Raw genomic sequence first — 139,713 nt, forward strand, 5'->3', positions numbered from 1 at the left:
CCAGTGGGAAGGACTTAATTACAAATGATGTCTTTCTCATGTTTATGCCCACAATCCCAGGAGGTACTTTAATGAAGTTTTGAGCCCTCAGACAGGAAAGGTCAAAATGACTTTCCTCCCCCCTGCACTTCCAAAGTGCACAAAGCTGCACCTTTATCCTAGCAGATGTTCATCCAGGTATAATATTAGCCTGAGGCAAAAATTCCAGGAAACAAGAGCTCAGAGGGAAGCAATTCTCTGGAATTTAGTGGATAACAGCAGCCTCTTTTGGAGTCTCAAGAGGAGATGAATTTAAATATCTCCTTTTGATTATAAATGAATATTTTGTATGGGTACAATATGCCAGCAGGAATACTATTCTACTTGGGAATTTATTCCATATTAAATATTCATGATATTTTAGATCAGTATTTTTTAAATGTTGAAGATGTTCCTGCTACACTTGTGCTATGCACATATTCAAATTTTATAAGGTAAAATCAGCTGAAATTGCTTCTTTGATAGGTGAAAAAAGGTTGAATATTCGGTTTTATCTGGTTCAACCTAATTACTTAAATTGTCTTACAATTAGCAAAAGAATGCAAAGCTGCATTTTATAACACCATTTTGACCTGTTTTCATTCATACAAAACACCCTTGTATTACGTTAAACAATATCATTTCAAAATATGCCGTATATATTATCTACAGAATATTTATATGTATAATTATATGCATAACATTATACATATATCAGCATATTTTGAAGCTTAACATAAAAGTATTTTAAAAGAATGAAAAACCAATCCAAATATATTATTGAAAAACCAAAAAGAGCTTTGGTTTTTCTTGCAACTTTAAAAAAAAAAAAAACTGGCTTCTTTGCCTTTTCCAAATTAAAACAAGCAAACAAAACAGAACAAACCTCAAAAAAAAAAATACTTTAGTAAAATTAAATTTAAAACAGTTTGATTAAGCAAAGAACCATTCTGGCAGTCTCTGGAGGCAGAGTAGGCTCAAACACCCCAGCATAGCTACGTGGTGGAAGGTTTACCTGCAGAAAAAGGAAAGTGAGGTACAGAAACCATGGACTGGTTATAGCTCCGCCTTTGCCTTATTTAAACAGGGTTTGAACAGTTGGCCACATTTGATTGGCCAAAATCAGTAATTGGCCCAAGAGTAGGCTAGAGTCTGTTTACAATTTCATTTGGGTTATAGTTCACAATGTACTGAGAAACCTTTAGGCCAAACTTAAAATATGTAAGAAAGCAGTTTTAGGCTAAACTTGATTTAACAAATGAAAAGTTATGAGTTTCCACATGAATTATTAATGTTAATATACAGGGAATCTTCAAATATAAAATACTTTTTTGATATAGTTTTCTTTGAGAAGATATTTCGGTCTTCAAAAATTATTTTTGCAATTTATATCTTTGTAAAATGTTTAAAGTCATGAAAATAGATTTGTATTTATTCCTCTTTTCACTTGATTTGATTTTTTTTTTACCATGGCTTATAATGCCTGCGACCTGATGAGAAATTTTAAGGGCTAAAGTAATGTATGTCTCCATAAAGCACAATTTGGCTGAACATTAATTAACTGAACATAAAAATATTTTCTTTTTCCTTTTTTTTTTTGAGACGGAGTTTCACTCTTGTTACCCAGGCTGGAGTGCAATGGCGCATTCTTGGCTCACGGCAACCTCCGCCTCCTGGGTTCAAACGATTCTCCTGTCTCAGCCTCCCAAGTAGCTGGGATTATAAGCATGTGCCACCATACCCGGCTAATTTTTTTTTGTATTTCGTAGAGACGGGGTTTCACTATGTAGGCCAGGATGGTCTCGATTTCTTGACCTCGTGATCCACCTGCCTCGGCCTCCCAAAGTGCTGGGATCTCAGGTGTGAGCCACCGCGCCCGGCCCATAAAAGTATTTTCTAAAGATTCGTAAAGCTAATTTCAACGTAAATTTCATAGAATTAAAAAACCCTGTGAACCCAAAAACAAATGGAAATATATATGATTAACGTCAATTAAATTAAGCCTGAATAACACTTAAACACCCATTATTGACAGGTTAAATACTTGTGATTTAAAAGACGGGGGTAATTTACGGGGAAGGGGAGGTTGGAAATAGGGGAGGCGCAGGAGGGACAGGATAAGTAGCTATTGTTATTTCTGGAAGTCTATCTCAGTGGTTGGGGCTATATATGAAATTGAAAAAAAAATCTAGTGTAGCTTACCATGATGTGACTAAGTTGCAAAATAGATTGTCTTGCGTGGTTAATAAACAATTTCAGAAGAGAATACGTTAAATTCTCTTAATGCTTTGCTGGAATATGTATGTAGAGCAGACCACAAAATAGGGGAACAAGAGCCATCCCTGAGCCAGCTGATATGATTTATGCTCCAGGCAATCGCCCGAAATTAGGTTGTTAAGCTGAGGGAACAAGATCGGTATTTAAACTGTCTTTATATGATCTCATAGCCACACACCACCAGCCTCGCCACCTTTATGGTGCTTTAATATAAAAAGTGGATATTTGTTTTTAAGTCTAATTCGTTTATGTTCTTTAAAACACACACCACCCTGAACGTTTACAAGAAATATTAATAGCATAAAAACCCTCTTCATAGTTGAAAAGCAGAGATGAATCTTATTTTTATTGGCGGTTAATGTAGAGGCCTACATAACAGCTGCCTCAATAGCCACTAGATTAGGGACATAAAATTGCAAAACCGTTAGCCTGTTCCCTGTGTGGGGAAACAGAAAAATAAAGAGAGGCGCCCTCACCCAGGTTTTGGAATTCCAAGAAAGGTATTGAACTTCCTGGTGAAGAATTCCTTTTGAATGTAACTATCCTCATTTAGGGAGGGTGTGTGAGTGTTCGGTTTGTCTTTGAAATGAAACCTTTCCAAGAGGCACGTGTTGATTTACCAAAGCCCTAATGGCAAGGGGGAGTCGGAAGGCAAAAAAAAAAAAAAACGTGAAATCTCTCAGAAGAGGCGGAAGGCTTTTTTCCCTGCAGTCTCTCCCGCAGGTCTCCAGAGTGCAGGAGGAGGCAGCCCACGGCCTCCGCTTTATCTTTAAGACAATAGCGCCGCTCGCCGCCACCGCGCGACTCGGCTCGGGCGTCCCCGCTGCGGCCGCGCCCTGCGCGCTGGCTCGTCTGCCCACGGGCCACCTGCCCTGCCCTCCGGAGCCGCTGTCCCCGCGCTTCCCCGCAGCACGGCTGCCTCACGGTTCCTCCCGTCCCACCTGCACCTCCAGGACGCCCGGACCCGCCCATCCTCCTGCCCCACTCCCTCCTCCAGGCACGACTCTCCCAGGACCTACGGCCCAAGGGACCCTCTCCCTCGCCGGCGCCCCAGCCCCAGCGGCGGCGGCCCTGAGAAGCCGGTAGTCCCGCCCGCCCGCGCCGCCCCGGCCGGCGGTGGGAGCCAGGAGCGCGGCAGCGAGTCCCCGCACGGCCCCAGCGCCACCCGGCCCGGCTCGCTGCGACTCGGGGACCGCCAGCGCCTCGCCTCCACCCCGGCCGCGGGCCCCTCGGGCTTGTTTGCTTGTCCTCAGTCCCCGGGCCAGCCTCGCTCCCTCCTCCCGGCTGCTCCAACAGCCGTTTGCTTCCTGCGGTGTGTTCCTTTTTTTCCCCTTCCTAGACTCCATCAAAGGTGGCTCTGTTATTGAAATATGAAGCCATTTCCTCTCCAAAACCCTTGGTTACTCAAGGCGGGAATCAATGGACCTATATACTCTCCCTGGAGTTATAAATAAATGTCTATTTGTTCAGGAGGCGTTTCCCCGCGTGTCCCAGCATCTTCCCCAGTGTTTATTTCAGGGATGTGTGTGTGTGTGTGTGTGCGCGCGCGCGCGCGCGCGCCCTGTGCCCATCTGGTTCTAATCCTGGGTATGGATCTACAACCTAACCCCACCCATCCTGTCTCCCCCTCGCATTCCTCATTCTATAAATAAATCCAGGTTCCTCGAGCTCTGTCATCCAGGGATACAATAGCAGTTGTTTGTTGAGATTTAAACTCAACACCAATACTGAGACCAGTAAACCAGAAAATATGCTTCTGGTGAACTGGGTGGAAGGCCACCTCCAGTTTAGAAAGCTTTCTGTGCCGTTATCATCATTGCCTGTTATCCTTGATCTCCCTTGGGGAGGGGAAGGCGGGAAAGAGAGGACCTCTCCTACCCTTGGGGATTTTTCTTTTAGGCAGAGGCTAATAAAACAAAGCGAAAACTGACTGTCCTGGAGAGTCTGCTCACATCGCTGCCCCCAGAGATCATTTCACAGACCCCTCTTCCCAACTCCTCTGGACAAACCCAGGAGTGGTGAGGGTGAGGGTGCAGGAGGTGTGGTATGGCGGGGGGCTTGTGGCCGTAGCTGCCGGCCTCCCTGAACCCCAGAGCGGGATAGAGATCTGAGCAGAGGGGAAAGTCATCTAAGAGGCTGCTGTTTTACAAGGTCTGGGCACAGAGCTGCCCCTCCTTTCCTCCCTGAAGTTTGCATGAAGTGCACGTTAGGCTGTAATTAGGGGATCTGGGAGGAGAACTTTCCTGGTGACGCTTTGCTTTTCTTCTGCTCTTGGTGAGAAAGTGCCTCCTTCTTCCCAGGATCAGGACCTCTGCCATCCAGCGCCACAAAGAGACATTCTGCGCGCGCGCGCGCACACACACACACACACACACACACACACTCTCACACTCGCCCAGAGACAAACTTAAGGTGAGGAGAAAGAGCGCTAGCTTCACTTGATCTCCAGCTTCCAACTTAAGCAGAACTTGAGAGCATCTGAACTTGTGGATTTCAGGACAAGGTAAAACTTGCAAATTTCTTTCCCCTCTGTTGGTTATATCTTTGTGCCTTTAAGATTTCATAGGGCAATACACACGTAATGTATATATACATTAAACAAGTTTTATTCTTTTCTTTTGAATTTAGTTTTCATCTGAATTCAATATGACACCTCAACTTTTTTGAAAGTTTCATATTGTCGGATAAAATATTTCACTACAATAAACAGACTCAGTCTAGAATTGGAGAAAGAATTAACTCTAATATCCTGGCTTCTGCTTGCGCCACTGTAAATCTGGTAGACTCATTGGTTTCCAAGTGGTGACTTTTCTATCTGTATTTCAACAACCATTTTTATAGTACCTGAGATGAAAAAACGGTAGTATAGGCTGAAGGGAAAGATGAGGAATGGGACTGTCCAGCAGGCTTATGAATTTTGTTTTAGAGAATATATAGGGTTATGTGAAAAAGTAAGTTACTTTAGTCATAGGTAATACCTGTTAGATTAATAATCTTAGAAATGTTGCCTTTTTTGGCTTCTCCAGCTAATTATGAAATTAAGATAATAGAATTATGATGCATTTCATACATACAATGATGCTGATGGATAATTTTAATGCACTGAAGAAAATGTATAGTCATAGTTAAGAGTACTTTTAAAAGCTGCTTAAAGAAATTATTTGTACATTGAGACTGTTCACCACCAAGAGCAAACCTGAATTCATTTGGGCTGAGATCAAGTAGTTTTCTTCCATTGAATGTGACTGTTGTGTTCAAAATAAGATGGCTTATTAATCTGAGAATAAGTCTCTTTATTTTCATTTATCACTGGAAAAATACACACGGTGGCCAGTACATTTGGGAATTTTTAGGGTGGAAAGTGTTCCTGTACATGTTCCAGTGTGATGTCATAAACTCAAACATACTGGCTGGCTTCTTGGAAGCTAATAATTCTTAAGAAATTAAGGCCGTGGATTAATTTCTAAATGAATGTGATATTTATTCATTATGAATGTAGTTTCTAGTAACTATTTCTATGTGATTATTTCAGTGTACTAAATTTGCAGAGGTTTTATACACATTTTAGTCATTTCAATATTTTAATGGAATGGGAATATTATTCTATTAAAAATTCTCCAAAGAGAACTACTATGATGTAAAAGTGTATAAAAGTGTTATCATAGTTCTCTTTGGAGAATTTTTAATGTGATATTTCATAATTCTTATAGCAGTTAAGAAATTCCATTTACTCACATAAATGAAAGTTTTCCTTCCATTCAGTAAACTATAATGTACGCCAAAGGACTGCTCAGATATAAGCCTTAGTCTTTAGTCACTTTTATACTACCCATTCTTAAACATTTAATTGTTTCAGCTAAGAAATGAATTTATATTTTTGTCGATGACCTCTTCACTAAATTGAAAACAGCCTAAAAATTGAACTATGTAAGACGTAATTTTGCTTAAAGCTAATCAAATGAACAAGAGATAACCAACACCTCAACAGACCACTGGTCTACAGGAGGAATGTACCCGGAGGCCAGTATTCTAGACAGGAATGCCTGATGGGCCTGGGCCTTCTATGAGAAACAAGAAAGTGGGGAAATGTTATGTTCTTATTTATAAAATGAGCCATTTATTTTCAGCAAGGCCCTGTCTCTCAGAGGAATGACTGACACTGTAATTTAGAAGTACTGAAGAAACTTTCACAGAGAAGAATCAATTCATTATATCCCTAGTGGTTTCACTTCCTTTTCCTTCCTTTGGGAGCAAGTAACACATCCAGGATAAATACATTCAGAGTACGCAGAAAGATACTTTATGAGTAAACGGTCTACTAAACAATCCTGCCTTTTAGCATCTTGGGTGTGGAAAATTGGTATTTTCTGAACAGTTGAAGAAGTCTTTTGAATCTTAAGGTAGCAGTGCGCTTCATCTTTATAAAGATGAACAAGAGTTATATTCAGAAAATTACTCCCTGCCTTAGAAAACACTAGTTTTCTTTTTCACTTCTTTTAGCCCCATGCATATTTTATTTTTTAGATTGTTTTTAAGATAATGATATCTCACCAGTTAAAATTCTGACGAAACACAAGGCAAATTTGAAAAGAATTTTGATCGCACTTCAAATTAATTTTCTGACATCCTGCAGCCATGATTAGGAACCATAGCACTTAGTCTATGTCATTTAAATGTACTTAGCCTGTCATTTAAAGGTAACAAAATGCTTTTGGGAGAAGTAGGAAAGGATGAAGACCTGAATATCCTAAGGATTTTAATCGATAGTGTTTAAGGAGGATTAGAGGAAACAGCTGGTTAAACAATTATTAGGAGTAGAGAGGACGAAATGGTATAAATTAATAATGCATCTCTTTATTTACACTATGAATGGGAGGGTCTGTGGCCGTGAACTACGGGAAGCATGGTCCCTGTGTGCCACCTAGTGGATAAGTCGAGGAAGGCTTTCTCACCAGCTGCTTGAAACACTCCGGCTCCTTTGGTTGACATTTGTTGAACACTAACTAGATGCCAGACATTGAAATAGGTGCTCAGAGTAGAAAATAAAGAAAGTGATGTTTATATAAGTTAAAAATTAAGATACAACTAAACAGTTTATGAAATCCCTAGTCGTCGTATTTAAGATCACTTTACTCTTTATTGGATACTTTACCATTCACTTTCTGCCTCCACAAGGATATAGCTTAATAACTGCAACTCACTTCTAACATAGAATTTATTTTTAACAGACATACCATGGTATAGTTCCAGGAATGGTGGAAACACGAGTTTGACCATCTTAAATCACTCTTCCTCAAATAGAAAGAAATTTCTGTAAGGTTTAGTGAGTTTAGTTGGGTAAGTAACTACTCACTTAAAGGTTAGCACACAGTTGCACATTTTGTTTCATATTCTTTGAATTTTTCATTTTGAAAAGGATAGTAGCATGAGTTTTTTTATTTTTTTTTAAATTGAAAAGGATAGTAGTACAAGTTGATTTTGAGTAAATGGGGTATATTTTATAAACCATTGCTCTCAAACACTAATAATTAGCATGTAAAACAACTTCCTCTATACTTGTTGTTCGTATGGAGTTTCGAAGCAGGAACCCGGCTTCCGTTAAGTTGATCAAATAGAAAAAAAAATCCTGGACAAAACGATGACATGGGAAACCACCACTTGAAGGAAGCATTAGGATATCATAGAAGATTAATCCATTTCACTGTTGCACTGAGAGTTTTAAAAACCTTTTCTCTAAAAGATACAGGATTACTCCAATTGGCTCTTTGCAAGATATGTGACAATTGCAACAGTGTTCAGAACAACAGCATTAATCCAGACAAGCTGTGAAATTCATAGGAAGGTAAAATGTTTCAGTAGAAAAAAATGATGAATTTGTTACTTGGGGAGTTTTGGAGGTGTAACCCTCAAATAGAGTTAGGCCTGCTGTTGTGGAATAGAAGTTTCCTCTTTAGAAGAGTTTGGTTTTTGTGTGGCAGTGAAACTTACACAATGAAAGAAGGAGACCTGCTCATTAAGTTGTTTTTCATTAATATCACAAAATTATAACCTGTGTTGATTGGAGGTAATGTTTGGAATTAGCACCAGTAATCATATAAAATAAAGCAGATTATGTTAATTTTGATTTCCAATAGATCATTATCTACTAGAAAAAAAAAAACACATCCCCTTAACAGTTTCATTGGATCATCCTTGTGATTTAGAATGAATTGCATACACACATCCCAGTGAGAGAGCTAGTGAGACATTGAATAAAAGTCAGAGGTCCTTAAAATAGAAGGTTAATCATGGACTTTTCTATGTTTTTTTTATTTTCTTGAGATAGAGTCTCACTCTGTAGCCCAGGCTGGAGTGCAATGGCATGATCTTGGCTCACTGCAACCACTGCTCCCTAGGTTCAATTGATTCTCCTGACTCAGTCTCTCTAGTAGCTAGGACTACAGACCTGTGCCACCACGCCCAGCTAATTTTTGTATTTTTAGTACAGGACAGGGTTTTGCCATGTTGGCCAGGCTGGCCTCGAACTCCTGACCTCAGGTGATCCACCCACCTCAGCCTACCAAAGTGCTGGGATTATAGGTGTGAGCCACCGCTCCTGGCCTTCTTTTAAAGTTTTCTTTTTTGTTTGTTTGTTTGTTTGTTTGTTTTTTCTTTTTTCATAGTGACAGGGTTTCTTCATGTTGGTCACGCTGATCTAGACCTCTCAACCTCAGGTGATCCATCCGCCTTGGCCTCCCAAAGTGCTGGGATTACAGGCGTGAGCCACTGCACCCGGCCTCTTTTAAAGTTTTCTACCATGTTACAAGAACTTTTAATGATGTCAGATGACTTAAGGATACTAGACAAGAACAAACTCTACGAGAGAAAACCAGCCAAGCTCTCTGAAATGGTCTGATGCTTATAGTTAGATTGTCTTTGCTCTACATAATAACTTCTCCCACTGATAGAACATGGAAGGCGATAGCTGGTATTAGGAGTTTTCAGCTATGTATCTCAGAGACAGCCAACATTTAAGTATCAAGTGTTGCTGACTCTTTTGAGACTCCATTGATTGTTTCATGGCTTAACAGGGGTGACACCTGAGATGAGGTTTGCTAGACCAGGAGACTGTTTATAAACCACAAAGAAAAATTTAGAGTAAAAATAACTTGGAAAACTTACTAAAGTTAAAGGGCTGTTTCTCAATCTGTTCAAGACAACAGAAATTTGTTCCTTCTGCCCAATCTGACATCCAAAAAGAGACAATTTACTCCATTGGTTACTAAGTTCCAATTCCTATAATAGCCAATTAAATTAAATAATATTCAAATTATGTTTATGATAAGTCTAGATTTCCCTAAGCCTTTCACAAAGTCTTATGGATAATATCTTGGTTTTGTCTTCATACGTACTCTGTGAATTTGTTTTTCATTTTTACTCTGTTATTTTGAATTTGGGAAGATCACCTCATTTGCTCATTCATTTGTTCATTTGTTTATTCAACAAAAACATACTGAGCACTGGCTATTTACCAGCACACTGTGCTGGTGCCATGTGCTCCTCTTCATGTTACACTATGAAAATCCATTCTAAAATAATCAGAAAGTCAAAACTCATGTTATAAACCTGAAGTGTTAAAAGATCTTGAAGTGTACTTCAAGTAACAAAAATAACCAAAAAGTTCTAGCCTCATAGTTTTAGCATTAAGAGAATTTTGAGCATGTATTTTTAAAAATTATTTTCCCTTGTGTGCTATCACTGAGCTAAGTGGCTAGAGCTTTGTTTCTTGGTTATATGGACACAGACGGGCCTTGAGAGGTAGCTCTGACACTCCAGAACCCCAGGAGGCCTCGGATTCCAATAATACGTCTGCTCGGATGGACAGGAAAAGCAAAAATGCATTTGCACAGAATTGTTTCCACCAGTTTGAAACTAAAACTCAGACTGAGCAAGAATGATTTCGTGCTTACCATTTGCACCAGGCAAGCACCACGGTAGGTGTTGCATAGTAACTGGCTCAAGGAGTTCACAAGCTAGTGGAGGCAACAGATGGATACACATCATGAATCACTAGAAAAATTTGCCAAGTAGGTGAAACTTGCCTTCCTAATTTCCTGGCTCCCTTTCTTTGCATTTCCTCAAGCCTTCTAACCCCTCTATCTCGTAAACTGAGACTCCTGCTCTCTACTCCTGCACCCCAGAAGATCTGATAGTTCTCTGGTTTATTGATTTCTTGACTACACAAAATTGTGAATGCGTTTCACTCATGCATTACACTTAAGTGTGAATGAGTTTCACTCATGCATTAACATTTTAAGTCCTTTATTTCTTTAAAGTAAATGTTTTGTTTTCTGTGAAAAGAATTTAAAACATCTGAGAACCTTCCCATCCTTACACCAAAGGGTGTAATTAAGCCTGATTCAATCCCCCAGGGGTTTCAGTCTCTCAGTTATCCCCACTCCCTGTGTGAGAACAGAGGGATTCCCTCAAGGCCTGTTTCCAGAAATTTGAAGGACCATGGTAACTACTGGCTTCTGTTAGTTGAGCCTGATCAACCTGTTCTTCTACCTCCCCCAGCGCTTTAGCCAGATCTATCTCTTCCCTTTGCCCCAAGAAGCATCCAACATCCTTCCCGTTTTAACATTCCTGTTCACTTTGCCTTAGCCTCCAGTCTAGATCCCCTCAACCCTTTGTTACAGTGCTTCAACTGTGGCACCTGGACAGGTAGCGCATCCACAGCTTCTTATGTTCTACGGTTTTCGAACACTTCTGCTACCCCAAATATCCAGGTTTAGTGGGAGGCAGCAGTGAGAATCCACATATCTAGCCCAATAATTCCTCAAAGTCATAGAGATGAAATAAAGAATATGGATAGGAGAAGCACAGGGGTCAGCCATCATGTTGAAAAGACGGGCCAAAGCCAACATCTTTTAAAACTATTTGCTCAGGTACCTAAGTAGAGTGAAATTGGTTCCAGAGACATTTCACCATTGATGCTGATCATAGCTTCTGAAAAACTAACTACAAAAAAACAGAAAATAACAAAAATCTGCTTTGGCTTTCCAAAAGTGACATGAATCAGAGTCATTTGTCTAAATCTCTTCTCAGCTTATGTTTAATTAGCATACAGCATGATAGCCATATTTTATTAAATATTTCATTAATTCATGTAAGTTTATTTAAATTATACCCCATTCGATTTTGCTACCATCGTTTGGTGCTCTTGTAAGATATTTTTCTGGTCTTACAACATAAAGATGTGCTCACGGCTTATTAAGTTTCTAGGATTGATGACCCTGATGTAGAGAGTTGATTTCCTTTTCTGTCTTTCTGGCAGCCTAGAGGAGAAGGGTCCTTAGCCTGCGTGACTCACCTGACTTGGAGATACGAGTGCCTGACATCCTGTTGCTCTTGTGAGTGTCCAGTACAGGGCTGAACACAGGGCTTCAGGGGTGTCCTGACTTTCTGTCCCAAGCACCTATATTTCAGATGCCTGAAAACCCAAGCCACTCCCCAGCTCTGTTTCTGTTTCCTTGTGTCTCTTCTTACCCATCAATGTTGTTAAATATATAAACTTCTGAGATGTAACTGATAATCACTACAGTATAAAATTAATAATGTTAATAAAATTAATTGTTAATTTCAGTAAATCTCTAAATTTAAGGAAAGCAAAACTGAAGATGGGAAATCAGTCTAGAGGTCATTGAAACAGTGTATTGAAACATGCATGAGGGTGCATTGATTGGATATGAACAAGGAGTCTGAGATAGTGTGACTGTTTTAAGGGTGGATGGTTACCTGAGGACGGAAGCAATTGTAAGATTAGGAATATAGGAAGAATAGAAGTTGCTGGGAGAAATGATGAGTCTAATTTAGGAAGAAGTACCAAGGGGACAGCCAAGAACTCAGAGGAATTGGATGTACATATCTTAAATATAGGGGAGAAGTCACGGCTGGAAATAGAGATTTGGAAGACTCTGGCCTTAAAATGGTAGTGAAAATCTGGAATAGCGAAGGGAATCAATCATCCTTTGGGATGCACTAAGATAGAAGCAGTTGACCAAGAACTGGAACCAGGGAAAAATTAGTGAGAATTAGTGTTGACATTATTTATGCATGAATTTAACTTTTATTTTATTAACTTTAAATGTCCACTGAGTTAAACATCATCAATGTTTATTAATCCTTATAGTTCACAGTCCTAGTCAGGCCTCTGCATATGAAAGGTGCCAGGCATGTTTGTTGAATTAAAGGAAATTAAAATGGTATTTCCGTGCCTTGATGCTCTAATGACAGATTTTCATAATGATAACCCTGGGTAAGACCCCAAAATGTCTAGATTATAGTTGTTTATTACATTTTGTCCAATACCGAACTAACTTTAAATATATGTTGTTGCGTTTTGTTGTTTAGAAATCAGTAATCAATGTGTGGTGTAGATGGTAATTCACCAGGGTACTTGATTCAGCATAGCCCATGTTGTTTAGCTTAACATATAAATGAGTTTGCCACAGAATGCAGACAAATTCAAGTCTATTTATAATTCTTTTTCTAGTTCCTTGATTCTGAAGACTTCCAAATCGTAGGTCAGATTTGTAGTCCGTAATCCTGGATTTTTCTGGTCTTCTCAGAAATTTCCTTTTTTTTTTTTCAGGTTCTCCTCCCTCCCTTTAATAGAATTGCTAAGTAAAATACAATAAATAATTCAATAATTGAATAACTTTAAGTATGCCACCAATATTTCATGGGATGTACTTACACCAAAAAAAAAAAATCTTGTTCATCTAGACTTCAATTTTAACTTGATATTCTGTGTTGTTTTTTTTTTTTCGACTCACCTTGCAACCCTATCTCCTACTTGAAGTTACCATAATTAGAATATGCCAAACAAAAATTTTTAATGAAACTTGTGAACACTCTCTTTCTATCGGTCAATGAAAAAAGATACAGATTTTATTTTGCTAGTTAGATAAATATAAAGATGATCTAAATAAAATTGTCAAAAACTAAAATATACTAATCAAGATGCAAACTTACAGAGCATTTGTAACTATGACATTATATACCCTATGTGCTAATAATTATCCTAAGAATGGCATCAATGTGTATTCATGATCAAGTGTTTTACTCTAACATATTTTAAAATAATGTACATATTAGGAAATTAAAGTTTTTATATGTTCCATTTTCAAATCAGCAATAACGATAAAGCAAAATAATCCTTTTTAAATTAAGAACCATATATTCAGAATATATATGTATATAATGTACAATAGGTATAAATTCTAACTGTAGACACCTGAAAGGATCCTGACCCTTGCTAATTACATATTATATTGTGGTTGTGCTGCCACCGTGTGACACTTTGAAGTATTACTTAATGTAAAATTCCAGTTTGACCATTTGGCCAATGTTACATGATTCCTCATCCTCACACGATTAGTATTTTTCGCTTTACCCCCAAATGCTGTATACTTTAATGCAGAGAAAGTAGCTTCAAGTATGTAATGCAAATATTTTCTGAGTCTTTCTGCAAATTAGTACACCATTCTTGAGTCAATCACTAAATTATAATTTATTCAGTACTGTCTGAATTTATGTGAAATGGATAAATTTTGTTGTGTCTGTCTGTACGTATGTTCAGTTTACTTGGCCATTTAATATGAAGTTTCCATAAGCTTTATGAACTTATTTCCAAAATTGAACTCATTATTTTCCTAGGACCAAGCCTCGTTTGTGTCATCTCTCTTTATGTATCAAGACAATAAAATGCATTAGCCAAACCAGAAGACCTTTAAGAGTAAAAGGGGATGGCTTACTGATCATGGTAACAGAGAAGGCATAAACAAAGACCATCCCAAGACAACTGGTCAGTTATGTATAATTTAAAAATAATCCACCGGGCGCGGTGGCTCACGCCTGTAATCCCAGCACTTTGGGAGGCCGAGGCAGGTAGATCATGAGGTCAAGAGATCAAGACCATCCTAGTCAACATGGTGAAACCCCGTCTCTACTAAAAATACAAAAAATTAGCTGGGCACGGTGGTGCGTGCCTGTAATCCCAGCTACTCAGGAGGCTGAGGCAGGAGAATTGCCTGAACCCAGGGGGCGGAGGTTGCGGTGAGCCGAGATCGTGCCATTGCACTCCAGCCTGGGTAACAAGTGAAACTCCGTCTCAAAAATAATAATAATAATTACAATACTAATCACACAAACTAGAAAATTTGCTGTTCTCAGCTATCGGTCCAGGGCAGTGACCTGGATCTTTACCTCAGACTTCATTCATTTCCCCTACCTGATCATCCCCTTTCATCTTCACTTCTTTCTTTCTTGTCCACCATGCTTGCCAGCATTTTCCATGTCCTTGTACTTCAAGGAATTCAACAAACAAAATCTTTTTTCACAATGACCCTGACTTCCCCCTTCTTCCACACTTGCTCCATGATGCAGAATGGGACCACTATAGAACTTTATGGTATCTGATGTCAGCCGGATCTTTCACGCTGTATGGCAGTTCTACCGTATTTCTTAAAAGTCCATTGCTTCTTGAGTTCCCTGTAGCAGATGTCCAGGCCTCTCTAATTCACACTGAAAACAGAAGCCACCCTCTCACTGTCTTGCCTGAAACTAGCCTCCGGTCTGTACCCCCAATATATTCTCTCTTTTTTTCCTTTCTGTTAGAATTTTTTTTTTTTAATCTCCTTTACCTCAAAGAGCCCAATGCAGATATTGCCCCCGATCTCTGGATCTCATTTCCTCCACTTTTCTTGGAGAAATTCCTATTTATTAGATCTGTTCTCTCTTGTATTATCAATCTTTCCCACTCTGGTTATTTTTCACTATTGAGATAGAGTCTCGCTCTGCTGCCCAGATCTTGGCTCATTGCCACCTCCACCTCCACTGTCTCGGCCTCCAGAGTAGCTGGGATTAAGTCGTGCACCACCACGCCAGGCTAATTTTTGTATTTTTAGTAGAGACGGGGTTTTGCCATGTTGATCAGGCTGGTCTCAAACTCCTGACCTCAGGTGATCCACCCACCTCGGCCTCCCAAAATCCTGGGATTACAGACATGAGATACCACACCCAGCCTATTTTTATTACTGGCATTTAATCACGGTCAAATATTCTTTATCTTAAAAACACAAACCTTTCCTAATGTCACATACATCCTGTCATTCTCCTTTTCATGAGAGCCACATTCTTTCTTCTGAACTACCTATATTCACTGTCTATCCCTCACCCCCATCCTCTCCTGGACTTACTGTAATGTGCTTTCTCCCACAGCTACTCCATTGAAATATTCCTCAGCAGGGTCAACAATGGCTTTTTTCAGTGCTTTCTTAGTGGCATTTTAATACTAGTGACCATGTTCCCTTCACAACAGTCCCTGCCCTGGGCTTTGTGACTATTCTCTCCTAGATTTCAGGCTTCTTTGTTGACTCTAACTCAGTCTCCTTTTCAGGCTTCTAAAGAGAAGTCCACCTGCCTCTCGGCTGTTTGTATTCCAATGGCTTCTGCCCCAGATGCTTGTCCCCACTCTGCATATTCTCCCTGTGCGCTTCCACCTCTGCCCATGCATCACACTGCACTCAGCTATGTGCTGGACTCCCAGATCTTTAGATCTATCCAGACTGTCCTCCCGAGTGTCCAAACTGCCTCCACCAGCACATCTCACAAACCTGTCAGATTCCACGGTATCATGAACTCTTTCTTTCTCCTGAATTTGAACCACCCCAATTTTATCTACTCTAGTGAATAGCACCATTTTCTCTCCACTCAGTTTTCAAAACAGGAACATAGGAGTCATCCTATGGAGTCTGTCTCATAAATATCTCTCCAACATGTACACTCTTTTATATCTCTATTAGCATAAATCCTGCCCTTCATTATCATCCTCTCTTACTGAATTCTGGCAAATCTCACCCATCAGTCTCTGTATCTCCAATCTTGTTACTTTCTAATTTTTTTTTTTTTTTTTTTTTTTTTGAGACAGAGTTTTGCTCTTGTTACCCAGTCTGGAGTGCAATGGCACGATCTCGGCTCACCACAACCTCCACCTCCTGGGTTCAAGCAATTCTCCTGCCTCAGCCTCCCGAGTACCTGGGACTACAGGCACTTGCCACCATGCTCAGCTAATTTTTGTATTTTTAGTAGAGACGGGGTTTCACCATGTTGACCAGGACGGTCTTGATCTCTTGACCTCATGATCCACCCTCCTCGGCCTCCCAAAGTGCTGGGATTACAGGCGTGAGCCACCGTGCCTGGCCTACTTTCTAATTTATTCCCTGACACCGAAGCTAGAATAACTGTCCTAAAGTGTAAATATGAAAATATTTCCCCACTTAAAGCTCTTCAGTGTCTTTTCATTGCTGTGACAATTAGGTCCAAATTATTTTAAGTGATTTGCAAAGTTCTTAGTGACCTGGCTTTAGCTTTTAGCTGGAAAGCAGCCTCATCTAAAATTACCCAATACAGTATGTTCACTATCTGGGTGATGAGCTCAGTGGAAGCCCAAACCTCAGCATCACGCAGTATACCCTTGCAGCAAAACTGCACATGCACTCCCTGAATTTAAAATAGAAATGAAAATTTTGTAAAATAAATAATTTAAATATAAAATTACCCAATATACTAGCTGACAGGACTCAATGACCAGGAAAAGCCAAGACAGTAAAACGGAAGATAGAAATAGAATAATAGGACATATCAACATTAGACTTTTCACACATAGGCTTTATGTGATTAATATGTTTAAGAAATTAGATTATTTTAGGAAAGGATTTTGACTTTTATTTACTGTGTAAAAAGAAGATTTGCCCAATATAAAAATAAGTTAGGCAATACGGAAAAATACAAACACACTACTTACACATGTGGTTAGTTGAATTCCAGATATCTCTGTAAGTTTAGAGAAATACACATGCTGGAAAGATAAGCCGGGCCAGGCATGGTGGCTCACACCTGTAATCCCAGCACTTTGGGAAGTTTGGAGTTCAAGACCAGCGTAACCAACCTAGTAAAACCCCGTTTCTGCTAAAACTACAAAAAAATTTAACCAGGCATGGTGCCACATGCCTGTAGTCCCAGCTACTCTGGAGACTGAGGCAGGAGAATAACTTGAACCCTGGAGGTGGAGGTTGCAGTGAGCCACAATCATGCCACTGCACTCCAGCATGGGTGACAGAGACTGTCAAAATACATAAACTGATAATTTTAGATATTTTATAGAAATCTTTTCATACTCCTCTTGCTGTTTCAAAGTATAAATATTTTTAATGTCGCAAAAGGAAGGAAGGGTACCATGTAACTAAAATATTCTAATTCAGAATCTTTATTTTTATTTTTTTTTTTTACTCTTATTTTAGGTTTAGGGATACATGTGAAAGTCTGTGATACAGGTACTCATGTCTTGGGGATTAGCTGTACAGATTATTTCATCACCCAGTTATTAAGCCTAGTACCCAATAGTTATTTTTTCTGCTCTTCTCCCTCTTCCCAACCTCCACCCTCAAGCAGACCCCAGTGTCTATTGTTCCCTTTTTTGAGTTCATGTGTTCTCATCATTTAGCTCCTACATGTAAGGGAAAACATGCAGTATTTGTATTTGGTTTTCTGTTCCTGTGTTAGTTTGCTAAGGATAATGGCCTCCAGCTCCATCCATGTTCCTGCAGAAGACATGACCTTATTCTTTTTTATGGCTGCATAGTATTCCATGGTGTATATCTATATCACATTTGCCTTATTTAATCTGTCATTAATGGCCTCTTAGGTTGATTTCATGTCTTTGCTATTGCCAATAGAGCTGCAGTGAATATACGTGCGCATGTGTCTTTATGGTAGAATGATTTATATTCCTCTGAGTATATACCTAGTACTGGGATTGGTGGGTGGAATGGTAACTCTCCTTTGTCTCTCTGAGGAATCACCATACTCATACTGCTTTCCACAACGGTTGAACTAATTTACACTCCTGCCAACAGTGGATAAGCATTTCCTTTCCTCCACAACCACATCAGCATCTGTTATTTTTTGACTTTTTAATAGCCATTCTGACTGGTTTGAGATGCTATATCATTGTAGTTTTGATTTGCATTTCTGTAATAACTGGTGATATCGAGCTTTTTAAGATATGCTTGCTGGCCACATGTATGTCTTCTTTGGAAAAATCTGTTCATGTCCTTTGCCCATTTTTAAATGGGGTTGTTTATTTTTCTTTTATAAATTTGCTTAAGTTCTTACAGTTGTATAGTTGGAAAATATTTTCTCCCATTCTGTAGGTTGTTTTCTCTGTTGACAGTTTATTTTGCTGTGCAGAAGAAGCTCTTAAGTTTAATTGAATTCCATTTGGCAAATTTTACTTTTGCTCCTATTGCTTTTTGTGTCACTGTCACGATATCTTTGCCTGTTCCTATTTCCAGGATGATATTGCCTTGATAATCTTCCAGGATTTTTAGTTTTTGGTTTTACATTTAAGTCTTTAATTCACTTTGAGTTGATATTTATATGTGGTTTAAGGAAGAGGTCCGGCTTCAATCTTCTTCATATTCCCAGCCAGTTATCCCAGCACCACTTACTGTATAGGGAGTCTTTTCCCTATTGCTTGTTTTTGTCAGTGTTGTCAAAGATCAGATGGTCATAGGTAGGTGGCCTTGTGTTTTGGACTCTATTTTGTTCCATTGGGCTATGTGCCTGTTTATGGACCAGAACCATGCTGTTTTGGTTACTGTAGCCCTGTAGTATAATTTAAAGGTGGATAATGTGATGCTTCCAGCTTTCTTCTTTTTGCTTAGGATTGCTTTGGCTATTTGGGCTCTTTTTTGGTTCCATGTGAATTTCAAAATAGTTTTTTCCAGTTCTGTGAAGACCATCATTGGTAGTTTCATAAGAATAGCATTGGATCTGTAATTTTTTTTTTTTTAATTTGAGACGGAGTTTCACTCTTGTTACCCAGGCTGGAGTGCAATGGCGTGACCTCGGCTCACCGCAACCTCTGCCTCCTGGGTTCAGGCAATTCTCCTGCCTCAGCCTCCTGAGTAGCTGGGATTACAGGCACGTTCCACCATGCCCAGATAATTTATTGTATTTTTAGTAGAGACGGGGTTTCACCATGTTGACCAACATGGTCTCGATCTCTTGACGTAGTGATCCACCCGCCTCAGCCTCCGAAAGTGCTGGGATTACAGGCTTGAGCCACTACAGCTGGCTGAATCTGTAAATTGCTTTGGATAGTATGGTCATTGTAATGATATTGATTCTTCCTACCCATAAGCATGGGATTTTAAAAATTTGTGTATTCTCTGATTTCTTTGAGCAGTATCTTGTAATCCTCATCATAGAAATCTTTTACTTCCCTGGTAATAAAATACTTCCTAGGTATTTTATTCTTTCTGGGGCAATTTTGAATGGGATTGTGTTCCTGATTTGGCTCTCAGCTTGGCTATTGACTACAGGACTGTTAGTGCTTTTGTATGTTTACTTTGTATCCTGAAACTTTGCCGAAGTTCTCAGCTGAAGGAGATTTTTAGCCAGGACTATAGGGTTTTCTAGATATAGTATCATGTTGTCTGCAAACAGAGATAATTTGAGTTCCTCTCTCCCTATTTACATTCCCTTTATTTCTTTCTCTTGCCTGATTGCTGTTGCTAGGACTTCCAATACTATCTTGACTAAAAGTGGTGAGAGAGGACATCCTTGTTTTGTGCTGGTTTTCAAAGGGAATGCTTCCAGCTTTGCCCATTCAGTTGGCTCTGGGTTTGTCATACATAGATGGTTCTTACTATTTTGAAGTATGTTCCCTCAATACCTAGTTTATTGAGAGTTTGTAATATAAAGAGCTGTTGAAATTTATTGAAAGCCTTTTCTGCATCTATTGAGATAGTCACGTGGTTTTTGTCTTTAGTTCTGTTTATGTGATGAATCACATTTATTGATTTGTGTATGTTAAACCAACCTTGCATCATGGCGATAAAGTCTACTTGAACATGATGTATCAGCTTTTGATGTGCTGCTAGATTCACTTTTCAAGTATTTTGTTAAGAATTTTTGCATCAATGTTTATCAAAAATATTGGCCTGAAATTTTGTTGTTGTTGTTCTTGCAGCTGTTGTTATGCCTCACAATTTTTGGTATCAGGATGATGCTGGCCTCATAGAATGAGTTGGGGAGGAGTCCCTCCTTCTTGATTTTTTGGAATAGTACAAGCTCTTTCTTGTACAAGTCGTGGAATTTTGCTGTGAATCCATTTGGTTCTGGGCTTTATATTTGGCTGGTAGGCTATTCATTACTGATTTAATTTCAGAGCTTATATTTGGTCTTTTCAGGGAATCTGTTTCTTCCAGGTTTAGTCTTAGGAGGCTGCATGCTTTCAGAAATGTATCCATCTTTTCTAGGTTTTCTGGTTTGTGTGCATATAGGTGTTCATAGTAATCTCTGATGGTTGTTTTTATTAACATTTCTGTGGGGTCAGTGGTAACCTCCTCTTTGTCATTCTAATTATGTTTATTTGGATATTCCCTCTTTTCTTCTTTATTAGTCTAGATAGCAGTCTACCTATCTTACTAATTTTTTCAAAAAACCAACTCCTGGATTCGTTGATCCTTTGAGTGTTTTTCTGTGTTTCAGTTTTCTTCAGTTCAGCTCTGATTTTGGTTATTTTTTGTCTTCTCCTAGCTTGGGGGTTGATTTATTCTTGCTTCCATAATTCTTTCAGTTGTGATGTCAGGTTGTTAATTTGAAATTTTTCTAACGTTTTGATGTGAGCAATTAGTGCTATGACTTTCCCTCTTAACACTGCCTTAGCTGTGTTCCAGAGATTATGGTACGTTATGTATTTGTTCTCCTAAGTTTCAAAGAACTTCATGATTCCTGCCTTTTATTCATTATTTACCCAAAAGCCATTCAGGAGCAGGTTGTTCAATTTCCATGTAATTGCATGGTTTTGAGCAATTCTTCTTTCTTTCTTCCTTCCTTCCTTCCTTCCTTCCTTCCTTCCTTCTTCCTTCCTTTCTTCCTCCCTTCCTTCTTCCTTCCTTCCTCCCTTCCTTCTTCCTTCCTTCCTCCTTCCTTCCTTCTTCTTTCTTTCTTTCCCTCTTTCTCTCTTTCTCTCTCTCTCTCTCTCTTTCTTTCTTTCTTTCTTTCTTTCTTTCTTTCTTTCTTTCTTTCTTTCTTTCTTTCTTCTTCTTTTTAGAGGCAGAGTTTTACTCTTGTCACCCAGACTGGAGTGCAATGGCACCATCTCAACTCACTGCAACCTCCACCTCCCAGGTTCAAGTGACTCTCCTGCCTCAGCCTCCTGAGTAGCTGGGATTACAGGCATGCACCACCACACCTAGTTAATTTTTGTATTTTTTTAGTAGAGGCAGAGTCACGTCATGTTGACCAGGCTGGTCTCAAACTTCTGACCTCAGGTAATCCACCTGCCTCAGCCTCCCAAATTGCTAGGATTACAGATGTGAGCCACCGTGTCTGGCCAAGCAACTTTTTTTAGTCTTGACTTCTTTATTTATTGCACTGTGGTCTGAGAGTGTATTTGGTATGATTTTGGTTCTTTTGCATCTGCTGAGCACTGTTTTATGTCTAATTATGTGGTCAATTTTTAGAATGTGCCATGTGTTGATGAGAAGAATGTCTACTCTGATATTTTCAGTTGGACAGTTCTGTAGAGATCTATCAGATCCATTTGGTCCAATGTTGAGTTCAGGTCCTAAATACCTTTGTTAATTTTCTGCCTTGATGATCTGTATAATACTGTCAGTGGAATGTTGAACTGTCCCACTATTACTATGTTGGAGTCTGTGTCTCTTTGCAGGTCTCTAAGAATTTGCTTTATGAACCTGGGTGCTCCTATGTTGGGTGCATATAAATTTAGGATAGTTAGATCTTCTTGTTGAATTGAACAGCTTATCATTATGTAATGCCCTTCTCTGATAGTTTTTGATCTTTATTAATTTAAATTCTATTTGTCCAAAATTAGGATCACAACTCCTGCTTTTTCCTGTTTTCCATTTTCTCGGTAGATTTTCTTCCATCCCTTTATTTTGAGCCTATGGATGTCATTACATGTGAAGTATTTCTCTTGAAGGCAGCATAGCATTGGGTCTTGCTTTTTCTTGCTATTCTGTGCCTTTTAAGTGAGACATTTATGCCATTTACATTCAAGGTTTGTATTGATATGTGTGGATTAGATCCAGTCACTATGTTGTTAACTGGTTATTATGCTGACTTGTGTGTTGCTTTATAGTGTCACTTGTCTGTATATTTAAGTGGTTTTCTGTATCAGCTAGTCGCAGTCTTTTCTTGCCATATTTAGTGCTCCTTTTAAATACTCTTGTAAGACAGGTCTGGTGGTAACAAACTCCCTAAACATTTGCATATCTGAAAAGGATCTTATTTCTTCTTTGCTTAGGAAGCTTAGTTTGGCTGGATGTGAAATTCTTGGTTGAAGTTGTTTTTTTTTTTTAAGACTGTTGAATATAGGCCTCCCAATCTCTTCTGGCTTGTAAGGTTTCTGCTGAGAGGTCTACTGTTAGTATGATGGGCTTCCCTTTGTAGGTGATCTACCTTTTCTCACCAGTTGCCTTTAATATTCTTTTTTTTTAAATTTCAATCTTGGAAAATCTGATGATTATGTGTCATTAGGATGCTCTTCTTGTATACAAACTTGCAGGGGTTCTCTGTAATTCCTGAAGTTGACTGTTGACCTCTCTGCACCTTTCCCAAAACTTGCCAGAGAGGCCAACAGTCAACTTCAGAAAACACAGAGAACCCCTGTAAGATTCTAGGATGACATCCTGAAACCTGCTTTCAAAGTTGTTTGTTTTCTCCCCCTCCATTTCAGGGATGCCAATGATTTGTAGATTTAGTTTTTTTATGTAATCCCATACTTCTTGGAGGTTTTGTTCATTCTTCTTCATTCTTTTCTCTTTGTAAGTCTTCATAAGTCTGACTGTCTTATTTCAGAGAGCCAGTATTCAAGTTCTGAGATTCTTCCTTCAGCTTGGTCTATTCTGCTGTTAATATTTATAAAAAATATGCAGGGGCTGTGCTAATCATTCCAATTCTAGTGTATGTGCTACTGAAGCACAGCAATTAGATATTAAAATAGAGAATTTTAACAAAGAACTGGAAATGATAAAAAAAAATCATTCAAATGGAAATTCTAGAACTGAAAACAATGTAATGACTAAAATTAAAAACTCAATACATAAGTTTAGGAATGTGTAGAGCCATTGAGGAGATGATTAGTAAACTGGAAAATAGGTCTGACCAAAGCAACTAGGATGAAATCTGAGGAAAAAAAAAAAAAAAAGAAACTTCCAGGAGCAGGGGTGGTGGTAGTAAAAGACATGTTAAATATAGAAACTGGCATCTCAGAAGGAGCAAATGCAAATAAGGCAGAAAAAATATTTCAGAAATAACAGCTGTGGCTGTTCACCAAGTCACAGATACAAGAACCACTACAATGCCCCAATGGGATAAACTCCAAAAAGTAAAAGACCCACACCCAGGCATGGCATAAGAAAATTGTTGGAGGCCAGATATGGCTCATGCCTGTAATCCCAGTACTTTAAAAGGCTGAAGCAGGCTTATCACTTGAGGTCAGGAGTTCAAGACCAGCCTGGCCAACATGGCAAAACCCTGTCTCTACTAAAAATGCAAAAATTAGTGAAGTGTGTTGGTGCACGCCTGCAGTCCCAGCTACTGGGATGCTGAGGTCCAAGAATTGCTTAAACCTGGGAGGTAGAGGCTGCAGCGAGCTGAAATTGCTCCACTGTACTCCAGCCTGGGAGAGAGAGTGAAACTCCATCTCGGAAAAAAAAAAAAAAGGAAAGCCGCTGGAAAAACAAAACAAAGACGGCATGTTAAAAGCTTCCAGAAACAAAAGACTCCAGACAAGCTAACAAGTAAGAAAATTAGCTAGCTGGAAAATTTCCTTTTCTTTCCACTTTAAGAAATGCCAAAAATCAATGGGTTGGCTTGACTCTGTCCTAGGTAGCCCTTATCTTCCTGGCCTGCTCTCTCTGAGGGACCAAACTCTTCAAGCCTAGAGGGCTATCAGTGTGCCTAGCTCCCCGAAGATGCTGGGCTGAGATAAATTTTAGTGGTGACTCAGTCCCTGCAATCTTTTGCAGATGCTGTACAGTCTTATTGCTATCAAGACCAAATTCTGAGAGTGTTTTCAGATGTTTATATCCATCTTTTTTACTATCTAATGTTATTTTAAATTATAAAAGAAAAATGATGACTGAAAAGTTTATAATTTATACAGGATATTTGACAACGTTATATCTATTTTTTTACTCCATGAAAGGCAGGTCTTGGCAGCCAAAGTAAACACCAAATTTATCACCAAGATTCTAATCATTAAACTCTCTCAGAATATCTATCTTCTCTTCCCAAACATTCATGCAGTTCTACTCCTCTAATTCTGAGCTCATACACTTCTCTCAAGCAGGAATCCCTTACCACTTCATCCCTCCCACCTGAAACATGGCTCATGCTTGCATCATTAATGTAACACTTCCTCCTGGCAACCTTGCAATGTACCACTAGCTGGAATTAGTCACCTCTTTCTCAGTTGTCTCTTAAAATTTTATTTGTACCACCATTACTTCATATGCTTTTTTACGTGCTGAATATAATCAATTGTTGAAATAGCTTTTATTCCTTAATTTATACTGTCTTTGTTAATGTGTCGTTTTATTCATCTTTACGTCATTCCAATTTCTGAGCTGCAAGATCAGATTTGAAATTATGGAGATCAAAGGACCAAATGTGTTCCAAACTCCCACCTACTCTCAAATCCCCTGTGTGATACAATAGACAGATATTTGTTGATCTGCCTAAACACCTGTGGGGGCAGAAAACACTGTGTATTTCACAGGGCAATTCATTTCACTTTTACATGACTTATTAGGAAATTCTTCCTGACATTGTACAAAATTTGATTTCTTAACTTACACTCATTCGGTCCAGTTTTGCCTTGTGAAGCTACACGAAATAAGTTTAATAGCTTTTCCATATATGGGCCATTTATTTCTAAATGCAAAGCATTATGTTTTTCCTGTAAAATTTTGTTATTTTGGTCACATCATTCCAAATTTTGCAGATCGTTCTATTCTAGCTTCCAAGTCACATTGCAATTAGTCTAGTATCAGCTTCACAATCCGTAGACAAGCTTTGGGCCTTGAAACTGTAAGACTAAAAGGAAAACTCTCATTTATATCAACATCACTTGAAAGTAAACCTCTTGACTGATAGTGTAACAGAATTGTAGAAATGAATAAGATAATGCCCTTATCACTGGAAAGGTATCCTTTTATTAAACTAATAGCTAGTGCACCAGAGAAATGGAAAATAAATGTTAATGCCAAGCTGAAAAACTTTATTTTGAAAATAGAAGGCATTAATCATCTGCACTCTTTTACTGTGTCCTTATTTCATTACATATGGCTACTATTTCAAATTAATTTTCAGAGAGCAGAATGAGAGAAGCTTTGTGCCATCATTCACTATCCGCATCCTTAAACTGATAGATCATAGCAAAAATTGAAGCCTAAGTCTAACAGTTATTATGAATGATAGTGCATGAGCTGCCCAAAAGTAAAACAAAATAGTTTGAAGGGAGAGTTTGAGACATACATATTTAAAGGAAAATACCAATTTACTGTAATTGGTATAAAGCAAAATGTGACCTTGATTTATATTACTATACATTTTTGGCAAATTTTTCTCCTCCTTGCAAAATTTTCTCCTTTTATTATTCCTCCTTGCCTGTTCCAGGATGACAGCAACCATGGTGAGGGTGAGAGGTGAACAGTATGTGGCTCCTGCATAACAATATTCTAAATTTTGAATGATGATGGCTATTGCCATAAACCAGTAGCTATCACCTCAAACTGATGGGTGGGAAAAGGATTCTTAGGCATGACACATTGGCAATAAATGGAATTCCATGCTTTTTTCTTTTTTAAAAAAGTCTTTATTTGTATGCAGTATCATAGTAGATAAGTGTAGCTTTTAAATAAAAAAATTGTTTCAGTTTACCAGCAGGAAGCATTTCGGTACTCGGTTTTTTTCAGTTTGTCGTTGTTGTTTTGAGACAGAGTCTCACTCTGTCACCCAGGCCGGAGTGCTGAGGCATGATCTTGGCTCACTGCAATCTCTGACTCTCTTGGTTAAGGCAATTCTCCTGCCTCAGCCTCCCAAGTAGCTGGGATTACAGCATGTGCTACCACACCCAGCTAATTTTTTAATTTTTAGTAGAGATGGAGTTTCACCATGTTGGACAGGATAGTCTCCATCTCTTGACCTCATGATCCTCCTGCCTCAGCCTCCCAAAGTGCTGGGATTACTGGCTTGAGCCACGGCGCCCAGCCCAGTGCTCTGTTCCTAAAGTTTTTTTTTCTTTGTTTCTTAAAGGAGAGTATGTTTAATATATTTTATTGCACTTTAGGTTCTGGGGTACATGTGCAGAACATACACGACTGTTGTGTAGGTACATACATGACAATGTGGTTTGCTGCCTTCATCACGTCACCTATATCTGGCATTTCTCCCCATGTTATTCCTCCCCAACTCCCTACCCCCCACTGTCACTCACCTAGTTTCTCCCCAACACACCCCAGTGTGTGATGCTCCCCTCCCTGTGTCCATGTGTTCTCATTGTTCAACACCCGCCTATGAGTGAGAACATGTGGTGTTTGATTTTCTGTTCTTGTGTCAGTTTGCTGAGAATGATGGTTTCCAGATTCATCCATGTCCCTAAAATGACATGAACTCATCATTTTTTATGGCTACATAATATTCCATAGTGTATATGTGCCACATTTCCCTTGTCCAGTCTATAATCGATGGGCATTTGGGTTGGTTCCAGGTCTTTGCCATTGTAAACAGTACCACAATGAACATACGTATGCATGTGTCTTTATCATAGAATGATTTGTAATCCTTTGGATATATACCCAGTAATGAGATTGCTGGGTCAAATGGAATTTCTATTTCTAGGTCCTTGAGGAATCGCCACACTGTCTTCCACAATGGTTGAATTAATTTACACTCCCACCAGCATTGTAAAAGTGTTCCCATTTCTCTACATCCTCTCCAGCATCAGTTGTCTCCAGATTTTTTCATGATCACCATGCTAACTGGCATGAGATGGTATCTCAATGTGGTTTTGATCTGCATTTCTCTAATGACCAGTGATGATGACCATTTTTTCATATGCTTGTTGGCCTCATATATGTCTTCCTTTGAAAAGTGTCTGTTCATGTCCTTCACCCACTTAAGCAAAATTGTAGTTTGCTTCATGCTCCTATTATTATCAGTAGTATAATCGGTTGTTAAGCTTATCATCAGAAACTATGGAACAGGACTGATTGAATATTCAGCATATCAGAAAGCAGGTATTTCTTTGTTTACACATTTCATTTATGTAGTAGAATGTTCCCATGAATCACAAATCTGAATTTTTGGCATATTGGAAACAGGGCAGGAAAGTTAGACTTGAAAGGGTGGTAAAACACTTTCATCATCTGGGCTCTGATACGTAATTAGAAAATCATGTAAGCATACATAAAATGCCTTATAGTATATCCACTGTGAAGTTTAAATCTTAACATAATTATATTCATGCTCTGGGGAACATTTACACCTTCTGATTAAAGATTGCCCAGAAACAGAGCAGCTTTCTAACTAGCCCATAGGATTTCTGCTAGAAGTAAAACAGTGGCATCCTGGGCCTTGGTGATTTATAATCTGAACTGTACATTTCCTTTTTAAGGATACTTTTGCTGGAAGGCATCACTCACAGTGAGCAGCCACTATGTACATTGCCCTAATAAATTAGAGTCACTGTATACTTTAAACAAACATTTTGGACACATTTGATCAAAAAGAATCTCCTTTAATAGTTGTTTGATGGTAAAGTACGTTGCATTTAATATTTTATGTTTGGCTATTTACATTTTCAAAGTCACTTCATTTTATGTACTCTTTGAATGACAAACCTTATTTTTTTACTGGCTTGGCACCTTTTTTTCATCAGTGGTTAATAATTTGTACACAACAGTGAATTTGATGCTTCATATCTTATATACTATGTGAGAATTAAAAACCTATTTAATTTTTTTAAAAAATTTAAATTAGCATATTCTCTGCTAAAAATATATTTCTACTTAATCAAGAGATGCTGCTCTTTAAATAGAATTGAGCATCAGGTATAAGATACTGTATTAGAAAAATCTTGGAGAAATATTCTGTAGCCACACTAATGAAGTTCAAATTGATTTCACTTATTGTAGATCTTGTACTATGGAGTCAAGTAGACCTGTATTTAAATTCCAGTTACATTTTTACTATGTATCAGTCCTGCACCTTACACAAATTACTTAAACCCTGAGTTTCATTATCTATTATAAAACAGAATTTTTTAATAATACTTGCCTTACAGTGTTTGTAGTCGAGATACTACCACAATAATATAAGTAAAGCACCATAAAAAATAATGGACAATTGGTAGCTATTTATATTATTTTCATAAACTACTATTAGGGAAAACTGTAGGGGGATTTCTTATAATAATAATGGCAGAAGACTTCATTGAGGAAAACACTGATAGATTTAGTTCCATAAATATTCATTAATTCTAGACGTAAAAACTATAGATCAAAATAAAGGGAAATTTTTTAAGATATGCCACAGAAGTAGTATCTTTAATATGCAGAGAGTTTTTAAAAATTAGTAGATTTTTGACAAGAATACCAAGAAAATTAGATGAGAAAAGCATACTCTTTACAAAGCAGCAAAAGAAAAGAAACAAATAACATACAGTGGAGCTCCAGTATGTCTGGCAGCCGACTTCTCAGTGGAAACCTGAGATCTGGGGATAAGTAGATAGCCACAGACAGAAGGAGGTTGGACCCCATGTCACAAAAATTGATTCAAAAAAGATTGGAAACCTAAGTATTAGAACTAAAACTATAAAACTTTTGAAGACAACATATATGTAAGTATTAATGACCTTGGATTAAGTAGTGGTTTCCTAGATATGATGCCAAAAGCCAAGCAACCAAAGTAAAATTGATAAATTAGGCCTCATTAGTACTTCGAAGGATAACATCAAGAAAATAAAAAATGTCCTAAAAGATTGCGAGAAAATATTTGTAAATAATATGCTAATATATGTCCAGAACATATAAAAATTAATAATTCAACAATTAAAAATAAACAGCCTGATTAAAAACTGGACAAGAGATCTGAATAGACATTTCTCCCAAAGAGATGTACAAATGGCCAATTAGCACATATAAAGACAGTCACCATCATTAGTCATTAGGGAAATACTTATCATACCACAAATGAGATGTCACTTCACATCCACTGGTTTGGCTATAATAAAAAAAGGCAGATAATAATAAGTGTCAGTGAGGCTGTGGAGAAATTGGAACCCTCATGCATGGTTGCATGAACATAAAACAGTGCAGTGCTTTGGAAAACAGTTTGGCAGTTTCTCAAAGAGTTCAACATATAGTTACCATATTCCATTGCTAGGTACATAATGCCCAGAATTCAAAAAATATGTTCACACAAAAACTTGTGCATGGATGTTAACAGCAGCATTATTCATTAAAGCTCAAAAATGGAAATAACCCAGTTGTCCATCAACTGATGAATGAATAAACAAAATGTGGTGCCTATATAGATGGAATGGAATAGTATTCACTCATATAAAGAATGATGAGATGACACATGCTATAGAATGAACATTGAAAACATTATGCTAAGTGAAAGAAGCCAGACATAAAAAGACCACATATTCTATGATTCAATTTACATCAATCAATACATTTGTCTCTATGAATTTGCCTATTCTAGATGTTTTACTGAATCATCTGGAATAGGCAAATTCTAGATGAAAGTAGATTAGTGGTTGCCAGGAGTCCCATTGGGGAGGGAATAGGGAATAACAGCTTATGAGTACACAGTTTTGTTTAGGGGTGATAGAAATGTTTTGAAATGTTCTGGAAACAGGTAGTAGTAATGGTTGCACAACTTGTATGCCTAACGAGTGCATTTTATGGCATACAAATTACATTAGCTTTTAAATGTTTCAAAACTGAAAAGCAACTAATAGGCAACAGTTAAAATATGGCAATTAACAAAAGGAGAAATGTAAGTGACTGATGAGCATGGACAAAAATTTTTATGTCATTTGTAATTAGAGCAAAGCAAATTAATACAAACATAAGCTTACCAAATTTTTGTCTATCAAATTTTTATTTTTAAATAAAATTATACATAGGCAAGAGTATTTTCTTTACTCAATCTATTGGTAGGAATAAAAGTTGAGAACCTTTCTGAAGAGCAGTTTGGCCATATGAATGAAAATCTTTTTAAAATTTTGTATCTGATCTTGTTGTATACCACAATGCAAATACCACAGTCTCTTAATTACTATAACTTTTTTTTAAGTCTTAAAGTCAGGTAGCACAGTTCTTTGTGCTTTCAGCTTTGCTCTTCTTTTTGTAAATTCCTTTTCTAAAACATGTTGGCTATTCCAGGTAAGTTATATTTACATATGAATGTTAAAATTACCTTGTAGCTTTCTGCATAAATGTGGGCTAAAATTTTTATTTGAATGCATTGATTTTATAGGTCATATTGGGGAGAATAAATCTCTTAATGATATTGAGGCTGTTTCATGGAAATACCATATGTTACCATTTATTTATTTCTCATTTAATTTATCTGAATATGTTTTGTATCTTTCAGAGTGCAATTTGCATGTTTGTTGACTATTTTTTCCTAAATATTTTTGTGCTTTGGTAAATGATATTCTTTAAATTTCAATTTTGGATTATTCATTGCCAGTGTATAGAAATACAATTGATGTTTGTACATGGATTATATATCCAGCAACTTTCAAACTTAGTTTATACGTCACAGTAGCTTTTTTGTACGTTTCATATGATTTTTCTGTGTAGAGAGTAATGTCGTATGTAAATAAAAATTTTAATTCTCCCTGTCCAATCTGTTTGACTTCTATTTCTTTTTCCTATTTTAATTCTATTCCTGGAGACCTCCAGTAGGATGTTTAAAGTAATTGGCTAAAACACAAATGCTTGCCTTTTTTCTGGTTTCAGAAATAAATAATCTAGTCGTTCACCATTAAGTGTGATGTCAGCTGTGGGTTATAATAGATGTCCTTTATCAGATTGAAAAAGTTCCTTTTTATTCCTTCTCTGTTAAGAGTGTTTAGTTGGAATGAATGCTGGATTTTGTCAAGTGCTTTTATTTTATCTATTGAGATGTTTATATAGATATAGATATATATAAACATATATATCTATATATATCATAAACATATATATCTATATATATCTATATATATGTTTATATATATAACTATAACTATATATATTATATATATATAACTATAACTATAACATATATAACTATAACTATATAGTTATAGTTATCTATCTGTCTTATCTGTTGTTCAATCAATTGATCGATGTGTCTATCTATTTCTTAATATAATGAATTACGGCCTGGCATGGTAGCTCACGCCTGTAACCCCAGTATTTAGGGAGGCTGACATGGGTGGATCATCTGAGGTTAGGAGTTTAAGACTAGCCTAGCCAACATGGCGAAACCTCATCTCTACTAAAAATACAAAAATTAACCAGGCGTGGCAATGGCTGCCTGTAATCCTAACTACTGAGGAGGCTGAGGCAGGAGAATCACTTGAAACCAGGAGGCGGAGGTTGCAATGAGCCAAGATTGCGCCATTGCACTCCAGCTGGTGTGACAAAAGCAAAACTCAATCGATATATATATATATATATATATATATATGATGAGTTACATTGATTTTCTAATGTAAAGAAAACTTTAAATTTCTGGGATAATCTCCATTTTATATCATCCACTTTGTATCTTTTTAGATTAGATTTGCTAAAATTTTGTTTAAATTTTTAGGTTTATGTTTCTGAAGGGTAATTGATCTGTAATTGACTTTTCTTGAAATGTTTTTGTCTGATTTTGGTATTAAAGTAATGCTACCTTCATAGAATAAATTGGAAAACACTCTCTCCACTTCAATTTAATCTACTAGTTTGTGTGAAGGTGATACTATTTCTTCTTTAAATGTTTGGTGACATTCCCTGATGAAGTCACCCGGGCCTGGAGTCGGTTTCATTTTTTTTTTTTTTTAATTGCATTTTAGGTTTTGGGGTACATGTGCAGAGCATGCAATACAGTTGCATATGTGCACACATGGCAGTGTGTTTTGTTTGCTTTCTTCCCTTCACCCACATTTGGCATTTCTCCCCAGGCTATCCCTCCCCACCTCCCCCTCCCACTGGCCCGCCCCTTTTCCCCCCAATAGACCCCAGTGTTTAGTACTCCCCTCTCTATGTCCATGTGTTCTCATTTTTCATCACCCGCCTATGAGTGAGAATATGCGGTGTTTCATTTTCTGTTCTTGTGTCAGTTTGCTGAGAATGATGTTCTCCAGATTCATCCATGTCCTTACAAACGACACAAACTCATCATTTCTCATTGCTGCATAATATTCCATGGTGTATATGTGCCACATTTTCCCAATCCAGTCTATCATCAATGGGCATTTGGGTTGATTCCAGGTCTTTGCTATTGTAAACAGTGCTGCAATGAACATTCGTGTACATGTGTCCTTATAGTAGAACGATTTAAATTCCTTTGGATATATACCCAGTAATGGGATTGCTGGATCAAATGGAATTTCTATTTCTAAGGCCTTGAGGAATCGCCACACTGTCTTCCACAATGGTTGGACTAATTTACACTCCCACCAACAGTGTAAAAGTGTTCCTTTTTCTCCACATCCTCTCCAGCATCTGTTGTCTCCAGATTTTTTAATGATCACCATTCTAACTGGCGTGAGATGGTATCTCAATGTGGTTTTGATTTGCATCTCTCTGATGACCAGTGACGATGAGCATTTTTTCATATGATTGTTGGCCTCATATATGTCTTCTTTCGTAAAGTGTCTATTCATATCCTTTGCCCAATTTTGAATGGGCTTGTTTGTTTTTTTCCTGTAAATCCGTTTGAGTTCTTTGTAAATTCTGGATATCAGCCCTTTGTCAGATGGGTAAACTGCAAAACTTTTTTCCCATTCTGTTGGTTGCCGATTCACACTAGAGACTGTTTCTTTTGCTGTGCAGAAGCTGTGGAGTTTCATTAGGTCCCGTTTGTCTATTTTGGCTTTTGTTGCCAATGCTTTTGGTGTTTTGTTCATGAAGTCCTTGCCTACTCCTATGTCCTGGATGGTTTTGCCTAGATTTCCTTCTGGGGCTTTTATGGTGCCAGGTCTTATGTTTAAGTTTTTAATCCATCTGGAGTTAATTTTAGTGTAAGGTGTCAGGAAGGGGTCCAGTTTCTGCTTTCTGCACATGGCTAGCCAGTTTTCCCAGCACCATTTGTTGAACAGGGAATCCTTTCCCCATTGCTTGTTTTTGTCAGGTTTATCAAAGATTGTATGGTTGCATCTATGTTGTGTTGCCTCCGGTGCCTCTGTTTTGTTCCATTGGTCTATATCTCTGTTTTGGTACCAGTACCATGCTGTTTTGATTACTGTAGCCTTGTAGTATAGTTTGAAATCCAGTAGTGTGCTGACCCCCGCTGTGTTCTTTTTGCTTAGAATTGACTTGGCTATGCGGGCTCTCTTTTGGTTCCATATGAAGTTCATGGTGGTTTTTTCCAGTTCTGTGAAGAAAGTCAAAGGTAGCTTGATGGGTATAGCATTGATTCTGTAAATTACTTTGGGCAGTATAGCCATTTTTACGATATTAATTCTTCCTAACCATGAACATGGAATGTTTCTCCATCTGTTTGTGTCCTCTCTGATTTCGTGGAGCAGTGGTTTGTAGTTTCTCCTGAAAAGGTCCCTTACATTCCTTGTGAGTTGTATTCCAAGGCATTTTATTCTTTTTGTATCTATTGTGAATGGCAGTTCATTCTTGATTTGGCTCTCTTTAAGTCTGTTATTGGTGTAGAGAAAGGCTTGTGATTTTTGCACATTGATTTTTTATCCTGAGACTTTGCTGAAGTTGCTTATCAGTTTCAGGAGGTTTTGGCCTGAGGTGATGGGGTCTTCTAGGTATACTATCATGTCGTCTGCAATAGAGACAATTTGGCTTCCACCTTTCCTATTTGAATACCCTTTATTTCTTTTTCTTGCCTGATTGCTGTGGCTAGAACTTCCAGTAATATATTGAATAGGAGTGGTGAAAAGGGCATCCTTTTCTAGTGCCGGATTTCAAAGGGAATGCTTCCAGTTTTTGCCCATTAAGTATGATATTGGCTGTTGGTTTGTCATAAATAGCTTTTATTACTTTGAGATACGTTCCATCGATACCGAGTTTATTGAGGGTTTTTAGCATAAAGGGCTGTTGAATTTTGTCGAATGCCTTCTCTGAGTCAATTGAGATAATCATGTGATTTTTGTTTTTGGTTCTGTTTATGTGGTGAATTATGTTTATAGACTTGCATATGTTGAACCAGCCTTGCATCCCCAGGATGAATCCTACTTGATCATGATGAATAAGTTTTTTGATTTGCTGTTGCAATTGGCTTGCCAATATTTTATTGAAGATTTTTGCATCTATGTTCATCATGGATATTGGCCTGAAGTTTTCTTTTCCTGTTGGGTCTCTGCCGGGTTTTGGTATCAGGATGATATTGGTCTCGTAGAATGATTTGGGAAGGATTCCTTCTTTTTGGATTATTTGGAATAGTTTCAGAAGATATGGTACCAGCTCCTCTTTGTGTGTCTGGTAGAATTCTGCTGTGAACCCGTCTGGACCTGGGCTTTTTTTGTGTGGTAGGCTCTTAATTGCTTAATTACTAGGTTTACTAGTTTATGTGCATAGAGTTGTTTGTAATATTCTCTGATGATGGTTTGAATTTCTGTGGAATCTGTGGTGATTTCCCCTTTATCATTTTTTATTGCATCTATTGGTTGTTCTCTCTTTTATTTTTAATCAATCTGGCTAGTGGTCTGTCTATTTTGTTGATCTTTTCAAAAAATCAGCTCTTGGATTTATTGATTTCTTGGAGGGTTTTTCGTGTCTCAATCTCCTTCCGTTCAGCTCTGATCTTAGTTATTTCTTGTGTTTTGCTGGGTTTTGAGTTTTTTTATCTTGCTCCTCTAGCTCTTTCAATTTTGACAATAGGGTGTCAATTTTGGATCTCTCCATTCTTCTCATATGGGCACTTATTGCTATATACTTTCCGCTAGAGACTGCTTTAAATGTGTCCCAGAGATTCTGGCATGTTGTGTCTTCGTTCTCATTGGCTTCAAAGAACTTCTTTATTTCTGCCTTCATTTCATTGTTTATCCAGTCAACATTCAAGAGCCAATTGTTCAGTTTCCATGAAGCTGTGCGGTTCTGGGTTGGTTTCTGAATTCTGAGTTCTAACTTGATTGCACTATGGTCTGAGAGACTGTTTGTTATGATTTCAGTTGTTTTGCATTTGCTGAGCAGTGCTTTACTTCCAATTCTGTGGTCAATTTTAGAGTAGGTGTGATGTGGTGCTGAGAAGAATGCATATTCTGTGGATTTGGGGTGGAGAGTTCTGTAAATGTCTATCAGGTTTGCTTGCTCCAGGTCTGAGTTCAAGCCCTGGATATCCTTGTTGATTTTCTCTCTGGTTGATCTGTCTAATATTGACAGTGGAGTGTTAAAGTCTCCCACTATTATTGTGTAGGAGTCTAAGTCTCTTTGTAAGTCATTAAGAACTTGCCTATGTATCTGGGTGCCTCTGTATTGGGTCCATATATGTTTAGGATCATTAGCTCTTTTTGTTGTATCGATCCTTTTACCATTATGTAATGTCCTTCTTTGTCTCTTTTGATCTTTGTTGCTTTAAAGTCTATTTTATCAGAGATGAGAATTGCAACTCCTGCTTTCTTTTACTCTCCATTTGCTTGGTAAATCTTCCTCCATCCATTGATTTTGAGCCTTTGTGTATCCTTGCATGTGAGATGGGTTTCCTGGATACAGCACACTGATGGGTTTTGGCTTTTTATCCAATTTGCCAGTCTGTGTCTTTTGATTGGTGCATTTAGTCCATTTACATTTAGGGGTAATATTGTTACGTGTGAATTTGATACTGCTATTTTGATGCTAGCTGGCTGTTTTGCCCGTTAGCTGTTGTAGATTCTTCATTATGTTGATGCTCTTTAGCATTTAGTGTGATTTTGGAATGGCTGGTACTGGTTGTTCCTTTCTATGTGTAGTGCCTCTTTCAGGAGCTCTTGTAAAGCAGGCCTGGTGGTGACAAAATCTCTGAGTACTTGCTTGTTCGCAAAGGATTTTATTTTTCCTTCACTTCTGAAGCTCAGTTTGGCTGGATATGAAATTCTGGGTTGAAAGTTCTTTTCTTTAAGAATGTTGAATATTGGCCCCCACTCTCTTCTGGCTTGTAGTGTTTCTGCCGAGAGATCTGCTGTGAGTCTGATGGGCTTCCCTTTGTGGGTGACCCGACCTTTCTCTCTGGCTGCCCTTAGTATTTTCTCCTTTATTTCAACCTTGTTGAATCTGACGATTATGTGCCTTGGGGTTGCTCTTCTTGCAGAATACTTTTGTGGTGTTCTCTGCATTTCCTGCAATTGGGTGTTGGCCTGTCTTGCTAGGTTGGGGAAATTTTCCTGGATAATGTCCTGAACAGTATTTTCCAGCTTGGATTCATTCTCTTCATCACATTCTGGTGCGCCTATCAAACATAGGTTAGGTCTCTTCACATAGTCCCATATTTCTTGGAGACTTTGTTCATTCCTTTTTGTGCTTTTTTCTCTGATCTTGGTTTCTCGTTTTATTTCATTAAGTTGATCTTCAACTTCTGATATTCTTTCTTCTGCTTGGTCACTTCGGCTATTGAAACTTGTGCATGCTTCACGAAGTTCTCGTATTGTGTTTTTCAGCTCCTTTAATTCATTCGTATTCCTCTCTAAGGTATTCATTCTTGTTATCATTTCCTCAAATCTTTTTTCAAGGTTCTTAGTTTCTTTGCATTGATTTAAAACATGTTCTTTTAGCTCACAAAAGTTTCTCATTATCCACCTTCTGAAGTCTAATTCCATCATTTCATCACAGTCATTCTCCGTCCAGCTTTGTTCCCTTGCCGGTGAGGAGTTTTGATCCTTTCTAGGCGTCCAGGTGTTCTGGTTTTGGGTGTTTTCCTCCTTTTTCACTGGTTTCTTTCCATCTTTGTGGATTTATCCACCTGTCATCTGTGTAGTTGCTGACTTTTTGATTGGGTCTCTGAGTGGACACCCAGATTGTTGATGATGAAGTATTTGTCTTACTTGGTTTTCCTTCTACCAGTCTAGCTTCTTCGCTGCACGACTGCTGAGGTCCACTCCAGGCCCTGCTTGTCTGGGGTGCACCTATAGCAGCTGCAGAACAGTGAGGAATGCTACCAGTTTCTTTTTCTGCTATCTTTGTCCAGAATGATGCCTGCCAAATGTCAGTCTTTTGGATATAGAGGGTTCAGGGAGCTGCTTGAGGAGACAGTCTGTACTTTGTAGGAGCTCAAGTGCTGAGCTGTGAGCTCTGTTGTTCATTCAGGGCCGTTAGGCTGAAAAAAAACCCTTTTTTTCTCAGATGCTCTGTCTGGGGGCGGGGGTTGGGGCTTTCGTTGTGAGTGTCCACCTCGCTGTCCTGCCCAGCTAGGAGGCAGTCTAGTCACTATTTGCCTGCTGAGGCTCCACCCTGCTGGTGTGAGGTTCGCCCTGTTGCTGCAGGCTCTGCCCTTCTGCTGCGGTCTCCGCCCTGTTGCCACAGGCTACACCCTGTGGCGGAGTCTCTCTGTTGTAGCAGGTTGCCTCAGCAATGGCAGGCTGCGTCAGCAATGGGCGTGTACCTCAGTAGGGGCTGATTGCCTCAGTAATGGCGGACGCCCCTCCCCCACGAAGCTGCACTTTAAGAAAATATCCTCACCGGGAGCATTTGGAATGGCTGTTTTGTTTGTCACACTGCGCTACCCCAAACACTGTGTCCCTGGGATTTCCTGGGCTGGCTCACTGACCAAGTCCTGTTCAGTCTCAAGTTCAGCCCTCTCAGGTCTCAGTTTGCCAGTTCAACAGGGCACCCATAACAGTGTGCTTTTGTACGGAGCACTGTGGAGTGCCTCTGTGCTCTGGCGCAGGCCGGAGCCACACTGGCTGCCGGCTACACCAGCCAAGACCTCTGCCTGGGGTCCCACGTCTCTTTTATACCTGGGAATTTCCCCGTTCTGTGGGCAACTAAGATCCGTCTGGAAATGCATCCCCGACTCACCCTCTCTGCACATCCAGCAGGAGCTTCAATCGGTTTCATTTTTTTGTTTGTTCATTTTTGTTGTTATTCATGGGAATTTTTAAACTAAAAGTTCAATTTTTCTTAACAGATATGGGGCACTTAGGCTATTTTTTTTTCTTGTGTGTGTGTTGGCAATTTTATCTTTCAAAGAATTTTATTATTTCATTTAATTCACTTAATTTATTAAAATAAAGTTTCATAATATTTTCTTATTGCTTATTTGTATGGAATTGATAGGGATATTACTTCTTTCATTCATTAGATTGATAATTCATGTCTTTTATATTTTATCAGAATAGCTTGAATAGAGATTTATTAATTATATTGATCTACAGAACCATCTTTTGTTTTTATTTATTTTACTCTGACATTATTATTTTCTTCTGCTTACATTGGGTTTCAGATAGATTTTCTAGTTTCTTAATGTGGAATCTGAGGTCATTGTTTTGAAACTTTCCTTCTCTAATATGTGTTTAGGGGAATACTTTTTAAACTAAGTACTGCTTCACAGCATCCCAGAGATTTTGATATACTATGTTTTAATTTTTATTCAGTTTAAAATAATTTTAATCACCCTCTTGATTTTTTCATTGACCCTTGGGTTATTTGTTTTTGTTTCCAAATAGAAGTATTCCACATGTTTTTTGTTATTGATTTCTATGTTAACTCTATACTTAGGGAATATATTTTGCCTCACCTATATCCTTTTACATTTACTGAAAATTGTCTTATGACTCAGAATATAGTTTATCTTGGCAAGTGGTTGGTATGCATTTGAAAAGAATGTGTATTTGGGCTTGTTGAATAGAACGTTCTATAAATATCAGTTAGGTGAGGTTGGTTTACAGTACTCAAATCTTCTATATATTTCCTGATTTTTCTGTCTACTTGTTCCATCAATTATTGATAAAGGAGTGCTCTAATCTTTTACAATTCTATGTTATTCTGCTTCAGGTATTTTGAACCTCTGTCATTAAAAGAATACATTTTTAGTGTTGTAATGTTCTCTTGATGATTTGACCACTTAATTATTATGAAATTACTCTCCTTTCCCCTGCTGATTATTTTTTTATGACCTTTGTTTTATATATACTTTAAGTTCTGGGGTACATGTGCAGAATGTAAAGGTTTGTTACATAGGTGTATGCTGCACCCATAAACCCATCATCTACATTAGATGCTTCTCCTAATGCTGTCCCTTGTTTAGGCCCCCACCTCTCAACAGGCTCTGGTGTATGATGTTCCCTTCCCTGTGTCCATGTGTTCTCATTGTTCAGTTCCCACTTATGAGTGAGAACATGCAATATTTGGTTTCCTCTTCTTTTGTTAGTTTGCTAAGAATGATGGTTTTCAGCTTCATCCATGTCCCTGCAAAGGACATGAACTCATCCTTTTTATGGCTGCATAGTGTATATGTGCCATATTTTCTTTATCCAGTCTATCATTAATGGGCATTTGGGTTGGTTCCACATCTTTGCCAGTGTACTATTTTTTTAACTCTTAGACATTGTCATTTTCATCTCTAAATGTTTTATATAGGTGTTTTGTAAATGTCTTTTTCATGCCTCTATTTAACATGTTCAATAATTCTTTTAGCTTCTTAAACATTTGAAATACAGCATTTTAATGTTCTTATCTACTCTTTCTATCATCTGTGTCTACTAATTCTATCATTAATATAATTTCTGGGTGTGTCTATTGGCTAAGATTTCTCTTAATCACTATTACTATTATTGTTATGCTCTGCTTCTTTGCAAGCCCCCTAGCTTTCTATTGGATTCCATATGTTTTAAATTTTACCTCATTTAAGGCTGGTTACTTCTTATTCCTACAAATATGACTCTACATTGTTCAGAGATATGGTTAAGGCACTTAAAAGCAGTGTGATTCTTTCAGGTCATTCTTTTAAACTTTGTTAGGTGGTCCTAGAGCTGCCTTTAGTTTAATATTACTTCTCCCTCCACGCTTGAGTAAAGATTCTTCTTAAGATTTTAAACTTCTCCAAGAATTATGAGGCTTTTTACACTGCCTGTTGGAAACAGGTGCTATTGCCCATGCTGGGTGAAGACTAATCCTTTAGGATCATTTTTTTGCTTAGACTTGGATAGATTTCTCATACACATGCACTGATCAGTCCTCAACTGAATATTCTAGGGGAAAACTCTAAACATCCCAAGTTAACTCTATTTTGTCACTCTCTCCTTTCCTCTCATCTTTATTATTCTGCCTTGCAACCTTTAGGAACCATCAATTTTCAGAACTCTTGGCTCTCATCTCCTCAACTCAAGTTGCTGAACAGGCTCTCTAGGTAGGATCCGTCTTCCTGTACTGCATGAAACTTTCTTTAGGCAATAAACTGGGACAATTACATGACTCACCCCATTTGTTTCCTGTTAATCAGAAGTTTCTGTTCTTTGCCTGATGTCTGATATCTTGAGTGTCTTTTTTTTCTATATTTTGTTCACTATCTTTTTAGTTGTTTTAGACAGAAGGTAAATACTGTTCCTTTTACTTTATCTTGATCAGAAACAGAGTCTTGGGTGGTTTTATTTTCATAGTTTTGCTTTGCTTCATTTTTCTAGTTTCTCTAAAAAATACACACATGCATATAAAACTTAATGATAATAAAAATATGTGACTTATGTCAATAAAATAGGATAATATTAAATGATTAAATTTGGTAATTGGTCATAACATGATTGAATATATAATAAATAGTTACATAAATCGTTTTCAATGTCTTTAACAATATTGAAATTATGTCAGATTTTTTTTCCCTAAGGAAAAAAATTCAGGGGCACACAAAATTATAAATCAGCAGATAAAACTGGAAAGGCCTTATTTGAAAAGAAAAATATGTGACTCTATAAATATATAACGCCCATTTAATAAACCATAACATGTTACAATGAAAACTGTGAAAATAGCATTAACATATCTCCATATATAAACTACCCCAAATCTTACTTATTCTAGATTTCAATGTATTTCTTACAGAATTGTTCATAAAACCTTTTGGTTCCCACTTACAGACATTTCTTCCATGACCAAACAGCTAATTCTGTGGTTTCAATGCTCCGCTTCAAATAATATCTTACACTTTCCCCAATCTTAGAAATTCATCACACTACTAAAAAAACCTGTTTCTACATCTGTAACTTTGCCTTTTATGATCGCCTTGGGTGGCTCATTTTTCCTGGAATTTTCAAACCCCAGATTATGAAACAATCTTTCTGAAAAAGGTATCAGAAGTTAACTATTTTTTGCTTTGGTTGTTTTTTTGGGGAAAAACGGTCTAGGGTATTTTCAGAATTTAAGATTGTCCTTTGCATTATATCCAGCACAAACAGATATGACAGAGGAATACTGATGCCAGAAATGAGTCCCACGTTGCTTTCCTATTTAAGTAAACTGAAGATTGCTTCCTCAATTAGTTGAAACTTCTGGGTGGTCTTCTAAAAAAATAGCTCTTTGAAGAAAGCAGCGCACTAATAATACTGTAAATGTAAAATAACATTCATTCTTTAGCTTTGAAGCCAAGAAAGAACGAATAGCAATTAGATATTTTGTTTGTTCATATACAGTTTCCTATCTCTGAGCTTTCAAAAGGAAAAATTCTATATAAATTGAATTTAAAACATTTTAAGTTTATATATTGGGGCTAAGAATTAGCCAAGTTGGATTCATTTGGGTTGTGTGTGTGTATAAACTATCTGATTTGTCTGCTTTTATAGGTGCACGCACACACATACACAACCATCTATATTAAAATCACTGTATAATACATTTAAAATATCTGGGAGTATGTAGTAAATAGAAAACTCTCTCCCTTTCTGAGAAAACTGGCTGTTATTTAATCTATTCTGCACATTTGATTTTACTTTCAAGTCCAAAATCACCCCATGTGTGCCCTTGATATTATCACTCCACTGTAGCCTGCCCTGGGCAAAATACTAAAGTTGCTGAAGTGGGTTTTCTGGACACTCTAATTCCCCTCTAGAGACTCCTTTTTCCCTTGTATTATTCTTGTTTGGGAGTGAAAATAATTGTAGTTCATTATAAGGGCTTTTATTAATGAAAATGTTCATTTAGGTAGCTATCTATTCCAAGGAAACATAGTAAAAGCCAGTAATATTAGTAATATTCATTATGAAAATACACATAACTTTGATTTTCTTTAATACACAAGCTGTGTGTATGTAGAAATTTGGCAAAGAGAACAGTTATTATTTAGATGCTCAGAATATCCAACTTTGGTCTCAGCTAAATCCTCTGATCTGTAACCCTCCTTGCCCCACTCTTCCAAATAGAAAGAATAGTCAAAATAATTTATCATGAAAAATGGAAATTTCCTACAAACAGGAGGCTAATAATTGGGATTGGTTGGCCAATGGACTGAGTAAATTTAAATAAGGTAGACTATGCACCTATTGTAGGTTTTGCAAATCCTTGCAAATGTTATTTGCAAGTTCCCTCTAAATAGAATTTTGCCTGTGCAAATACAATGCATTTACTAAGAACTGTACTTAAGCCTCAACACTGAGCATTAAATTTAAGTTCCCCGTGGTTCTGCTCAGCCTCATAAAATACAAACCAAATGGGCATTGTTGGCAAATGAATATTGACATGGTCTTCAGTTTAGTTTTCTTTGTTAATTAGAAGAATTTTTAGTAGTACTTTCTCATTGTACGTAGCAGAGGGTGATAGAAGAGTTATTTTTCTGTCTACCATTGCCCTGAATGCATCATTTTCTAGAGTTATTGTGTCTTCTTTCTTCAGTCTGTATTAATGTCTTCCATTTAAATAAGCTTTCCTCAAATACCCATTCTCCAAAGTAAAAAAAAAAAAGAATCAAAAGCTGCATTTGGCAAATACTAGCACAGGAAATTTTCCAAAATCGTGAATGCCACAAAAGAGGTCAACATCCATTTGCTTTTCATGTGCATTTAATTATTGGAAAGAATTTGATTTGGCAATTACGCTAGTGTTTTGAAGCAACTTCATTTTACGATTGAGAATGAGGACTTCTTAAAGTGGGGACTGTGCCAGTCAGTTCATGCCAGATCTATTGTGGGTACTGAACAGTTTAACATGGGAAGAGAACTAAATAGAAAATGGCAGAAGTTTTGCTGCTGCACAGGGATATGTGGAGCCTGGTGCCTCATGAGAGGCAGCCAAAGTGAATGGTGCATCAGTGATCACCGGGATGACTCCTCGGACAAAATAGTTCTCTCATGCCTAAAATACACTATAGAAAATAAACCTTTAAATCAAAGGCATTAGTGGAGAAGCAAGAGAGTATCAGAAGACTAAAGGCAAAGGAAATGATGGTTTCAATGGGAGAGGGTCAGGAAGGAGCTAACACTTGGGTCTGATGAGAAATCCTGGAAGTGCAGATGCCTGAGTAACTAGAATGTCCTGGATACCAGAGTTTTCTAAAAAGAGAAAAAGACAATGAGATGGAGACGAAGGAATGCGTAGCTATGAAAGCAAATTTACCTTGTCCCACTTGGCCTATCTAATGTCATAGAAATTCTTACCTATTCAATGCTTGTATCTTAAGACAATCAGGAGAGTGAAAACAGCCTTTTGATGTTTCAGTACAAGAACAGTAACTTAGCATGTTCTATATAAATGCATTTCTGGAGTTTAAATGTTCTAACACCAAAGATCAAAAATCAAAGAGATAGTCCATCCTTCTGATAATTCCATTTCTTCCCCCAACATAGAAATGAAGGAACAGGATGTGTCAAAACATTATAATTAACAGATATGACTTGCAAAATAGTTATGAAGATTTTTTTCAGCATATAAGCTGGAGATATAAGGATTAATAATACAATGTGGACATTGCTCTCATCAGGTCAGTTGCATTCTAATTAGCAAAGTTGAGCATCTAATCACGTTAGTATGACACCAAATGCTGAGACTGAGATTTAAAGAGGTCATTCCTGGTTTAGATACTATAATGGTGAGAGATATTTGGGGACACAGATTGCCTTTTATGTGCTTGCTCCTAAAACATTGTTGAATGAATGTTTCGAATATGATGCCAGCAAGTAGCTATTTATATTGTTTATGCATATGCCCGAACAGAAATTTATGCTCTTGCTGAGAGGCTTATTTGAAAAGACCTTCCTAAGCTATCACTAGAAAATGCAAATTGCGGTCAAGAGGTTCCTAACTGTAGACTATGTTATTCTCCTTCATGAGAGGAATGGCAGATGTGTCCTTAGGCCATTCACTACATACTGAGAGAAAATTTGCCAATTTTTGCAGTTTTTAAAAATTGATTGTGACTACACCAGCACTGAAATTAAATGAATCAGATGAGATTGTCTTTTCCTTATTTCCTGTGGGTTTTAGGGAGGGGTTTGCTTTATAAATACCACTTGCTCTTTTTTATAGCAGTTTTGTTTTACATATTTTGTTATTTCTGAGTGCATTTTCTTTTGTTTTATATTCCAAAATAGCTGTGACCTTCACTTTCAGCCACTTCACCTATTAACTTCTGTTATTGTTGTTTATTTTTAGAAATGGCATTTTTACAGAATAAAAATTCTTCCCTTGAAATTCAGGAATGACAAAACAACACACCCTTCCAGATGTTGAGGAAATAAACCTTATCCTGCTCTTGAACTCCATGAAATTTAAGTGACCTTCTTTTGTTTTCTGGCATTTTGCACTCCACCTGCTTTTCTGTCTACTCCTAACCCTTGGCCCAGCGGTGCAGATTTAGAGAACGTCTCTAAATTCACTTGCTGTCTCCAAAACGGCAGGTGGGCGGCAGGTGCTGGAGGCTGTACAGTGAAGAGGATGAGGCATGTGTGTGTGTTTGCAGTGAATTTGATGTATTACATTTTTAGTGAGCATTAGCAGAATGAAGAGGTGGCATGGTTGTCTCCGAATTAGTTCATCACTAGAACAAACTATGTGAAGTCCAGCGACATTGAGCCTTCTTACTTTATTGCTGCTATTACTATTGCTAACTCAAATAAGAATGAACATATGTGAATTTCACTATCTTTATCTCTCAGCCAAGCCAAGGGAAGTTTCCATAAGCCTGGCAAGAAAGGACGAGCAGAATTCAGAAAGCCTCACTAGAACTGATTCTATTTTACAGGCTGGTCTTGTTCCCTCTTCTACCTTTTCACCTCTAGCAACAGCTGTTTCATTGTTTTACCTGTCCTAATTTTCTCTTTTTAAGACAGATCAGCTAATTATGCCAGGAGTGGATTAAAGGGCACAATCCTTAAGCAAGTTTTTCATTAGCATCTAGGAGGAACTGAGATCGGTAATGTGGCCTCAAGCCTTGACCTCACTTTTCCTATATTTTTTTGTTACATTTTATATCTCTAATTGTTGTTTTGGCTCTGTCATTAGTGACACTACACTTTCAAATAATGTCCAGTGTGCCAGGGTAGAGAAATGGAGTAGGGAATGGTGGTGAAAATCAAAAGCGCATATGCTTTGTGTTCTACAAATGGACTTCAAGAACTTTTGTGGAAATACTTGCAAGAGAACATAGACAGTCATATGCTCTTGGCCAAAACTGGTCCTTTTCTATCAGAGTACATTATTCTTTTCAAATAAGCAGCACATATTTGGAAGATTTGCCCTTGACAAGTTCAGATTGAGGCACCGACAAGAGATCAAAGGTCACACCAATCAACCAATAATGGAGCAACTGAGTTACCCTAGTAACTACTTCAGATGACTCCAATTACCTCTAGTTCACCCTCATGTACAGCTATGTTTAGAACTACAGAAACGCCAATATCCTTATTCATTCATTGGACACTCACTGAAAACTCAAGATTATAAGGACTAATAAAACCAGGAGTATAAAGACTAAGAAAATAAGGTCCTTGTCCTCAGGAAGTTTACACTTGTAATATTAGCATGGGATCAAACTGTTTTAGATGTTTCATTAATAGTTTAAGAATCAAATTTTTTTATATTTGTATGAAATGTGATGATTTATTCAATAAGGGGTGTGTGTGTGTGTGTGTGTGTGTGTGATGTCAAATATCTAGAAGTCTGCAGCACAAGATTGTGCAGTTTGTACTCTGTACAATTCTGGGGGCTTCCATTTATCCTGCAGTGTTCAGTGCAAAGCCACAGAAGCATACATAGCATCCCTGAGCTTCTACTGTGCGTCAGAGGACATAGTGGTAAACATAGTTTCTCCCCTTTGGGAGCTTGCATTCTAGTAGGTATACATGCAGACAATGAGCTGGATTCTGCTATCAAATCCCATACCATTTTTCCAATATGATTTTAAAGTATTTGCCTTGACAATCTTTTGATATAACCTATTATGAAAATGTATTAATATTAAATATAAAAATATTATAAATTCACTGATCATTGAATTTATAACAATAACTATGTTAATCTGTCCTTACTGAAGAATGAGTGAGAATCCAGGAACTAAAAGCTAGCATGTTGTATTTTGAAATATTTATATTTTATTTCTGTAAAAAATTGGAAGTCTTTGAAAAGAGTGTTCTGCATGTGTCTTCTCTAGTAAACAACGTGTGCATGGCATGATTGAGAGGATCCCTCTTTGTATTATGTACTTTATGCACAGTTATATCTTCTTAGGAGGTATTTAAAGATAAGGTAAGTAACCTGCAGTGGTGTGGCACTGGCTAGAATGCCTGATAGCACTAGGGAAAGTTCTAATTAACTTTATGTGCAGGGCCTTTTTGTCTTGTCGCTGACTCCCTGTCCAAACTCACCTCCAACCACCCTACTGTGATCACCTCACCAATCACATGAGCTCCCTGCAGTCGCACAAGCAGGCCACGCTCCCTCACAGTTCACTTGAATAAGCAGCAATATCCCTTCCCCTCTTACCTATCTCCTCTTTGTCTTTAGGCCAGCTGAACGATCACCTTTCTGAAACAATTTCTATACCTTGCCAGCCAGGCTGGGTTAGGTGCCTGCCAAGGAGGCCACTCTCCACAACTTTAGTGGACATCATTCCTATTGCATGCTGGAAACCCCCTCCTCTTTTTCCAATAGTATCCTGAGTATGCCTCCACACACTTGCCATCCTGTTCTTTTATATTGCTTCGCAGCCTCTCTTGAGGGTAAATGCTTTGGGATCTGAAGCTGAGCCTTATTTTTACTTACCTGGTGTAAGGTGGATTCTCAACAGATCATTCTTTGAATGGCAGCTTCATATGGCACAATACATAATTTAGGCACCCCTGAAATATGTAAGACTGGAATTTCCCTTTGTGGCTATGCTAAGATTGTTTACTTAGCCTATCTGGTGTTTTTCCTGTATTATAATGCCTACCCATTTTCAGGGACCATGCTGCAGGTCTCTGCAGGTATTCATTACCACTGAAGAACACTATTCCTTCGCCTCTTCCCAGTTGCTTTCTTCCTCCTCCTCCGGCGCACTCCTCCTCCTGCAGTCTGCTTCTCCCTCTTTCTTTTGCTCATGTTCTTTTCTGCTTGCTTCTCAGCAGTAGGAGCCCTGTTTTTTCTTTTTTGTTTGTTTGTTTGTTTGTTTTTTGAGACAGAGTCTCACTCCATCCCCAGGAGCCAGGCTGGAGTGCAATGGTGCGATCTCCGCTCATTGCAACCTCCAACTCCGGGGGTCAAGCAATTCTCCTGCCTTAGCCTCCTGAATAGCTGGCACTACAGGTGCAAGCCACTACACCCAGTTAATTTTTGTATTTTTAGTAGAGATGGGGTTTCACCATGTTGACCATGATGGTCTCGATCTCTTGACCTCGTGATCCACCCACCTCGGCCTCCCAAAGTGCTGGGATTACAGGCTTGAGCCACCGCGCCCAGCCCCAGGAGCCCCGTTTTTTTAAACAACTGCCTACTGAGAATTTTTAGAAGTCCATCTCAGATCTACATTACACTTTCCATGACATTTATATGCTCAGTATTCTCTCAGTATTTGCAGTATTGTGCTCACCAAGACTTACTTTGAGGTGTGCAGTTGTTACTAACCTCTGAGAACGATGACTGGCAGCTGTGTATGTGAGATGCTTCTACAGTTTTTAGATAGCAGTTCCTTTTTGAAGAGGTGCGTAATGCCACCACTTCCCTTGCTTTCCAGGTTCTGTAATTTTAGGTTTACACTTCATCACCTAGATCTAAATGCATCGGTCTACCTGCTAAAGTTAACGAGGTGTAAGAGATTATTCAAAGGTCACTTTATTCTCAACTGTAGACACATTGTCTTCAACTGTCATTCACCCAACACTGATGAGGATTTGAGTCTTTTATGTAATTGCTCATGGAACTACCATTGCTTTCTATGAACATCATGGAAGAGAGAAGAACAATGGCATTTAAAACTTTTATATCAGTATAAGGCTTGTCTTAATACTTATGTAAAAATTTCTTTGTGGCTGTTCCTCTCCTCTTAACTCTGTTAATACTCACCCAGGAACTCTGCCACCTCTACACTGCTCTCATTACCGTAAAACTTCACAAAACCATGATCACGTTTGAAATAAAGAAAAAACCTGGGGAACTATGTATTGGTAACTCTAATTATGGGAATTTGGAGCCAGGGTGAACACAAGGATCTGTGAGAGAGGTATAGAGCCAGTAATTCTGTGGTATTTAGAATATTGTAAAACCTGAGAGTTATTATACCCAGCTTCCCTCAATGTTAGGATAATAGTGCCCATGTTGTTATGTAATTGACTCATGTATGATTATTTAGTTTTAAATGCCATTGTTCTTCATGAAAGAAAGCTACAAATTATGTAGATATTTTTGAAGTCTAGTAGTCAGTTCCAGCTAAGATTCCATGCCTATAAAGGTTAAATGATTTTGTGTGTTTTCAGGATGAACAAATTCCTCAGCCAAAGAAGTTGTAAATGAGAATGCTTTAGTTTTAAAAGCTTAAAAGACACCTTCAAAAATCATTATAATTTAAAAACCTATTAGGATAAATTCTTGGGCTATATCCTACATCACAAAACCAATTTGGAAACTCAATTTAATAAGCTTAGCTGTCAATATTTGCTAAGTTAATTATAAGATATTGTATTTTCCCTTTTCTGAGCTGTGTAGACACAGCCCTTTTGGCTGGAACACACTTTGTTACTTATAAACCAATAAACTGAATTCTGATGAGGTCATGTTTTTGACGTAGGATGGGGACAAATAGTAAACCTTCTTAAGGATCTTGGAAGATACCTGAAAAGAGGCATCCAAAAAAGATAAGGACTGATTACATGAAGTATACTGGAAAGAATAACAGTTTCTGCTGCTAAAAACCATTAATACATTTGTTTTTATTTTTATTATGATTTAGTATAATTAGATACCACAATAAATCAATGATCATAAAACTTTTCATTATACGTAGTCAAAAATCAGAATTGGCACATATTTTAAATCTTTCTATACCTTCTCAGAGTCTGATCACTATTTGAAATATATGTGAGTTGCCCGATTCTTGTTGTTCGTTAACTACTTTAGAATGACACATGGGTTGCACTGGTGAGCTTAGTGTTGGATATTGCAATATGTAGAAAACTTGTTGCTGCCACATTTATGATAGCACCAAAGATGTCATGTAGATGATTTGCAGTGGTATTTTTAGATCCAGTGTTAATGTAATGTGTAGCTGACAGCTGTTGAAGTTTTGAACTTTTTAAAGAGATATTAAAATTTTTAATGAAATAGAATCTTCAAATATTGTTTTGGTGGCTGGACTAGAAACATTTTCTAATGCCTTTAGTTGAAAGTGATGTAATAATCAATTTCCTACCCATATAAACCTTACTGCTAGAAATTTTTTTTTAATTTTTTGTTGCATTTTAGGTTTTGGGGTACATGCGCAGAACATGCAAGACAGTTGCATAGGTACACACATGGCAGTGTGTTTTGCTTCCTTTCTCCCCTTCACCCACATTTGGCGTTTCTCCCCAGGCTATCCCTCCCCAGCTCCCCCTCCCACTGGCCCTCCCCTTTTCCCCCCAATAGACCCCAGTGTTTAGTACTCCCCTCCCTGTGTCCATGTGTTCTCATTTTTCATCACCCACCTATGAGTGAGAATATGCAGTATTTCATTTTCTGTTCTTGTGTCAGTTTGCTGAGAATGATGTTCTCCAGATTCATCCATGTCCCTACAAATGACACAAACTCATAGAAATTTTATTTTAAAAATTCTTGTTTCAAATAATAAAACCTATAACTACAAAGTTTGTATTCATTTAGTTGTGTGCATATGAGCTAGAATCGAAACTCATTTTTATATGACCTACATTTAAAAGCAGTTCTAAAACTTCTTAATTTTATTCATATTTGCACATGATAACATGAAGAGGAAACTTACTCTATATTTTTCAAATGATGCATAGAGTGGACAACATAGGGAGACCTCTGCTCTACGAAAAATCAAAAAATTATCCTGGCATGGTGAAACATGCCTGTGATCCCAGCTACTTGGTGAGCTGCCATGGGAGCATCACTTGAACCCAGGAGGTCAAGGTTGCAGTGAGCAGTGATCGCACCACTGCACTCCAGCCTTGGTGACAGAGACAGACCCTGTCTCAATAAAAAATTAATTAATTAATTAAAATAAAATGATGTAAAAGAGTAATTTTAAATGAGAGTTGTTTTATTTGTTTTTGTTAGTTTTTATTTGTGCTTGATAAGAAACAATGAGATAGCAATCTAAGCTGTTGATAATTCCCAGAACATTTCTTTAGAATGTTTTATACAAAATTTTACATAATTGATTAAAAGGGGCCTTGTGATCACTTTAAAATGTCTCTGTTTAGGTTCATCCTATTTAAATTACAATTCACTAGAGAATTAGTCATGTGCACCTTTGCAGAGTTCTTAATTTAGTGCCAATTCCTTATCAGTGTTCAAAATTAATTTTACTATTACTGATAACAATGATTCATTTGATTTTATACATTAAGAAAAATATTTTAGAGGTTTAATTTTATATTAATACAATACTTTGTTATTGATGCTACTCAAATTTTTGATCATAGAATCAAGAATGAGCGAATCTATAAAATTATGTCTCTCCTATATGAGTATGTTTAACAAACATACCCATTAAAGAGTATTTATTATGAGGCCAATATACCATGGTAGCATTTAGCGTATTAAACCACAAAGAAATTATGAGTTTGCCTGAGAAGTGGCAGCATTGCTCATTTACATTCTGACAGATTTGTCTTAAGCATTGTTCATGAGGTGAGTTTATTTTTTGATGATCTTTACGTGTAGTGATAGAACATAGATGTCCTCTTCTGCAGCCTATGAAAGATGTATTTTAATAGCATCACAATGTAATATTCATATTGGTTGTCTAGCTTTTAATGTTCTGTGGTATAATTATGATCTTATGGCATAAAAAGCAAGGATCAGTTTTCCAGAAGTAAACACAGGGAAAAATAAGAGGTTTATTTCCTTTTAACGTCACCATCATCATCAAAATTTATTGCTTAGTATTTATTTGTTAACTTTCTCTACCATCTGGTCCAGAAACAGACAATTATGGAACACATGCCCATAAAACCCTATATGAAGTCTCACATAACCGAAAAGTTTTTGAGTAGATAGTGTGAATACTACAGAAACATGCTGCATACTATCTATAAGTATTCCAGACTTTTAGTTACTCAGAGGCAAGAAATATGTGGCCCCTGCATTTATTAGTGTGTGTATGTACCGCTTTCCCCACATACCCTAAATATTTTATTAAAGGCTGCGGACATTAACATTATAAACACAAAATACAATGTGTGCTTTTGCTCAGATATGCCTTTTATATTTGTTTTAGAAAATCAATAAACAAAACAACTGCAGAATTCACTTAAAAAGCTGGTTTTGGAGAAGTCTAACCCCCATCTCAAGGACTATCTAAAGCAGGTTCTAAGGCACCAGTGAACAGCTTGAGCAAATGCACTTCATTAGGTGAAGCATTGCTGAGTTTGTCCCAAACTCTGTCATATTCCCTGAGAGAGACCTACCAAAAAGCAACAGCCAAAAACAGTAAGTAAATTGAATTTCTACTTAAACAAGCATTATTGATATTACTTCTTTAAAAATCCATGAATTTATTTGCTGATGAGGACAGTCCTAAAATGCCTCCTAAGTAGAAGATCTGGTATCTCCAGTAAGAAAAAATTAAATCATAATAATAACTAACATAGAGCTTGGACATTTGACATCAACTCTTTCAATTAACAGATAAAAAAATACTTGACCCTAAAGCAGTTGAATGACTTTTTCAAGAGTCACACAGCTAAAAAGTGGTCAAGAATGAAACTAAATTCTCCCTTTCCTCCATTGTACCCATTGCCGAATTTCCCCATCTCCCCAGAATAGTTCCAATTTACATGTTACTGTTTCCCTAGCATAGTTGTAAGTAGTTATCCTGTTTACTCTGTGCCTGGTTCTATGATAAGTAATCCTATGACCACGTCAAATATCAGATACTGTAATAACTATGAAATGTAGGGAAAAGAGAAAAGAAATTATATGAGTGGACTTGAAAGATTTGAAGGTGATGGGTAAATAAAAGCATGAAAGTAAAACAAGAGAAAGGTTAGAAAAATCATTGAAAATTTGTGGGGTGGGGGGAAACAGGATAGAAACAGGCTGATTTCAAAAATGGAGGAGAAAAAGAAATATAAATTATTCATAAATTTAAGAATGCAGCTTCCTGAATCATGAGGATCCTAGGTTCTGCCTCCCATGTTTTATATGCATGGTACAAATTCATGATTAAGTGATATTTCTGAGATCTTTAATTAGAAAAGAAACCACAAGTAAATTGTGGAAACATTCACAGCTAAGTGATACTCGAAAAAGCAGTCATTTTAAAATGACTTGGTCTAAATCTAAGTGGTTTCTCTGTAAGTGGCTAAGGTATACTTAGAGATTCTTTTACAATAAGTGCGTGCAGGCATAGGCAAGTCTACTAAATACTAAACTGAAATCTGTGTCCTTATATCACTCAAATATGGTGGTATATATTGCACCCATAAAAGACTGGAAGTCTATGGTTGACTTGCTCAGTTTTCTGCCACTGAATCTTTTTCTCCATTCCTGGCCAAATCTTGCAAGAAAAACTTGATATTAAACTCTGTAACAAATACTGTTCTTAGAGAATCCATGTTAAGAAGTTTTTGGATCTGAGAATTATGATTCAGTCTTCATTTTGTTGTGGCATTTTATTTCTTCAAACTTAGAGGCAGTGAGTCAAATATTCACCATTTATTATTCCTTTGCTACTTTTTTATTGCCCTTCCTCTTATCTTTGAGTTGTCTTTTCTTCCTCTTTATTTCTCCTCTCTTAAAATCCTCTCATATCTTCTTTCTGTTTTCTACTCCATTTCTACCCAATTTCCATTGTCCTTTGATATAGAGCCCATAGGGCAGTTCTGTTGGCTTCAGAGAAGAACTGAAAGTCCAGAGAGGTGTTTTGAGGGACCTGCACTTCAGCAGGTCCAGAGAGATGTTTTGAGGGACCTGCACTATCTTGCTGAAATCATCCAAAGTCCACAGCCAGTGTTAGACATTTCTGAGATTGTCAGGAAAATGACAATTATCCTAACCTTAGAGAAAATAAAACATGGCAAATAATCTTTTTTAATGACAAATATATTGTGTAAGTTGTTAACCATTTGTGGATGAGAATCTTTCTGATTATACATATCTGCCTTAATTCTTACAAATCTAGCAACAACATATAGAGTTTGTAAAATAAAAAGAAAACACCCATCTGCCTGTTAGTTTTAGAAAATAGCTAATATGTTATAAGCATTCCTTTCCACTGCCTTAAAGTAACATTTTTAGTAAAAACACACACACAGACACATGTGTACTGTAGATAAAAAGGAAAATGAGGAAAAGTGGACAGAGGAAAAATGAACATAGACAAGGCTTTATTTCCAAGAACTGGGTAGTCTCAGAAACTCAAAACCACACACAGATGAAGAGCACCCAGTAATCTTAAAACCTTACACCACTGGCTCTCAAATTTGAGCACGCATCAGGATGACTGAGCAGGGAGGAGATTGCTAAACACTGATGGCTGGGCCCCATCCCCCAGAGTTTCTGATGCTGAGGCCCAGGAATTTCCATTCTCTAACAGTTTCCAAGTGTTGCTGCTGCTGGGAAGTGACTCCTGAACTCATTCCAAATAGCAGATTTATGGGAGGATTTCATCTGTCTCTGAGATGAAGATGTCCTTGATTTGCTGTTTTTCTCATATTTATCCATAACAATCGATCAAGTTCGAGGTTGTCCATACCGATTTAATAACATACCTTAGTCTTTGTGGTTTTTATACTTGCTCAACAATACTCCTAAACCACGCAGAGGTTGTCCTTATTTCTATTTTGTAGGTGAAAGATTGAGACCTGATGTATTGGTTGTGAGACCTAGAATAGAGCTCACTTTTCTTCCTTTTTGTCTATGATTTTTCCCAGGTTGTCAGATTGCCAAAAGATCATGCCCAGGGTAAAGGAACAACAGGCTGCCCATGTTCAGACTGAAAGCTCACCACAATGAAAAGGTCCTTGGCTGGACAGCCAGTCCAGGACATCAGAAAACCTTTTTAGCTGACTTGGTAGCTTGAACTTTCACAGAACTATGCAATATGACAAGGAAAATTCCAGCTTCCATGAAGCATTAAAGGAGTTGTAAGATTGGCTAGAAGAGAGCTGACAGCACTCGTCAGGGGACCCAGGACAACAATTATGGTAGTTGAGAATGCGTCTCTGGGGTCACACTACCCAGACTACCAGCTCTTTGCTGTTCGTGCTGGGTATCTCACCACCCTAAGACTCCACTTCTAGAACTGTAAAATGTGTCTAACAACATACTTACTCAACTGAGTTGTTCTGAGAAATAACAGTTAAGTGGGTGACGACCAGTGCTTAGCTGTAATAGCAGTTCAGGAAGTATGTGGGGTTAGCTCTTAGGGCACATAAAGCAGCATACATGCCTTTCACTTGGTTGTATCTCCCCATTACCTAAGATGATAATGATAATGTAGTAGACACTTATGAAATAGCAGCTGATCATCTTGGTATTAGACTGTTGATATTAGTATATCTGCATTTCTATCAAACTATTACTCTTTCATGTTGAATAAGATATATTGCTTCTAAACCATGGTTCAATTTTCAACAAAGCAGGACTGTAAAATTACATTCCTATCATCTGTCTTTGAGTATGAACATAGATATTTCAGTTTGGATTCATCTTGAAGCTGGCTGCTTGAGCTTCAAGATTTGTAAGGCTGTGAAAAGAGATCTTCAATGTGTGAATTGCAGATGAACTGAGAGCAGTAATTCAGCAGTTAATAATAGCTGGTTGTGTAAAAGTCTCCCAGATTGTCTAAATTTTAACTCACATCAAAAACTGAGAATTTTTACCTAACAAATCTAAACATTGAGAGGAGGCATGATTACAAAATGCAAATAAGCAGGACTCAGATTCGTTCACTCACATGTCCACCTATTATGTCTGAGCTGTCCTTTTCTACTGGGACCAGCACACAAACCCTTGGCACAGCCCTTAACCTCAATGGCCTCAGTCTGGTGTGCAGCACCTTGTTTTACATACCTCATTGCTCAGACACCTGAAGACTGTGACCCTAAAATATGCTTTTCCAGTTTCATGTCTACCAATGAGATGGTTATTGTGCTTGCCAGGGTAACAAAGATAATTTCCAGTCTCACCTACTGGTGAATCAATGAATTGCATTGATGCGAGCGCAGCGTACTCCAAAGTATTCATTGATAGAGGCCTTGAATCGCAGAGTACTGCACTTGACCAATATACTTGAATTATTTTTTTCTTTGTTGGGGTGGAGTCTTGCTTGTTGCCCAGGCTGGAGTGCAATGGTGCCATCTCGGCTCACTGCAACCTCTACCTCCTGGGTTCAGGTGATTCTCCTGGCTCAGCTTCCCGAGGAGCTGGGATTACAGGTGTCTTCCACCACACCCGGCTAATTTTTTTATTTTTAGTAGATACCAGGTTTCACCATGCTGACCAGGCTGGTCTCAAACTCCTGACCTCAGGCAATCCACCTGCCTTGGCCTCCCAAAGTGCTAGGATTACAGGCGTGAGCCACCGCCCCCAGCCTACTTGAATTTTTCAGAGATGGTATGTATCTATCTTTCTGTGTTTGTGTATCGTATCTCTGTATATGTGTGCACACATGTGAGTCGCCAAGTCTTTGTTCACAGTACCAGAGTGGTATTGTAAATGAGGCCAAAAAATCATGTTAAGAAAAATACCATCTGACTGCCTTCTCCATATGTAAATCTTGGGAAAAAAATTTATTTTTATATATAATACAAGTCAAACTTTTAAGATTATAGTAGTTGAAAATTAAGGAACTTGAATTTAAAAAGGCAACAAAAGAGCAAATTAAATATGCTTGAAGGTAAATACAAACTTTGCCACTTCCTAGCTGTGACCTTCCAGCAAGATTACTCTCTGTATCCCAAGAAATGGAAATATTTGTCTCACATTCTTGTTTTAAAGAATGCATGAGCCATTGCAGACAAAATGCTGCACATGGTACTGGTGAACAGTAGACATTCCATGGAAAGAAATTGTTTTTATTATTGGTTATTCCCTCTACTCCGTCACAAATGCTCAGGATGTTTGCAATTTTAAATTAGGTTGTTGGACAGTCAATACTTTAACTCATTGGAATAAACCTTTAGCGCTATAATTTTTAATACTGTGGTAGGGAATTAAAGGAGATATATCTATATATGTGTCATATATGTTTTAAATGAATGAAATTCAAGGCTGCTTCAGTGGTAGGATGTGCAACTCTACCCTAGTGTGTGTATCATATGCAACTCCCTATAAATTATACTATACATGCCCACTAATGTGAAAATTTAGCAAACTGTCCACTTTTGCTCATCTTCACTCCTCATCTACAATATCTCCTGTATTGGATTATTAAATTATGCACTTTTTTTATCCTCTCTCCTTTACAACACCCCCTTCTCTGATTCCTGTTACAAGCAGAGAGCACCTCACACCTCTGGTACTGTTTGCCTATTGTTTCATGTTTGTGTATACAGTTATCACAATTATGTTCCAAACTCCAAAAGGTCACCTTTATATTTGATCACCCAAAGCACAATCCTGGGCTGAAAATAGGTAATATTTTAAACTGTAATCCTATGGACAAAAGTCAGTGACTACAAACAAACACACAAGCATTTCAAAAAAGTTCTTGGAGGAACAGGGAAGTGAACTTCTGAAAATAAGATTAGTAATTCAGGTAAAATTTTGAAGCTAACATTCTTGGTTTCTTAGACAAATTAATTTTGCAATTTGTTTGCTTATCCACCATCTTCTTTCTGTGATATAACAAAGAAAAAGAAAAACTTTAAAGCAAACACGAAAGACTAAAGCCACCAGCATCACAGTAGTGCAAATTTTCACAGGGGAAAATGCAGAGACCTATTTCAGACTCAGAAGAGACTTGGGGACCTTCTGTGAATAAGTGAATTAGGTTCTGGAGTAGAGGCTTGCTTACTAGGACCTCCAGGAACAGACTCAGAGCTCTTTAATAAATATTCCAGGGAGTCAGGCTTTCTTGGAAAAAACAAATTAGTGTGAGAAGCCAGTACTGTGTAATTTCAGTTTTAAAAATAGCCATGATTGTTAAGGCTGCTGTGTGCATGAGAGAAAAAGAAAGCCCTTATTAGTTTTTGTGTCAGCTTCCACATTAAAACTGAGAAGCTCCACTGAAAGTCTTGCCTGGAAAATACTGCAAAGGTTATAAGGTTCCTATCACTAAGAATCACTTTTGGTCCTTCCAATGACCAACTTTTGGGAGGGAAGAGGTTATGTCCCCTTTTATCACATCTGTCTTTCAATAAAAAATAGGCAAGTGATGGTTCTGCCTCTTTCACTTCCGACTAGAGCTGTGCCTCTGTTTCAGCTTTTCATTTGCCTAATTGCCCTGGGAGGCTGGCAGGGACGTTCCCTGCAGCCGAGGCTCTGCTGACTGCAGAGACCCTACCTGGCACTCTAAGTTGGTGCGTCAGCATTTTAGGTTGAAATGAATGAAAAATCAATCAGGATGACTGCAGTGGTAGCGTACACAACTCTAACCTAGTTTGTTCATAATTTTCAACTATTCACCATAGACCCGAGCAGTATTTAAGATGGTAAGTGAATCTGTAACAAATGTGCTGCTTCTGCTTAATCGGGCACTATTTTTTGTCCTCTTTTCTATTTGGAACAAGCAAGTCTAACCTGCTTAGGAAGCCACATGTAAATGTGACATGAATGATGATGTCAAGTTTCATGCAAATATTATTTGCCCTGGCTTTAGATTCAGTTTCTAATTAGACCAAGTGATAAATTCTCATATAGAGATATAATACATTGCTGTTTTATTAACGTATGCTGCAAATTCAGAGGCTTAAATTTTTTTAAGAGTCTGTTTATGTTTTTGTCACATCTCTGTGTTACTTCCTGTAATTCTCTATATCAAAACTACAGTGTTTTAAATTTCTAGATTTACAATTCTGCAAAGATAGAGTTAAACACTATTTGGACTCTGGCTACATGATGGTAGCTGGAATTGTTCAAAGCTGCCGTCTTCAGCTCTCAAAGAGAGCCACAGTAACTTTCTGAACAGATTGGGTTAAATATTTTTACAGACCCATTCTATGATCATAAGGCGGTAATAAGTTGTGCAGTGCAACACTCCAAAGGGTTCCAAATCTCACAAGCCTCTTTGTATGTGATGCTCTCTCAGTGAAGAAGATTCTTTGGGCTATAAAGATGAAGAGTCTACTTCTTCTGGTGCTGATTTCAATCTGCTGGGCTGATCATCAATCAGACAACTATACTCTGTATCATGACAGAGTTATTCACATCCAAGGTAAGGAAACACAGCTTCTCTTATCAAAGTCTAATTAATTTCAAGTTACTTAGATTCGAGATGCTGGGTTAGTGTTTCTTAATTTTAGTTCTGCTTCATTGACTTTTTCTTTTCCTTTCTGCTAATTGGTGAAAGTGTTCCCTGGCTTTTGCATACTATTGCATTACAGTAGAGTTAAGAATTGGGGACAATTAAAGTTGAGTAGCTTAAGAATGTCCAGCTGCAGTGAATTGGTATAATCGTTCAAGGCTGTTAAGTGCAGTTGCTATCTTCAAGATAAGTGAAGGGCATAAAGTTCATTTAAATGCAAGTCAGAGGGAGGAAATAGAAAGTAAAACAGGATACAAGGTGATTTTGTTAGAGTAAATTGTTTAATCATTACGAGAAACAATAAAAATAAAATAAAAATTAAACAAGCTATTGTCCAGGAGAAAGGAGCTTACCCTATTACAGTCTCCTTCAGTAAAGCCTTAGCTCCTGTAGACCAGTACATTGCCCCTGCACATTTCTGTTCATCTCAGCTGAATGCTAAGCCTGAAAGCTGTAGCAAGGTTTGAGGCTGCAGTATAATGCAGCTCTTTCCTCAGTCCCAGCTTCAGATGAGGGACATCCTGCATTAAGAAAGCTGAGACTTATGCAATAAGAGGAACTGTCTCTCCTTGTCCTTGGATGCTGAATAATTAACACAGGAATATAGAACAGTTTAAACACATGATGATAATTTTAGATAAACTCAGTTGTGGTACCAGAGGCATGATAAGTTTGCTAAGAGACATAAAACTCTAAATTGTATCTTCAAGGTCAAAAGCATAGTCTCAGTAAACTGCATTCACTGTGAAAAGTATGACTTGTGAAGGTCAAATCATAGTGTAAATCTATCTAGAAGTATTTTCCTCTACATATTATGACTACCAAAATAGAATTCTGAATTTGGCTACATCCAGCTGTTTTAGACACATCTCTTTTAGTTTTGTTTGCTTCCAACAGCTTTATTTTTTCTCTGTTGAACTGAGAAAAAAAATGTATAATCATAAATTTTACTCTGCAAGCTGCTGACTCAGCTGTTTCCTTAATATGTAGTAGAATCAGAGCTGTTTCCAATGACCATATGATATTTATACCTAGAGATTTCTAATGCAAAATAATACCCTTTCACCTTCTAGTGACAGAGTTCAATTCAGCCAAAAAAGTAATACCTAGTAATTATTAATAATACCAATTTTATATGCAATGCAATATAAACTTAAGCTGTGGTTTCAAGTTATTAGATGACAGATACCAAAGTTGTGTTATAAACTGTGCACAAACCGTTTAATCAAAATTGCACTCAGAGTATGAGAATAGTCTTTTTTAAATGTACTAACATTTGAAAAATTACTCCTATAAGTCAGACTCAAGCTAGCGAGAAAAAATTCTGTTACTTCAGCTTTTCCATTCTCATCTCCTCTATTGAAACTTAGTGCAAAGGGATTTCTGACCAAGAGTATCAGAATTATCAGTGTATTTGCATACATTGTCCAAATTTTTAAAAAGACTCGATAGTCCACTTCATTTTAATTGTAAATTCATATTCTTAGAAAGTGCAGGCTTGCCTCGAAGAGCTGCTAAAGAGCTTTCAAGTAATAGAGCTATATTTGGCTTGTGGAAATTTAATGCTGAAATGAGATTTGGGTCATAGGATTATGATGTTATGTCCATAAACCAAATACCTGTTCTCATTACTTTTTTTCCAATAATTTTTTTTTGTGATAGCAATCAGGTTGAATTTTCAAATCCCACAGTCCTTCAGAGAAACTGCTTCCAAGTGACCTGTCATAATTCCAGTTGTCTTTTACAATGCAAAAATAAATCAGATAGCACAAAAATCAACAAAGCAGATTACTTATTTGCTTCGTTACTTACTTGAAATACTGCATATTTTCTTATCTTTAAAATTTTTATTGATAAAACATAGCCCAGAAGAAATTTTAGGGAGCCGAAATCTTCACAGGTTTTTTTGAACAATTTAGCCAGATGATTAAATTAGCTGCCTCAATCTGAAATTCTTGAATGGCACTGATAAGCAGTATGAGCTTCTGTTAGTGACAAAAAATAGTTGAAAATTAATGTTACTGTAAAAACATCTTTACTCTCTCCCATTTTGATAACATTTCTATTTTTATACTCCAAGTTCCCAAGGTCTGAACGATATTCAGAAAACTGTGCAAATCATCCTCCAATTCTTCTTGGCTGCCTTGACACAGATGTTCAACATGAATGATACATTTTTTAGTTCCATGTTTGTGAGTCAGCTAATTGTTTTTCTGAAGACTTCCTCATAGTTTTGTTGTGCAAGATTTTATAGAGATATAGACACACACACACAAAGTTTAATCTGGATTTTTTAAAAGGAAAAAAAAGGCAGATGGCCAGGAAAGAAAATAGCAAGTGTGGACACTATGCAAAGTGTTTGTAGTGAAAAACATTTCTCTGGTAATGGAAAATAAATCTCTCCCAGCTTCCCATGGAGAAAGACCTAGCTTTAGATACAAATTTCACATGTACTAATCTATTTTCTTTAATTTTTCATTGAAATATTTGGTCATACAGGAAAGGAAATTTCATTTGTCCACAAAGTCTACTAAAAACATGCAATCAAGATGTCAGCTTGTATATAACACACTGTCCTCAATGTAGGCAATAGTTACTTTCTCAAATACTTCTACAGGAAGAGGGTTCACTGTTAATACCCTCTCTATACTCTAAACTAATGGATTTTGTTTCTCATGTCACAATGTGGCTAATTTACTTTTAAATCCCTTGAAACTTGAGACCATTAGGAAGAGTTTTATATGGAGTACCAAATCACACAGAAAGAACAATATTTATAATATTTGTGTCAGGTCCAAAAACTTTTGTGTAGCCTTTCAACTACGAGCAGAATTTCAGAGATGATGAATGTATTTTTTTAAATACAACTTTTTAAAAGACATTTACAGATAGCAGAGACATTTTATGACCACTTGCCCATTAACCAATCGCTGCTTGACCTTCTCAAAGTCAGAGTCAGTGCTTCCTGCCTCTGGCGTTCAAGCAGAGGTCTTCTGATGACAAGTTTGAGTCTTTCCTGTAATGGCACTAACTGGCTTAGACCTTGGAAAATTTACTTAATCTCTCTAAATCCCAGTTACCTCCTCTGTAAAACTGGGCTTACTGCCTGCTTATTCCACAGAGCTTTGTGAGAATTAAAGGAGATAATATGTGGAAAGTCCTTAGTACAGTGCCTGGTTCCAAAGAGCCAATAAGCTATCCAGGTAGTTGTTATCATTATGTTTATCGCTTCCTCCCTGTTATGGAAAAATTGATTTTTAAACAGAAAACAGACTAGAAATACTGGTCAAAAAAAAATCACACTTTTCAAAATACATTTGTTAACAGAACCATGTCATCACCTTAGTTCTAATGAAGTAAACATTTTATAAGTTCTTTTCTTTGCCTTCTTTAATTTCACAATTTATAATTTCCCCATTCGTATTATTATTATTATTATTATTGAGATGGAGTCTTGCTGTGTCACCCAAACTGGAGTGCAATGGCTCACTGCAACCTCCACCTCCCAAGTTCAAGTGATACTCCTACCTCAGCCTCCCAAGTAGCCGGGATTATAGGTGCCTGCCACTATGCCTAGCTAATTTCTGTATTTTTAATAGAGACAGGATTTTGCAATGTTGGCCAGGCTGGTCTCAACTCCTGACCTCAGGTGATCAGCCCACCTCAGCCTCCCAAAGTGCTAGCATTACAGGTGTGAGCCACTGTACCCGGCCTCCCCATTCATATTAAATATTATCTTATCATTTTTACTTTCCTGGTAGAAACTAAAGTTTTCCAGACATAAGTAATATTTTCCCTTAATATACTTACTATGTGAACACAGATCCACTACTTTAAATTTTTGTAAAGAAGAACAAGAGAAAATCCCAGAAGTGAAAATTGTGTCCTTCTACTTAACAAGTAAAAGTAATTGCACTTTTGTCAACAAATAAAACAAGTAGATTTGCTTAAATAAGAAATTGCCAGAAGTTTACATCTATAAGTAGAAAAAAATAATGTCCATCCAGAACCGCTGGCAGAAGTGCACAGTCCTCTCTCAGCTTCACTGTTCCCATGCCTGCTGTGTGTCCTGAACCCACCTCCCCTTCTTCAAATCTGACTCAGTCCTTACATGGCCTTCCTGCTAACGTGCCTCCCTCCCTCATCAGATTGTCTCTCAGCTTTGTAACTAACTCCAATTATATAGCAGTGCCAGACACATAGCAGGTGCTTCATATATGTTTGTTGAATAAGTGAGTGAACAAATGAATGAAAGATGCAATGAGATATTTCCCCCTTTTTTTTTTGAGATGGAGTTTCACTCTTGTTGCCCAGGCTGGAGTGCAATGGTGCCATCTCAGCTCATCGCAACCTCCGCCTCCTGGGTTCAAGCGATTCTCTTGCCTCAGCCTCCTGAGTAGCTGGGATCGTGGGCATGTGTCACCACTCCTGGCTAGTTTTATATATTTAGTAGAGATGGGGTTTCTCCATGCTGGTCAGGCTGGTCTCGAACTCCCAACCTCAGGTCATCCACCTGCCTCGGCCTCTCAAAGCACTGGGATTACAGGCATGAGCCACGGCGCCCGGCCAAGATACTTCTAAATTGTCACTACCATCATGAGCATTTGTTAAATGCTGTGATATCGCTGGGATTTAGCAGCATATGACACATTGTATGCACTTAATGAACATTAGCTAGATGACTGCTTTCATTCCATAATGTTGGCATAAGCTAAATCATAGCTCACACAATTTTAAGAAGTTAAAAGGACTTTGGTAGAGATTGTCTAGACCACTCTTCCAATTCACAAATGAAGAGATCAAGATTCAGAGCTTTGCATTGCTTGTCCCAGGCTACCCGGCTGATAAAAGTCCATTTACCTGATTAACCCCTTCCTTTTCTGGGCTCACATCTCATCTTTTTAATGAAGTCATCCTAACTACTGCAATATTCTACTGTATATTGTATACTCTACTTATTTTTACTGTATACTCTACTTATTTTTATGTAATTGTTTGTCTTCTGTCTTTACCTCGAGAATATTCAACAGCTTCATGAAGACAGGAATCTTTGATGCATCCCAGTCACATAAACCCAATAACTGGCACATAGTAGGTGATCAATACATGTTTGTTAAATAAATCCAGGACCAAAATCCAGTTGTTTTTTTTCTAATCAAGTCTGGTTCAGTCTTTCCAAATCCCAGGGAAATATTTTTAATTCATGAAATGAGAAGCAGCAGATGGACAAGAGAATTGTGCATTTGGGGAGCAAATTCAGTCTGGTCCTGTGCATGGCTCCCACACAACATGCAGCATCTGATACTCCATGAGAGTCCACAAAGTCAGTTGCAGCAATTTTCCTCATGCATGCGTGCAGCTTTGAAGAGTATTGGATTTACATTTGGTCACTGCAATACTATCCTGTTCCTTATATAATAACTGCAGTGTTGGGATTTGGTGATACAGAATGTATCACAAGGAATGGGCAAATTTAATAATGGATGATCACAAACCATCTGCAGAGCCAAAGTTTAATGGGAGAACTGGATACGTGTTACTCTGTCTTAATTTTCTCTCTCCCACCTAAAACTCCTGTGAACTCTCTGAGTCTGTTTGGAAAAGTAAAATTAATTCACTTTTATCTTTTTGAGGCAGAATATGTTATTTGCAGCCATCAATGCAAAATCTACAAATGCCAGAAAAAATATCTACAAATATTTTATAAATCACAGGTGGAAATATATATATATACACTGTTAAAATTCTATCTAAAAGCTAATAGCTATAAACATCAGAAAATCCCGTCATGGAATTATAAAAATTAGCATATCATCCATATTAGATAACTAAATCTAACTTTTTTTCTATTTACCAGAAGGCATGAAACAATAAATGACAATAAGAACCTACTGCATTAAACATAGGCTTGCCATTTGACCAAACTTAGAATATCACCATATTAATATAATAAATGAGCTCAAAAGCAAAGAACGATAGTATATATGTAGGAATATACATACATATGTAAAAATACTCATATATTACACTTATGCATATATACTCCTATAGACAACTCACTTATTCAACAAATATGTTAGGAACTTATGTAGAGGCATTAGAGATATGGTGACAAACAAAACATACAGTCTCTGCTTTCAACAAGCTTATAGTCTAGTGAGAGAGACAGTTGTTACTAAGAAGAAAGAGCTATTAATCATGATTACAGAAATATATATTTTCTTACCAACTTTGCTTCTGTCAGTATGCATAATTGCTAGTCCATGTCCTAGTCTTCTTTGCATTTGTGTGTCCTTTTGAGAAAACAATTCAGGCATTTGCTGAACATTGCCACGTCCATGCAAAACATTGGGTTATTCTCTGTAGAAATATAGACTGTCTATCTCCTCAGTGTGCTTGCTGACAATATTACCAAGGCAACAAGCAAGCAAGAAAGAATAAAATAAGTGTTAAATAAAGGTGAAAGTGTAGAGAAAAGAGTAATTAGTTACCAAACTAAAAGAACTTACTATTTAGAACTTTGAACCACAGCCATTAAATTTTTAATCACTTAATATAGCTGAACTGATAAAATACATCTTTAGACTATTTCTAAACTTGATATTGAAAATGTAGAATGCTGAATTCTATGTTAAGAATAACTATCTATTAAAACTATACAGTTCTGTAATATTTCCAGATATAAAACTTATATTGAATAATCTTTTCAGGTAGCAACAAATTCATACTAAACTGACATTGCTTTCTGTGTTCCATCCTTTGTGCTGAAATCAGCAGAGTATGTGTAAAGCCAATGATTATTTGGAAACTCTCTCAAATACCAAGAAAACCCCATTAAATAGTGAGGCTTTTCTCTTTGGTTGCAGCTCTGCAAGAACCTTGACTCAGCTAAAGCACTGACTATAGCTTAATGGCTTCGTGTTACAGTGATTTCAATATGATGATTCTCTCATTTTACCAAATATCGAGATATAATAGCTTTAGATTTCTTTATTGATTACGCTCTTTATTTGAAGTGGAAAGTGGAAAATTACCATTTTAGAAGGGTTTTTGGAATACAATCACCAAAATGCTAAGAAATTAGAATATGCAATAAAGAGGCTATCAAACTAATAGTATCTAGGGAAGAGATAAAATTTTTAAAGCAATATTATTTCAAAATGAAAACAGTAAAAACATAGGAAATTATTTGAAATAAAATTACTTCAAAAATATTTTGTATATTTTCTGTTGCCACAATATACTGGCCCTAGACTTGTCTACCTTCAAGAATGATTAAGTAGCCAGTACAAATGGTACATTTTAATCTTGGTTTAATTCAACATGTTGGTTACTTGACTTCATTGTTAGTCAGTGACTAGTCACCACATGTCTAAGGTGTATGAAGTAACGTTTGACATGCTCAGGGATTGTGCTGTGGAGTGTATTGAACAAAATAATTTAAGTAAGAATTCTCCCTACCTTTTCCAAACACTGTCAACTCAAAAGAAAAAGACATTTTGGATTTAGAAAACCCAGAAAGGCCATAATCCATCATGTGTAAAATGAAGGAAATATGTTAAAACGAGAAGCATTTTACTAGGCCGGGCGTGGTGCTCACACCTGTAATCCCAGCACTTTGGGAGACCGAGGTGGGAGGATCACAAGGTCAGGAGATTGAGACCATCCTGGCCAACATGGTGAAACCCTGTCTCTACTAAAAATACAAAAATTAGCTCCGCGTGGCAGCACATGCCTGTAGTCCCAGCTACTTGGGAGGCTGACGCTGGAGAATTGCTTGAACCCGGTAGGTGGAGGTTGCAGTGAGGCAAGATTGCACCACTGCACTCCAGCCTGGTGCCTGGCGACAGAGAGAGACTCTGTCTCAAAAAACAGAAAAAGAAAAAAAAAAAAGAAGCATTTTACTACAGTCAAGTATGGAGTTAAGTAAAGAAATGTGAACAAAGTGGAGTCCTGTCTTTTTTCTAAATAAAAATGCCTTTCAAAACATACCTTTGAAGGGAGGAGACTCCACGTCTAGCTGATTCTATTTGAAATGGTGCTGGCCTCCCTGTTTTACTTGTTCCTGGAAAGCATTGGAAATTATGTTTGTCTTTTTGGTTCAGAGTTACTGACGCTAGACAAAGAGCAGGTGAAGGGAAAGACATGTAAGTCAAAGATATGTGTAATGTAGCCTTATACATTATAAGATATATGACATAAATTTATTTTCTTGTTAGATGACAATATTTGTTCAGAATGATTTCACAATTATCTATGACTAATAATGTTGCTAGCAAAAAATAATGAATACTCTTATACATGGCTTTTTGTTCCTTTTTTTTTTTTTTTTTTGCTTTTTGCTTTCTTCAGCACAGAGAGGTAAATTATGAAGTTTTAAATTTTCAAATTTTCTTCTCTGGTATTATATGGTTATGAACAATTACTTCTTACTTTCTCTTGAAAAATGTCAATTACGCTGTCAGGCATTAAATCTCCAAAAATCTGCATAAGATTATTTTTATGTCCTCATTTTACTTTGTCTTTTATCACAATCATTAACAAAGGGTCTTAATTAATACCTTAAAGTACCAAAGTACTGAAAAGCTGATTAGATAGTTAATGCTTCATTTAAATGTTTCCGTATAAATAGAATACCTTATTTTAACAGATGCATAAAGTAACAGCATTTTATAGACTTCCTACAATACATTAAAATCAAAATGTGTTCCAAAATCAGCTTCTTGAACTTCAGTCCTTTTTCTTATAACTCATTATTTGGCCTATGTATACAATTGAATAAATAAATGAAACAAACGTACATATAAACAATAAATACAAGTGTTTTTTTGGCCAGGCATGGTGCCCCTCACACCTATAATCCCAGCATTTTGGGAGGCCGAGGCAGGCAGATCACTTGAGGTCAGGAGTTCAAGACCATCCTGGCCAACATGGTGAAACCCCATCTCTACTAAAAATAAAAAATTAGCATGCCTGTAGTCTCAACTGCTTGGAAGGCTGAGGCAGGAGAATCACTTGAACCCAGGAGGTGGAGATGGCATTTAGCCAAAATTGCACGACTGCACTCCAGCTTGGGCAATAGAGTGAGACTTGCGCTAAAAAAAAAAAAAAAAAAAAGTGTTTTTAAGGGAAAAAAGATTATAAGAGACAGCACTGAGGGGGCAGTGGGCTCAGTGGTGTTCATTTGCTATTGAGGACGAGTATGGGGAGATGCCCTCTAAGCAAGAACATCAAGCTAAGATGTGAATAATGAGTGGGAGACAGTTACATCAAAAACCAGAGGCAGAGCATTCCAGGTAGAAAAAGCAAAACAATGCAAATTCCCTGAGATTGGAATAAGCTTGATGTTTTCAAACCAAAAGTAGTCCAACACACTGCAGCCTGTCAGAGAGGAGGCTGTGGTTGCAGAAAGTAGGCAGGAGGCAGACCACAGTACTGTATAAATGGTCCAGAGTACAGAGTTCAGACTTAATTCAAAATCATTTGGAAATGTTTAAAAGGTTTGAGCAAGGAATGACATAATATGCTTCACATTTATAAAAGACCATGTGAATAATGGATTATGGTGGGCCAAGAGGAAAGGCAAGTCTACCTTTTAGGAGGACCTTGAGATAGTTCAAGTAAGAAATCATGGTGGCAGGGACCAGAATGATAGCAATAGAAAAGGATGGAGATGGGCCAATTTGAAAAAAAAAAAAAATTGAAGGAAGAAATGGCAGCAATTATTGATAGATTGGACATGGGAAATTAAGGGAAACAGACACATCAAGCTCAGATGCTAGAGTTTGGCATGAACTGAAGGATGGATGATGGAGGCGTAAATTAAATTGAGAAAGACTGAGAGAACAGATTTGGGTGAGGGAAGGGGACTCAAGTTAGTCATTTGGCATTCAGTGTAGGACCAACAGGAAGATGGGTTTACTAGTTTCATGCTCAGGAAGAAGTATAATGCGAGAATGTTTTGGAATCATCAGCACATAAGTAGTATTTATAACTATGGGACTAGATGAGATCACCTAGGAGGGGGGATATGCAGACAAAGGGAAGGAGACGGACCTGGTGTGAGTTTTGAAGACCCCCTCAATACTGACAGGTGGGATAAAGGAAAATGCAGGGGTCACATATTCACTTCCCAGAGTCTGAACCTTGATCACTGATATTTGGAATTACTTTTCTCATGTGATTTTGAAAAAATTTAATTGCAAGCATTTGAATATAGGAGAATTTTGCATTAAAAATTGCATTTCTAGCCTCTATTGAAAAATCCAAAGGCCTGCTATTTTTCAGCCTTTGCCCTCACAGGACTGCATCCCTGGAAACCTGTATCTGCTGTCTGGTTAGAATGGGACATGTGCTCCCCAAATAGATACAGCCTTTTCCATTCTTTATCATCCTTATCATGCCCAGGTGCTCTCTTCACTCCCCTCAGCCTTGCCCACCTGGGCATTTGTTTGACTTACCTTTTGCTTTGTTTCAGCACTCAACTTATTACCTGACCCACTGTAGACTATTGATTCAGATTGCTTATTAGGTAAAAATAATCAAATTTCCCTTTTTATCCTCTATTGCCTCTGGGATTGACTATCTTGATGTCTTCTTTACTAAGTGAAGATATTAGCCTTATCACTGTATAAAATTAACAGTGTAATTCTACAAATTACAAATTGCTTAACCTTACACTTCACCACAAAGTGGAAGTGGTCTGAGCAGAGACAAGTAGAGTTGAGCTCTACGCCTTTACCACATCAAGTCACATTTCCAGTAATTAAGGAGTGGTAGATAATTACAGCCTAATGAAGAAGAATGACTGGTGCTAATGCTTTGGTTTCTCCACATCCTTAGAAACAAACCTCTAAGATAGTTAAAATACTAGAAAGTATGTTTATATTAAGAATGTCACTCAACGTATTAGTGAAATATTTTAATTTTATTTCATTGTTTTGTTCTTTAATCGCTCTATAATTATGAAAACCTGGTTGGTTTTTTTCTAGGTCTAAAAAATAAAAATTAAATCCTAGTTATTTATCCATAAATCTTTGATAACACAGATAAATTTAAATTCTGAAAATTATTAACCAAAGCAGACAACTCTAAGTTGACGAAGATACTAAGATTATTACTTCTATAACGTTACCTCAGAATTAGCAATGACAACAATAGTAACAAATTATTATTAACATTTAAAATCACTTAGTATGTGTATTTCTCATTAAAAAGTGCATTACCTGAGTCATCTCATTGAATACTCACCACAACATGGTGTAAAGATGGTTAACCAGCCAGGTGTGGTGGCTCACGCCTGTAACCCCAGCACTTTAGGAGGCCAAGGCAGGCAGATCACCTGAGGTCAGGAGTTCGAGACCCACCCGGCCAACATGGCAAAGCCCCCTCTCTACTTAAAATACAAAAATTATCAGGGAGTGGTGGTGGGTGCTTAAAACCCAGCTACTTGAGAGGCTGAGGGATGGGAATCACTTAGACCCAGGAGGCAGAGGTTGCATTGAGCCGAGATTGCACCATTGCATTCCAGCCTAGGCGACAAGAGTGAAACTCCATCTCGAAAAAATTTTTTTAAAAAGATGGTTAACCTCCTAAATTGGGAGAAATTACATAGCTTGACCCAGGTCACATGGTTTTTAGGTGATGAGCATGAGATTAAACTCAGGCAGGTTGGCTCTTGTGTTCCAAACCCATACAGGAACACACAGCAACATCAAAGCCTTTTCATGGCACCTTTACATGCCATGATAGGTAAAAATGGCCCTCATTCTATTCCATTCAATTTATATAACTATGTTTCAGAAGAAATAAAATCACTAAAAAAAAGAAAGTTACATCTTAGACTTTACAGAAGCTTTTCCGACAGGCCACCATTGTCATTCTTAGCAGGTGTAAGAGAAGCAGGCAGTGGATGGCAGCTGCAAATACACACATTCCACATCCTCCCCAAATGCAGACTGTCTGAAACTCACAAGGAAATGGAAGAGGGAGCAGACAAGAATTGCATGCTGTAGATATAGGTAGCTATAAATGTAGATATAGATAGATAGATATGGGCACAGATATAGATATAGATATAGATATAGATATAGATATAGATATAGATATAGATATAGACATAGACATAGACATAGACATAGATATAGATAGATGACAAAGGCATAGATATAGACAGAGGTGGAAAGATAGGATAGTAGTACTGAAATTCACTCCTGTCTTGTTAAGAACCACTAGATTAGGAGAATCCTCAAGAGTTGATGAAACGTGAATTTCTCAGAAACCAAAGCTTTCTAGGAACTGCCTTCTGGAAGAGCACAGTAAAGAAGACAGTGTAGAAGATAGAAGCACCTGGCACTCTGTGGATAAGTAAATGTTTACTAATAAGAGCCAACATTAGCTGGGCACTTACTATAGGCCAGGCACCAGGCTAAGTTCTCAATGTGGGTTTAACCCACAAAAGAACCCAGGGATAAAGATGACTTACTTCCATTTACTGATGAGGATAACTGAGGTACAGTAAGGTTAAGTGACACACTGTAAGAGGTATAGTCCATATGCTTAACTAATACTCTATAACTGCTGGGAAAAGAAATGAAATAATTAATGTGGAAAGGCAGAAGCCACAAAGAACTTTATCAACAGAACAGAGCTAAACTTTCTCCTCACACTTTACTTCTTCCTGCTAGAAAAAGATTATGAAAAGGGAATTAAGAGGAGACCGAATATTTATCAGGATATTGACGGAGTTTCTGGTGTACGTCTCAGAACAGTGATTTTTAAACTATGTTCAGTTGACCTCCTAGAGCTCCTTGGGGCCTTGTGATGCCCATCTCAACCAGAGAGGCTCACATTTATAAGATTATATGGAAAAGGTTTGTCTTATATATCCTCTGCAAGGTGGAGGGGGATTCCACTGTTCTAGAAAAACCTTTTTTAAACATTGCCATAGATAAACCTCCAGGCTCCAAAATAGTGATGGAATTTATCTTCATTTTTTACTATGAAACTTAAATACGACCTAACATAGTACCCATTTACAAGCAGCATCACTCAAAACAATGCTATATTTTAGAATTGAGCGGTTTCCCAACACATGATCCATTTAGCTCTAAGGAAAGGGAAAATGATGGATTTGGTTAATACCTACAAGGATGCTTCATAGCACATCATATCTGATAATGCAAATCTCAGCAGGAAGGCAAAATATGCCATTTGAGAAATTATAAAAACACAATTTAGCTATAGATTGATAGGAAAGAGCAGAGCATTAAGACTCTACAATGCTTACAGAGAAGGAAGCCCCTGGCAGCATTGGGAGGTGGACTGGATGGGAGGAGTATGATCCTGTAGCCTGTGAGACCAAAAGGCAGGGTCACAGATGATGAAAAATAGCACCAATCACTTTATATCCAAGAGCGATCTCCACTTATCCTATTTTCAGCATACAGATGTTTTCCTTTATGGTTCAAAACTAGACAGCAATTAGTATCTTTGGCAATAGTATCTTTAAAACATAGAGAAATGAGATGAAACATGTATTTCATGTTTTAAATACATGTTTAAAGATAACATTTTTAGTAACACATCAATAGGTATATAATCCTTTAATTATAATTGAAAATATAATAGAAATATAATTTTTCAATTGTAATAATATGTTAGAATTATGGCTACCAGCTTCTTGTATAAGTTTCCAGAGAGACTCTAGATTGTTTTTTGTGTCTATTTGTTAATTCCCTAAACTTTTAAATTTATTTTTATGCAATTTCTATTTAGTTTATGCATAGGAGGTATATTCATATGGTTCAAAATTTTTTAAATATGGAAGTGTACTTGAGAAAATCTCCCAAGCATTCCTCTACTCATTTTCCCCCACAACTTCTCATAGTCTATCAAGGCTGTTAGTTTCTTCTGAATCCTTTTAGATATACTTTGTGCCAAACTACACAAACTTTTCAATTCTCACAAATGCTGAAAGCACACATACTCCTCCGTATCTTCAGGTCAAAGTTTGAACTTCCAGGTGAAAGCAAAGATGGGCCAGAGAAAAATTCCAGATCTTTTTTTTCTTCAGACAAAGTCTGGCTCCATCGCCCAGGCTGGAGTGCAGTGGCGTGATCCTGGCTCACTGCAACCTCCACCTCATGGGTTCAAGTGAGTCTCAGCCTCTTCAGTAGCTGGGATTACAAGTGTGCACCACCAAGCTTGGCGAAGTTTTGTATTTTTAGTAGAGACGGGATTTTATACCATGTTGGTCAGGCTGGTTCCAAATATCTGACCTCAGGTGATCCACCAGCCTTAGCCTCCCAAAGTGCTGGGATTACAGGTGTGAGCCACTGTGCTTGGCTCCAGATTTCAAATTCAAATCAAGTAGGTGAGGCACAAGGCAAAAATGAGATCAGTTTTCTACTACCCTTTGTACTATCTTCCCTTGTAGAGGCTCAAGATCCTTTGCATTCAAGAATAGCTGTGGAAGCAAGCTAAAACTTGGTCTCTGACAAATTAAAAGTAATGAACTCTTTGAAAGGATAGTAAAGGCTGGATGAGAAGGGAGAGGGTCAGCATTGATGGGGGTGGGCACCTGGAAAGGTTTCTGATGCAATCTGATTAGACACATCAGAATCCTGACCAAAGATAGATTCTTCTGACTCCAGGTAAGCAGTTTCAGGAAAAATTAGATTTCTTCCATTCTGAAGGAAGCAAAATAATTATAAAGTTAAAAGTTAATAATTAAGGCATTCTTTATTTTCTAAATTATGTGTCCTACCCAAATGTAGTATGTAAAGTACAATGAGAGACAAATGCTTAAATTACATATTCTACTTAAATATTGTGTCTTTAATGTGTGTAACTGTTTTTATAAGGTGTTTTTATTTCAGAAAGATAGTAAGGTGTAAAGCAAGCTCAAATAGCCATGTTTACTGCCATAGCTAAGCCCAAGCTATATACAGTACTAGAATATTTCAATCACAGACACTTTTTGCATCAGGCACTATGTTGACACTGGAAAAACAACGTAAACAAGGCAGAGTGATTGTTTTCAATAGACAATGGTAAGCACAGTGATGGACACAAATCCATGCTGGTTGCTCATTCTCCTGCAGGCTTTGGCTACATTAAAGAAAAGAACAGCTTCCAAAGTGTTAGTCTTACACATCCAAAAATACTAAAGTGTCAATAAATATCACAAAATAAAGAAGTATTTTTAAAACCTTGTGCTTTTTTTTTTTCCAAATAACTCATTATGGAACTCACAATTGAGTCTGTGTCTATCAGTTTCGAATGGCAGAAAAAAACGAACTTTCTGTTTGGGATGTTGAAAAAGTTTTGGAAAGGGATATTGCTATTGGTTGCACAACAAGGTGAAAGTAATGAATGACATTTAATTATACATGTAAACATGGTTAAAAGCAATTTTTAAAACATATGTTTTACCACAATGGAAAAAATAAATGATGGTGGTAGGGCTTTTTCTTGGAGAGATAATTTTTAATGTTCTTATTTATCCATCTCAATACATTCAGCAGTTGGGTTTTTTGGTTAATTATTATTGATCTGAGAAACCCAAAAGTCTCCAGGCTACTTCACTCATACATGAGTGGAGAGAGTAACCAACATCAAGAATGGCTATCTTGCACAATTGTCCATTACTTTTAAAAAGACAAACTTTTTTTTTTCATTGAAATTGTGTTTGTATCAGGGAGCTTCCCAAGGGCTTCACTTTCAAAATGAGTGGTGTAAGGACCATGAGGATGGAGGGTTGAAAAAGGCTTTTTAGTGGCAGAGGAGAGAGGAGCAAGGCAGCCCCTGACAACCAATCCTCCTTCTCCTTCTCCAGGAGGACCTCCCAATTTCATGTAATGTTATTGTTTTCTGTGATGATTCCTAAAATGTATAACTACAATGACCTAAATTTAAGGTGTGACTTTGTACAGCTTAAAAACATAAAGTTTGTGGCTCACACCTGTAATCCCAGCATTTTGAGAGTCCTAGGCAGGCGGATCACCTGAGGTCAGGAGTTCGAGACCAGCCTGGCTAACATGATGAAACCCTGTTTCTACTAAAAATACAAAAAATTAGCCAGACGTGGTGATGCGCGCCTGTAATCTCAGCTACTCAGGAATTAACTCAGGAGAATCGCTTGAACCCAGAAGGCAGAGTTGCAGTGAATCGAGATTGGGCCATTGCACTCCAGCCTGGGCAACAAGAGAGAAACTCCATCTAAAAAGGTAAAAAAAAAAAAAAAAATCACAATAACAGCAACAAAATAAACTTTTATCCATAGCACCCTTTCCTTTTTCTATCACCTAGATTTCTGTGGGTATGAACTGCCAAAAAAATTGTTATGCTTTTAATAGGACTAAGAACAATAGGCAATGGTCCAATGTCACAGTTTTAAATTGTTTTTCTCCAGTTGTTTTTGTCCTATTGTTTAAAAGTCTTCATCTAAATTTCATAGCAAGTATAAAGATCGGTTGTTTGGTCACGCCACTGCTTTTATTACTTGGTGAAACAAAATGATGTCCTCTGGATTTCACAGCAGAATTTGTAAGATAATAAGAGGCCCCAGTGGTTCAGTGAGTCCCCATTAGTGATCTCACCAGGCCCTGCTGTTTCCCCTGGAGACAACTCTGAGCTTTGAAGGGCATCGGATCTTTCAAGTCATTGTCACTAATGAAAATGGGAAATTTATTTACTTGTAAATTGCACTTTAAAAAATTTCATTCCCCAATGGACATCTTCAGTTGCCCAGTTAGCCATATATTTTCAACATACAGTCTCCTTTATGGACAAAATTAAGCTCTTCAACACTATGCAAGTGTTTACGTGCACCTTTTCACACTGAAAGGAAAAGGGGAAACGAACACTTGTATACTGTGTAGTTTTATTTATTTTTCCATATTGTCTTAAAAAGAAAAACAAACAAGACTCATTCTAATGAGCAAGGCTTATTTTAATCCTTCACATTTCAATTGCTATGCAACTGCCTGTTCATCAAACAGTTCTTTTTTTGAGACAGAGTCTCTCTCTGTCACTCAGGCTGGAATACAGTGATGCGATCTCGGCTCACTGCAAACTCCACCTCCCGGGTTCAGGAAATTCTCCTGCCTCAGCCTCCTGAGTAGCTGGGACTGCAGGCACGCATCACCATGCCCATCCAATTTTTATATTTTTAGTTGAGATGTGGTTTCACCATGTTGACCAGGCTGATCTCAAACTCCTGACCTCAAGTGATCTTCCCTCCTCAGCCTCTCAAAGTGCTAAGATTACAGGCATGAGCCACCGCATTCAGCACCAATCAAACAGTTTTGATTCAGACATTAATTTCAAACTGATTCAGGAGTTTAAATCCAATTATTAGATTCAAGACTCTCTAGGCAAGAGTGTCCAAAGTTTGTAATCAGCACCTGTGGTTCCCTTTTTCTCTGTCTTCATCCCTTTTCCTTTCCCTGTCTAATTCAGTGTGTTTCCTGGCTGGTCTCTATAATGACAACCTGTGACTTAGCACCTGATGAGAACTGCAACAAGCTCAAGGTTCTCATGAGGTAGACTTGTCAGAGTCCAAGAGCTATGGCATGATAGAGCCTGCAACAGAACCCAGAGCTCCTGACTCACAGCCAGAGCTCATTCCTCCACATCTTACATGTTCTGCAACAGATCACTTCTCCAGCAATGCTCAGTGCTATCTAATCTGCAGTGTAGATCTTCTTTAGCAAACAAACAAAAACATTATTCTCAAAGCCATGTTGGAAATTTAGCCCAAGGAAACTTAATGGCCTCAGTCACTAAATATGTTACATCTCTCTGCTAGAGTTCTTTGAATTTCAGCCAGAGACTTCTGGGATCTATTACCTCAACACACACACACACACACACACACACACGCACACACACACACACACACGCACGCACACACACACACACACACGCACACACCCCAAAACAAATGAGGATGGTAGAATTTTATACATATTGATAGGCTTGTTAGAAAAACTATTTTTTGTGCAGGTCAGTGGATGTTTGGTGTATACTTAATTTTCAACATTACACGACATAAGTCATCCTCTATTCACAATGCTGGAGTAGATTTAAAACAAAAACATAATCAGAAACCTACACTTCTAAAATACTGCAAGATGGTTTACAGTTAACCACAGAAAAAAATTAGAAGTCTGAGTCCCTTATACAAGAGTTTTGATCTTTGCCTTAACCCTTTAATTTATAAAATGTTTAGACCTTGTATTCATTCTGGAAGAGTTGATGATTACACTAAACCTCACAAATTTCCAAGTCTCCTATTTCCAAGTCTCACAGGTGGCATTTTATGTATTTACTTTTTACTCCACATGATTCAAAACTATAAATAAGTGAAATGATGGAAAACTAATATATGTCAAAATTATGCTCTATTTTGGGCAGTATCTTAGTTGGAAAATACAGTGTAAAATCTATGCAGTAGGAACAGCTTAGTAGTGCACTCTTAGCATCGGTCAGCCATTGTTTTAAATGCTTTATGTGTATTAGGTTAATTGTATATGGTAGGTATTAGTCTCTGTAATTCACATATAAGGAAATTAGGCTTAGAGGTTTCACAACTTGCCCAAGTATACAGAGCTAGTAAATTGAGAAAGTGAGGTTAGGCCAAGGTCTATGTCACATTAAAGCCCTTGTTCACAACTACTATAATATCCCCTATGCAAGTGCATTTGGGCATTAATTTTGACTTTGAACTAAACAACTTGAAAGAATAATGAAACTGTGATCTCTTATAGCTATATGTCATATCTAAACTATGTTCCAGCATGGGAAGTCCCAGCTCCTGGGGTGTTCGCACCTCCACCCTTACCCCCCACAAGATACTGGTGGGGAAATGTTCCCTAGGACCCTCGGGCATTCCTGAGAAAACTTAGTTGACAGCACCTTTTCCTCCTCCTAGAAAGCAGACACTAGAGCTGTTTAGATAGAACTTGGATACAGGCATTGTGGATATTGTAAAGGAAAAATTATATGTAAGGTAGAGTTGCATAGATTTATCTTTTATAGCTTGAGATTCTATGGTCCTAAACAATGAGATAAAGAATAAAATATAAAGGAAATGCTTAATGAGCTGGATTTGTGATTTATCTTAACTAAACACTAAATGAAGCCATGATCCTACAATTTCATTATCTATTCAAAGTGAGAGGCATTGATGACTTTGCTAAACTTTTCAGCTTTTTGAGGCTTGGGATTCACTATAAATGAAATGATATAGTCATTAAAAATATTAATTCTGTTTGCCATGTGATAAAAATAGAAATGCTATGTCTATTTTTTGGACACTTTCTATTTTAAAATCCAAATCCTATATTTGCCATATGTCTCAACATGGCTACTGTTCTCAGTGATTTGGACATCTTAAATGCTTCATGGCGAAGGATTATTCACCACCTATCTGCCCACGGCAGGAAGTCTGCAGACTTATGTGAAGGGCAGCTTTGGTGGCTCCATATCCAGGAGCTCTTATATCACTTTCTCATTCTCAAATCTTGCACATCCTCAAGAGACACTGTCAAGGTCAAAGCATAATATGCTAGCCAGGGGGGAACCCCAGAGAAAGCCAAGATCTGAAAATAACAGCTGTTATGTAGAAAACGGCAGACCTGCTGACTTGGCGCACTCAGGGTATTGTGGTGCTCTTTGGAAGGCAATAAAGTCCTTGGAGGAAGGACTTGGAGGAAAACAAAAGGGCAAGGAAAGGAATGGTGGAAGTAATAAGATAACTGCAAAATGAGACATCGCAGAAAGCAAAGAGAGTGAATGGACGGATATTGAAGGGAGTAAAGAAGCAAATAATTATTTGGTTAATCAGAAAAGAAGTATAAGTTTGGATATGCTTTTAACATTCAGATTTTGAGGAACACATTCCAAAATCTGGAATTTGTCAAAAGCATTTACTAAAAATACCTTTGTCTAGCCTTTCTGTGCAAATGGAATACATACATATTTCCTGAAATGCTTCAGAATAGCACAACACAGGTGTATATTTGACTAGAAGCCAGAAATGTAAGGCTATTCTGAGTTCTCTGCCCAGAACAGTGTAATAAAAGTGAATCATGTTGCTTTGTATTTTGCCTGTTAAGTACAATACAAACTTATTGCATTAGAAAGCCCAGCTGGGTTTATCTTACCTTAAAATGTTTGGGTTTATATTGATGAAACAGTCATGCAACTCTCTCACTTCTCTTGGTCCTCTTTCTACATTTTTGATATTTAAATGTAGAATTAAAAAATGGAAACCATAATAAATAGAATTTATCATGAAATCATTGACCTTCAGATAACTATGGAGTCTTAGATCCAATATTTCTTACTGTTGATAATGTAACTTCTTCCCCTTTGGTTTAAAATACATGACAACTTTAGAGATATTTTCTAGTTACTAGAGGTACCTTTCTATATGGTTCAAAAGAGATTACATAGAGAAGCTAATTACCCAAAGCTATCCTTTGTCAGATGTCCTGTATATGTAACATATTTCATTTTACAAAAATGTCTGAAGGTATATTAATGGTTATTTTCTTTTTTTCCTTTTTAATTTCATAGCAGAAAATGGCCCCCGTCTACTTGTGGAAGCAGAGCAAGCCAAGGTGTTCTCACACAGAGGTGGCAATGTTACACTGCCTTGTAAATTTTACCGAGACCCTACAGCATTTGGCTCAGGAATCCATAAAATCCGAATTAAGTGGACCAAGCTAACTTCAGATTACCTCAAGGAAGTGGATGTTTTTGTGTCCATGGGATACCACAAAAAAACCTATGGAGGCTACCAGGGTAGAGTGTTTCTGAAAGGAGGCAGTGATAACGATGCTTCCCTGGTTATCACAGACCTCACTCTGGAAGATTATGGGAGATATAAATGTGAGGTGATTGAAGGATTAGAAGATGATACTGCTGTGGTAGCAGTGGACTTACAAGGTAGGTTTCTACAATTCACGTTCAATGTAGAAATGATCACTAGTAGTCGCTTTTTTTCATGAAGAGTAATGTCTAGTGGTTACCACAGTATTAAAGAGAAAAACTCAAAACTCCATTCCTAGCATATTTTTCTATTCTTTTGTATTCTACGGTCTGCCTATGATTCCAGCTTTCATGTTTGAAATGTACACACCATACTTATGTGCAAAATTGAAGCTATTTGTAACTAGGAGAAATGTGCAGTGGAACTGAATTAACAGTTTTCAGAAACTGCCCTATGCTGGTCAAAATTTAAATTCCATTATAGGTTATTGAGAAATTCAGCTTGTTTTTTTTTTTAATTATGTTTCTAAAATTATCTCAGTTTCAAAACAATGGCATGTTTTGTAAAGGACATCTGCTAACTAAAATGTATGTTATTGTATTCAACAAGAAACTAATCTCTAGATTTCTTTAAACATTCTTCTAAAGAAGTAGTTTTGTAATGGTTCAGAGTCTCTTAGTCATTGAATATCAAATGGTCAGGGCATTTTGTGGGAAAATTCTGTTTCTTAAATATGTAAGCCATTCAATAGGTTCAAAAACCAACATGTATACAAAACTGTATGACAAAAAGTATCCTTGCCATCCTTGCCTCCCCTCTGCCCAATGTCCACCCTCTAGAGACACTCCTCTCCTTAGTTTCTCATGTATCACAAGACATCTTATTTTTCATAAATTTCAGCATTACTTTACACTGAAGGGTGGATTTTGGCAGCATTGACAGAATGCCTTCCTTCCTTATCTACATAAAACTCTAAGTTAATGCTTGCTAGAAACTCCTTTTACCCCCAAGGACAGATTTGTGCCTTTTGGAAAAATATTTGTTTGATTCACTAGTATATCACTGACTATTTGACCTTTCGAATCCCATACAATCCTATCACATATATGGAGATGTATTTGCTTTATATATCTAATGAACTGCACAGCATTGTGAAGTACATTTTTGTGACCTTTCCTTATCTCTCAGAGGTAGTTATTGTCCCCTGAGTACATGCCACCTTGTGCTTTAAGTTTGTACTGATTCACATTAATATCCATGAACATTGGCATAATTCAGGATGGAAGGAGTTGACTTAGAGAAGTCAGTCTGTCATCAAATGTTAATTGAGACCCATTTATCTAAGAGGCATTGAAGGTTGCCCCTTTGAGAGAGCCTTGCGCTAGTATTAGTAAGAGGCTTAGGTTCACCTCAACTCTTCCAGTATGTTTTGTAACTGGGGCAGGTCACTTATCATTAAATGAGTTTGAATTCTATTATTGGTTGTTACTTTTTCTTCTAAAATCCTATGTTTATATATCACAATATTTTCTAAACTTAAGTAATTTGCATGCAATATTTAAAGTCTCTGTTTATTTTACAAAATGAAACTAAATAAAAAGAAACCAGTATAGCTTATGAGAAATAGAAGGAAATCATCAAAATAAACATACTAAACATAAGGTATTCAAAATTCTAGCTGGATGCCACTGCTGGATGGCGGCTTTGAACATGAAGGCTGCTCTCATTGTTTAAAAGGAGTTTCAGCATATGTTAGAGCGTAATGCATTACAGGGTCAAATCAAGGCTCCTCCAAGACACAATTAGAGATGCTGAAAGGAGACTAAGAAAATAATTGTTTTTTTCCCCTAGGCTCTTCACCATTGCAAATCTTCAGATTCTCCATACTTAGGGAACATTCCCTGCCATATAACATATATGCATATGAGCTAAGTAAATGTGATCCCAGAAACCAGTTTAATTGATACGTATTTTTACAGATGCTATTTTGGTGCCATGAGAGAGAAAGAATTCCAATCTTTGCTCTTTTCATTCAACAGTCGTATAGTCCATTAAAGATTCTAAAATAATTTAATGAAATAAGGCAGAAGTCAGTAAAATAAGTGGGTACAAATTTCTATAATCATATGTTCTATTTATTTTGTTCATGTTCAGTAAACCTTCTTTACAGATGAAGCTTAAGACAGACACCTTTTCTAAGATAACAGGCCTAGCTCTAGTAAGAGCTAGAGATGGAATTTGATACCAAAGGCATTGGATGAAGCCTATGCTCTACTCCACTATGATGTGAGCATTTGCAAGAAAGGGAAAGTTTCTGTTGGTAGAAGAGAGGCTTTAAAAAGGCAGCAGCATTCAGCAGCTTCAGGCTTCAGAAAATTCTGAAAGGCCCCAAGTTATGGGAGTGATAAGCTAGGACCTGTCCTGTGTTGATGGTAGCTGTTAAATCTCCCTCCTCCATGGTGTTCTCATAGTGCCTTAAGTAGACTTCCATTATAGTTCTAATCACTTATTGTTTTGTAAATATTTGTTAACTTCTTTGTCTGTTAAACATGATCTACTTGAGGACATTCAAGTGCCAAGAACAAAATTCATGCTCAGTAAATAGTTTACAAGTAAAAGAATGTTTGATACAAAGTGTTTAAACTTTCAAATACAAAAAAAGTGCATGTAATATGGGAGTCATGGAAACCATTCTTAAGAAAGAGACACTTGGCTGGGTGTGGTGGCTCACGCCTGTAATCCAAGCACTTAGGGAAGCCGAGGCGGGTGGATCACTTGGGGTCAGGAGTTTGTGACCAGCCTGGCCGACATGGTGAAACCCTGTCTCTACTAAAAATACAAAAGTTAGCCTGGCATGGTATGAGCACCTGTAATCCCTACTCAGGAGGCTGAGGCAGGAGGATCACTTGAATCCAGGAGGCTGAGGTTGCAGTGAGCCGAGATCTCGCCATTGCACCCCAGCGTGGGTGACAGATCGAGACTCTGTCTCAAAAAAAAAAAGAGGGGACAAGAAAAGGATGCTTGAATTAGACCATGAAGGTAAGCCTTTCAAAAGGTAAAGAGCATGAAAAAGCAGGAGAGAGGGCATCACAGATAAGACAGAGAAATTTCTCAAAGCAAAAATGTGAACAACAGATACCACCGACAGCATTCCAGCTTGCCTGCATTCAGTCTCAGATTGGTGACAGGGTGGGATAAAAATTTTTAACTTTTCATTGCCACTAATTTCAAACATTTGGAAAAGTAAAAGGAATGCTATAATGAATCCATGTATCATCATCCAGATTCAAAAAGTATCATGATACAACCAATCTTATTTTATTTTGCCTTTTTACTCCCACTACCACTGAATAATTTTCAAAAAAGACTTAGATGGGATATTACTTTATCTAAATATACTTCAGAGTAAGATGTGGATTCATATTTCAAAGTAAAATTACAACAAATTAAGATCATCATAAGAATAAAATAAAAGTCATAAAAAAAGAAAACTTGACATAAGCTAAGGACAATCTCCACATATTCTGGGATAGACAATAAGATGCAGCAGATTATATGCATAAGAGTTTGAAATCTGTGGTGAACCACATATAGCAAAAGACATATCTTCTGGTTATCATTTTTTAGCTCTCGTTCCCTATTTTGATCTTTTTCATTATCAATTACATTCTTACATGTGACTACCAATCAGTCAGGTAACTGTCACTCAAGCTCCCTGTCAATCTTCTAACATGCACCAAAAAGCCAGGGAAGCATCTCATTTTACATGCCTTGATTGAGCTGCTTTTCCAACTGTAATTGCACATTATCTTTAATTGTTTTGGTCCTTTAATACCAGGTTAAATGCTATTTACACACAAAAAAGTTACCAATTAGAAAAAAAATATTCTTCATGATGCTTAAATTATATAGCTCCTATTTGTATTACAAGCTTTTTTTCTGTCTTAAATTCAAACCATATATACATATATATGGTTTGGAGATATATCATATATATATCTCCAAACCATATATATTTATTCTGTCTTGGATTCTGTCAAATATAGGAAGGGGCCACACCCATACCTATGTCCGAGAATACCAAGCACAGTGCCTTGCTCTTAGTTGTTGCTTAAGAACTGTGTATAATCACACTAACAAAAAAAAAAATTGTAAATCTTTAACAAAGACTGATCTCCCTGTGAGTTGGAATTAGATGTGGAAACACAGTATTTTCATACAGAATCTTGGATAGGGCAGAGCCCTCTGATTGCCACCAATTATCTACCTAGAAATAGCACCCAACAAGCAACAAGATTTATAAAGATATAACAAAAGAATGTTACTAGGAATTTAGCGACAAGCTGGGGCTGCAGAATCAGAAATCAACTGGGCTCAGCAATCAGTAAATACACAATTAAATGATATGCAAAACATGACATTTATGCTTCTAAACTTCCACTGTGTTCATCTTCCATTGCTGAAAATGGGACTAAATATACAAATTATTGCCTGAGAACTATCAGAAATAGAAACATAATTTCAGATATGTGCATAGCACTGATAAGCACTATGAGAGGCACTAAGGGAGGTCATATTATTTATGCTACATGGTCTCTGTCTTTTATTACTAGAAATATTTACTTTATGTAATTATTAAAACTAAGTTACTTTAACTTTTATATGTCCCAGGATGTGGAAACCTTTCATATGTTCATTTGCCAACAACTAGAACGAATTGGGCTGGGTAATTATAAATCTTGAAGAATTTGTTCTCCAAATGTACTTCAAGTAACTAAGCTCACATCATTTGGTATTATTCTTTCCCATATAATGTATCATCCTTACTAATCTCCTTTGTAATGATACATACCAGCCTTTCACAGAAAGTTATGAGCTTGTGATTATCTTTTGATATATAAGTATGAAGGATGCATTAGTCAGATATTCCTTGAATAATCACACCGCCTTCTTTCCCACCCATAAAAGTTTAACTTTTCTTATTTTTGCAACACAGGATAATAGGAACCATTTGCTCCATAATTCAGCTGTAAGAATTACACATTTTTTCTACAGAGCCAAGAAGGTTTCTGCAATTGGATGTTAAAATCTTAACTAGCCAGAAGTATAATAAGTCAACAAATAAAATACTAATATAACAATCATGTCGTTCCAAAAATGGCCCTGCTTATAAAAACATCGTATTGTTGAAATGTGTATGTGAAATGTATAGAATACAGGGTAAGTTTTAAAACTTCCAGTAAAGCATAGAGCTTTACCTTGATATACTTGGGATATGTTCTTTCCAGCATATCAAACAGTAATTCAAATTTGTTAAGTAAATCATTTGAGCTGATACAACAGTTAGTTGGATTTTTCTTACAATCGAAAAATACCAAAATTGTAATATAAGTTTCACTTTCTAAAAAAGGTTGCATGAAATTATGTTACATTTGAAAACAACTCAAATAAAAATATACAGCACTGGATTGGAACTAAATCAATTATATTTGAGTAACGTTTAGTGGTTAATCAAAAACAAATTACTAGACAAAAGTCTTTCCTGATGCTGATGAGAGTCCACAAAAAACACACTACAGTGAATTTAAACCTAAACGGTTTTGCAGGTCTTTAAAATTAGAGTAAATTAAAATATTCTGCCTTCTCCATTGTTACCGTCTTCAGCCATTTTGGAAATGGAAGTCAACCCCACTGGTTTCTTTCTCTTTTCAGGTTGAGATACTTTGAGATTTCTATCACTTAAGATCTAGCAAAAAAGGGAATCTCTAATGAATAAATTGAAGATTTCCCTTTTCATCAGCACTCCCAGGGTGGCTGAGGAAAGAGGATAAAAGACATGAGGGACCAAAGCACCATAATGGGTTTTTCCCAGCACTCCCTGGGTTCCCAACTCAGTGCCTGGGCAGTCCTCCTTAGATAGAATCATCTCCAAGTCTTCCCTCCCACTCACCACAGGAGTTAGTGGCAACCAAGAGAGGCTTTTACTCCTTCCTTTTGGCTCTAATTCAGCTTATAGATCCTTCAGCCAAGAACCTGAGAAGGCAGAATGAGATCAGGAAGCCTCCTTGGAGCTCTGCCTTTCATGGATGGTGCCAGCTGGATTGCCCTACAGGGACAAACGTGTCCTACAGAGGCCTTCAGTGGACATGGCTTGATTTAAGGCCACTGAAATTTCTTCTTGTAGAATCTTTTAGGACAATTTATTAAAGAAATATTTCCCGTGTACTGGTTATGCTATGAGTGGATTGTATATCGTCTTGAATAGCGTCTGCAGTCTCATAAAATAGCTCATGTGCTGTAACTTACCAAATTACTGTGTCAGTGGGGCAAATGTTTGCATTCCACGTGCTAAAATACTAATTACTTCTAATTATATTCAAAAATTTGAGGCAAGCCCTTGAATAATGATTCTAAATTAGTTATCTTTTAATAACCATGAGAGAAATATTTTGACACAGAAGTCCTTTTCAAAGTCCAGCAAGTGATGCAACTTTTCTTTCTTATTTGGTAATCCTCAGCCTTTAAAGAAAATTGTGCAGTGTTGTGAGGCAGCTCGGGCACCTCCCATAATTATTTGAACAAAAGAAGTGTTTTGGAAAGCCATAACATCTTCCCAGGCAAAACAAATGCTGAGTCACACTGTTAACATTTGCTATGGAACTTCTGTCCTCAAAATATTTAACTTAATTATTTGGCATTAGTCAATCAATGGATGTCTATTCTGTACCTACCTTTTATAGGACAAGCTTAGCGAAGCTTTTTTTCTGTTAATAATAAAAATGTTTCAAACCCCTTATGTTCAGTTTGCAATATATAAATGTGGAAATTGAAAAATAGTAATGGAAATATTTTTAAATGAAAGCCCTTATTTTAGTCGTGCTATTTAAGAGCAGGAAAAAAAAAATAAGAGCTACATTAAAAGTAAACATATAAGAGGACCATGGTGCTTTCTATGGAGGAGTGTCTCACTGTACAAACCTGTCTTATTAATCTGAAATAAAATTGTTTACTATGTTCTCGTTAGATACGCAAAGGAATTCACTTCAGCAGGAGTAGCCAACCTTTCGGCTTTCCTGGGCCACATTAGAGGAAGAAGAACTGTCTTGGGCCACACATGAAATATACTAACACTAATGATAACTGATGAGCTACAAAAAAAAATAAAAAATGGAAATCACAAAAATATCTCATAATGTTTTAAGGGAGTTTACAAATTTGTGTTGGGTTGCATTCAAAGCTGTCCTGGGCCGCATGTGGCTGGCAGGCCATGAGTTGGGCAAGCTTGCTTTAAGAGTTTCACCAAATAAGAAGCCTCCCCCTATGTGAAGGTTGCTTATCTGCAAGTTATTAGAAGATCATATAAATAGAGTTATATATCTGCATTTGAATCATTTGTTAATATGCTTCCTTATATATTTAAAAGACTACATAAAACTAAATTACTAATTATATAGGAAAAATTACTAAGAAAAACATCGTGAATTTTGATAAATACTTTCTCTTTGAGCACTACATCTCCTCTGCTCTTAGTATTTAACATTAGTATTTCTGTATCTGCCACCAGCTCCTAGTATTCAATACTAACTCTCCCTAGATGACAGGTGCTCAGTAGTAACCCCTTGTAGGGCTAGTAACTGGCAGCAGATGGTATGTTCTCAGGGAGGTCTATTTGGAAACTGTAATCTGCAGACAGATCTCTTCAGAAAAGAGATTTTTAAGGCTAGAGTTGAACTCTTAGCAAAAGCAATAAATCACTGAAGTTATCAAGCAAAAACCTGATCATGAGATGCTCAGAACTGAGAGGATGCTTAAAGGGGAAACGGATCATGAGAAACAGTTGCTAGTTGACAAAAAACTTTTGCCTCATCTGATGGAGGCTCTGTTATAGTTTTCATCAGCTAGGTGGGATTTGCTTAGACTTGTTAGTTTTGGGGCTTCTAATGACTCCTTGCCTTCTCCTTTGGACAGGTGTGGTATTCCCTTACTTTCCACGACTGGGGCGCTACAATCTCAATTTCCATGAGGCGCAGCAGGTGTGTCTGGACCAGGATGCTGTGATCGCCTCCTTTGACCAGCTGTATGATGCCTGGCGGGGCGGGCTGGACTGGTGCAATGCCGGCTGGCTCAGTGATGGCTCTGTGCAATATCCCATCACAAAGCCCAGAGAGCCCTGTGGGGGGCAGAACACCGTGCCTGGAGTCAGGAACTACGGATTTTGGGATAAAGATAAAAGCAGATATGATGTTTTCTGTTTTACATCCAATTTCAATGGTAAGATAATAACTGTATTACCTTCTTTCCTGTCTCAGAGACCATTCCATACTATACTACTAACTATACTTGGCTTTTAATCTTATCTTCTTAGGAAAACAAACAAAAACAAGCTTTGAAGTTTTACTCTAGTTTAAAAACATACAAAAAGTTCTTGAATGTCATTATTTTTAAATATCCACATAAGTCAAGCAAAAGTGCATATTTCCAGTACTCCTACGTTTTATTTCATCCCATTTTTATATGAAATAGTTGAAACTGTCATGAGGCCTGAGGTCTGTTCCCAACTGTCCAAGATGCTGCTGCTGCCAGTGTGTGCCCTCCATAGGATGTGGTTCTCTCTATCAAAGGAAGCGTGCCTTTGTTATTACCCATGCTCTCCCTCTCTCAATCACAGGTGCATTTATTCATAGATGATCAACAAAACTCAGGACAAAGTGGGGAGTAAGCAAGAAAAAGGAAATAGAGCTAACTCTCCAAGTGAAAGCAGAAGGAAACGTTGCATCAGTGTTGATGACTGATTCATTATATTCATGCACCTCTCAGCCCTTCTCTTGCTCCCTTCAGAGTCAGCCACATAATTCGTGGGGCCCAGTGTGAAATGAAAATGTGGGCCATATGCAGTGGCTCGTGCCTGTAATCCCAGCACTTTGGGAGGCTGAGGCAGGAGGATTACTTGAGCCAAGAGTTTGAGAACAGACATGGCATCATAGTGAGACTCCCTCTCTAAAAGAAAAAAAGAAGAAGGAAAGAAAATATGGAGCTCCTTGTTCAAAAATGTTAAAATTTTAAGATGGTGACAGCAGAACATTGAACTAAATGCAGAACCCTTCTACATGTAGACATGTGGGTCCCTGTGTGGTGTCACAAGGTCACACACCCATGATGCAAGCCCTGGCCCCATCATTTATATTTCAGGTCCCTGTTGATATGCTTTGGGAAAAATAGAAAGAGATTAGAGGTCAAGGGTCAACTTTTTTTTTTTTTTTTTTTTGAGACGAGGTATCACCCTGTCTGTCACACAGGCTGGAGTGTGGTGGCATGATCTTGGCTCATTGCAACCTCCACCTCCCAGGTTCCCAAGTGACTCTTCCACCTCAGCCTCCTGAGTAGCTGGGACTACAGTACGTGCCACCATACCTAGCTAACACAGGGTTTCACTATGTTGACCAGGCTGGTCTCCAACTGCTGACCTCACATGGTAAGGTTGCCTCAGCCTTCCAAAGTGCTGGAATTACAGACGTGAGCCACTATGCCCGGCCAACAATCTTTTTCTGTAAAGGGCCACATAGTAAATATTTTTGGCTTTGTTGGCCATGTGGTGTCTGCTGCAACTGCTCATTGTAAATGTGTATGTTGTAGCACAAAAAGCAGCCATCAAAATACTAAACCCAGATGGAGATGTCAGCATTCCAATAAAATTTCATTTACAAAAATAGGTATGAGGCCAATTTTGACTCATGAGCTGAGTTTGCTGAACTCTGGTATAGATAATTGTACTTAATCTCCAGTTAATGTTCCAATAGCCACTACCCTTTCTCCAGATCACATCATCTCAGCCTAGTAAGAAAGGGCAAACATTAATTTATACTTCAGTAACCTATGTCTAATGAGGGGCAGGAGAACATCATATTACAATGTCTAATCAGGCAAGAGAGTCTCATTAGGTTCTACCTAAAACTAAGATGAATGAGAAAATCTTCGGTCAGTGTGTATGTATCACTTTTAGTCAGTTGAAGTGATATTTTATACATTTTACGCATATTTAATACATATTGAAGGAATCTCAGTAATTAACACTATTCAATAAGTGGTCGAGACTAATTTGTCTTTCTAGTGAAATCAAGAAATAGGTGTCAGTGTTCCAACCAATGGAAGCTGAAAAAAATAAACAAATTTGTCTCCTTTGGTAGCGAACCAACAGAGATTAGGTTTACATTCTGAGTACGTATTATCTGCAGCAAGTGACTTCCTGTATTTCATGCACTTTCATACTGTAGTCTTTGAATGAGAATAATGTCTTATTGATACCTGGAATGAAAAGGACTTGAGGGCTTTTGATTTTTTTAAATGGACTTTTATGTCAGGAATGTGTTTTGATCCTTTCACATTCAAATTTTGCCTCTCCAGAAACTTGTGCTGGGGTTCAGTCTTGCTACAGCTAGAATTTAAATCGCCCTTGCTTTTGACATGGAATTCTGTCTTCTCTAGTGCCACAGAAGGGCTCTTTTACTCACTAATTAGCTAACAGAAACTGCATCTGCCATTTCCCTTTTCTTTTTAAAACTATGAAAGGGGCATGTCTGGACATATATTAAGGGGCAAGGGAAAAAATTAATCTAATGGAAGTGACCTAGGGATACTACATTTAACTGACATTTCTGTGTTACAAAAGTTGTCCAAACATTGCTCTATCTCCCACTTCACTGAGAAATCACTTCCGTTTTTGGCTACTTCATTGAGGAACCACTTCCGTTTTTGGCTCTTTCTGCGTGGCTCAGTTGCCGACCAGCCCAGTGACTCTGTCTCCTTCTCTCTACAGGCCGTTTTTACTATCTGATCCACCCCACCAAACTGACCTATGATGAAGCGGTGCAAGCTTGTCGCAATGATGGTGCTCAGATTGCAAAAGTGGGCCAGATCTTTGCTGCCTGGAAACTCCTCGGATATGACCGCTGTGATGCGGGCTGGTTGGCTGATGGCAGCGTCCGCTACCCTATCTCCAGGCCACGAAGGCGCTGCAGTCCTACTGAGGCTGCAGTGCGCTTCGTGGGTTTCCCAGATAAAAAGCATAAGCTGTATGGTGTCTACTGCTTCAGAGCATACAACTGAATGTGCCGCTAGAGCGCGTCAGTTTTAAAGTCATCAAGAACATGTGAAAGGTGGTTTTTTTTTCCTATTGGAACTCATGAAAGTTACCAAAACTGTGATAACCCTTTTTTACTTACTGTAGTCATTTTCATAAAGACCAATTCATTGATTTGTTTTTTGTAATGCTATCATTAAATATATATCATAAATTAATATAAATTTAAGGGAAGCTCTACGTAAGGAGACTTTAGAGCCAAACTCTTTAAGCTGTATCATCCCAACAAAGTATCCTTTCATGAACGGGGCATGCAATAGCTTGAGAATTGCTAAGATTAAATTAAGGAAAGTAAAGCTACTCAGAGCAGCAGCTTCCACAAGCACAAACTTTACGTATTTGTACAATTTTGAAATGCACTACAATAAACAAATTAGAGCAACAAATTTGAAATACAGCCTTCTTTATATAAACTGAGTTTATACAAAACTCCGTTTCACAAAGGAACAATCTATACCTTTCTAAGAGTTAATATTTCAAGTCTCCAATAGACAGAATATTTTACTCTTTAAAATCCTGCCTTTTTGACCAAAATACAGAAAACATTCATACGGACTCCAATGCATAGTAACAAGCACAGTTAAAATTCCTTAATAATCCCATTTATATGACATATGAGACATAAATAAGCAGATAATATTTAACCAGTGAAAGACTTCTACCTTCCTATAATTAAAATTACACATGTCTGAGAAGAATTGTTTTATCTTTTGAGTAGCTTTACTGAGTTGTATTTAAATTCTAAGGGCCATTTGCTAAGCAGCATTTAGCATCTACTCAGGGCAGTTATATAGATAAACTGCTGGACAGAAAAATTGTAAAATTTAGCAGCTTGACTTTCTGTTAGCCTATGAAATGTTATTGTCCTATAAAAATAACTTTAAACTTATTTAATATTTCTTATTTACATTATATGAAAAACAATTACATCATAAAAGAAATGCCTAATTCAGAAACAAAGACCCAATTTTCAAAATTCTTATTATTCTTATTTGTACATACACTAGAAAACCCAACTAGTGCCTATGTTTGGGGGGAAAAATAAAAAATGCAGTTCTAAACTTTATCCCAAATAGAAAATGTGTTTAATGATGTCACTTTCCTTGCTGGTCATAATTAGGCTTCAATTAAATGCTGAAGCTGTCATCAAAGAGTTTACACTGAAATCTTCAGGGCTTTAAATAAAAGGTTAAGTCCAGCTTCAAAACACAACTATCCACATTAGCAGCTTCAATCTTAAATAAAGCTCTGTTTTCCTATATTTTTATGACTGCTGAGACCCCACAGGGACCAATATTTGTACTCAAATTACATTTCGTGGTTTCCCATTATTTCACAATGAGTTCTAATAAATGGGATTTACTATAACAATCCAAGTATGACATAGTTGGTATGCTTTCATGAATGTTTTTATGTAGATTTTCCTCCCATGAACATGAGTAAATAAATCTGTTTCCTGAATGGATTGTGGTTGCATTTAAAGCTCTGTAATAATTCTAATAAATTTACTCTATAAATATAGAGTTATGTGTGTGGAAGGTATAGAACAATTGGAAGTCCATGAAACCATAACTATAATCATATATTATTCAGACTAAATATTGTAAATAAAAGTAGATCCTTTCATGAAAAACATCTGAAAATTTTCAGATGCTTTACTATTAAAAGATGACAATGTTATGCATGCACATTTTTAAGTTAGGTTGGATATGCAAATTGTACGAACTATAAATCCAAAGAGTTCGTAAGGTTTAAACCCAAACACTGGTGGTATAAATAGAACTTGCACTTCTAAATTAAAGAAGATACCTAAATGGTCTAGGATGAGGTTATACATTATTTAAAGAGGGGACTATCTCCTAAATAACAACTCTTAACACCTCAAATGTGGGGGCTAGCTCATTGGAAGAAGTCCATACTTGAACTATTATTATGTATGTTCCAATAATTTTGTTGGAAATGCAAGTGGGAACAAATTTCTATTGAAGTAAGCATCTAATTTTCAGTTAAATCCAGAACTCTACCTTTATAATGTTAAATGTAGTAGCATTTCTTAACTTTTAAATTCTTACTAGTATAGGAATTGGTGCTGATCAAAATCTCTGCAGTGACTGTTAGCTGATTAAAATCTATATTAATTTACACATCATTTTTCCATTCGTGTAAAAAACAAAAAATCGTAACACAATGAATACTGCTGAGCAGAATTTTTATTTTCTGATTTTGCTCAGAGGATCAAAATTTCCATGCCCTTTAGACTCTTACTTGAATGAGTCTTTTTAATGTTCTCATTTTGCTGCTTTTCCACCAAATGTCTATTTCCGACTTTATTCCTCAAGATGTCTCACTGAGCATGACTGAAAAAGAAAGATTATTTTAATACAATTCCTAACAAAAAGTTGGTACGATACTGGCTAATTCAGAAATTGCTCCTCAGACTTGGATTCCAAGAGTGTCAAAGAGATTCGGTGGGAGGCTTGGCTAGGAACCCTTGTTTTAATGATTTTGTCCATAATTAACACTGGTAACCGTATAAGGAACAAAATATATCTGCACATTTCACTGAGACATCTACATTGGAAATCCCAAACAAAAAAAAAAGCAATTCAAATAAAAAGACAATATAAGAATGAAAATAAGTTGGTCACATTAACACTGGAAGCCATCTGTAAATGACTGCTGCCATATTGTATCACAGTAATTGTTAGCCAAATACGGCATTTGTAAATTTAAACTTTCTCTCATAGAAAGGGGGCCGGTACCTGTTAAAGTGTTATTTTATGCAATAATATAGTCACTTATTATTTTGGCAATTAGAAGTAGACTTAAAGGAGATTCCAATTTGGTTGCTGGCAGCCATTCTGGGTTTCTTGATTTTAGTACTCCAAAGAATATGGTGGTCTCATGGAGTAGCTGACCACTAAGGAGGAGAGGATTAAAAGGGACTCACTTATCAGTTTTTAGCAACAGAATGCATTGAGAAAATCAATGGAGAACTGACTCCTTTGGTTAAGATGTTAACTGTATCATAGCTCACTACTGCCAGAGCAGCAACGGGTGTACAATGAAAGAGATGAAAAATACGAAAGTCATTAAGCCACCTGATTAAAAGAAGACCAATATTTAAAGACATTTAATAGATACTGAGTATAAATTTGAGGAGAAGAATCAATCTGTATTACCAAAAAAATGTTTTTGTTTCCTGTAAGATACAATGAACTGGTACATTAAAAGTCAATTTTGTGTTACTGCATTATCTTTTGATTCTTCTGAGTTGTAGAATCTTAGCTATTTTTCTTTGTGTCAAACCCTGTAAATATATTATTTCCAAAAAAAGGCATTTAATTCGTTCTTGTTCTGATACATTTGACTTCAAATTGTAAATACATACAATTTTCATTTCCTAGTACTTTTGCAGTCGGAAAAAAAGATCATATATATGGTGTTGCTAAATCAACTATGGTATTATCCCAAAATATATTGGCTTTTTTCTCTTTGTATATGACTCAAAGCATAATTTATTTTTCCAGCCAGTTTAGCAATCCCAGAAATCTATGGTGTTGTTGATTAGATAAACATATTTGAAATGCTTTATAACTTAATCATGGGTGCTGAATTAAAAGAAAAGTTTTTCTTTTCATATTTAAGTTCTTCGCTTTAGCACTTTACACTCCCAATAACAAAGAATACATTTTGCAATATTTCCATCCCTACTCTAGATTTTCAACATAAAAAATCGTTTCTGAATTTTCTGATACACAGAAACAAATTCTTCGGTGCAAGTGTCGATTGCTGGTCCAATGACTTGAATAGAAATACACCTAAATGAGTTTGTCATTGACATTCAAACAAAGATGTACCTTAAAATTTTTCCCATACTTAATTGCAATACATTAATTGCCTTGGAGAAAAGTCCAAGGATAATATGAAATTAAATTATTTACCTTTAGTATTTTAGTTCTTACACAGATGGACGATATCCTCACTTTGCCAGCAATTTTTGTATATTATAGCCTGGTTATATATAAAACCTGCTTGATACTAATATTGAAGGATCTTACAGAGTTTCATAATGTTTAAATAAAACAAGTAAACTGTTAAGATGTGATGTTCTTGCTTTCTACATCGTGACAAAGCTTAATATTATAATAAGACTATACTTGAACAAGACTATCGTGAGCAGAGTGGACCCTGTCTATGATGGTAGATACATAAGAGAAGTAATAAAAATGAGATCATTGGGGGAATATAAGGGAGAAAATGAACTAAGAAGAAACTGACACCAGAAGTGTAAGAAGAAGATATTTCCTTTTCTATCTCTGTTTCTTGGGCCCTCCATTTAGGATTATTTAGAGGCATGTCTTAAGATGGTTCTGTAGTCTTTGCTTCTCAGTAGGAGGTATATTCAGGAAGATAATAGCTTCATGCCTCAGCTATTAAAAGATGGCTCTTTAAATTAGTTGGTGTCTGACAGCAACCTGAGCTCCATTTATTCAAAAAAGTACCCCCAGGGTGGAGAGAAAGCTCTGATTTTCTATTACCTGACAAGTTATTGTCTTTAACAACAAATGTAAGATTCTTGGATAGAAATAGACTTCTAAGAATATTGTATCCCTTTATTTTTCTTTCAAAGCAAGGGGCCCAGTTGCCAGCTTTTCATCTGTTGAAAATATCTGGGATTTTTAAAACAATTTTTAAAAATGCTTTTCTCTTCGATTTTAATCAATGAAAATTCTGCCTTCCAAAAATCATATATGTGTAGAGAGCAGAGAAAGACAAAAAACAAGTGAGTTTAAGATTTTAGAGACTATGAAAGGTCGGTCTTTAAAAATGCTGAGATTCTTGCATGTGAATCTAAAAATGAAACCATTTATTATTCTAATAAATAAATATATTCATGTGTGATGATTGCTTCAAACCCTAGGAAAAGATAAATAATGTCCTTTGTGGTTCTTCCTGTTCTCAGAGTTCTGCCAAATTGAGCGTCCTTTCTCAATGGGAAGATGCTTGCTCCTGTGAGGAGAGCCAAACTTCAAGTGGCTGAGAAGCAAATTCTGCTATTCTAATACAATACTTTTGAAAAGTCAAACTCTCAGTTCAGTGTACATGAACATTCAGTAATCTGTTAAAGCAATTGTACTCAGCATTTGGAATTACCTGGGAAGCTGCAGAAAAAAGATTATGGTCGTATAGAACCAATATCGCTTGTCTTGTTCCAAAGGATCTTATTTTGTGAACTATATATATATCAGTAGTGTACCTTACCATACAATGTAAGAAGATCTACATATGAACAATGCAACCAACTATCCAGTGTTACACCAACTAAAACCCCAATAAACTTTGAACACTTAAAAAAAAAAAAAAAAAAAAGATTATGGTCAAGGGTCTAACAGGGACATGAGGATTTTTCACCCCCATGCCCCATTGATTCTAAAGTACGGCCAGGGGTGATTAAACTATTTTAGGGGCAAGAAACAAAGCCATTCCACAGATATATATTTAGGTTGGTATTTATGACTCACAATTTAAAATAATTTAAAAGCTCTATAATTGGTTTAAATTTTATTGAACTTAGAATATTCTTCCAGCATAAATGTTTAATTGCTTTGATTTGCTCTCTTTTCTAGTGATAGTTCCCATTACATTAACAAATATATATCTAATAAATTATGTGCCCACCCTATTATTGTTACTCCTTTAATAAAACCTATTTTAAACCATTTATATCAAACCCTTTCCCATCTAAAGTACTGAAATATTAGGGGTATGACAATAATCATGTAAAATATTTTGGGATAAGAATTTGAACTCCACGTTGAAGTCAATGACTTCTGAGATTTCAATTATATCTCAGAGAAAAAGATTTGGATTCACTGTGAGCTTTGCATTACTAACACGGGCCCTCAAACAAAAAACAAAAGCAACGCAATGCTAGCTAAGTAGAAGATTGAGTAAGATTGTGGAGTAAAGAGGAAGACAGAGAGAGAGAGAGGGTAGAAGGAGGAGGGAGGAAAGAGGATTCTGCCCTCGTCCTCAGTAAGGATATATTATTTGATCAAATCAGTTTACCAAATACCAGAGACAACTGACTGTTTACTTCTTAAAACTCTAATAGTATATGTTACATAGATAATCACTATTGTTTTTCAAAAACATATTTATTTTATGGCATCATGAAGGCATGCATTACTTATTACTTATCAGAAACTTATTCATAATATTAAAGATATTAGACTGTTTATAATTGGATGATACACTTCAATAGAGTGGTTCCAAGCATAGACACTAGAGTATCATAGTTCAAATCTAGCCAGGCCACCTACTGTCTCTGAGTCAATCATTTAACATTTCTTGGCCTTGATTTCTCCATCTAAAAGTAGACATATTAATATTAATAATATCATTAATGCTTGCCTGATGCCATTATAAAATTTGAATGAGTTAATATATTGTGGTAATAGCCAACACAGTGTCACATATGTGCTAAGTATTTTATGTAAACAATCTATTTACTCGACTTAATACCCTATAAGACAGATATTATTGCTTTAGTTTTCAAAATGAAGAAATGAAGACTCAGTCAGGATAAATGACTTGCCCAAGCTCACATGACTTCCCTTAATAGCAAAGTGAAGACTTAAGCAGAAGCTTCAGGGAATTGCCCTCTTAACAAATGCACCATACTTAACCTCATGGAATACCATGGAATGGTTCCTGGCACATCATAGGCACTCTGCAAATATTAACTAAATATTAACTGTTATTATGTTGTACTCTATATATAGATTTACAAGTAAGTTCTCAGTTTTCTCACCCTACCAAGGAGGATCAAAATAAACCATAAGGTTTATTTTCTAATAATTAAATAAGATTATTTAAAGATACAAAACTCATTATCATTTATTACATGCTACCTCAAAACATGGTTTTTTTTTACTATTTAAATCTTTAATATATAACGATTTAAATTTTTGTTTGCATATATCTTTGGTTAATAAACAAAAGTATAAGTTTCTAAAAGCATAGACTATATAATGTTATTTTAATAATCCTTCAACCTCACTTCAAGGGCTAGCATAGCACTATCAATGTAGTTTGAAAATTGGTATTTTCTTGAGCCTTGGTGGCTCAGGTCAATTGTCCTGGAGCTTAAGAAGGCAAGGCTATGCTTTCAAGGCCAGCCTGGGCAACGTAGAGATCTGTCATCCATCGAAAAATATAATAATAGTAAATAAATAATAAAATTTAAAAATTAAAAAAAAGAAAAGTAGTATTTTTTATAACTGAATACATGTTTATTTTAAAAATTGAAAAATTCAGATAAGCACAAAAAGAAAATGAAAATTACTTATAATTCATAATCCAAATATCCAGGGGGGGTCAAGACACAAATTTTGTTTTACAATATATTTGCCATTATATATTTGAATAAATCACAGTTTTTAATCAAAATTAGATCATCATACCCAGAGTTTTAGGAATATCACTTACAATATTCTTAAAGACATAGTTTTATACATTTCATATTTTCCAGGATTGATTAATTAATATAGCGAGTGTTTAATTAAACTGACCTGTGGGTATGGTATAGATATTGGAGTCTGCTATAACTCACACTGGTACAGGTGAGAGATATGAACAGAAAATTTGATAATAAACTTTCTTAAATGTTGGATGATCCCACTAAGGAGGGATAGCCTTACTTCTTCAGCCATGCTCTGGATTTTTGAATTCTGTGGCTCTCCCAGAGAACACAGAGGCACAGGTTAAGGCCCAGCATTGGTACCAGGGGACTAGGGCCTGCCCCTCCTACCCTAGTTTTAGAGTATGCAAAGGAAAATCATGTAGCTAAAGAAAGACACAGAGGCTTCCAACAAGCATACTCCTGTGCAAAAGAAATAAAGTTCTATTTTGTATCTTCTCCATCGGGAAGAATAATTCTAAGGAAAAGGATAGTAAGCAAGTATGTTACCAAATTAAAAAGGATAAATATTAATTAGGAAGGTGCACTAAAAATATAACAACAGTTAGTTGTCACCAAAATGATACAGAAATCTGATGAAACATGACAAATTCATTGAGAGCTGACTTCATTCTAAGGGTCAGAGAAGAAATTTCAGACATTAGGGTTCTGATGTTTTGGTAGGGAGAGCACTGTTCAGGATGTACTTTGGAAACTTGAAAACTCTTGGGCCAGTAAGCAGCCTAACAGTGCCTAGAGACTGCAGCCTAATGCTGTAGAAAGTCCACTGAGAAAAGCTATCTCTATGACAGCTGGTTTACAGAAATGCCTACATTGTATTAATGTAAGGGCAGAAAGGTGTAATAGCTTTCCTTGACCATTGTAAGAATCACAGCTGACACTCTTATAACAAGAGACAAGTTAATAAGGGAATAGCATAACACATTTATTTAAATAAAGTTTTATGTGACATAGGAGCTTTCAGAAATAAAGATCCAAATACCCAGAGTAAACGTATTATACGCTTAGGTTTGATAAAGAAAGGATAACCATATGTCTGTGATTGGACAGAGGGTATAATCTGATGGTAATGGATCAAGGCTAGAAACCACAAGGCCTGTCTGTGCAGATTTTTCTGGCTGTGAAGCTTTCCTTCCTCCTGGGTATGGGGCAAGACCCTGCCGGAATAAGAATGGTGAGGGAGAAGGCAAAGAGTGACTTTTGAGGTTTTATGGTTTGCTTTAGGGAAGAGGAAGGCAAATTCCAGTTTCTATGACTCACTTCAAGTGAGAAAGAGGGGCAGGAGACAGGAGGGCAGGAGGTCAGAGAGAGACTTTGCTTCTGAGGCTGCTTCTGCGGCCTTCTAAAATCCTTTAGTCCAAAGTACTTAGCATACCAAAGAGTCATACTTTGCCTTATCATTTTCTGTAATATCAGCTAAGGCATCACTTCACAAGACAGTTTTAACATGTAATATAAATAAATTCCCTCCAATTTTGTTTGGAATAATGCAAAGATAAATAGAATACTGGAAATATGATTAAAGCTTATTTCTTTCAATATTTAAAGAGAGGTAAATATTTAATGGTGTTTTACATACAGAAGCCTTAAAGAACTCCAGAATTTACAAGTATACACTACTGATTTGAGGCTCTGAAAGACTCCATTCTAATGCAAATAATCAAAATAGCAATTTTAAAATATATGTTGTCTGTATGATCTGTACTATGCACAATCAATTAATGTGCCTGAAGGCCAGGTGAGATAGCTCACACCTATAATTGTAGCACGTTGGGAGGCCACAGTGGGCAGGTTACCTGAGCTCAGGCATTCAGGACCAGTCTGGGCAACATGTCGAAACACCATCTCTACTAAAAATGCAAAACTTCAGATGGGCATGGATGTGTGTGCCTATAATCCTAGCTACTCAGGAGGCTGAGGAATGAGAAACACTTGAACCCAGGAGATAGAGGTTGCAGTAAGCCGAGACTGTGCCACTGTACTCCAGCCTGGGTGACAGAGTAAGACTCCATATCAAAATAATAATAATATTCCTGGAAGGAAATTCATTCAATATATTCATCAAATACATTTCCCTCCTACTTTTAAAACTTCCATAGCAAAGATGTATTCTACAACAATTATTTAACAAATAAATTGCTGGGCGTGGTGGCTCACACCTATAATCCCAGCACTTTGGGAGGCCAAGGCAGGTGGATCACGAAGTCAAGAGATCGAGACCATCCTGGTCAACAAAGTGAAACCCCATCTTTACCAAAAATACAAAAATTAGCTGGGCATGGTGGCGCATGCCTGTAATCCCAGCTACTCAGGAGGCTGAGGGAGGAGAATTGCTTGAACCCAGAAGGCAGAGGTTGCAGTGAGCCGAGATCGTGCCATTGCACTCCAGTCTGGGTAACAACAGCGAAACTCCGTCTCAAAAAATAAATGTACTGCAATACTAGGACATTCTCATTGCAGCCTAACAATTTTTTTTAAAAAAATTGGGGGAAATATTCCAGACTTGACTCTATAATTTTTTCCTTACTATATCATTTTCTATTCCAGTTCTACCACTGTAAAAGTCAACCTAGATCCTGAATCATCATCACTGTTTCTCAAAGGAGAGCCATGAACATTTTGGCTCTCCTTTGAGAGAGCCAAATAATCATTTTGGATAAAATGATTATTTACCATATGAGACTATCTTAGCTTCCAGGACACTTTAACATCCCTCACTCCTCTGGTTGCTCATTGCCAGTGATAACCAAGTTCCAATCATTGTGACAACTCAAAACACACAACACACATTTCCCTACATCCCCAAGGAAATAGTACTTTTTGATATAACTGCCTGAGTTGTTTATTATAAAGTGAATGATTAGATAGAAGGGAACTAAAGAAGCTATGATACACTCCAGTGGAGCTTTATTACATCTGCTATGAGATGGCCACAATTAATCTCTGGCCTTAATGTCACCAGAGCCAGATGGGCATGCTCCTTCCTAAACCAGCCATCCACTCTGGGCTCCATCAAGGGTGAGCTTCTCCAGGAAGTGCCTAGATATTTTAGCTAACCCTAATCTCTTATTCCTCAGCAATGCTTTTACCAGTGCCAGAGATTCAGAGAGAAACTAGCTCATCGCAACATTTATCTCATTGGTTAAGATTATTTGCTGATTAAACTCTTAGTGTGTGTAAATGCTTCTAAGAGTGCTTGGCACATAGTGTTTGATAATGTTATTTTCATTAGCAATCATCAATCATTATCATTATCATCATCTTCTTCATCATTATCACTTTCATTATTTGTGATTTCCTTTGCAATCACAGCAGATCAGATGCAATTCTTTACACAGTATATCGGATTGCAATTTTGCCCAAGCCTGGAAGCTTATAATAAGTATCATTAAGTCTACCATATACCATGCTCTGCACAGAGCAAGGCATTTCTTCCTCAAAAAGGTGATCAACTTAAATAGTTCCTGCCCAATGGTCAAAATTTGAGCCATGGTAAATTTACAAACATTTATTGACTTGCAAAACAAAACTTACTGTAAATTTCAAGTTACACATACTCCTTTGGAAGTTTTCTGCTTTGGATAGATTAAACTTTTTTAATATACAAGACCAGTAACATTTGAACTGAAAATATTTTCTTCCTAGCTTAGCAAATCTTCTTGCAGCAAGTGAAGCTTCTTTTCATTTATCTAAGATCTTCCCTCTAGGATTCAAAATTAGAGTCAATATTTTAAAATTGTTCACTGTCAATTGCATGCTTGAAAAGTTCGAATTATCTTTAAATGATAATCCTGGAACACAGCATGTGGCCTGTGTTGGTATAGTCTGCAGTTCCTTAGTGAAGGTAAATGCAGTTTGGGTAATTAATGAGGTGGGGGGAAGGTTATTACTAGTGATTTTAATAAGATCTAAAATTGGTGTTTGCCAGACATACTACTATAAATTGAAGATCAACTGTATTCTGACATAGGATTTGGTGACTTGCATTTTGATATATGACATCTGTGACATAGAAATATTACTGGAAAGGGGTCCTGACCCAGTCCCTAAAAGAGGGTTCTTGGCTCTCTCGCAAGAAAGAATTTGAGATGAATCCACAGAGTCAAGTGAAAGCAAGTAAAGGAATAAAAGAATGCCTACTCCACAGGCATAGCAGAGCAGACCGGAGGCTACTGGTTGTCCATTTTTATGGTTATTTCTTGATTATATGCTAAATAAAGGGTGAATTATTCATGCCTCCCCTTTTTAGACCATATGGAGTAACTTCCTGATGTTGCCATGACATTTGTAAACTGTCATGGCACTGGTGAAAGTATAGCCCCGAGGACAACCAGAGATCAGTCTCATTGCCGTCTTGGTTCTGGTAAGTTTTGGCCAGGTTCTTCTTTTTTTTTTCTTTAGAAAGGAAAGAAAAGAAAGGGAAAAAAAGGAGTGAAGGAGAGGAAGAAAGAGGAAGGAAAAGAGGGAGAGAGAACGGGAATATTGCTTTATTCTAAAAATGGGTATTAATAATGGCTGATCAATATTTTGTGTATTTAAAGTGGAGAGCTCTATAAATATTTATTAAGTTTACTTGTGCCAGATCTGAGTTTGAGTCCTGGTTGTCCTCATCAATTTTCTGTCTCATTGAATCTAAATCTCTTTATGGGTCTTACGTATCTGGGTGTTAGGATCGTTATCTCTTATTGTTGCATTGATCCTTTTACCACTATATCTTTGTTGCTTTGAAATCTATTTTATCAAATGGGAGAATTGCAACTCCAGCTTTTTATTTATTTATTTATTTTTGCTCTCCATTTTGTTGGTAAGTCTTTCTCCATCCCTTTGTTTTGAGTCTTTGTGTATCTTTGGATGTGAAATGGGTCTGGATGCAGCATACCGTTAGGTTTTGGCTGTACCTTTTGTTTGGGGGATTTAGTCGACTTAAATTTAGGGTTACTGCCATTTGATGTTAGCTGGCTATTTTATCCATTCGTTTCTATAAATTCTTCTTTATGTTGATGCTCTTTACTTTTTGGTATATTTTTAGAAAGGCTAACTTTCTATGTATAATGCTTCTTTCAGAAGCTCTTGTAAAGCAGGCCTGGTGGTAATAAAATCTCTGAGTACTTGCTTGTTCATAAAATATTTTATTTTTCCTTCAATTGTGAAGCTTAGTTTGGCAGGATATGAAATTCTGGGCTGAAAGTTCTGTTCTTTAAGGATGTTGAATATTGGCCCCCACTCTCTTCTGGCTTGTAGGGTTTCTGCTGAGAGATCTGCTGTGAGTCTAATAGGCTTCCCTTTGTGGGTAACCTGACCTTTCTCTCTGGCTGCCCTTAGTATTTTCTCCTTCATTTCAACCCTGGTGAATCTGATGATTATGTGCCTTGGGGTTGCTCTTCTTGAGGAATATCTTTGTGGTGTTCTCTGTATTACCAGGGATTGAATATTGTCCTGCTTTGCTAGATTGGGAAAGTTTTCCTGAATAATATCCTGAAGAGTATTTTCCAGCTTGGATTCATTCTCTTCGTCACATTCAGGTACACCTATCAAACATAAATTAGGTCTTTTCACATAGTCCCATATTTCTTGGAGACTTTGCTCATTTTTTTTATCCTTTTTTCTCTATTCTTGGCTTCTCATTTTATTTCATTAAGTTGGTCTTCGACCTCTGATGGCCAGCTTCTTTACTGCAACCTGTCCTATCAGCAAGGATACAAGTCTTTGTGACCTGTATCTTGTGCAGAGCTCCTATCTCATTTTGTGACTAAGAATGCCCAACCATCTGGGAATGCAGCCCAGTAGGTCTCAGCCTTATTTTATCAAGCTCTTATTCAAGATGGAGTTGTTCTGGTTCAAACACTTTTGACAGAAACACCATGAGTTTCTTGAGATCAAGTACTGTACACAGTTCTCTGCTTCCTTCAGAGTTCCAGCAGCATGTGCTCCCATTTTCACTACTCACTGTAGACTTTCCATCAGGCTGCAGCTTGATAGCTGAAGAGATGTTTCTTATGTGATTGTGAAAATAATTCCACAAACAAAAATTAGGTTCGTTAGTTTGTCGTCTCCAGACTAATCATAAAACACATTGAGTTTCCTTTATAAAAGTTTTCTTTGCATAAGGAACTTAACTACTATTTCCCTGCAAACTGGCAAATGAGAAGGATTATGCACAATCCAATTTTTGTTTTTAATTTTGTTTTTGCTTCTTTCTGGCTAAACTTGGAGCAGAAGACTCTGGATGAATTTAAAATACATTTTACAGGTGAGAAAAAGAGTTTTTATTCAATTACTAACAAATATTTGCATCCTGTTAGTTATATCTGAAGAAAAGAATACCAAAGAGCATAAGAGTCAAAATAAATCTATTCATCAGCCCTTTACAAGTATCTGTGCCTAGTTTGAGTCACCACATTTTATGTCCCAATTTAAAAGTCATTCAAGTTCAAATTCTTTTCAGTTGCAAATGTGTTCAGGATTCCTGGGGAGTATGTGACTGAACCAGATGGCTATCAAATATGCAGTTTCACCTAATCTAACATTTTTATCTTAAGATAATTGAGCTTCTCCTTTTCATGTAGTCTTCCGTAGAAAGCAAACTGTGTAAAGAGAAAATGCTATTGATGCTTGTTCAGGTTTTATTGGGTGATTTAATATGAGTTAGTCTTGGTGAATACATAAAGAAATTAGAGTCGTAAGATAAATTTCCAAGACTGCAACTCGTCCCTAGCATTCTAAATAAATGGTTGTTAAGTAGAAATGAGTGTAACCTGTTTTAGTGGAACTTGTGAGGGCCCACAGATTTTAAAACAGACCAATATTTCACATCCTGAGGGCTTTCTCTCCCAAGTTCTTAAGGGCAGATACAAGTCACCCATGCAGAGCCTATGAAGGAAAGCTAAGATACTCACTTCTTCATCAGTCTTCCAGTTTAACAGCAGGTGAAGAGATTCAGATGCATGATTGCAGAGGGAATTTACTGCTCTCCAGGACTAGAAAATGATGCACTGAGTGAGAGGAGAACAAGGGGACACATGAACAGAAGAGTGGATTAGAAAGAGATAGAAAGACTCTAAGTAGTCCCCATCAGTGTCAGGGAGTGGTTTGTGTGCTGAATCAGCACAGATTTGATGCCTTGTCAGGAGCACCAACTGCCAGCACTCAGCCCTGACCTCTCAGAACAGAGGAGACTTGTATGCCCTGCAGGAGAGGAAGAAAATCCCTTCTGAACTGTGAGGGAGCACACAGCCCCTGTTTTACTCTCTTTCTCAGCATCAATATGTAGTTAAAAGCAAACAACAAAATACACCAATAAGGAAGGCTCAAAGTGTGATTAATACAGTTATTGGCTGCCAACAATGTCCACTCTGACACTTATGGACTACAGCATAAATTTTGTTTTGTTCTTCTTTCCAAGTTCTATGAAATCCAGTTCAATTTGGGAAGCATTTTTTGAGTTTCTTCTATATGGCGAATGCTAGGGACACTGCTACAGCTGTGTACAGGGAGAAAACCACTGTCACAAACTGCAGCTGTCTCTCAATATTCATGAAAATTAGTGGCTAGAAACTGCAGCAGTGAATAAAATCTCAGTGTGTCCAAATGGTCCTTCCCAACAGAAACAGTCAAAGAATCAGAAAAATTACTGTCTCCATACTTGCATCTTTTGACTCCTTTCAGTGGAACCTAAATTATACAGCAAAACATCATGGCAAGAAAGTCTTAGAAATGTACCTTTAAAAAAGTCTTTCTAGTTTTCAACATACAGGAAGACAGCACAGATTATTAAAATCAATATTGACTGCCAACCCACCATAGCCAAAGCAAGCCTTCTTTCTGCCTACTTAACATAGATGTATATTCTTCTATATATACTTGAGCTTCTAAACAACTACAAATAGCATCAACAACACGCTCCCACCAATATTATGCAAACAAATATGCATTCATTATAGAAAGAAGGCTTCTTTCTATTTCCCTATCTCTTTCCTACTGGTCAAAATTCACCATTTGAGGCATTAACTCCCCCACACTTCCAGGTTGTGCTACTTAGTGACTCTGGGAAGTCACTGGCAAGCCAGATATCATGCTCCAAAGCAGCAGGTTACTTCAATTTAGTTTGAACATAGTGGGCAATGTAGGCTTCCTCTTTGCCCTCATCCAGGGAAGGATGGAAAGCACACAGGAGTTGAGATGAGACAATGTTAGTGATGGCCAGACCACAGCATTCCAAATGAGCAGACAAGTAGGATGGGCAGGGCCAAGGAAATCTGAGGAAGTACGTAAACTGGATACAACCCAATTATCCATTCCAGTGAGGATGGGTTCCTTCCCCCTCCATAATAGTTCTTTAAGAGCAGCTCAGTATTTCTCTCCACTGTTGGCAGACTTAAATTCACAGTGATAATAGTCAGGCTGGAATAGCTGAGAGAAAGTCCAGGCTGTTGAACCCAGTATAATCTCCATTCTGGCCACCATGGCCTCTTTGTTGATAAATCATTAATCAGGCACTAGATAGAGGGGAAAGCTAAATAATCTGAACAGAATGAACCATTCTATCCTATCTGTTAATACCTGGTTATTAACAGCCTCCTTTGCAGTGAGTTTACTTTGGTGAGATTCCCATGAATCACTTCTGAGAGGTCTATTCCTGTGACAATTTCCAAGATTCAAGGGCTATCTGGCCCCTGACTATCTTGACCTATTCAAAGCCACCACTACCTATAAAGCAGTGTATGTTCATATGTCGGCTTATATTATCTTTCGGCAAAAAGGAACACCAGAAATGGCTTGAACATTTGCCCACTGAAAGGATTTTGTTTCCCTTCTCTGCTAGGGGGTCACTCTTGAATGGGACTATAATACCATGGCAGCCCACTTCTGTCTATTTCTGGTACAATCACCTATAAAACAGACACAAATATTTTCTTCCTTAGTAAATGTGTCGCAAACGTTGACTGAGGCAGGGGTGGTAATGGATAAATAAATGGGTGCACTAGGTGGCTGAGCCACCTACTTGTGTAACTTCTTCATGCCCTCAAGACTTTCTAAGGCTAATTTTCTATATACTCCTTTCATTTGATGATGGCTTGATCGAATTCTATAATTTGCTGAATCAGAAACACGCAGTCCATAAAAAGTGTTTCAAGCCACATAGAATTATGAGTTCAGGCTCTACCAGGACTCTAAAACTTTATAATTTTATGTATTTCTCATTAACTGAATTGGAGCAATGCACCCAAATGTGTGATATATTTATCCCACATGCTGTGTCCCTTTCTTAATAATAAAAATCTAAGGTGTAAGAATTCATGTTTCACTTTGGAGAGACTATATTTTTTGCCATAGCCACTGGACAATCCTGAAACTCCATTTCAGTGGCAGGTATCTGAATTTTTATGTGATTATATTTCACCATTTTCTATGTTAATGTCTTACCCAGGGTCCTAGGGTGTTGGTTACTCTCTTGCTTATCATGAATGTCAATAATGTCCTAGGAAGATGCCTTGTGTTATAGGGTGGTGATCGATGTCTCTGTGGACTAAAATATGACGTAGACCCAGATCATTTGATGTAACCATTATGCAAAACAATGAAGATGCGCAGTCTCGTCAAATGAAAGAAAACCGCTCTGGCAAGCTCAGGTTCAAAAATTGGGGGAAAGGGTTGCTAACTTGATAAGTGCTTATCAGGTGCAGGTTTCTGTTGATTATTCCAGTGAAGAAACATGGAAAACCAACTACTCCTGAAGTCACTTATTTTAAGCTTACAATAACGACTGTTATTTAACAGAATTATCTGTTGGCTTAGTAAGCTAAACAGGTGAGTTAAATGGGAATGTGATAAGAATCACCATCCCTAAAGAGTTTCCTCTGGAATGTTCCAGCTGATGTTTTCTGCCTGTACCCGCTATATAGATATGTTAGGTAAGGGCAGAAAGTTAAGCCTTAGACCTTATCTTTTTCCACTACTTGCCTCAGCAGTTCTGACATTTCTACTTTACTTAGCATGGGCCATTATTTTTCCAAACTTGTAAGAGCTGTTGTTGGAGAGTGTTGATGGTATCTCCCATGTCATTGTCAGGGTGTTGAATCTTGTATCACAGGAGGCTGTTCCTGCATTGAAAAACTGTCTCTTACACAACTTCACATTCTACTCTCCTGATACAGCATGCTCAAAATCCTGCCCAATCCATCAGGTCTCAACTCCTACTGGTGTGTGTCAGCTAAGTCCTATAGCTTCTTCAAGGTACAGAGCCTTTCCTTCCCTAGTACACTCAGCACTTTCCTAGCCAGGTTATGTTGTGACTCAACTCTGGCAATTGATCCAATTTCCACTAACAGAGGTAGAACTGATGAAAGTACATAAATTCATCAAATTCCACTCTCAAGACTCCAGGCTTCCCCTATGGTGGCCCAGACCTTGACATACAGACTTGCTGGGGGTAGAATTTCAACATACCTTCTCTGAAGCTTTGCTGCTCTTCTCATTAAGTCCTCAGCCTGATCCTTAGCTTTTTCTGCCTTACAGTAACAGAAATGAGACCTTTTTATATGATTCCAAGGACATCTCCTGAATTTCACAATTTACTTTTGATAGATGATTAATTACCTTCAGTTTTTCTTTGTCTTTCTCTAATTCATCAATGGCCCTTAGCAATGGTCATCTCTTTTCATGGCCCTTATCATTATAATTTCTTCCTGAATCTGAAACACCTAGATATTGTATGCACCAGTGCATTTCCTTCACCAAAATCCATCCCCGTTCACCACCAGTGAAAGTCAACAATACCAGCATGACAAAATATCAAGGCACGAGCAGGCTTGGTGTCTAGTAAGGCCCCAGTCCCTGTTTCCAAAATGGTGCCTTGAACATTGTATCCTTCAAAGGGGAGGAATGCTGTTCCTCACATGGCAGAAAAGCAGAAGGGGGTGAACTCATTCCTAAATGCCCTTTTAATATGGCATTAATACATTCATGAAGGCAGAGTTCTCATGATCTAAACACATCCCATTAGGCCCTAACTCTCAACCCTGTTGCACTGATGATTACGTTTCAAGCATAGTAGTTCCGGAGAGGATGAACATTCAAGTCATTGTACTGGCTTCTTTCACTCAGCATATTATCCTCAAGGTTCATCCATGTTGTAACATATGTCAGATTTTCCTTCTTTCTTAAGGCTGAGCAGTATTCTATGATGTGGCTATACCACATTTTGCTTATCATTCATCTGTCAATGAACTTTTGGGTTGCTTCTGCATTTTAGTTATTGTGACGAATGTTCCTATGAATATGAGTGTACAGCTATCTCTTTGAGACCCTGCTTTAATTCTTTTGAGTAAATACTCAGAAGAGGAATGGTCGGAATAATCCAACTAGAAGGGAGTGGCAATTCCATTTTTTTAATTTTTTGAGGACCTGCCATACTGTTTCCATGGCAGCTGTACCGTTTTACATTCCTGCCAGCCATGCACAAAGGTCCCAATTTCTCTACGTCCTTACCAGCACTTGCTATTTTTTGTTTTTGTTTGTTTGTTTTTTATACTAACCATCCTAACGAGTTGGAGGTGGTATCTCCCTTTTGGTTTTTGGATTACATAAATTGTCAAACTCTTGTAAGTCTTTTTGTTATCATTCGCCTCTCAAGTCACATTTTGTATTACTTCCTGCGTCTTGCTGGGGCCTGACTCTATATATAGAATTGTGTAGGGGAGAAAAGTAGTATCTTTTCTCAACCTCTAATGCAAGATTCATGGCTGACACTCCTATAACAAAAGACAGATTAACAAGAGAACAGCATGACAAATTTATTTAATCAAAGTTTTAGGTGACAAGAAAGCCTATGGAAATAAAGACCCAAAGACCCAGGTAAAACTATTTTTAGGCATCAGTTTGATAAAGAACAGACATTCTTGTATAAGTATGATTAGACTAAAAGGGGATATAATCTAATGGTATGAAATTGGGAGACCCTAGCAAGGCCTGTTTGTTCAGACTCTTCTTTGCCTCTCTATGTAATATTCCTGTCCTCTAGATATAGGGCAGAACACCTGTCAGGAGAGAAAGGGTAGGAACAGCACAGAGAAACCTTGCTGTTTCTGCATTTTCTCAGATGAAGAAACTGTTTTTCCAGTTTCCTTCAGCTTAAAATTCTCAGTATGCCAAGATGCCATATTTGGGGGCAGAGCTTCCAGTACCCCATCATTTGGAAGCAATGAGGGATAGCAAGGGTAGACCATGAGAAACATCAGCACTGCCTTTGCAGCATAACCATCTCAGATAAGGTCATTTCAGGTTTCCAGTCAAGCAGGACCAGCTTCGTGCATCAAGAAACATGCTGCTGCTGCTGCTGCTGCTGCAGCTGGCAGAGGAGGTGCTGTGGGGACTGGGTTTGGGACACTCAGCATCACCCGAGCTGATATAAATGTTTCCTTCCAATCCTATTTTCCTCATTCTCAGCCACAGAAGAGATCCAGTAAATCTGTAAATTCAACTTCTCTAATTATCAGCAGCTCCCAGGTCTTATTTTAGATACAACAGTCCTGTGGTTATAAAGATAAAAATATATTTTAAGACAATCCTGATTTTCTGACCATGCTTTGAGCCAAAAATTAAAACTTCTAGTTTATAAATTTTTTTCTTTGGAACCCTGCAGAAAAATCAGAAGTACCCAGCCAGCCCTATATCATCATTGCTGTTATAAGGAATTCTATACAATTGCTATAATAATATGAGGGGAGCACATCTGCACTATCACTGTTCAAAAATGCAATGACATCCACAGAGTTAATGTACCTTCATAATTTTTTTATAGATCAAAGGAATCTATAAAATCTGGTTTTTCCAGATTCTGAAACATATAAGCCATGATAATAAAATACCTTAATTAATTAATTAATTGATTAATTTTTTTGAGACGTAATCTGGCTCTGTTGCCCAGGCTGGAGTGTAGTGGCTCAATCTCGGCTCACTGCAACCTCCGCCTCCTGGGTTCTAGCAATTCTCCTGCCTCAAACTCCCAAGTAGCTGGAACTATAGGTACACATCGCTACACCCAGCTATTATTTTGTACTTTAGTAGAGACAGGGATTTCACCATGTGGCCCAGGCTGGTCTTTAACTCCTGAGCTCAGACAATGCCACCGCCTTGGTCTCCCAAAGTGCTAGGATCACAGGCATGAGCCACCACTCCTGGTCAAAATATCTTAAATTTTAATAGCTCGTTTTTATGCATTCTCTTCATATAAAAATATAAAACTATACTTTTACATGAATAGCTTCATGGAATAACTATTAATACCTTGAAGAAACAAGTATTTTAAGTAAACAATTTATCAACATTGAAGTGAAACTTAATTTTTTTCATGCATATATATTTTTTAAAGTGTTGACAACAGGAATATTTCCTGAAATTACAAATAAATTATAAACCGTTAGCTAACAACATCCTGTTAATGTAGGACTGCTGCTCCTGTGTGAAATTCTGAGAAAATGGGCATACAGGTTAGCAATAATAGATACAAAACAAATTTGCTCAAGCAGCTCAAGATTAGGCTAAAAAGAAGAGAAAAAAAATATTTAAAAACCTGATATGTATCAAGATGCATTGATTTAATTGCTTTTAAAAATGTGATTACTTGGATAATTTTTCTGTATTACATTTTACCTTAAAACTTGTTTTTTAGTGACAGGCTCTCGCTCTGTTGCCCAGACTGAAATGGAATGCAGTGGCTCAATCATAACTCACTGCAGCCTCGAACTCAAACTCCTAGGCTCAAAGCATTCTTCCACCTCACTCTCCCAAGCAGCTTGGATTACAGGTGTGAGCCATGTGCCCAGCTTTATGCCATCTTTATGGAAAAGGTGTTTAGCATTGAGTTCCACACACCAACAGCCTAACTGATCTTTTTGAACTAACACTGACCCAGTCTTCGTCTTAAGAGAAAAACATTTCTAAACAAACTAATAGTATTCTTCTACAAGGCAATAGTTTTGATTATAACTAAATCTGGTCAGGGGAGGGTGGTAAACATTTTGAAATGTATAATATCCTATAATTTTATGTGATGAGGTTTAACCACAATTTAAAACAACTGTATTTTTACGTAAGTAAATCCTAGATAAAAATATAAGTTATGATTTCATATTTAAACAAGAGAAAGCTTTGTAGAGAGTTAAACTGCTAACTGGTGACATTTATGAACAAAATGTTTTTAGCTAACAAAGTATTGGATACAACTTAACAATGTAAGGGATACATAAAGCTTTAGAAATCAAAGTAGAGCACCAGCATCCAAAGTGAATTGGTTATGAGAAGATGTAAAATTGGACTAATAAATTGCTTTTTAAATGGCAATCATAACCTGCTATATAAAAGGTAGGATAAAGGCACAGTGAACCACTATGTAAAGTTATTTTTTTAAGTCCAGACAGGATTTCAAATGGATTACTAAAAAATGAAAATAAAAACCAGAAAAATCACAATTGCAGAAAACCTTTAAATAGAATTATTTAATTTTACGAAGCCTAGATATTATATATATATAATTTATTTAATTGCTTTTAAAATGTGACTCTATATGATAAAACATTCTGATTAATATTTTATCATAAAACTGTAAAGAGAGAAACTGTTCTTTATCAGTGTCAGAACAATGACATATATTTTTATTTTATTTTATTTTTTTGAGACGGAGTTTCATTGTTGTTACCCAGACTGGAGTGCAATGCCACGATCTCGGCTTACCGCAACCTCCACCTTCTGGGTTCAAGCAATTCTCCTGCCTCAGCCTACCGAGTAGCTGTGACTACAGGTGCGTACCACCATGCCCAGCTAATTTTTGTATTTTTAGTAGAGAGACGGGGTTTTTCATTTTTAGTAGAGACGGGGTTTCACCTTGTTGACCAGGATGGTCTCGATCTCTTGACCTCGTGATCCACCCGCCTCAGCCTCCCAAAGTGCTGGGATTATAGGCATGAGCCACCGCGTTCGGCCTCTATTTTTATTCTTTTATCATCTGCACACACTTCCAATCACCAAAGAAAAGTGTTGTCTTTACAATTACACAAAGGCTTGGGGGTACACAACAGACTCCATTAACCAACTTGGTGAGCTAGAAAGACATCCAAAGTATGGCAACAAACCTTAAAAGTGAACCTTAGGAATGCCTGTTCTAAAATGTCTTTGCTATCTGTCATTGATCCAAGCCACTACTTTGCTATTTTAACTCTCTTCTTCCCTAAAACCCTGTGTATTCCAAATGCAAAACCACTATGGCACTTTTTTATTTGACTGACTCCAAGCTCTCATCTTTTACCCCAGGTCATTTCACAAGTTATTTCCTTAAATACAGACACCTTCCTCTTTAAGAGGAATTCCACTTCCAGTGGCTATGCTAATTTCTTCAACTCACTACCCAAGCAAAAATCTACAAAGATCTACCTAAATCTAGGCAAATCCTCCACACTTGGACTTTAAAGATAACCTCGTCCCTCAAGGAGATAGTTTTGGAGAAAGGTTCTGCCTGCGTTTTCTTCTGCTGTGACCTTAAAGTCTGGATTTTCTGCTTCTCCTTTTCTGTGTCCCACACGGGCCTGCACTGAATGTATTACCTCTTTGTGTTAAGGTTAATATACCAAAGATGGAGAAATATCTTTCAGCCATTATTAACATGGTTCAGTTTTCCTCATAAAAGTCTGTATCCAATACATCTAGAGCCCTGCAAAGGCCAGTCTCGAAGAGGTTCACTCTCTGATAATTCTCATCTGCAAATGTACTTCCTGGGGCTTTCTGGAAGGCTTTTTCTCTCTGTGGCTCGACTGGCCACAATTTCTACAGTGTATTGTAGGCTTTGGTAGGAGAAAAGCTACTTCCAGAAGGAGGCTCCCTCAAAAACCTCCCCACATTTCTAATAAATCCTGCATTCTGTGATATCTTATAAAACATTAATTAACACATAACCTGCTTCCTGCAAGACCCTGGGGTTTCCTGATTTAAACCCATGCATCAGCCACATGCTCAGACAAAATTATCAAGGAACAATGGAAGAAACAAGAATGTGTCATCATGAAAGACAACTAGTAGATATTACTTAGCAAAGATAAAGAAAAACAAAAACTAAACAAGCAAATAAAACATCAGCTTATAAAATGTTTTAACTTTACCATGAAAAGAGCCTTAGGTAAAACACATTTTTAGAGCAAAAATCTTTCCACGGTTTACTCTGCCCACTAAACTTAATTCAATTTTATTTTATCAGCACCTCCTTAAAAATACTCCAGTTCTGCAAATTAAAACAATGATTCAAATATAGCCCCTTGAACAGTGATAACAGACTCATTTATCTTGTTCCATTAGCCAATTTTCAGATACCTGCAACCTTATCCTAAGGTTCTGATACATACAGTAAATTAAAAGTCCATTTAGTAACTTTATTTGACAGCTAAACTACCTCTAAAAAGCCCTGAGCAAAGGCTTCTTTCAGAGACCTGTAACGTACAAACAACTACAATGCTTAGTCTCAGAATTGGCCTGTAGACTTTGCTTTCAGTACTGTGTTTATCAGTGAAAATAACACATAGGCCTGTTTGCGAAAGCACTAAAGATGTGCTCAGAATAAAATGTCTACTACCATGCTACTTATTAAAATATAACAGAATGTCACCTATTTCAACAGGCTTATCCTAACTTCCTGGGCAGATTTAGAACCTCCTCATCTCCACTGTTTGAAAATAAAATTTGAATTGAAATGCCTACTATGTAGACATTGAACTAAATAAAAGATAATCCTCTTAGACAGTAGTGAAAAAGAAAGAAAGAATTCTGCTTTGGAATCTAAAATGCTTATAATATAAGTCCAATGAGAAAAGCAGAAAGAAAACAGAAGTAAATGGAATTAAGGATTGGATACACCATCTAAGTCCTGCAAAGTATGACTTACTTTGGAGGGGCGTCTGGGATTTTGCTGATAGGATATTTTTCCAAGAAAATATCTGCTTGTGCACATGAATACACACACACAAACACACACACACACACACACACACACACACACACAGTTAAAAGCTTTGAAATTCATGGACTCCAGGCAGAAAGTTTTTGTGCTACTGCTGTCCACAGACCGCTGATTAAGAATAATGCACCTATGGAAATGGTGTGAGAGGACAGAACTCTGCAATACAACAATCAACGAGTAGGGGAAAGAGAAAGGAAACCACAGGACAGACAGCAACCCCTTGGACCACTATGGCTCAAAGAGCTTTTGAGCTTTTGTCCCAGTGTTTGTTTATTTGTTTGAATCTTATTTTAAATTGTGTCTGACTTCTAATTACAACTAGCTGTTGAGGCCGTGTGGTTTTGTTGTTATTGCTATTTCTTCCTTATGAGACAAGAAGATTCAACTGATTAAAGACCTCTTCCTCTTTTACCGCTGACGGTGAAAGAGCTAAGATCCCGAGGAGCAAGTCATTCTCAGGCAATATGCGCAAGTCAGTCCAAGGCATAAGGTAAGGAGAAGGAGAGAAAGAGAGCAATGACTGCGAGAGAAAAGAGGTGGTATGTTAAGTTCATTTTCATCACTGAATTCCAATTGGAGGAGCTTTACAATTTTTAAATTATTTTGATAGAAGGAAGACTGAGTAGAAGCAAGCACACAAGATGGAATATGGAAGAAAAAAACTTAAGCTAATGAGATTCAAAAAATGTTAGAATTATATGAAACACTTAACATAAGAAACTACTATTTAGGGAAAATACGACATGTTTGCAGTTAGAAATAAAAATATGTTGTGTCTGCAGATGACAGGAACCACTGCAAGGAGTAGAATGTTTTGATTCCAGTCACTGTAATTCAGTTAGCCCCAGGGGTTCTTCTTGGCCCCATCTAGTTTGCTAGGACACGTAATTTTTATTTGAGACTTCCAAGAATTCTGCTTGATTTTCACTATTCTAACAACATAAACAATAACAGGACATTACCCTTTATTTAGCACTCCATCTTTGACAAAGGCTGAGCAGAGGGCTTTGTTCATACATGATTTCACTTAATCCTCACAATCATTTTATGGGACAGGTGCCATTATTACCTTAGTTTGCAGATGAAAAAAATGTAGACATTTCAAAAAGTGTTAACTTTCTCAAGATCAAATAGTTGGTGAATGCAAAGATGAATGGATTCCTTCATTGTCCCAGACACACTAACCTGGAAGGCAGTTGCAGACTTTAACTGGTGGTTTAACTACTTAAATTGAGACATAGAGTCTGAAATGTAAAGTGATTTTGCTAACACTATGGCAGACAAAGAAAACATAGCCTAGCAATCAAAAGAAATTTCAAAGTGGCTCAGCTTCCATATTTGAGCAATGCTTCTTAAAATCCCATTTCTTCCCTAGCCTTTCCTTCACAACTTGCTGCTGCTTCGGTCCTTTCTCACCCTAACTCTCCTAAAAACTTCCTTTCTCAGTCCTAGCCCTCTGCTCCTCTAGCCATTTTCCTTCTTTTCTCTTGTTCAGACTTCTCACCATTCTCCTGATTGTGAATCAAAAAAGCCAACCCTGCAGTACATCTGTGAGAAATCACCTTGGGTTACAACATAACTTCCTGGCACCAAGCACACTGCTTAATAGACTGAGCACACGCTGATACTCAGGCCCACTTTCCCCTTACATCAGGTGCATTTGGTAGAGATTTTTGGACAGATTTAAGTTGATACCTTTTCCATTGGTTTAGAATCTCTAGTGATTTAGTCATCCTGCTTTTCCTGATGCAGAAAGGGAGATCTTATACATGGAGATTTCCTGTATAGATGTAAATTTCTCCAATCAAAGGATAACCTTTCAGAACTACTCCTTAGACAGGAGTTTCTCAAAATAACCAGCTCAAAATAATCCATATGCCAAAGAGGCTTATTTGGGGTGGCATATTGAAACTGACTCAATTGTCCCATGGAACTACTGTTAATGTGTTTTTTTAAAAAAATAAACATAGTTTTATTACTGGTTTTAAAACTTGAAACTTAAATTTGTCTTGCTCTAGTTCTTTCCTCGGGAAACCAACCCTCAGGCAAAGAACTGCAACTCCTCAAATCCAGACAATAAGAAGCCAGGCCCCTCATCCATCTTGATTGCTTTCTTACTTTTTCCTAATTTCTGTTTTCCCTGAACATAGCTATAGTCCTTTCTCACCATATAAACTCTCAATTTTAGTCAGGTGGGAGAGACAGATTTGAAGTTTGACTCTTATTTTTTCAGCTGACATCACCCAAATAAAAACCCTTCTTCCCTGGCAATACTTGTTGTATTGGTGATTGATTTTCTGTGGGACCAACAAAGAGACCTAAACTAAACCCCCGGCATTTTGGCAAAAATATTCTGGTCTCTTACAATCATATTTTGGGGTAGTGTATCCTGAACCCTTCAACAGAAAAAGTGAAGTTTTGATTTAATAACTGTGTGGAAAACTAAGAGAATCACATTTGAGAGAATCATAATGACACTGATTTAGGACATTGGTTGAGCTTTAGGGATGGAAGACTTTATTACTTCTCTGCTAATTAGCTGCTCGCATATGTGGATGAAGAATTGAATTACAGTCCTTTATTTTTTCAACTAAAAATTATTGGTGTCTACTCTGGGTCAGCTACTTTAATAAGGATCATACAGAGATGAAAAGGAGGGGGCAAAGATCAGCTGTACTTAAGTTTGGCATGAAGCACTCATAGTCTGTTAATATAATGGGAGTTAATATAATGCAAAGTGGCCAGTATATGCCATAACTAAGTCATAGCATACACTGAGTCATAGCATAACAAGGTGTAAGGGAGATGTATTTAAGTGTTGTGGGGTTAGAAAGGGAAAACTGTTTTCCATGGATGGAAGGAGTATTTTTTTACTGACATCGTTTAGAATTGTATATACACAGTGATAATATAAAGCAGGCTGATAGTCAGTTTTATTATAGTTTGTAAATTCTCCACAGACAGTGTACCCCTTTGCTGCCTGCCCAGGACCCACTGTTCTCCAAACCCCCTTCCATCTCCCACACCCTTAGTATGACACTAATATTAAGTACTTTATGAGCTGAGAAAGTTACAGAAAAAAATAACAGGGTCGCTGACATTTAAACTGGATTTTGAAAAGAACTGAGTTCACTAAGTTATCTGGAATTAGAATATAATAAGACATTATTCCCGATTGTTTTTTTAATCTACTTTTGTATGTACAGTAATATTGTTTGTTTATACTTGTAACAAGTATCTCCTCCAGCTAGATCAGCTAAAAGGTATCCCAGTTTTTCTTCAAGATGAGAAGAAAAACCTTGAAGGTTACTCAAACGCAAGTTGGTTTATCCAAGAAGCTGACTTTGAAGGAGAGGTTAGCATATGGAAGGTTTATTAGGGAGTGCTCGTGTAGGAGAGGAAAAGGAAGGAATTAGCAGAGGAAGAAAGCAAGCTGTCATATAGGACTGATAAGCAGCCTGTCTTTGTCTGTTTGGGTTGCTATAACAAAATACTTTAGGTAATTTATAAACAACAAAAAATTATCTCCTACAGTTCTGGAGATTGAGAAGCCCCAAATCAAGGCACCAGCAGATTTGGTATCTGGGAAGGGTTCGCTGCTTCATTGATGCTGTTCATAGATTCATGCAGTGTCTTCACAAGGTATAAGGCCAAACAAGCTCTCTTGGGCCTCCTTTATAAATCCTATGTATGAGGGTGGAGCCCTCATGACCTAAGCGCTTTTCAAAGACACCCACCTCTTAATTATTATATTGGGAAATAAATATCAGCATATGAATTTGGGGGGACACATTCAGATCATAATATTCTCCACCATGCTTCCAAGTTCATGTCTTTCTCCCATGAAAAACACATTCATTCCATCTCAACAGCCCCAAATCTTAACTCATTCCAGCATGAATTCAAAAGTCTAAAGTTCAGAATTTCACCTAAATATCAGCTAAATCCATTATAAGTGAGACTCAAGGTACAATTCATTCTGAGGTAAATTCCCCTCCAACAGTGAGCCTGGGAAATCAAACGAAGTATGTACTTCCAAAATACAATGGTAGGATAGGCATAGAATAGACATTCCCATTTCAAATAAATTTAAAAAGAGAAAAGGCTAATGGGTCTCAAGCAAGCCTAAAACTCAGTAGGGCAAACATTAAATCTTAAGGCTGGAGAACAATGTTCTTTGACTTGATGGTCTGCCTTTTGGACACATTAAGGGCAGGAGATGGAACCTCAAGGCTCTTGGTGGCTCTGCCCCCATGGCTTTGCTGGGTGTAGCCAATGCCACAATTCTCATGGGTTGAGTTTTGTGCTTGCAGCTTCTCAGTCTGGAGTTGCACCCTGCTTGCTCTACTGAGCTGGGTTCTTGAGGGTGGTTCTACTTTCACAGCTCCACTAGGTATTGCCCTAGTAAGGAGTCTCTGCAGCGCCCCTGCCTCCACAGCTTTACTAGTCATTGCCTTAGTAGGGGCTTCCTCTGATGACTCCTGTGTGCAGTTCTCCATTAAGGCCTCAAGATTCAACAGGGCATCTTTTGAAATCCAGATGAAAGTAGCAACGCTGCACAGCTTGTGCATTCTTCATATATTTTTGGAGAGGGCACTGAACATATGCAGCTAAGGTATACTATCTCTGCCCTCAAGAGAGGTAGCCTGAGCCACACGTAGATTAGCTTGTGAGTTACATGGTATGGCTTAGGAATGCTGTGTCAGAATGAGGGGAGCAGAGATTTTAGGCAGCCCAGGGTGAGCACCAAAGCCCTGCAGGCACCTAAGACCCCTTTTTTGACATAATTCTGTCCCTCAGGCCTTGGCACTCTGGGCCTGTGTGAAAGCGGCAAGCCAGTAATCTCTAAAATGCTGTCTGGGTTATCCTTCCATCGTCTTGATGAGTAGCATCTGACTTCCTTCTATCTATACTAATCTCCTTATCAAAGGCTAGGTTGACTACACCCATGGTATTCTCTTCTGATCATGTTTTTTGTTCTTTACAACATGGCCAAGCATAAGTTCTGCTTCATTTTTTACTGTAAATTTAATATTTTCAGATTTTACAATAAGCAGTCAAGAGAACCATGTTGTACCTCAACCATTTGCTTATTTGTAGTTGTTCCACCAAATAGCTTTTTTCATCAGTTGGTTCTACTTTCCACAAAGCACCAGGACATGAACACAATTCAGCTAAGTTCTTTACCACTTTATAACAAGGATCATCTTTCCTCCAGTTTCCAAAAGCATATTTCTCATTTCCATCTGAGACCTCATCCAAATGGCTTTTACCATCCATAATTCCACCAACATTCTGCTTGCCATCTTTTAGGTAATCTCTGAAAAGACTGAGGCTTTCTCTACATCTCTCCTCTTCTTCTGAGCCCTCATCAAAATCCACCTTAATGTCCCATGTATAACAATGAAGGCTTTTTGTAGCATGCAGCTCCAAATTCTTCCAGCCTCTATCTATTACCATTTTCCCAAGATGCTTCCACATTTTTAGATATTTGTTACATCAGCACCCCACTCTTGATACCACTTTTCTTCTTCTGCCATGTTGGCTGCTATAACAAAACACCTTAGACTGGGTAATTTATAAACAACAAAAATGTGTTGCTCACAGTTCTGGAGGATGGAAATTTAAAGATCAAGGTACCAGGAAATGTAATGTTTGGTAAGGGTTCCCTGCTGCGTATATAGCACCTTTTTGCTGTGTCTTCACATAACAGAAGGCCAAACAAGTTCTCTGAGGCCTCCTTTATAAGGGCATTAATCCTGTTTATGAGGGTGGAGCCCTCATGACCTAATCACCTTCTAAAGCCTCTACCTCTTAATACTTTACATTGGGAATCAAGTTTCAGAATATAAATTTTGAAAGGACAAAAAGATTCAGATTATCCCAGCTTCAGCTGATTCTTTGAGTAGTTTTGGAGTTCAAATGGCCCTTCAGAGTAGTCCCACATTGTGCTGAAATGACTCTGAGCCTTTATATAGCAGTCAGTCATCGGACATGGGCTGCCCTAGGAAGGATGTGACTTGGATAAAATGTGAATACCTAGAGCACAGTCACTTCCTCAAAAGATGACAGCTAAAGATCATCTTCTGAACATTCCCAATAATGCTTCTTAAAGAGCCATTTCATGTCAATTACACATGTCTCCTTGTTTTGGGGAAATTGCTCTGTTCTTTTGGACACTTGTCCAGTGCTGTGCCTGGTACTCAAAGAATCTGTGCACTATCACCTTGCCAGCCCATACCAACTCTGCTTCCTTTAGAATTCTCCAGTCAAGGAGAGTACTGCTCTTCATCCAGCTCTTTTCATGTTCGTAGGCACCAAGATGGTGTTTACCATGAAGTATAGTTTATCCTGGAGCATACCCTAGCTGTCCCGAAGAGCGTAGTTCTTTTCACTTTTTGTCCTGGTCACCATTCCAGAGAAATGAGCCATTTCCTCTCATTCATCCAGATTCTTGACTTCTTCAACATTTGTTCCCAGTAAAAGCAAATTCTCTACTTGAGGGCTATTGGTACACAATACACTAATATGGTCATATTTAGTTTTAGGATATTCGTAGGTTTTTTTTTTTTGAGATGGAGTCTCCCTCTGTTGCCCAGGCTGGAGTGCAGTGGCACGATCTCGGCTCACTGCAACCTCTGCCTCCCAGGTTCAGATGATTCTCCTGCCTCAGTCTTCTGAGTAGCTGGGACTAGAGGCACGCCTAACCACGCCTGGCTAATTTTTGTGTTTTTAGTAGAGAAGGGGTTTTACCATGCTGGCCAGGCTGGTCTGGAACTCCTAACTTCAAGCGATCCACCTACTTCGGCCTCCCAAACTGCTGGGATTACAGGCACAAGCCACCAGTCCTGGCCTGAAGATCATTTTTGTTATTCTCATCATTGCTAACCAAACATTCTTTTGCAACAGGTTTGGATATAGCTTCTTAAATGATCTGAACCAAATGGACTATGATGGGGAAGGAGAACCTTGTGTTCATTTGATAGGGTCTGTTATTTTGGGTAGAGAGTTCTCCATTCTGATCTCACCCCACCCCTCTGGACTATTTACCAGAAAAATATTGGGTAGGTCAAATTCCACTGGGGACTGTATAAATAATAAAGTATGCTCTATAAAGCAAGTTTAGAGCCCAAATTGAACATGTAGCAATAATCTTCTGGCAAAACCTGGTACTTTAGTAAAATTGTTTCCCTAGGGAAAGCTTTAATGCTATTCATTACCCAATATATGATACTATTTACTTTCAGCTTTATCTGAATTTATCTGAGGATGTTTCCTTCTACATGGATGGCTTCTCCAATGATAATGGCTGAGAAGCAGGTGTGATGAGGATAATGATCTGTACTGGGAGGCATCTTCAGTCCTGAGTATAGACAGTTAGAGATAGCACACACACAAGGGCTCCCAGACTTGAGGACTTTAAAGACCTCAAATAAAAGAGAATATTTTTTTAAAAATTAGAACATCATAATAAAGCTGCCGACTTTTAATTTTTCCAATAAGGATATTAAAATAAAACTTTTTCCTACTAATATTATCATTTCATAAAATAAAAGGCATTTCAACTTTAACATAACAGAAATAATTTTGAAAGGCCAGTTTTTCAAGGTAAATATCTTTAGCTACGGGAAAACCCACTACATGTCTTTGTGTTTCTGATTTCACTATAGTCCACCTTTCTCATTCTGCACTAACCCACTGTTTTTGTTTGCCATTTATTTCTTAAGCGTTAGCACAGTCCCTCACGTGTCACAGACCTCGGTGGGAACCACTAATCAAGATAATACAGAAGATCCCTAGGGTGGTGATTCTGTAGTCTTCACCTCAATTATATAATTTCATATTTATATATTTATTTATATATATATGGATAGAGAAGATGTATAGCCTTCCTGGCTCTAAAGATGGACCACAGACATTCCCAGCCTGTCACTGCTATGACACTGGTGGTCACTCCAGCTGAAGAAGGATTATAGAATCTCACCACCTCTCCTTGCCGGAGAAACCACAGGGAGCAGGGCAGAACACTTCCCCATTTGTGACATCTAGTGGCTCGGCCTCTGCATGACAGCTTCTTAGAAAGGAAAATCTGCCAAGTCAACACCGGCTCTGCCTGGGTTTTGCCAGCTCCTGAAAAAACAGAGCACACCTAATGCCTTAGAGGAGTGTTCAATTTCATATTACAATTTAAGAGTCAGGCAGATTAAAATATAAAATACTGTTCTCTGTAGGGTATTCCCCTTGATACAGGAAAGTACAAGGGCCAAAGTGCACAAAAGCTCAAAAATCAAGATAATAGTGAATTGAAAATCTAGCTCTCATCATCAGGCTATTTCTCCCTACACAAAAGGAAGAAAATTAAAGAGCCAGACTCCACCATAGTGGCATCTTGCTTAGCAGTCGCAAACCACATTCAACATGAATCTTCAAACTCAATAGCTGGTGTGTCTTTTGTTGTTGGTGATGGTGATTTTTTTTTTTTTTTTTTTTTTTGAGACAAGAGTTTCGATCTTGTTGCCCAGGCTGAGTGCAATGGCTCAATCTCGGCTCACCGCAACCTTTCATGCTCGTGATTCTCCTGACTCAGCCTCCCAAGTAGCTGGGATTATAGGCATGTGCCACCATGCTCAGCTAATTTTTTGTATTTTTAGTAGAGACGGGGTTTCTCCATGTTGATCAGGCTGGTCTTGAACTCCTGACCTCAGGTGATCCACCTGCCTTGGCATCCCAAAGTGCTGAGATTATAGGTGTGAGCCACTGTGCTCGGCCTTAGCTGGTATCTTCATGGAGGCTTTATGGGTCTACCTAAAGAACTACTTAGGTATTGGTGGGAGTGTAAATTAGTTCAACCATTGTGGAAGACAGTGTGGCGATTCCTCAAGGACCTAGAAATAGAAATTCCATTTGACCCAGCAATCCCATTACTGGGTATATATCCAAAGGATTATAAATCGTTCTACTATAAGGACACATGGACATGAATGTTCATTGCAGCACTGTTTACAATTGAAAAGACCTGGAACCAACCCAAATGTCCATCGATGATAGACTGGACTGGGAAAAAGTGGCACATATACACCATGGAATATTATGCAACCATCAAAAACGATGAGTTCGTGTCCTTTGTAGAGACACGGATGAACCTGGAAACCATCATTCTCAGCAAACTGACACAAGAACAGAAAATCAAACACCACATGTTCTCACTCATAGGTGGGTGTTGAACAATGAGAACACATGGACACAGGGAGGGGAGCATCACACACTGGGGTCTGTTGGGGGGAAATGGGGAGGGACAGCAGAGCAGGGGGTGGGGAGTTAAGGAGAGATAGCATGGTGAGAAATGCCAGATACAGGTGAAGGGGAGGAAGGCAACAAATCACGCTGCCACGTGTGTACCTATGCAACAATCTTTCATGTTCTTCACATAAATAAATAAATAATAAATAATTTTTAAAAACTACTTAGGAAGAACTGGGAAATTACCTCAGTCTTAAATAATTTCTACAACAATATTGGCTAGGTGGTATTTTTTTACACTTTTGCTGAAAGGAGACACTTTGTTGTCGTTGTTTTTGAGACAGTGTCTCATGCTGTCACCTGGGCTCACTTGCAACCGCCACCTCCTAAGCTCAAGAGATTCTCCCACTTCAGCCCCTTGAGTGGCTAGAACTACAGACACATGCCACCATACCAGCTAATTTTTTGTATTTTTTTGTAGAGATGGGTTTTCACTATGTTGCCCAAGCTGGTCTTCAACTTCTGAGCTCAAGTGATCTGCCCTCCTCGGCCCCCAAAGTGTTGGGATTACAGGTGTGAGCCACCACACCAGCCTGACTTTGACTTTGCATATATTATCTCACTAAATTTAATTCTCACAACAACTCTAGAAGACGGGTCTTTTAATTTCCCCATATGAGTAAATGGGAGGCAAAGGCTACAGAGATGAAATGTAATTTGCTCTAGTAAGCCAGAATGTAGCATCGTCAGTATCTAATTCCATGTCTCTTTGGCTTCAGGACTGTATTTTTCTCCCCTATCCATTTACTTCTAGTTTTGATTAATTAACTATTTTTGGGGGGGGTTCATCAGCATTTTCCACTTTCCTTCACCTTTTCCCGTGTAGCAAATAGTCTGCATTCATTGCCTCAGGGGAGGGATGAGACAAAAGAGAAAACTGAAAAGGTAGTCAAATATTGGGGTTTTGTGGTCTAAAGGTCTAAGAATAAAGAGCATAATGAGTATAAAAAGAATGCAAAGAAATGGGGTTGGGGAAACTGGATCTAATTATTTTTCATGATTGCAGAGGCAGGGTAAAGATGAGAGAAATACATAGCGGTCTTGGGAAGAGAGACCCAAAGCCTTTGTCCCTGCCAGAGCTGCCATGACAAAGAAACTCTGAACGAGAAAATGTTTATAACACCACAGCTAGGTGTGCAGGAGTGTAAACTGCCTGTCTGAGAATCTCATAGCCTATGATATGCTAGAAGCTGCTAAAGCCATCAGAACCTGTAGAGGTCATGGGGATACAAACAGGTATCTCCAAACAACTGGGTGGGACAAGCATGAAGGGTTTGTAGCTTAGACACTGCCTTGGAAGGATGAAGGGGGCAGGTTAACCTAAATTGGCTGTGCTTACGTATCTAAACACCTGGAAGAACTAAAGCGAAAATAAATGTCATGTTGAATTACAGAAAAATAAAATTATACTTGGTAGCCACCTTGTATGTGTTTTGTAGGACTGCCATGACAAATAACCACGCACTGGGTGGCTTGAAACAGCAGAATTTTATTCTCTCCTGGACTGAAAGCTAGAAGTTTTAAATAAGCTGGTGGCAGAGCCATGATCTCTCCCAAGACTCTCGGGGAGAACCCTCCCTTGCCTCTTCCTAGCTTCTGGTGGTGGCCAGCAATTCTTAGCATTCCTTGGCTGGAGTACCTCACTCCAATCTCTGCCTCCATCTTCACATGGACTTCCACGTGAGTCTCTTCATGTCCTCTCCTTTTCTCATAAGCATTCCAGTCCATGCATGTTGGGTTCATCCTAATTCAATACAACCTTAACTGGATTAGAAACCTATTTCCAAATAAGGTCATACACACAGGTGCCAGAGGTAGAGGTTAGGACTTGATCATATCTTTTTCAGAAACACAAAAGTTCTGAATCCCAGACCACAGATTCAGTTTTGTAGTGGTTTGGGGATAAAAGAGGTGACACCACACGTGACTGAGTGCACTGATGCCCGGGGAGCTGGTCCTAGTCAAATATATAGTGACTGCTGGAACTTGAGGAAGGCAGTGAGCCCCTAGGGGCCTCTATGTCCTCATCTCTTTTGTAAATGGAATGCTGTGTGATTCTTTCTAGCTCTACCATTTATTGATTCTACTGGCCCTGTGTGGAGGAGGACACGAATCCCCATCCACCCCAAGCAAACACAGTGTGACTACCTAGGTATCACAAAAGCCTGCTGGAGCAGAAGCACACTACCCTGCCATCTTCTGTTCCTTCTTTTCTTCCTGGTCTCTTCCTCTCACCATCATGATTAAAACGGTATTAAATGATAAATGGACACATATCTTGTCTCCTAAAGCCCACTGAAAGAATAATCTGGATTCTGGGTAACAAGCAATTATATTGACAAACAGGATTCAGTTATGAAATGCTAAAACTACAGGGAGACCTGGTTTGTAAGACGTCAATCTGTATGGTTGCCAAGGGAAACTAGAACATGATGCAGAGGAGAAAATGCTAAAAAGGTAACACAACACTTAAAGTCTGCATGATTTCTTTGTTATAATTGCAAATATATCCTAGAAAGAATGAAATGAGGGAGAAGAGCCAAAAATCAAGGAACAAAGGCTAGCCCAAGGTCCCATTTATTCATCTCGAGGCAAAAAGTGAGCTGTGAATCAGGCTAGGCCCAAACTGCACTAGAATTCGACAGAGACGTCTCACTCCAACAAGGGGACAATCTCAAAGACCACTATAGACAAGACTGCTGACGGTTTTCAAAGGTAGAGGCCTGACTGAAATCTGGGCTGCTTTCCAATGCCTAAAAGCTCTATTAGGGCCAGGCGCAGCGGCTCATGTCTACAATCCCAGCACTTTGGGAGGCCAAGAGGGGCAGATCGCTTGAGGTCAGGAGTTCGAGACTAACCTTGCCAACATGGTGAAACCCTGTCTCTACTAAAAACAGAAAAATTAGCCAGTCATGGCTGCAGGCACCTACAGTCCCAGCTACTCAGGAGGCTGAGGTGCAAGAATCGCTTCAATCCGGGAGGTGGAAGTTGCAGTGAGCCAAGATTGTGCCACTGCACTCCAGCCTGGGTGACAGAATGAGACAAAACAAACAAACAAAAAGTCTTATTAGTTAAGGTCATTCAGAGTAACAGAACAGAGCATATATATATATATATATATATATATATGAATACACATACACACAGAGAGAGAGAGAGAGAGAGAGAGAGAGAAAGAGAGAGCGAGAGAGATGTAGGCTAAGTCCCACAATGTACCATCTACAACCTGGACACCCAGGGAAGCCAGTGGTATAAATACTAGTTGGAAGGCCTGAGAATCAAGAGCACCAATAGCGTTAAGTCTCAACCCAAGGACAGGAAAAGAGCAAAGTCTCAGCTCAAGCAGTGAGGTGAAGAGAGAAAATTCAACTTATCTCAAACCAGGGCCTTACTATGCTTTTTCTTCTTCTTAGGCCCTCAGTTGATTGGACAATGTTCACCTGCACCAGGAAGGGCCATCTGCATTATGCAGTTCACCAATTCAAACGCTAATGTCTTCCAGGACCACTCTTACAAATACAGGCAGAAATAATGTTTAACCAGCTGTCTGGCATCATGATTTGAATGTTTCTGTTCCCTTCAAAGCTTATGTGTTAGATACGTAATCCCTAATGAAATGGTGTTGGGAGGTGGGCCATAATGGAAAGTTTAAAGTGCTTAAATTAATACCGTTATAAAAGGAGAGCAGGAGTGGGCTCTCTCTCTTCTGCTGTTTTGCTCTTTGAGAGACAGTATTCTTCCCCTCCAGAGGATTAGCATTCAATACATCACCATCCATTGCACATTTCCAAGATGCACCATCTTGGAAACAGAAACCAGGACCTTACCAGACACAAAAATGTGCTGGCTCTTTGATATTGGACCTCTCAGCCTCCAGAACTGAGAAATAAATTTCTGTTCTTTAAAATTTAGGCAGTCTCAGGTATTCTGTTACAGCAACACAAAACAGACATCTAGGCATTCCATGGCCCAGTCAATTGACGCATAAAAGTAAGCATCACCCTCTGTAAGTAGGACATAAGCACCCACTGGGGAAGAACGATCATGATCATCTCGGAGTGGTGGTTAAAAGCTTTGCACTCTAGAGATAGACAAACTGTCTGGATGCCACACTTACTGGTTGTTTGACTTCTGGAACATTATCTTCTCTAAGCCTCAGGTAAAACGAAGATGATTTTTTTACTTCCTATCTAGAAGAACAGTTGTAAGAATTAAATCAGATGCAGGTCATGTGCTTCGTAGAGTTCCTGGCACAAGGGAAGTATCCACTGCTCCTTGAGCCATCATGCTCAGCATTTCATAAATGAGGAAAATGAAGATAGACGAGGTGAGCCGCCTGCTCAAGGTCACCCAGGGTCAGTAAGTCCCAGACTGTATCTAGGTGTTCTGAAGCAAGTTTACAAAAAAATAGGAATATCATTTTATTTAGACCAAGCTTGTTCAACCTGTGACCTGCAGGCTATATGCATCCCAATACAAATCTGTAAACTTTTTTAAAACATGAGATATTTTTGTGATTTTTTTCTTAGTTCATCAGCTATCATTAGTGTTAGTGTATTTTATGTATGGCCCAAGACAATTCTTCTTCTTCCAGTGTGGTCAAGGGACCCCAAAGATTGGACACCTCTGATTTAGATCATTCTCTATGAACGCATTTGCTAAAACATATTTCTTTTTAATAAGCACTTTAATTTTTTAGACATTTAATAGCCTAGAGTGCATGCTAAGTCTAAAGCTTCCAGTTGTCCATGAGTGATAAAAGCCTAAACTTTCAGCCTGCAAACATAAATTGGTGGTCCATCCAGTTAATAGTTTCAGAAATTGCAAATGCTGTTTTATGAAATGGAACTATGTTCCGTAAGACAAGCCTTACAAAATCTATCTTTATCCCACCTCTCTAGCTCTCAAAATTTCTAAACCTCTTAGAAATCATTTAAAAATTAATCCTAAATGTTCTAAACATCTAAAACATAGCACAGAGGACATGAATTAATCTTTATTTTTACTTTGGTCTTGCCTACAAATTTCTGTATCTACGCTACGGTACGCTACAGTGAGATTTCAGGGTTCACAGCCCCTGTGCCTCAAGTACCCTAATAAAAAAGATTCTGAGGGCTCCAGAACTGTGGACTTGGTCCAAGGCAAAACAACCATCAGGTCCTCAGCCGGCAAAGTTGTGGCACTCTTGTGAAGTTGAAAATCTGACCAAAATATAAGGTACTGAAATGTGGTGCATTTAAATGAGAGAGAAGAATCAAGAGTTAATTTCAAGTGTGGGACAAGAGTCACAAGGGGAAGAAAGATGCCCTTTGCTGAGATGGGGAACTTGGTAAGGAAGCATGGCAGGGAGTCAGTATAGAGCACAAAATTGTTCAGTTTTAGACCCGTTATATTTGAAAATCCTTGTGAGTCATCTAAGTGGAGGTCTCAAGCAGACTATTAGATACATCTGAGTTGTGAAGCTTAGAAGTGGAGCCTGGGATGGAAATATAAATTGGAATGTTTCAGCATATCGTGGCAGTCATGAGAAGAGAGAAATTTAGGTCATGGATTTGAACGGGATCACCTGCGGAGGGGCTGAAAGGCAGGACATAAGAGCACCTAAGACTCTATCAGAGGGCCTGTGGAAGTCTAGCATTAAAGCTGGGTAAAGGAGCGCTTACTCAGCATAGGAGACTGAGAAAGAATGGGCACTGAAATAGAAGGAAAACTGAGGGTATATGGCATAAAATCCAAACAAGACAGAGAGAGTGGTCAACTGTGTCAAATGATGGAGTAGGATAAGGGCTGAAAAGAACACACTGGATCGGCACCATCAAAGTCACTGGGGACCCTGTCAAGTACACCTTAAATTGAATAATAGGATAGAAATCATAGTAAGTTGAATAGTAAAGGAGAGTCAGTTCTGGCCATGACAGAGTAACTTGTCCTTGATTTATGAGACATACACAAAACATATGCTTTGGATAACATATACAAAACAACTGCTTGATACTGGAGAGGAAGCAATACAGAGAAGAAATATTCTCTCAATAATCCTTGAGAGAAGCAAAACATGCAAGATGAGCTCCACATTTCCCCTCACTTTTTCTCTAAGGTGTTTTTTCCCACATTCAAGAATGTGGAAATTGGGTCCGAGTAGAAAGTACTGCAGGGATAAGGAGATAGATATTGGTGGTCAGGGCCTAGATTTATGAAGCAAATTTCTGGAGACTGAGTCAGACTCAGAAAAGAAGCTCAGATAATGATACATGTATTCACCACAAGCTATTGGTGAGTGCATAAACTGCACATGGTCTAGTGAGACTTTACAAAACCCAGAGCAGCTGGGAAGCTAAAAAGCTCATCACAGATTTTCGTAGCATATAGCACTGAGAAAACAGAGGTTATAGAGGTGGCACTCCACCAAAGTAGACAGGCATCAGTAAACATCGCAAAACTTTATTAGAAACATCAGATGGGGCAAGCACTAGAAGTGGGAAAAACTCACAATAACTAAGGGCAATACATAACATCAAATAAGGCAGAAAACTTTATAGGCTGTCCCTAACAGAGTATGAACTCACACCTCAACAAGATCTGCCCACCAGAAGAAAAAATAACCCTCTTTGGGAGAAATCAACAAGAGCTTCTACAGTTCTTTGATTTTATTCTCAATAGGCAAACCTATGAGGGATGCCAATACCTAGGATACATTAGGTTTACTAAAAACTGAGAGACAGAGAGAGAGAGAGAGACAGAGAGAGAGAGAGAGAGAGAGAGAGAGACACTGGAGAATTTGGTCAAATAGTAGAAACGATTGAGAAGTAAGCTGAAAATTAGAATATAAAAAATCAAATGGATGCTTTAGAATGGAAAAAGATAATATTTGAAATTAACAAATCACTGGATGGGTTTTTACAACAGACTGAACCCAATATAAAGCAGAATCAGTAAATCAGAAAACAGGAGAAAAACAACATGCAAAAAAGAAGCATAAAGAGAAACAAATATAGAAGAAACAGAACGTAAAGTAAGAAATGTGCAAAGCATAGTCAAAAAGTATAAATCTGTTTAATTGGAGTATGGGAAGGAAAAGGGTGACAGTATAGGGCAGAAGCAATATTTAAGGAAAACATGGCCTATTCCACAACCTTTCTCTTTATTTCTGAATTCATTATTCTATCCCTCAGTAATGATTTTTGCCTCAAGTGTGATATCTGATAAACATTCTCTCCTATTTTTGAATACCTGCTGTGCGTATGGAGTAAACAGAAGAGCTAAGCTTGAAGGACAGGTCTTGCTGAGGCCGGAGATTAAGGATTGCCCTTTCTCCTGTGCCATGCTGCATCCTTCTCACCCTCTGGCCCCTGCTCCAGTGCTATATTCTCTCTAAGCGCTATTCTTTTCATCTATGCAAATAGAAAGCCATCTTTTCAGTTGCCACATTGCTTTCTTTTCTCTCAGGGATCACTGTCCTGTGCTGCCTGATGTTCAGTATCTGAAAACCATTATTTTATGTACTTTTTTTCTAATTGTTGCTTAAAAGGATAAATCTGGTCTCGATTATTCTATTCTGGTGGGAACTGTCCAAGTCCACGTATGTAATTTGTGTAACTACAAATGGGTGTTTATACTTAGTAAGGACTTCTTACAAAGGAGTATTTCACATAAAGGCCGTTTATGTAAATTATTGTGTCCTTTCTCCATTTGTATTCCAGGCCCTTATTACCTAAGTCAGTATCGTACTATTTTGGGATGCCATGTGTAATATGGAAGATAAACAAATACAAATTTAGAAGGATCTACATATAAACAAATACAAATTTAGAAGGATCCTTGTTCTTTTCCTAGGGCTCATCTTTGTTTGCTCAGATCTGATTGGTTTAAGAAAAACGGTACAACTAGAGCAGATCACAGAGTAGGTGATTCTGGGAGACCCAAAGGGCAAGATGCGCCCTGATCCTCTCGGGTGCTTTGGGCAATTCTTGCTTATTTGTCACTATACCAGATAGGTTGTTACAAATCCAACTGTTAGAAAAGGGAACATAGTATGTAAGTATCTGCAAGAACTTAACTATCCTAAAAGTCAAGGAAAGGTTTTTGTTGTAAGAAGAAGGCCCTCTCTTCCCCCTGAAAATATATTCAAATACTAAAATTGGATTGATGTAAAAATTTATTCAATAGATCTACACTTGGAAATTTGGAGTATGGTTCACAACAATAAGAAACATTCTCTACAGAAAACAAGGCTTCTATTGCATTGATTTCTAGGCAAATATTTCAACTTAAATATCTTAGTATTGCCTTTCTATAAGAGAAGTTAGATAATTAGATATGAATTCATCTACTAGCACTTAGAATTTCTATTTTCATTTAGAACAAAACAATTTTCTCCGTCAGTTAAAATGCTGAAAATGGAAGATTTTATTATAGCAGAGAAAATGATGTGTTGCTTAGTCCTTTGTGTCATGAAAGGGAAACACATAAAGAACTCTGAAGAGACTTTTTGTTGGTAATTGTTCTAATAAGTGTTGCCAATTCTGCATTCAGACCTAGTCTGTGGCCAAGAAGTTGTGTATGGATACTCTTAATATATTTTTATTATATTTATAGAAATAAGGCATAAAAAATATAATGATACCCTGGAAGTGAAAAAGAAAACTAATTTAGACTGAAACACCAGTGCTAATGCAAATTGGTGATATCAACTAGTAATTTTTTTTATTTTAACAAAACAAGTTTTAGATGCAAATAGAATATTGAAAATTATGTTTCAATATTTTAATATTGAAAGTAAAGTCCACAGTAGAGTGAACTTTACTGGGTTCACTCTAATGACCTGATGTCAGTGATTAGCTTTTAGGTGCTAACTTGGATTAAAAGCTTTGTTGAAGTATTTTGGTTAATGAGTCAATTAGAAGACTTGACTTGTGAAACTCTTATTTATCAGAAATCTCTGGAAAACCCTTGTTATTCACTGAGTAGGAAAGAAAGGGAGGATTGCGATAAATCTAAGGCCTTTGGGAAGTGAGTAGGTCATGAGAGTGGAGCTCCCATGAATGAGATTATTGCCTTTATAAAAGAGACTTCTTCCACCATGTGAGGACATAGGAAAAGGCCTATTTATGAACTGGGAAATAGGTCCACACCAGACATTGAATTTGCGTGTACCTTGATCTTGGCCTTTCCAGCCTCTAGAACTGTGAGAAATACATTTCTGTTGTTGTTTATTAGCCACCCAGTTAATGGTATCATCTTATGGCAGTTCACACAGACTAAGACACTATATTGCAGAAGATGTCCTAAGTACTCAGCATGCAATCATTAATTTGATAACATAATTACCATATGGGGCAAGCACTATGACTATCTTCCTTTTACAAATGAGGAAACTAAAACACTGAGTAGTTAAACAACTTGTCAAATATAACAGGCTTTTAAGAGGTGAATCCTGAATTTGATCCAGGGAGTCTGGCTCTAGAGATCAAAGCTTTTTTTTTTTTTTTTTTAAGACAGAGTCTTGTTCTGTCGCCAGGCGCCAGGCTGGAGTACAGAGGTGCGATTTTGGCTCACTGCAACCTCTGCCCAGGTTCAAGCAATTCTCCTGCCTCAGCTTCCTGAGTAGCTGGGACTACAGATGCGAGCCACCATGCCCAGCTACTTTTTATATTTTAGTAGAGACGGGGTTTCACTATGTTGGCCAGGATGGTCTCAATTTCTTGACCTGATGATCCGCCCGCTTCAGCCTCCCAAAGTGCTGGGATTACAGGCATGAGCCACCGTGCCCGGCCGAGATCGAAGCTCTTAATCATTACATGATGTTGTAGACCTGGGAGGAACTGCCAATCTCCCACCTTAATTACATGGGCTTTCTTTTGATTTCTCAAATATGCTGTGTATTTTATTTGCTCAGAGCTTTGATACAGGATTGTTTTCTTTCCCTGACCTGTGTACCCCACCCCTAACCCAACCCAGTCTTTACATTTTGCTTTACATATTGGTTTCTTCTGGTTCTTTACAGCTCACCTCAGATTCAACGTCACCCCCTTAGGGAGGCCTTCCCATTCCACCACAGTAAATACTCTCACTCCACCATTACTGTTCCTCACAGTACGTTGTTTCTGTGCTTTCACAACATCTTACCACAACTTAAAATATTACATGTCTTTGTTATTTATCCAATGTCTTTCACTGATAATAGGGACAATGTTTGTTTCATTACTGTTTTATTCAGCACATAGCACAGGTCCAGGGCACAGAAGAGTCAGTCAGTAAGTATTTATTGAATGAAAGAAATAGAACATGGGAATCTAGCTTTTCAGAACAAACAAGCAATGAGAAATATGGAGAAAGAGTATGGTGAGATACAGATCTGTAAAAACTGGTTGCCCATTGCTCAAATGTTCAGAAGAATTCTCTGTAGGGAGATAGTCATGCATTCATTCAACAAATATTATTTGGTGCCTATTAAGGCCCAGGTGTTCTTGTTGTTAATGAAGATGGATGTTGAACAAGGGGGTTGGAATTTCAAATAGATGTTCAAGAAAGGTTTTACTGGCAGGGCATGGTGGCTCAGGCCTGTATTCCCAGCACTCTGGGAGGCCAAGGCAGGCAGATCAACTGAGATCAGGAGTTTGAGATCAGCCTGGCCAACATGGTGAAACCCTGACTCTACTAAAAATAAAAATAAAAAAAAATAGCTGGGCATGGTGGCATGTGCCTATAATCCCAGCTACTCAGGAGGCTGAGGCACGATAATCACTTGAGCCCAGAAGACAGAGTTTGCAGTAAGCTGAGATCATTTCACTCCAGTTCAGCCCAGAAGACAGAGTGAGACACTATCTCAAAAAACAAAAAAAGTAAGTCTTTACTGAGAAAGTGGCATTTTTTCTTAAGTACAGTTCTATAGGAGGTGAAAGAAAAAGCTGAGCTGATATCTGAAAGATGACTGATCCAGGCAGAAAAAAGCAGGTGCAAAGCACTGAGAAGGGAGTGGGCCTGACATGGGCAAGAATAGCAAGAAAACCAGTGAGGCCCTAGCAGAGTGAGCATGGGGAGAATAGCAACAGAAGGAATCAGAGAGGTCTCAAGGAGCGGTGGCCCAGGCACCCCAAACTCAATGTGTCTTTTACTCTGAGATAGATGGGCACCCATGGGAAATGGTCAAGAGTCAGTGACACACTCTTATTTGGGTTTGAATCAGTTCACTCTAGCTGCCCTGATAAAATTAAACCAAAGTGGAGACAGGATGAACCCAATAGTCTAGTAGGCTATTACTGCTTAACTCAGCCATGAGATAATGGTGACTTGGACCAGAGTGGTAGCAGTGGTGGTACTGAAATAGGGAAGGTGATGGACAGAGCAAGTAGGAAGGAGATCAGGAGTTTGTGATTGGGTGTGTTAATTTGAGATCCCTCTTCACATTCAAGTGGAGATGTGGGGTAGTCTATACTTGGAGCTCACTAGAGAGGTCTAGGCTGAGACATTTATAAACACATTTATAGCATTTATAATGACAGGACAGGATAATATCAACAAGAGAGAAAGCATAAATAGAAAACATGTGGGGGAGCAGCAAGGACGATGCCTAATAGAAGAAAATCCAGGAGAATGTGATTCCTGGAAGTCAAGTGAAGAAAATGTTTACAGGAGGAGTTTAAATGAAAACTCAACTGAGTCAAATGCTACCTAGTGCACACACACACACAAAAAAGCAGTGCCAGTGTGTCCTCCTTGGCCAGGGGACCTTTAAGAAACCTTATCTTGATCAGTTTTTTTTTTTCTCTAAAGATTGAATGAGGAAATAATTTATATTTTTTCAATAATCAACAAGAAGACCTGAGGGCAGGAAAACCTGTCATTTCTGTCTATACTAAACTTATAAATCCTCAAGGTAGCTAGCCCTAGAGATTATTGCTCTTGAAGCAAACTAAGTACTAGAGGTTACGGTTCTAAAGTCCCACAGGATTTTAAAGGGCAACGATTTTAATTTTGCTCCCAATGCCCCAACTTGCAGATAGATAGGTGGCAGAGGAAGTTAGACCTGCTATCTTCATAGCACTATGGAGTGTTTGTACTGGAGAAACGTACACCTCTAGGATCTCTTCCACAAATCAAAGAAGTATGTTTATCAGTAGGTACTACTTCAATTATACTTTGAAAAATCTTCACTTTTTTCCTGCGCTTGTACAAGATACATCAGCATATGCTGCTGCAGGATACAAAGCTTCAGGTGGACAATTCCAGAAACAAAAGCCAGGAAGGAAATTAGATACAATATTTTTATATACATATATATGATATAATATACAATGTATTATATTATACATTGATATAATACATTAAATCATATTGCCCTATGTGACTGTGCCCAGATATAATATATGATACAGTATAATGCATTGCATGTTATATGTAATATGTATGAGCATGATATAATACATTGTATATTATATGTGATATAATACATTATATGTCATATTATATAATACAATGTATATATTACAATGTATTATATAATATGACATGTATTATATGTATAAAACATATTATAACATATATCATATAATGATATACATTGTATAACATATAATTAAAATAGATATAATATATTACAATATATTATATATATATTATACAATATATACAATGTATGATATAATATAATACAATGTACATTGTATTATATAATAGATATTATATCATAATATGACATATAATGTATTATAATATGTTATATGTTTTATATTATTCATATGGCATATATTTTATATATTTTTACAGTGTAACTATGTAACTATTGGTGACATGCATCCTATTGTTCTAAAAAGATATTTCGTTTAGAAAAATGTGATAAAAATTTATAAAATAATAACATCCCGTTTGAAACTAAAATCCAATTTAATATTCTTTTAAAGGAATCATCATTTCCACTGAGGTTTGTGTTGGCAACCTCAGAGTATTAATTCAGCCAAAAATTAAATATTAATACAAGTGTGGGATAGATCATTTTCTTCCTTTCTTGGATTTAGAACTTCTGTTTTTTATCCTGAGTACATGAGGCAAATGTACATGGACCAAATAAAATTAGACTTATTAGCATGTCATAATTAATACCAAATGACAAAGAATAATTTTTGCAGGCTAGCTTGAAATGAGCTTTTTTGGACCCATGTTAATTATCTGTACTTTCAATTTTAATATTAACCACCAATTCCTGCAGCTGACTTCAATCAGCTTCATTTGTGTTTTAAATAATTAGTGCTTAATAATGTATTATGCATTACACAGATATTCATAGAGAACTAAAGTTTCAATTACCTGTCACTTTGCATTACAGGCTCCCAGTAATTATCTTCTGCCATGTAACCCATAATGGAACAGACCCAAGTTAATAGAAAGTGACAGGAAAACTATATAGCTAGTTTGGCATGAGTAGATTCCAAAATTAACCAATTCTGAACCTCTTAATCTATTTCTCTACAGGAATTAAAGAACTGTCTGGCTAACAACTTTTCTGAGTCTCCCTCACCTGTAATAAAAGAGATAATGGAGATAGTATCTACCTCATACCGATTATTCAGATGAAATAATCTGAAATACTATTCATCAGATAATATTCAGATGAAATAATTCATAGGAAACCAGATGAAAACGTATAGTTCAGGATTAGGATTTCATCAGTGATCTGCTTTAAAACATCTTTAATCCAGTCAAGAATTATTTTGAAAAGCAGAGACAATTAATATATAGTTCATTTAGAATGAAATCTCAAGACCTCATGTGACCTACAAGGCTTTATATCAACGGTTTGATTAGAATTACCCAGGGGCCTTTAAAATAGATTCTGCAAGAGGCAGGGATGGAAGGTCAAGGGGAGCGTGGAGGGGTGGAGGTGCCAAGCATGAGTATACCTTATGAGGTTGCCAAGTTCTGCCAGGTTTGAGAACTGTTGCCCTACGTGATCATGCCCAGAGCTACATCACCTGTGAACATATTAGAAATGCAAATTACCAGGCTCTACCACAGACCTACTGAATCCAACATTCTGAGAGCCAAGCACAATAATCTGTGTTTTAATAAGCACCCCATGAGATTTTTATGCCCATGAAAGTGAGAGAACCAGTGCTCTAAGATCTTGTTATTCAAAGTGTGTTTTACCTACTGGCAACATCATAATCACCTGGGAGCTTGTTAGACACGCAGAGCCTCAGACCCCATCGCAGACCTCCTGAATAGAAACCTGCATTTTAACAAGATCCTCAGGTGACTAGTAAGTACATTATTGTTTGAGAAGCATTTTTCTAAGGCAGTGGACCTCCACCTTGGCTGCAAATTGGAAGCACCTAGGGAGCTGTAAGAAATAGAGATGCCTGTTGAACTGAGCAGGTAGCTCCAGGTTCTTACCATTTCAACACAGA

The 139,713-nt window shown here is 37.6% G+C and overlaps 1 protein-coding gene across 5 annotated transcripts; it reads left to right on the top strand.

Annotated features, from left to right (window-relative positions):
• The first annotated feature begins 4,731 nt into the window (after positions 1–4,731).
• HAPLN1 (hyaluronan and proteoglycan link protein 1) lies at positions 4,732–93,344 on the top strand. Of its 5 annotated transcripts, XM_054252133.2 has the most exons (6): positions 4,732–4,798; positions 11,612–11,687; positions 59,392–59,517; positions 80,194–80,565; positions 88,358–88,660; positions 91,203–93,344. In XM_054252133.2, exons 3-6 carry the CDS (start codon positions 59,418–59,420, stop codon positions 91,490–91,492), a joined length of 1,065 nt encoding a protein of 354 aa, XP_054108108.1. In that variant the 5' UTR covers positions 4,732–4,798; positions 11,612–11,687; positions 59,392–59,417; the 3' UTR covers positions 91,493–93,344. The 5 variants fall into 5 exon arrangements, with proteins under 5 accessions (XP_054108108.1, XP_002744839.1, XP_035147139.1 ...); XM_002744793.5 differs by lacking the exon at positions 11,612–11,687; XM_035291248.3 differs by lacking the exon at positions 11,612–11,687 and having other exon boundaries at positions 80,197–80,565.
• The last annotated feature ends 46,369 nt before the right edge of the window (positions 93,345–139,713 follow it).

Source organism: Callithrix jacchus, chromosome 2 (genome assembly GCF_049354715.1).
Source record: "Callithrix jacchus isolate 240 chromosome 2, calJac240_pri, whole genome shotgun sequence".
Classification (NCBI taxonomy): Eukaryota; Metazoa; Chordata; class Mammalia; order Primates; family Cebidae; genus Callithrix; species Callithrix jacchus.

What these genes read in the sequence shown, in the direction of transcription:
- HAPLN1 (XM_054252133.2), top strand. Translation starts at nt 59,418, where the DNA reads ATGAAGAGTCTACTTCTTCTGGTGCTGATTTCAATCTGCTGGGCTGAT. An exon ending in GGTAGCAGTGGACTTACAAG is followed by an intron (nt 80,566 to 88,357) that starts GTAGGTTTCTAC and finishes TCCTTTGGACAG; the next exon opens with GTGTGGTATTCCCTTACTTT. An exon ending in TTTTACATCCAATTTCAATG is followed by an intron (nt 88,661 to 91,202) that starts GTAAGATAATAA and finishes TTCTCTCTACAG; the next exon opens with GCCGTTTTTACTATCTGATC.